The 144,179-nt window shown below is 39.8% G+C and overlaps 1 pseudogene; it reads right to left on the bottom strand.

Moving 5' to 3' along the window:
• Positions 1-28,082: 28,082 nt before the first annotated feature.
• LOC143381972 (swi5-dependent recombination DNA repair protein 1 homolog pseudogene) lies at positions 28,083-110,473 on the bottom strand (annotated as a pseudogene).
• Between the last annotated feature and the right edge of the window lie 33,706 nt (positions 110,474-144,179).

The following is a 144,179-nucleotide window of genomic DNA, read 5'->3' as shown; positions in this document are numbered from 1 at the left end:
TATCTTATGTTTGCCCAATGCTGTGTACAGAGCCCTTTTGTCCTAACTCAGCAAGACTTACTGCTAGTCCAGAGGCTGCATGGAGCTGCAGGGGAGGGGAGGGATACTGCTGGACCTTTTAGGGTTCTATGTTTCAGAATCGGAAAGATGCCTGGGGACGGATATGGAAGCAGTGTGGGGGAATTCTATGCAACACATCGTTTTAGGTGACGATTTCCAAGGCGACTTGGGGAACCCCTCAGAAGAAAATCACAAAGTCAAAAATTGCTAGAATTTACTCACTATTTAATATATGCCGGTGAGTATGCTAATGTTCATTTAATACTGACACAAGCTTGATGCAAATGTTACTATTATTCAAATTTTGCCAAAGAAGAAACTGAGGCATGGTAGGTTTAATAGGTCGTTCGAGACCACACCACTCAGGCCTGTCACTCCAAGCCCATGCTCTTAAACACCGTGTCACACTGGTTTCAGCATGGTGCCTTCCAGAGATGACAGACCACATAGAACCTCAGGAGCATCAGTACTGTGTATGTGATGTTGACCCAGAGATGAAGAGGACTCGGACCCAGCCCATGAAAAACTGCTTCACAGGGAGAGACAGCCATGGAAGCATTTGAATGCATTAAACCAGCTCATGTGCCATGGCAGGAGTGAACCCTGGGTGTTTTTCCAGGGAATGTGCACTTGTTCCCTAAAGGTGGGGTTGCCTTAGCCTTCAGCTGCCCAGGACTCCCCCATAGTGTCCAAATCAGAGGTGGGCATGCAACTCCCCAGCAGAGTTCATTCCACCTTCTGTCCACTGTTCTTCTTGAGCACTTATTATGGACAAAGAGGACATTTTAGAGTGAATTCTTAAAGAGGAAAAAAAAGAGATAAGAATAGAGCAGGGGTGTGTAACAAATAGATAGGAAAACAGAGCGCGCAGGGAAGAAAGAGGAAGAAAGAAATGATGCTGTGTTTGGTTTAGTAGGGGAGTCTTCCCAAAGGAGGCAAAATTTATTTTTTAAGTTTTATTGAGATAATATTGATATGTAAACTATTTCATATATTTAATGTACATATTTCAGTGAGTTTGGGCATACATCCACCTATCTGGTACACTATTGCTACATTGCTATTTAGAACACCAGAGGCAAAGAGAATACAGAATAAGTTGCTATGATAATCTCATGAGAGGAGGGCATTATTATTTTTTTTTTTTGAAGGGGGATACCAAGGATTGAACTCAGGGGCACTCGACTGCTGAGCCACATTCCCAGCCCTATTTTGTATTTTATTCAGTCACAGGATCTCACTGAGTTGCTTAGCGCTCTGCCTTTGCTGAAGCTGACTTTGAACTTGAAATCCTCCTGTCTCAGCCTCCTGAGCTGCTGGGATTACAGATGTGTGCCACTTCTCCTGGCAGACAGGAGGGCATTATTTAAGGCAGTAAGTGCAGAAAGAAAGGAATATGTCTAAAAAATGGTTCTAAAATGAAAGGGACAAGTTTGTTTTCAGTTGTTTCTATATATTTTTCTTTGATGGTTATAACATTTATTTTTAGTCATTACTTCAGACTCAATATGAAGTATTTGTTTATTGAGGAAAAAAAACCCTTCTTTTACCACTTCCTACCCTAATAAGTCAAGAGAATAACACAGATATGAAATTGCTTCCTTGGATTTATATTTGTTTATCCAAAGATAGTCTACAAGAAACTATGGCAGAACTGACTGTGGACTTGAGTCTCTTTCAATATTTTCAAGGGATTCAGATAAATCTTGGGAATCAAAGTGACCAGACATTTGAGACTAAGGAGGGCCAGCACAGACATTTATAATATTCATACCAAACTTCAGCTTCTTGTCTCCATCGTTTCCTTTTCTCACAGTGCTAGTTTTTTAATACTAGAATGAAATATCTGACATGGGCTAACTTTAAAAATGAGAAGAGGTTTATTTCGCTCACAATTTTGAAGCCTGAAAGTCTGAAGAGCAGAGTGAGGGCTCTGGTGAGGGCCTCCTGCAGAGGTAAAGCACGTGTGGGAAGAGCAGTACTCCTCTAGCCAGGAACGAGACAGAGGACTGCCCAGACTGGCACAAGAGAACCACCTTCATCCCTGCTGAGAACTTGGTCCCACCTCCCTATACCATCACCCTGAGGACCAGGCGTCCCACACATGAACATTTGGGGGACACTGAGGCCACATCCAACCCACAATAAGCATTTATCTTTCACTAGAACTTCTGGGGACATTCTACTTGTTGAGGTTAGTATTTCATCAGTTTTGTATTCCAAAACATGGTGGGAGGATTTCTGACACTAAATAATTATAAAGACCAATGTGTAAGATCCCAGAGGCATGCAAGGATGTAAGGATCAGGAAGCTCAGCGAATGATTCAGGTGAAAATATGATTTTATAGGCACCTTTTTAGTAATCTCAGTACTAGAAATGTATCCTAAGGACATAATTCTAAAGAATAAAAATACTGAAAAATAAGAAAAGGCTTTGGAGCAGCATTATATATTTATATTGTATCTATATAGAAAAGGAAAAAAAAGAAAGAAAGGGTAAAAAGAGGAGGAGAGAAACCTAACTATTCCCAGTATAATGAAATGATTAAGTAACTCATAATGAAAAATTGCTAACATACTAAACATTTGTACCAAAGTCATATAACTGGTAAAAACAGGGTGATTTTGTTTTTAGATGTTTTATATTAGGAGTTGATGAGATATGACCTATGGACCAAATTTATTTTTTAATAAATAAAGTTTTATTAGAACAGATCCATGGCCATTTGAGTATGGATTTCAAGCTGAAGTGGTATAATTGATTCAGTACAAAAGGACAATATGGCTTGGAAAGCCTAACATGCTTATTTTCTGACCTTTTATAGAAAAAGTTTGCTGACCTCTGTCTTGGATTGAAATAGAAGCCACATTTCTACTTGTTTGCCGCAAGCTCCCACACCACAGGGTGACATGCTGTAGGAGGACCATCAGAGACACAAGTTTGGACGTTGGCTCTGCCACTTTCTAGTTCATGACCTCAGGGATAGCATTTCATCATCAGTTATTTTTCCTGTAAAATGAGGACCACACCCTCCTTGGATTGCTGCTAAGGGACTGTGGATCCTCTTGTAGCACACAGAGTTTGATGGCTTGGATATGATCGCGACCCAGTTCTAAATACTGAGGGGCCAGGCATAGTGGGTTCAACACCCAGCTCGACTTCTTATTAACTCTGTGACCTTGGGGAAATTACTTGTCTCCTAGATTTCTCAATCTATTCACTATGTAAACCGAAACACTTATAAAAGCTTCAGGACAGTGTCAGATTCTTTTGCAATGCTCTAAAAGAAGCGGCCAATATTCTGCCCCTCCCTCATCCCTTTTATAACCCATTGTGCAAATACGATCATGTCATTCCTTGGCTTACATTAATGTGCCCTGATGGTGAAGAATGCACTCCTTAGACCAATGAGGCCCCTCGGGTTTGCCTCATACTGCCCTCTGTAGCTTTATTTCACCGCGTCTCCCCCTACCTGTACCTTCCACATACAATGAATAATTACCTAATGAATAATAACCCTGCAGAAACTGTTTTGATTTTTTAGAGAGTTAAAAGTTATGAAGCATATTTTGAATTTTGAAAAGTATATATAGTCTTTAAAAAAAAAAACTCTAGCATTATTATGGTGTATGCTTGTGCAGTCTAAAAGGTATAGGATCTCTATTAATCCTTATGGGAATAGAATGGGATAAGAATGCCTGTTAGATTTATCTTGCAGTTGAGAAGACTGAGGCACAAAGAGGTTGAGCAGTTTAGTTAATTTACAGGAGGTCAAGTTATAGACCTGGGATTAAAATTCAAGCAGCTGGCTCAGAGTAAATGTCCTGTTAAATATGTCCCTACATTTCCTCTTACAACATAAATAGCACTGAAACCAGAGTTCACAGAATAATTGAAAAGACTGATCATTCCAAGTGTGGTTGAAGATGAAATCTTCATACATTTCTGGTACATTTCTGAGCATGTAAATTGATACAACTACTTCGAAACCCCTCATTAAGGATATCTAAAGCAAGTATGTGCCTACCCTATGACTCAGCAATTTTATTCCTAGGTATATTCCCAAGAGAAAGGAATGCATGTATCACCCAAAAAAACACAAACAAAAATGTTTGTATTAGCTTTTTAAAAAAATACAATAGGCCATATATGGAAACAATCTAAGCAAATAGTTAAAGGATAAATAAATTATGGTGCATTTGTGTAATGACATACTGCACATCAACAGAAATAATATGAACTATTTTCACAGACATAATGCTGAGCAAAATCCAGATTCAAAGAGCACACCCCAGAGGATTCTATTTATCTACATGTTGGAATGGGTGGCATTGATCTATGTGGACAGACACCAAATGGTGGCTGCCTGGGTGTAGATGAATGAGGGGAGAAAGAGTGTGACTGGGAAGGTGATTGAGGTTCTGCTTAGTCCAGGAAACCTTCCTTTGCCTGAACTGTAAAGTGGTCACACAGGTGTAGACAAGTATAAAATTTCATCAGGATGTACTCTTTGAAATTGGTGTACATTAGTGTATCTATCTCATATCCCCTCAAACAGGATAAGCTGGTGGCGATGTCTTAGTAAAGTTAGTCATCTTTCTCTTTACCTCTCTCCCATTTGTTTCTCAAAACAAGTCACGTTCTTTATCTTTCCAGAGGAATCCAGACTGTGCTCTATTTAGAGTGTCACAACATCAAATGGTGGACTGCTGCTCCTGCAGGGGCACAGAATTGGCCTTGAGTTCTCAAACAGAATAGCAAAAGCCAGAAGTGGACTTCTCTTCCTGAAATAGTTAAGTGAGTCGATTTCTCCCACTGCTGCAGCCAGCAGTCAATCAAGCAATGTTGGTTGGCCCAAAGGCAATGACATTGTGAAAAGCATCCAAAAATGGAGTCAGTGTTTCATGATCTGCCCCAAGCCACACGTTCCTGCACTAAATCAACAGAAATCATCCACAGATTTTTGGACTTACTTAAATAAAGTAGCATTTCTATGAACCTCCTAGACAGACAAGGAACAACTTGTCACTGGGTTTAGGAACATCTTACAAATAACAATTCACATTGTTTGGAGGTATTCTGGCTGAAGAATAAAGGACTTCTCAGTCCCACAGAGTACACGTAGCTATATATTGACCTTGCAGTTGGGAGAACCTCAAGTTTTGTTTCCTTCTGAGGAAAATTTGGTTCAGAAAACAACCAAGAGCCAACAATGTTTGAAGTTTGCTGGTTTGCATCAGTTGTCTCTGGGGGAGAACTGGAATTTTATCTGATGACTTTGACACTTCACATGTCTTTTGCTTCTTTTGAATATAAGGCGTTTCCAAATTTGATTTTGGCAAAACTCCATTTACTACATTGTTTAAGATTCAGTAAATCTTCATTGAGCTTTTACTATGTGCCTTGAAATGTATATGGAAGCTACACTTTGCAGATGAGAAATTGAGATGGAGTTCCCATAATCCTTGATGCTGGCATAGCCAAAATTTGAATCAAGATGTTCTGATCTTGGGATAAATTTTTGTAAGTTTTGCTTAGTTACAGTTGCTCCTTTAAAGTAAAATAATAGCATGCAAGATCTAGTCGTATTTCTACTTTTAACTACATATATAACCTTGGAATGATTACTGTGTTAACTTTAGTCTCTTGATCTGAAGGATAAACCGGTTGCACTAGGATGTCTCTCCAAAGTGTTGTGGTTTGTACCTACCATATTTAGCTCCAAAATGTGTCCCTGCTTATTTCCTGCCATGGCACAAAGAGAACCACATTAAAACCAAGACAGTTTTGCTTGAACTAGAAATGCGTTGGGAAATTGTAATTCAAACCACTCAATCCATTCTTTTCCCTAATAAGATTATTTAAAAGTGCCTACTCTCCCAGAAAGGGACTTGTGATGAAAGGCAGGGGCTGGATAACCAAGGCCAGACTTTGAAAATTCAGCATAATTGAAGTGAATAATATACCAAATGACCTGAGAGTGTTTAGACACAAACTATAAATGTTTTAAAACATTTATTAAATGAACATTCTACAGGAAAAGGTAGTGATTTTCTTTCTAGAATATGGAAGTGAAAAGAGAGCTTTGAGCTTATATTGACTCATAGTTGCATGCAGCAATTTTCAGAAGAATCTCATGTATCTGTGCTTTGTGATGGTTTCTGCTGAGCTGGTGACAGTGTCTCGATTGACAGATCCATGTTCTTGCTTATTTCTCAATGGAGACATTCTTCATTCTCACCAAGGTCTTACAGGCACGCACCCTATCTACCTGAATTATGCTCTCCGAATGGCAAGCCAGGATTTCAGAGAGTTAAAAAATAATCCCACCCTCCTGCCATTTGGTAAAGCCATAGTACTCTTTAAAACCTCCTCTAGTTCAGATTTATATATGAAAATACAAAAGTTGAACATTTTATATTTTAGTTCCATTTAGCAAATACTGATTCAGCCTTCACTGTATGTAAGTATCAGTGAGAGATTTGGGGGATAAAAAATTTCTAACCTTTAAAAACCTTCTTCTATTAGTACTAAAATTAAAATAAGATGAAGTAAATGTATCAATAGTTATGGTTATGCCCACGCCTCACAAATACCATATAGGCAAGAAATTAATATAGTTTTGAGAGTGGTGGAGGACTCCTGGAAGAAGTGATGTATGGGCAAGTTTTAAGATAAGTAGCAGTTATCTGGGTCAAAGAGTTTGACAGGAGCTCCTGTAGGACAGCACGCTGGGGAATTATACCTTCCCTAGAGAACATAAGAACCTGAATTAAGTAGGTGAAGTTCCTAACCCAGTGAATTGGTGTCTTCTCACTTGCCATTGATTTGGGGCAAGTCATAACCCTACAATCTTTCAGCCCAGTCCTTTCCACCCTTAGACTATTTCTGCACTCAAGTGAAAATTTCTTTGAAGGTTTTAGGGGCCATCATTGTATCCTTAAGCCTAAAGCTCATCACAAGAAAGTGAAGAAAAGTGATGTGAATGCCGCACGTCCACAGTTTCACCTCACACACTTAGATTCCCCTTTTTTTTAAAAAAAAAAAAAAAAAAAAAAAAAGTGAGGTGACAGATCTTTGCAGTCACACCCCAAATAGTCACTGGATATGGACTTGATTTGGAGTAAAAAAAGTTTTCTTCAGCAGAGGACAACTTTGAGAAAGGGAGTCACTGTGAGACACTCTGTCGCAGACCTGGCAGCCCAAGGAATGAGCTCAGTGCAGAGAGGGAGCCTGGACAGTGTCACAGGGTCGACCACAATCGTCATGTTATGTGGCCCGATGCGTCCATTTAAGCATGTGAGTATCTAATCTAGTGACCTTTCAGCTCCAGCTGCAGATAGAGGTGGGGTCTGTTCTAGACTGAAGTAACCACAGGAAGGCCATGCCGCTGGCACAGCTGACGAAGGGGGGCCACAGATCACTTATCCATCCCTTTATACCTTCCAGGAGAGAGGCCAGTGAGTCGAGGAAGGTCACTAGTCAATTCCTTGCCCATAGAGGAAATCAGCTAAATGTAGGCTGATGGATTACTTTATTTTACACAGAAAATAGATGTGCTGTAGGGATTCACGGGAGACTGAAAGCACACCGGGAGATTCTGATTTCCAACATCCCTGGGTTTCCACCACCTCTCGGTCTTCTTATTTTACAATTTCCCTTCTAGTTACGTCGCCTTGTCTGATTTAATCCTCACAGCAGTCTGATGACTTCAACACTCCAATTCTTATTTTACAAATTAGAAAATTAATGCTCAGATTATTTAAGTGTGTAATCCAACTATCAGTCCACTTGGGCCCAAAGTCATAAAAAACCTTAACCCTATAGTAAGCTCTCTCTGGAATCTTCAAATTAAAATGCACCAGTAAGGAGAAAAATGAATTCACTCGGGAGGAAGAAAATTTTCTAGAATCTCTCAGGGATGGAAAGAATTAATTATGAACACAATTCCCCCAATATTTAAGCACTTTGGAAATGAGATCCTAGAAAGCTCTTTCTGTTCTCTGGGGCCCCCTTTACAACCAGAAGAAATTACCCATTAAAGTTGTCTTACTTCAGTAAACTACTAGTTAGCTTTCCAACAAAACAAAACAAAACAAAACAAAAATACCATGCTCCCAACGATGGATTAAAGTTTAGGCAATTTATAGAAATGAAATTCTAAAACAAAACTGTAATTAAAAATAATACCCCTCCCCATTTATTTCCAGTAAAACCGTTAAACTGACCAGGAAGCAGAGGAAATAGAAATGAATGGGTGTGACTTCTTATTCACGAAGTACCTACTGCTAAAGGAAAACTTGAAGTTATAGGGGAAATCACATAAATGCCAACTATTAACAATGATTGGACAATGATACAAAAGACACAGTTGCACTTTGGAGGGCTTTAGTAAGAAAATGGTCTTTATTTTTCCATCACAGAATCTTCTGCCTCTTTATGAGCTCATATTGATAAACAGAGTCATTGACCTTCTAGTTACAAACTGGAGAGGAATGCTTAGATTGCTCAATCATCTTTGGCATCTCAATGTGTAATAATGAAGGTGACACAGATTTTGACTCCAGGGCATTCAGTTGGAGAAATATTTGCTTCTCCCAGGAGTTGGTAGTTTGGTATAATAAACTCTGCACAGTCTTTAGAGTTCAGCCTTCTAGCCCAGCTTCTCCTGGTCTGAGGTTCCCTGCAATGAAGGAGGGAGAGGGGACAGGGGCCTTCCAATTTTCAGGAAGAAGCGAATGAAATGATGTATGTCCCCAGCAAATGACTTGTTTTTTTCTCTCTGTTCTTTTTCATCACTGTCTAGTGCTCAGGTTTTGTTTCAAGTTATGAAAGATCACTTGTGAATGAAGTTAGGCATGAGTAGATAGGATAAAGCAGGAAGCAAATGCACAAAATAGTCTGTTTAATCATTCAGAACTATTTCAAATCCAGAGAATTGGAAAAAAATCAATAGTTAAATATATATATATTTTTACAAGGTTGAAATAGAGAGGAATATTTATTAAAGAATATAAATTATATTATATTAAAGAATATAATATGCGTGCACACACACACATGCACACACACATACACACACACACACAGCCAGATATGCAACAAGTACTCAATAAATAGTAAGACATTTTATTTTTGTGAATATGCTTGATTTTCTCCATATCACAGCCTTCTGCATATTTGAACCCAATTGAACGTCAATGCTATATCTCTCAAGCATGATGACTATGACCAACTCCATTTCCATTACTTGTGAAAGAAAAAATGGTGGAAGTGGTCTATAGAAAACTGCATCCAAATGAAATGTGTGTGACCCGCCAAGGCACGGGCTTTATTGTCATCAAAGGTACTGCAGGTAGGGATGGCACTAACAGAGGAAAAGTTTCTAATAACACATTAACCCCACAGCAAAATGAGTTAGATGTAAACAGCAACCAGGCCCATGGAGTGGACTGCCACTTCAAGCCAGTGTCACTCACGTGAGACCTCTTGGGCTTGCTCTATTTCTTCTGGTCTTTTTTTTTTTTTTTCAATCCCACATGGTCAGAAATCTGGATTTTCAGAAAGGAATATACAAAAATAGGGAACAAATCAATCATGCTGGCCTCCTTCAACAGAGAGTCATTCTGCAGCAGATCAGAGGAGGGAATGGCAGGGGCTGTAACTGACGGATGTTCAGTGCTTTTAGTATCCATGGGACCTTCATCACCTCAATAAAGGTACCTAGAGGCAGGATAAGCACTGGTGATTTCTGATTATCTACCATGAGTCCTGCATGTTAAAATTAATGGTCCCGCTAGATTGCAAATTTCTTGAAGAGTAGTGTATATTCTACCATCTTTCACAATCTCTTTTTGTGTTCCCTTGCCTTCATCACCTAATCTACATAAAGTTATTGTCTTATTGGACTAGTCCCATTTCTCTTTGAAGCCCTGATCATAGAAGCTGGTGTACTAAGTAGAGCTCTTGGTATTTAAACCAGCATTACTTATTGATTGTTGGCTATGTTGACTATTAATTATACATCTCAAACCCAGATGAAAGAGGCAAATAAAAATAAGACGTAACCTCTGTTCTCCAAAAAGTACACACACTTCTGGATAAGAAAAAAGTGTACATTGACATTACCAGACAGAATGTTACATATTATCCAAAACTGTGGTCAAGGACAGAGGCATGAACAAATGTGATCTATTTGAGAACCCGCAAACATGGTGACGTCAGACCATCTGTAAGGAGGCAGAAAGGATAAATCTAGAAAGGCAGGCTGGCTCTTCAGCAGAGAAGCCTTGAATGGGTTGTGAGAAAGCTAATTAGTTGCTGACCCTTCCTTGTCAAGGAGCTGTGATGTCTACTCTTACAAAGGTTGAAGCAAATGCATGTCAGTACTGTGCACTCTCTTATCAACAAGACCACATTAAAATCAGGTGTCGGCCTGTAGTGTCAACATGCAGCAGGAAGAATTCATTTCTCTCTTATCATTTGTCCCAATATGTGCCTACTGTTTTCTTCCTATCTCATATCTTATTATCTCACTATTTCTTTGCTTTTTTCTCTATTTCAGCTTTGCCAACTATTTTGGGGTGGCTTAAACAATCAGACTGGCCAATAGAACAATCCATGTCATTTCTACCATTTCGAGATTTAGCAGTGAAGAAATTAATACTGCGTTCCGTCTGGCTTCTCAGGTCCATTTCTCAAAATGACTGGAACCAGTAAAAGAGGAGGGGTGACCAGTGAGCTTTTTCTGGCAATGCTTTTCTCCCCATAATACCAAGAGATTGAACTTGTGTGATTATACGCAATTCAGAGACTTTGAAGAATTTTTCAAATGTGCTTTACCTGGTAAGATTTGCCAAGCATACACAAATAATGAGAGAGGTCAGAAGGAGATGTCATCTCAGTGTGGACCATGCATGACCAGGACAATTGCAGGTGGTAATGGGGGTATTCTAGATAGAAAGAATGATCAGAGCATCCATACAAACAAGAAAGGTGAAATGATGGACACTTGTGAGCAATGTGGTGGGGTAATTAATGGTTTTGGAGCATGTGTTCATACAGGGAGCATGGAGGAAAAAAAACTTTAATAGGTATTTCCTTGGGAATGGCATTGAAAGCATAGGAAACTGAGGATTTTGATGTGATCGAGATGGGTAATGGAACATTATTGGAGGGCTTTATAAATAGTAATTAATAAAAATAAAATCTGTATGTGTACCTGTATATTTATTTAGGTGTGTGGGTGTATGTGTGTGTAATTGTGTACCTAAAAATAACTAATAAATAATTAAATTTATCAGTATTTAAAATTACTTCCACACCAAAAAATTGTGTGTGATATGCACCTGAATATCTATGCATATTTTTGTCTTTTATTACTAATATTGACAAAGGCCAGGTGGGGTTGATACTCAGTGAAATTTAAATTTGTATGTGTACCTGTGTATTTATTTAGGTGTGTGTAATTGTGTACCTAAAAATAGAATACAACAGTTACTATTATGGTATTATGTAAAAATGTGGATGTGTAACCGATGTGATTCTGAAATCTTTGTAATGTTTTGAATAACCAATAAAAAAATAAATAAATAAATAAATAAAAAAAATAAAAATAAAATAAAAATAAAAATAACAAGTTACTTCTAAACATTCAGTGTTGAAGCAAGAATGCCCATGCTTAAACATTTAGAAATTCATTTTAATTCTCACTTATTCTTTAAAAGATGGACAAATCTTACCAGACTTTGGGATTCTCCAAAAGTTTTGAGTTATTTTTTCAAATGCTCTGGGTTTGGCAGGCCCCAGAGCCAGTGTTTGCCAAGTCCTTTTTCCCTTAATTTTTAAACCCACATGTATTTCAAGGGAACTTTATGCATATGTTTTTAATTCATTTACACTTAACTCATCAAAAAAGTTTTAAGAACATTTGAAGTCCAACAAACCTTCAGAGTCTCTATTATTAAGATCCTGGAAATTGTAATTAAATCTTATATTCTCAAGATTGGCATTTATTCAGAAATCAGGACTCCCGGTCTTATGTAAGTATCTAACTAAATGTCTGTTCCATTCACCAACAATTGGAATCATGCTTTCAGATTTGTCTTAGTGTGGGAAGCTGAAGCTGCTGATATGACCAAGATGGTGTCTATTCCCGGGTAGTAGAGGTGATTTTTTCACTGGATGATCCAAATAATTCGTGGTTCTCCCACCAATGAAATCCCTTTGTGAAATAGATGAAGAACAGTTTTAAGAACTCTGTTAAATCTTGAACCCTTACTGTTTAACCTCATTGACTTGTGTAGCCACCTCACTCACTGGTCTAGCTGTGAGGTGGGAATTACCCTCAAGTGGTTACAGCAGTAAGTTCCTGATACCAATAGCTCAGCCTGAGCAGGCAAACACCGGCCACTACTGTCTCATTGGATTTCTGATTCTCTCATGGGAGGATTCTTCTGCCATTGTCAACACTGAAGGAAATGGATTGTTTCAATTTGTTTCATTTTTGGTTACAGGATAAGGTGAATTTTGAAATTTGGATCTTATTTTTGGATTAAAGAAATAGTGAATGTTTTACAATTTTCACATCTGTGAAGTGAAGGAATTGAATGAGGCTAATGGTTCTCAACCTAGTAATATTTATGACTGAAAATGTTCTATGGAATTAAGGAGGTAGAAGATCCATGAGCTATTTGACAATATTTTATGGAATACGGGGAATTTAAAGTAATTATTGTTACTGCTTTAAAAATGTTCACATCATTATTCAAGTTTTAAATAATCAAAAAGGAAAAATAATGTCAGTTTTTAATAAATAAATGTTGGTTGACAGATTTCTTTTTTAATAAGATATATATGTAATGAGGTAAATAGAGCTATTCATTGATGGCAGAACGTTGGAAACCACTGGGATCCATGATTTTTCAAAGAAAAATCAGAGACCACTACTATTTTTATGGCTTTTACTTTATTATTCAGAATTTATTTTGAAGTACAGGGTTTCCATGTAGCAAATATTTATTGAGCATAGTCCTAATTTTTGTGCTGGATGTCTCCTCCAATGTACAGAAGTGACCCATCCGGTAGAGGGAATCTATATATTCTGTGGGAATCTCCCTCTTTTCCCAGTCATAGATGATTGGCCCAGGTATTATCACCTGACCTCAGCTAAATCAATCAGATTATCTCGTGAAATATGAGCTGAGACAAACAGATTGGGTGCCGCAGTCCGGCTGCAGCAAAATAACTGGGGGGTGACTAGCAACTTGTGTACATTGATACAACAGGAGTGGGAGCCGTTTATTGTAGGACAGGAGGGGTATATATACATTCCACACAGCTTATCTTAATTAACATAAACTAGATACAGCAGTCAACCAATAAGGAATCTCCACACTTAATGGCTCGCAGGCGTTACTTCACAAACCACTGTCTCTGGCAAAATGCCAGACGCCATTTGACTTGTTTACAGACCCTAACAATTAGGTGTTGTTAGAAGTAAGAATTACTGACGATAGTACTCAGGAAATTCTTAAATAGCTACTATGGAAATCCTTTAATGCTTTCTAAGTTCTGCCCTTGCAAAGCATTCTTTTTTATTGCTGTATAACATATCACCACAAACTTAGTGGCTTAATGCAATTCCAACTTACTGTCTCAAGTTCTGTGTGCCAGGAGTCTGAACACAGGATGCCTAGGTTCTCTTCTTCATATCTCACCGGGTCAGCTGGAGGTGCAATCTCACATGTGGAGTGGGGTCCTTTTCCAAGATCATACAGGTTATTGGGAGAATTCATTTCCTTGAGGCTGTAGGACTGCAGTTCAAAACCCCGTTACCTGATGGCCAGGGGTTGCTCTCAACTCCTAGCAACCATCCTCAAATTTTAGCCTTTTTGACCTTTTCACAACATGACAGCTTACTTCTTTGAAGTCAGCATCAGAATTTTTCTCCCTCTGCTCTTACAGAGTTTTATACAATGTAACATAATCATGCAATGGCTATCTGTGGTTCATAGGACTGGTCCACACTCTATGAAAGGAAATTACACTGAATATGTACACAATGGGGAAGGAATTTTATTCCTCTAAAAATGTGGGTATGGTGTGTGTTCCTTTCAAGCTCTAGGATTTGGTTGGGCTTGGTTTTCTCACAATTGTTAGAACACTAACTTCACTGTGAGAGTATGCTTTGTTCCCCACACCATTTCTAGCATTTCCAGGGAATATTTAAAATGCAGAATAGATATATTTACTCTGAAAACGTACAAATGGACATTATTTAAAGATAAGTCAATAATTTGGTAACTATTGGTAAGATGATAAGTTCACTTTCTTCTCCATGCCACCAAATACTTGACCTTGTAGACCTTCCAGAGGAGTTGTGTTTGGAATTGCTCCTAGCTGGCTCTCCTTAGCTACACAATGCATTCTCTTGGTGATTATTCTGTAGAATAGCTCTTTCAGAATGCACAAAGTCAACTACATTGGAAGCTCTTTTACCCAACATCCCTGCAATTGACATGACGTGTGAATCAGCACTCTCCATTCTCTCCGTAAGTTACTGACTGCTGTCACTGACATCTCAGCCTCCACAGCAACAGGCTTCTCTGTGTGGTACATTTGCACGTTGCTCCCCACAGTTGAGTTATATACTTATGGCAAGTTGGTTGTGTCTCTTCCCAAACCTGATTATGCAGGCTGTACTTGTTGTAGTAATTGTGCATTCCAATTAAATATCATATAAAATGAGGAAGTCTGAATGTGGAAAGATGATTATTTATTCTTTGAAGCTAACAAAACTAAGTAGAATGCTTTGGAAAAATCCAGTAAGCACCATTTGCTTTTACAAAGCAACTGAATTATGTAATTGGATTAGAATTGAATGTAATGATTTTAAAAGATGGAGAAGTCTTAATGAAAGATCTGTATCCAACTTTTCAAGAATCTTCAAGCTTGATTTTTACTTCAAATAAATTAAAATAAGAGATTATATATAATATCTGTATGTGAAAGACATCATAGTGGCTGCTTGTGTGACTCAGTGGTAGGGCACTTGCCTAGCACCCACGAGGTCCTGGGTTCAGTCCTTGTCACTAAAAAAATAAAATGCAAAACAAGAAAAAAAAAAAAAAGAAAGGCATTATAACACCCCCATTAGTAATTCAAGATGAATGAAAAAGCTTTGGGTCTAAAATAAGTTATTATCTAACAAATATATATTTTAATAAAATTATACTAAAATGAATTATTTAAGATATGAATGGATTATGTTTTGTATTTTTTTCATTTTTTTGCAAACTTTTGATCATCCAGCCAACTGTGATCACAATAGCCTAGGACAAGAAGATAGTAGTTTTTAATCCTCTTCACCATAAGCCTGACTCATTATTAGCCTTCGAATTTATATTGGTCCTTGATCTTCTTTTGGATGTGTTTCTGGGTACTTTGCCTTCCTTTTACCAGTAGGTGGGCAGATCACTGCTGGGCTACAGGACATAGTTTTTTGTTTGCTTAGGGCACTATTATTTTGATGTGTATTTCCATTTTCACTTTATCAATATTTCTCTGGCATGTTGCCTTAAGATTGAAAAAAAACACTCAATTTTTACGGGATCCAATGTCAGAAACTTAAGGATATCAATGTTACAATGAACAACTGTTGCAAAGCCAAGAAGATGTTAAAGCAAAGATGTAGGTCCACTGGAAAACAGTGGACCTACACTCAAGCATGGGTAACACGGCTGACTCCCCCCGTGATGTTCAATGAACTAGTAACCTTCATGAGTCATGTTTCTCCATCTCTAAATGGATTTAGGAGGCTCTGATAAACCTAAGCCCCTCTCCAAAAAACAAGCAAATGAATAAAATGTCTGCTGGAGGCTCCTCACCTGTGAGTCACCATGGTGTGTTCCATAGGAGCTGAATAACCTTGGCTTCCTCCCTCTAGACCTGAGAAAAGAGTTTAAATCAGGAGCCTGGAGAGGAAAATGTCCCATGTGGGAAACTGGAGGGAAAACTCTACACAGTAGAGCTGCCTTTTCCTGGATGGTGACAAATAGCTGAATTAGATCCTCTTTCTTGGAAATGATTGCACATGAGGCTAGAGCAGAGATTAGATGCAACTATATCACCAGGATATCAGAATAAAGGTTTTGATTTGGTGCTGATGTCATTGATTAGTGACATCAATGATGATGTCACTAATGTTTTTCTCAAGATATCTGTTTTTTCCCACCATTAGGACAGTTCTGATGCCTTTTCCTATTCACATGTATTCTAAAAATAACTCCTATCACCGAGTATAAAAATGCCTCTGTTCCTTGCTGTGAAATTTCCCTCTTCAAAGTAATCAGTAGAAATAGGATCATATACCTGGGAAACCTAGGGGCACCTTAGAAAGTCTGGGAGAATCAAAATAATTGTCATCAAGTGTCAACCATAACGTAAGACAAGCTCAAGACGTATTTTCAATAAACATGAAAATTAACTTGGTAGAGGTACTGACATCCCTGGGAGCCACTGTGGGAAGAAACCACCTTCTCCCTGTTCCCAGCAGAGAGAGCGAGGGAGAAGAGAAGCAGCTGGTTGGAGAAGGATGACAGCTCAGGGGGTGACCAGAATGGAAGCCAGGAGCTAAGAACTCAAGCCACTTTAGAAGAACATCTTTTGCTGGATTGAGACCAGCCCTTATAGGTGCTGGTTCTAACACTTTGGGCCACTTGGCACAATTTGTCTCTCATGATATGGATGTCAAATTTGAAAGTTGCTATTACTATAGGAAATTGAGGATCAGCTTTTATTGCATTGTTAGTTTCCAAGAAATAAATCCTTTTTTGGAAACTGAAGAATAGCACTTCAACCAGATTCTAGCTCAGGACTACTTGGAAAGCACCCTGCCTCACTAGTTTATAGCCACATGCACACACTGTCTCTTACTGTCTACTTCTTCCATCCTGTCTCTTGTACTGCACAGATGCACAAAGCTTAGTTACACCCAAGATAAATCCCCTAAATTCCGTCCCCACCCCCCACACAAAATTGGAGAGGGTTATTTCTGACCAATGTATAAATACCCAGAAAACAATAATGTACCTAATTTGCCGCCTCTGCCCAGCCAAACAGTTGTGATATGAGACCTGTTGCCCTTCCTTTGGAATCTAGAGGATTCCTTCAGCAGCCAAACAGAGTCATCATCTTCTAGCATGTTTTCCTAGGATGCTGTGCCAAGGCAGCAGCAAGGGCCCAGAGCATGAGATTCTGCCTCATCCTCGGCTCCAGGCCAACAATCACCCTCATGATGACTTGTCAAAATGAAACCTGGGGTAAAAAAAGTCGTCCAATCAAAAATCCACAATGATCCTCTGCCTTTTTGCCTATTTTCCTTACAGTGCCCAAGCAGAAGGAACACTATTTCTCCTGATTCAAATTGGGCATAATGGCAGAGCAGATGGTGCTGGTGAGTTCAGTAACAGCAGAACGCAGAGTACAACTTGTTTTCAAAAAACAAATAGCTCTTCTTGAAAGGTACAACCTAATAGGGCCAACAGAAATCAAAGTCCAATTCAGGGAAAAAATTTTAAGCAATCACCAAGCTAGCCATTTTCTTAAACTATACTGCAAAGAATCTAGAGGTCCTTTCCTTCTCTTTCTTTTGGTTCTGACATTAATATGCCTCACAGAAGGAAGGAAATATTGATTAGCAATAATCAAGCCCAGCTTGTCAATATCAGACTTCACTGTTTTTCTAATTCCCATACCTGATTTCACAGAATCCTCTCAATCAAGCAACAAAGAAGCCAGAGAACTCATATTCATTTTTCTGTTGAACATAATCAGGTTCAAAGATTTTTGAGTGATTTTCCAAGATCAAGAAATAGGAAGCACCACAATAAGACCATCTTGTTTATTATTCATATACGTTTCTCTTATGCCTTGTGCTCTGTGCCTGGAACCAGAACATCAGAATCTCTGCTTTCACAGAGCTGGTGATTTAGCAGAGGGATAAAGAGAATTAAACAAACAATGACCCAAAATACAAAATTTGAGGGTGAATAACAGGATTGATGTAAAAACATACAGGATCATGTAATTTGGTCTAGAAGTGGGAAAAGGGGTGGGCTGCGGAAAGAGTTGTTTCCTAGGTGTTGTGTTATTTATGCAGAGATCATAAACATCGTTGGAATTGCTGTGGTAGAGAGATGAGGAATGGGAAAGGGAAAGAAAAAAGGAGGAGGGACATTCTGGGCAGGAAACTGCAGGTATGTGAAGTCCAGAAATCAGGGAAAATAATGATAGGTTTGAGGACAAAAAAAAAAAATCTGTGCTGACAGAAGCAACATATGGGAGATGTGATGCTTGGGAAAGTGGCAAAGTAAGTGAACAGTAGAAGCCTGGAAGTGTGGACCCGTGTGAGCACCTTCAGGGAAGGAGTCTAGATGATGCAGAAAGTATAATAAGGAACCGCAATTTTTTCTTGAGAGTCGTAGATTGAAAAATGAATTAGAAAGGATTGAAATCAAAGCTACTGGTCCATTGGAACCCATGGAAGTAGTCCAGGTGATTGATGAGTTAGATTTGGTTTTAGGTAGTGGGGAGGTGAGGGAACTGAATAGATTCTAATGAGATCTAGGAGTCAGCTCCAACAGAACGTGGAGGAGAGATGAATTACATGGGTTGGCATTCAGGAGGAAGAATCGGATGCCTCAGGTACTTGTGGGGCTCTGTAGGTGAGGGGGTGATGGCCTCACCATTTCTCTATCTTTTCAGTTTCTGTGGACCCTCAAGATCTCTCCCTTTGATTACTGTTGTCACCCATAAGCCCCAATGACAAGGGATATTATTGTAATTGAAGAGTACCATAAGTGGCATTCAGAGAGCCATAGAGTAAACCTAAATCACTTGGGCATTAGATTTAAGGGTAGAATACAGAGCAGACATCTACTTCCACTTGGAATAGGCTTTCTGGTGCATAAGGAAGAGATTTTGTTTGCAGTGCAAAGGTAGTAAGGTCCCCCTCATTGTTGGTGCAGTAACACTTCAGTCAACTACCAAACCCAACAACCGAGAGTCCGTTCTGAATACTTAACCTGGAATGAAGATAGACTTTGTTTTTAATGTTAGAGGTAAGGGAAGTTTCTAAAATCATCCGATTCCATCCATTCATGGAAACAAATGGAACAACTAGAAAAAGTAAAGTGAATTTCTGTGTTAATAGAGAGTCAGCGAAAAATGCATTAGTATAACTCAGCCTTTCTAGCTTCTATACCATGGTTGGTGTTCAGTTAACACCATACACTGTTTATTACGTCTACCGTGCATCAGGTATTACATTCAATTTAGTGCTTTCTTTCCAAAAGATGGGGATTGTTTTTTCCAGTCACCTTACAAAAGTAAAACCTAGGCATAGGAAATCTAAATGACTTGACTGAGGTGACCGTACAAGATTTCCCCAGCCTGCAGATGAGCTCCTATAGCTTCAAATTCCCTGTCCTTTCCCCTGCATCCTGTGCTCCTCATGGGCTGCATAAGTAAGGGAAAGACTCTGATGGTCATGGTCCAGATTAGAGCCTCTTTCAGGGACCAAGCTTCATCTGATGTCAAGGAGAAACATTAACTCTGTCATTTCAACCTGCTTTATGAAAATCTGTTCACTCTTTAGCTTTGCTAGTGATCTGGATTTCTAGGATAAATGTAAAATACCAAGCCTTGTCACCAAGAGCTTATTGTCCCACCTAATTTCCCAAGAGTGTAGTAAGGATACAATATGACTCTCAATTGCCTTATCATGATTTTTTTATTGTATGAACATCCTGTAAATTATTTCACTCTTTTCAACTTCCAGCCTTTCTTTTGTGTCTTTATTGGAGAAGTTTCTTTTTCTTAAGAAGAAATGCTATTTAAGCAGTTTTTTCTTTCTGAGTCTACATCATCTGGCCCAACACAGTTAAGAATGAATTGGGTAATCCTCTGAACACTTAGGCAAACTTGTTTGGCAGGCCAATCCCACGAGGGCTTGAGAGTTATGGCCACTTTGGCATTGCTAAATTCTGTGACGTGTTAGTTTCCTCTCAGTGGCCATTACATTAGGAAAAAATTTACAGCTCACGATCAACAGCTGTTCCTCTAAATAAAACAATGTAGCTTTTTCTTTTCCTCTCAGCATGCCAGTGTCCTATGCTGTGTGAGACCAAGGCGTGCGCTTGGCATTCTACGGAAACTACTTAATCCTTGAAAACACGTGGAAAATAACAGTCGTTTATGCTCATTTGTGTGTGTCCATCTGTTCCCCCATCTCACTTATCCTTATATTCATTCATTCACTCACTCTTTTGCTTATTGAGTTTGTGTCTTTATATAGATATATATACATATAAGAAACATAAAAGTTGCCATTTTAAAGTGTAAAGTTTTGTGACATTCCCCATATTCACATTGGTGCAGTACTATCGCCAGCATTTGTTTCCAAATTTGTCCATCATCCCCAATGGAAATTGTTGTTATTTTCTTTGCTTACTATTTACCCTTTTCTTTAACAAATATTTGCTAGGAACCTACTATGGTTGGCTCTTTGGAAGGGGCTGTGGGAGGATGCAGACCTTAACTCTGTGGGGTCTGCCGCAAAGGAACTCAGACTCTGCTGGGACACGTGTGCTCCATGGGGTCCTCTGGCCTCACCTTGACTTTCTCCTCAGACCTGCTCTCCCTGCACAGTGCTGTGGGCTTCAGGTAGTACAGAGGCAGTAAAACACAAACAGGCTTGGTAAGCGATTGGTCCTTAACTACCTTCCTAATCCCAGCTCCTACACTATATTTTTCACTTTATAATGCTATTAATTAGACAAAAGGGCAACCAGAGATAAGTGATCGGTAGTGGAATCATCATCATAAACATCAACAACAACAAAAGCAACAGTAAAGCCACCAACTCTGCCAGGCTTCCACCTCTGACCTCATCAAGTCCCAGCACCTGGCTACTTCTCACTCCTCTGGTTTTAGAAGAACTTCTTTGTGACCATCTACTCTCAGTTGAAGTGAAAATCTGACATGGTTTAGCAAAAAGCTACTACCTCCATATATAGGATGGTGTAACTTCTAAGTGTCTCAATTGCTCCATCTGTAAAAATAAAAATAAAAATGTGATGGTGATGAAGAATACCTACTTTTTGTAAAAATGGTATATCTGATTGTAAATGATCATGGCTCTTCTCTGAATGTTATCTACATGCCAGGCATCATTGTAGGTCCTTGCCTTGTATTTATTTATTTAATTGTTACTGTGACATCATAAGATGATGTCAAGATCATCTCAAATTTTCAGATGAGAAAACTGGGCACAGAGAGTTGAAGTAGTTGACAAAGACTTTTTTTTTTTTTTTTTTTTTTAAACCACTGACAGGAAGGGCTTCGTGCAAACCATGAGCCTGGCTGCAGAATCTGCAATCTCAATCTTACACATTATAGCAGCCAAAGAAAACACACACACACACACACACACACACACACACACACACAATATGGGAGAGGGAGAGAGAATGGATACTCTTCTCTTAATTCCAACATCAGTCATGACCATGGATATGTGAATGTGTGTGTGTATGTGTGTGCACGTGTGTGTATGTGCATATTTACTCATTCATATGTACGGAGAACAGAGAGCAAAGCATTGACAAATATATCTTTTTTTTTTTTTTTTCCTGCAGAAAGAAGAGACCACATCAGTCAGACTGTGCCTGTTATCCTCCGTATTAAGTGAGTGGTTCTATACCTTCTACTGAAATGTATTTTTTTATCTTTAGGCTGACAAACATTTGAATATTGGTTTTCAAACATAGTTTATTATGCTATATGATTCTCTCCATGAGTCATTGCGGGCTTGAGGTTACTCTAATTAAACAAAAAACTAATAATTCAATGTTAACTTTTTGGGAATGTTTTGTCCTTTGTTTCCATTTCTTCCCACTACTCTATCCCTACGTTTATGTTCTATGTTTCAAAACTTCTTTCTTGGCTGATATGTAATAGATGCCTTTAATAGCAGTCTACATATACATTATAGATCATCTTTATTTGTCATTGTGACTCTTTGAAATAGGCGACCCAATTTTCTCATTCATTCAACACTGCAGTTTACACTGCCAGTCACATAGGAACCACTGCAAGCGTGACCTATTTCTTACCTTTAAGGAGCTTATAATAAAGTGAATGATGCAAATGAGAAAACAGGTAACATCACTAGCACACACAGGATTGTCTCAGTCACTATGAGACTGTGTAGATAGCTAAGTATTTCACTCTGAGAGGCTTGGGTAAAGCTGCTGGAAGAAGTAAAGCCCAATTTAACATCTTTCCTTATTTAATGAATTAAAAAAACTATATTTCTGAGAGGGTATACAGCATGTTCAAAGCTAGCTACACAGCTATAAAATGATAAAACCAAGAGACACGCTAATTCTACAATATCCCAATCATACTTTATATAGTAAATATTAAATTTTGAATCACAAGCTATTTGTGTAAATAAATGTCACATGAAAAAATACCAAAAAAAAAAAAAACCCTCCAAAAAACAATGATCAGGAGTATACTGACAATAGAGAGGTTTTCACAGACCCACTCACCAGCCACACAGACATAAGGTTACCATTCCACATGGTGAAGGAGAGAGAAGCATGAACAAATCAGGAGGCTAGATAGAACATATATTCAGAGAACTCTAGGTCACCTTTTCTTAGCGTGCTTAATAAATATGAGGGTGGAAAATTGGTCTATTTCAAAAGCCAAGTCTTTGAAAGGTTTTGACACCTATGGTGAGACATTCACATGCAGATTCTGAGGCATCTTTAAAGCTTTTGAGGAAAGGAATGGCAGGATCTCTTCAGTGTTTTTAAGAAAATATCAAAAAGCAAAGAAGATAATGGATCAAGATGTGCATCAATAGGTGTCTTTTGAGTTAGTAGAGTTAGATAGATGGTGAGGTTGATGGATAGTTTCTGATATTCTTCTTTGATAATACTGATTAAAAGAAAGAATGACAAATTGTTCAAGTATAAAGAAATGTTGAAATCTTAGGAGTCTACAAGTAATCATCACTAATGATCATTTAGACACAGATTTTGGATCCTGGAGTTGCTCTATAACTGTTTCATATATCCCACTGTATCAGGAAATGTGGTCCTGAAATTGTTTGGTAATAGCAAGGTCATTTTAGCAGTCACACAGAGTTTAATTTAATAATTGTACAAGCTGCATATCTTACCATCTATTGCAAAAATATGATGAAAACATCCAACCAGTGATTGAGCAGGTAGCCATAGAGGGCAGGACAGCTAGTACTAAGAAAGTCAGGGGCACAGGGGCCACAGAGTTGGCTGCTGGGTGACGCGGGCATCTGGTAAAGTGGGAAGTGTGATGTCCACATGTCTGCAGTGTGGGGAGCACTGATCCCGTCCAGCTCATCTGAAGTTTAGTTTCATGTCCCCTTAGGATGCAGTGTGCACAAAATCACAAGTGGAGACAGGTATCTTCCTGTTCCCACACTTCCTGCTCCTGAAGTGCCCTGTGAGCTTCATCTACATTATTTAGTAGCTGAGGAAAGACAGAGCCAGAATAGGGAATCCAAATTTGCCTGAGAATGTTGACATAGAGAAGCCCAAGGAGAGTGTGGGTCTGTACTAGTTTCTCATTCTGAAGAGACTGTCCTTAATGGGATAAATGCAATCTCTCCACTGTAGTAGAATCAACAGGATTAATTTTAACAATTCTTCAAACTCATGTCTAAGTTTTGATACTTATTGAGTCTGAGAAGTGGAAGCCTTCTTAGGAAGGCTTAATAACAAGATTTCATTTTTTATCCAACCGTGGTTTATTCTAATCATTTTTAGAGTTCATTTTATACTGTATGTCTTAGTAAAGTTGAATTCAAATTCTTTGAAGTCAGGAAAACTAATCTCATCTTCATTTATTCTGTGGCTTGGGATGGACCTTTAATGAGTGGCATTCAACATGTATGTCAAATCTAACCTAAAGCTTATAAATTTTTCATTTTTCACAAATTAAGAAATTAATTTATGTATATCAGTCAGTTTTCCATAACTGTAATGAAATACCTGAGAATAACAAGCAGAGAAAAGGTTTATTTTGGCTATGATTTTAGAAGTTTTAGTGTATTGTGTCTGTGTCTATGGAGAGGCAGAAGGGCATGGAGGACCAAAGCTGCTCATCTCATGGCAGTCATGAAGTAGAAAGAGAGCAAGGAAGGGGCAGGGGACAAGATATATCCTTTCAGGACACACCCCCCATGACCCACTTCCTCCTTCTGGGTCCCACCTCCTGCAGTTTCCACCACCTCCCAATAATGCCCTGATGGTATGAATCTATCAGTGGATTACTTCACTGATGAAATTAGAGGCCTCATGACCCAACCACTTGCCCAAAGTCCCACCTCTGAACACAGCTGCTCTGGGAACCATGCCTTCAACACAGGAGCCTTTGGGGGACATTCCAGATTCAATCCATAAGAGTATGCATTGATTTATTCAACAAATATTTGCTTAATTCCTGCCATATGCCAGATTATTCTAGTCCATATCTAGTTAATTGGCAAGTTTGAATTAATCAATGCAAACCCACACCCTGCCCTAAAAAAAAAAGAAAGAAAGAAAGAAAGAAAGAAAGAAAAGAGCTCTCCTCAGGAAAGGACATATGTAAAGATCTAGATAGAAAGATATACTTATCCAAGAAGTGGAAAAATAAATAACAAGTTATTGATAATATAAGAATATCTTACTTTATGTGTGTTGCTTATTTTCCCCTAAGTTTTTGATAACAAACATCTCTTATTTTTATAATAAAAAATATTGTATTGAAATACATTTTTTTTTCTGGTTTAATTATATAAATGTTTGACATTAACTTTTCAAATTCAATAGCTTTCATCTTCTACCTTTCCTGGTATCTTCCCTCTTGGCACAGATATCTCCAGTTCATAATATATAATTCTATCCTTTTTATTTTTGGTTATTCCTGAGAAGGGAAAACATTCATTTTTTTTTTTTTTTAGAGGAAAACTTCCATTTTTAAGTTTAAGAGGTAACATGTTGCTGAGAAAGAGCCAGGAGTCAGAAAGACCAGAGTCCAAAGCTCATCTTCCCTGTATGACCTATAATGTAGAAAAGTTACTGGCTCTCTCCCAGGCTACTTGTCTTATGAGTAAACAGTGATCCTACCTGACGGTTTGCAGATGAGATAAAGTGTGAGAAACGCCTGCCTCAGAGCAGCCCTGCTCCAGGAGGGAGTTTCCTTCCTGCTTACCCTCCATGTTGGCGTCGGAAACTGAGGCCAGACAAAGAAGAGGTATTGTCAAGGTCAGTGGTTGAGCCAGGCTGGAACATGTACCTTCTAACCCCAGGTCAATGCTCTGTAAGCACCTTTTAATGATTTTAGGCTTAGAAGCATCACAAATGGCATTTTCAATTCTTATGCCCCAGAGCTCATATTGCTAGACCTTTGAAATAGCAGCAAACAATTCCAACATGTATTGCTTGGCATTCAATGACAATTCTTTGTGGCATTAACCTACAAATGAATGGCCCTTGAGCTGGCAAAGTTATTTCTTTGTCTGCCTCCCCACCTTCCAAGAATCGGGTGCCTGTTCTTAGGCATGAACGAATCCAACCCATAAATCATGGGGACAAGAGCTCATTCTGTTTTCTTTAAGCTAAGCCACCTTGCAGAACAAAAGAGATCACATAGCTCATGACCTCTTAATTCTTGGGCTTCTCTTAATTCTTCCAAGGTAAGTCCTCTCTAGCACCACCCCTCTTTGAGTAAGACTTGGAAATTCAATAACTGTGTGTTAGGACATGGGGAAGGCTGAAATATAGAGACATGTGTCAAGCAAGAAGCCAGCACCTATGTATTTCCTTAGAATACACAGAAGCAGTAGTTGTTCACACATGTGATTACCAGAAAGCACTATAGGTCCAAACTAAAAAAAAAAACTACATTTATTTGGGATGATCAAGAATTCTCTCAAAGTACAAACATTTGGGATCTGCTATCAAAATAGGTCAAACTAGCAATATTCTAATACAGGTCATGAAAAGGCTAATAAATGTTTGGAGCTAGATGGCATCTCAGAAGTTTCTTATCTGACTTTTCTGAATTATGGTGTGTATGAGTAGATTAAAACATGAAACTGAGTCCCAGACAAATTAAGATGTTTTCCCAGCATTGGTGGGTTTAGCCTGACTTGAACTTGAGCCCTCTCTCACTGGTTCAATCCTCTGTAATCTATAGCTCACTGAAGCCAGCCAGGCATTAGAAGCATCTCACATGGCATTTCCTTTTACTGTATGTCTCACATCTCATATTTCTAGGCAAGTTATTTAGTACCAAGTTCTTAAAGCACCTATTCCTTGACATTCATTTCTTCAATAAACAGTTAATGATCTCTTATTATGTAATATACACTCAGGGTGGAGATGTAGATTTAACAGATAAGTTAGATACCTTCTCTTGAGGATCTGATAGATTTTCTTAGTCTATATTGTGGATTATGGACTTAACTCTTTGCCTGAGGTTAAGCAAAAGGGCATTTTTAGTCATGATAAACAATGACACAAAATGTTTCTAGCTATGTCTACAGGAGAGTTTGCAAGTATTTTCTAAGAAGCTAATCATCGTATTTGATTGTGAGTAAGAGCATATTAAAAAGAGGTCCACTTCCATATTGGGATTTCATGTGTATTTCAGCATTCTGGAATCTTCCCCAAGGGGCTGGCTTACCTTTGGCTCAGCTCCCTCACTGGATGAGAGGGGATTTCCAATGACTTATTACGTGAGACTTATCTTGAATTGTGTAAGCAATGAGTACAGGGGATGGAAAAGCATTTGAAAAAAGACATGACTAGATAGAATTGTAAATAAATGTTTAAGTGGATAAAGGAAAATGTAGTAAGCTTTCTGACCATGGTAAAATGTGTTCCTTAGTATGCTGCCTGTATTACGGAAAGATAAACAGACACAAATCAAAAGGTTATTGTTTTGTAGATCCAGGCCACCAGCAGCTACTTGAAATCACCACCACATTACACTCTCTTTTGCCAATCAGAATTCAAAGATTCCTTCCCTGCCTAGGAATAGCACTGTATGAGGGATGATGATCCAGTGTTTTGAAAAGAGCAGAAGTCTTACATCACTTTGGGATAAACAGTACACTTTGTTTATCAGGGCTTCAGATTCTTCATCTTTCTTTCTTTTTTAAAAAAAAAAATTTTTGGACAGATAAGTTTAATAACCCTGTTAGATCAGTCAATGAAAAGATGTGGGAAATGAATGGAAACAAGTTTCATAAACTTCAAAGAGAGAAAGGCACTTTTAAGCCACCAAAATGTAGAATGAATCAGACATAACTTTCCTGTGTTCATATATGAATGCATGACCAGAACATGAACACTTCATGTTCGGCCACAAGAATGGGATCTACTTAGAATAAGTTATACTCCTCCATGTATGTATAAAAATGTCCAAATACACTCTACTGTCATGTATATCTAAAAAGAACAAAGTAAAAACAACAAAGCAAAACAAAACACCAACACTACACCAAAGCATGATCCCTCCACCTTCCAGCAGTAGTGATACAAGCTGGCCGGTAGACACTAGAATGGCACAACTCCTCAGGGCTTCCCATCTAGATTGGACTATATTTTAACATTAAACATAAAACTTTTTGCCACTAAAAGCAAAACTAAAACTGGTTCACAGAACTGTCCAAATTACTCTTTAAGCATGATTTGAATTTTATTCTTTTAATGTCAAGGTTATTTTTTTCCCGAACCTATCCAAAACACTAAACTTAATTTTTGAACTTAAAATTTATATATGAGAGTGTTCTAAACTGATGGTCATCAAGATATCTTCCTTGAAGCCCTCATGTGCTTATCTCCCTTTTAAAAGGTGTAAGTATCATGTCATTAAGTTGTCATTCTCAAAGATATTTCTGAAGAAAAAAATTATGAATTAAACACCTGCAGATTCTTTTTCACTTCTATTATAATATAGCCATTTATCATCCAACCCATAGTGGTCTATCAAGTGAGAAAGGCTTAGTTTCTTGGCCTCTTCAGACATAGCTGGCTGCAGCTCATAAAGCAACAGCTGGCAACAGCTTCTCCACTTCGTTATTAACAACTGTAACTGAGACAGGTTGTTCTATGATCTATGCATTTTGACTAGTTTTAGCCTCTGAAGAAGGTCTTCTTCCTCCTGAACCTGCTTCACCAATTCTGCTTTTTTTGTTTTGTTTGATCCTTGCTTAGGATTCTCAGTGACAAAATCAAGAGACTCAGATTTGCATGCCGTGAAGGTGTTTTTGAATAGGCGTTTTCTTCAGATTCACTGCTTCTGTGTTTAAAACCTGAAATCCAGTTTTCTTCTGTTGAAGATGCCAGTTTCTCTAAAAAATTCTGTTCATCTTCTTCATTCTCTACTGTAAGGCGTTCTACCACACGGAGACAGGAATTAAATGAAAATCTTATTTTGCTTAATCTTTAAGTGTAGCACTCATTGGTTCTATTTGTGAATGATTCCTATGGAATTCCTATGGAATCCTATGGAAGTCTGATGGACTTTGCATGGTATTAATGAGATCTTGATTTACTTCCCATCACTGGCTTTCCTCAGACCCGGCGGGGCTCGAAGTGTACAGCTTGCAATGCCCCAAAGGCTGAGACCACCTAAGAGCAGCATTGGTTTCCAGCCAGGGGGGGATCCAACATGCTAGAAACCCACCGCAGAGTCCACACAGGTTCTGCTGAACTGGTCCCCAGCTTTCCCCTGCTGCGGAGAACTCAGCGGTCCCGTTGCTATGCTTTTCACTGTGTCTACCTCAAAATTCAGGTCACTTAGAATGTGGCTTCATGTTATTTAGACAAATCTGGGATAAAATGTGGACAAATAGATTTTGCTGTCGCACAGTATCGGACACAGAACAATCGCTAATCACAGTTGGGTGGGTCCAGAACTAAGATGCTAGAGGTGGATGTGCCTTGCTGAGCTCCCATCCTTGGCTGTAAAATGCCATTTCCAATTTATTCATCTTTAAAATGACCAAATAATGGGTTGCATGATCCAGTAAAGCAAGGAGAGGTTGTGAGGATCTATTAAGATAATGTGTGTAGAAGGGCTGGTAGTTTAAGAATTGTATCTATCCATCCAATACATAATCTTTGATCAGTTCTAAGAATGAAACATGTTAATAGACAAACTTTAAATTTTTCAGTTACTCTGTTATAAATGGTGTGGGGGGGCTAGTAGATGATACTTGAGTCATATAAAAATAGCTATTGTCAGCATCTTTCTTACTCAATAAAAAAGCAATGAAATTTCAGTGGAATTCATCATGTAAGTCTCAGACTTCTCCCTAGAAGTTGAAATCTTTGAGATCTCTTTTACTGTCCTTCCAGAGACACATCCTATATAAGGGAAGTCTCTCTCCTTTCCTTTCCGATAAGGGATGCTCCTCTAGGGTGGCTGACTGGGTTTTAGAAAGGGCTTGAGCTCATTCTTTACCGGGACCCTGCAATTTAATTTTAGCCACAAGTGTCCATGGAAAAGATCACAGAGTTCAGGCCACTCTTTAGTGGAAATGAAACTGGAGAAGGGCATGAAGCCAAAAATAAGGCCCGTCCTAAGTAGTGTTTGGGGACATGGACTTCAGCACTTCAAGTGCCCACAGCCCTGCACACCCCCTTGCTCAAGCCTTACGGGGACCTGAGGGTCCTGCTATAGGAAAGGAGAGCTGCCTTTTCCTGACACCACACTCAGCAGGAAGGAATGTGCCTCAAATAGCCTTGTTCACTCAGTTACCACTTTTGGGCCTCATGGTCCTTAGGGCTCTACTCTATTTGCAATTGACACACTGCAGGAAACCAGCTGTTGATAACAAAGTATACTGAGTGTTGTTTAGGGCAAGGACTTGCATGAAATGCCATTAATTAAACGCGAAGGGGGAATACCAGGGAAGAAGAAACTTGTTCTGTGATAAAGATTGTGCATTCTTGGGTTTTCTCTATGGGGCAGATGCTGCAGTTCCTAAAATATTTTTTTGCTGTCCATTTGTTAGAGTCCTTGATGGGACATTTCTCTTTGTAACACTACACTCTGGCTAATAAAAAAAAAAATTAGTAGCTTATCACAGTTTATAACTTAAATGTTAATACTTATGATTGACATATGATTCATAGTGCTATAAAAACTCTTTCCCCCTGCTTTGCTATGTCAATGAGTACCCACGAATCAGCACCTACATTTTGAATTTTCAAAACAATCTTAAAATGTTTGCAAGCACTGATAGTTCAATTTTGAAATCATGATTCAAAAAACATTGTAATTTGGTAATACTGTTTTTCACTTACACTTTCTGTACAGAGTACCATGAATTTCTACACTTGACCACTGTAGTTATTGACATCAGGGTAGTCAAAGGTCATTAACCTCATCTGATGACCTGACCACAATGTGGCACAGAATATCCCAATAGTTATTCAATAAGGACTTGGAGGAGGACTGAAGCAAAGTCTCAGCTTCCCTACGTGGTAAAACAAGAGCTTCCATGCCGTGAGCCCGCTAAGTTGCCCACTTCACCCTCTGCCTTTCCCCAACTGCCACCACTCCGTTACTGCTACAATGTCGCGTAGCACTGTGTCCATACACGAGCATGTGACAACTCCCTCCCTGCTTTCCAGACCTGTTCTTCCCACCCATCAGCAAAGAACACGATGCCTACCTGACAATCTCCTCTTGCTATCTAAGTGAACTCTTGACGCAGCATTTTATATGACTCTGAGTAGATCTCTAACGGTATGTTTCATGTGATTTGGAAATTATATATTTTTATATTTTGATGTCTGCCACTTGAACTCCTCAATGAGGAAAAGCCTGTGGTCCCATCATCCTCCCCACCAAAAAAAAAAAAAAAATGTTGAAGTTCAGTCCTTGCTGCATGGTAATGTGGCCTTATTTGGAATAGGGCTTTGCAGCTGTAACTAAGATATGTATTAAGATGAGGTCTTGCTAGACAAGGGGAGCCCTAAATCCAAAGTTATTTGTGCTTTTTTAAGAAGAGAGACACAGAGGAGGTGACCATGGGGCAATAGAGACAGTTAGGAGCCAGGCAGCTGCCAGCCAAGAACTGCTGAGGTGGCAGCCACCACTGGAAACTAGGAAGAGTCAGGAAGGTCCTCCCCTGCAGCCTTCAGAGAGAACACAGCCTTCCTCACGCCCTGATTTCAGACTTCTGGCCTCCAGAGCTGTGACAGAATAAATTTCTGTTGTTTTTACCCACCTAGTTTGTGATACTTTTTCTGTGGCATATTGGAAAATGAACACAGAGCTTGTCTTACTTAATATCATATTTAAATTTTCAACATCATTCTTGGCATTTTGTAGACAGACAGATGATTGTTTTATTGTTACTTAAACTAATCTGAGAAATGCAGAATGTTCCATGGCTTCCCCCACCTCTTATTCACCAACTTTCCAAATCTACCCAGCTGTATGAGCCCATATATGTTGTTCTCTGCTTGGGAAACTTTCCTAGTCAATTAAGTCCCTTCTCTGAATTCTTAAACCATTTTCTTATGATCAGGATCCTGGATAGTTGAGTGCACCATAATATATACCTTGTCTCTGCGAAGATCTTGCACTCAATCTGGAGGAAATTCTGTTATTTAGTGTGAATTGTGTATGACTCATGTGACATTTAGTGAATAATATAATCATAACTATTCTTGTAGTACCCACATTTTTAAATAATAATTAGGAAAATGGTCTCAAGTTGATGATTAGTTTCCACATTAGGACTAGGAATGGACAGAGCCAGGGTTTGCATCTAGAATCATGGACAGAGTCAAATGATTCTAGATTGTACTCTTTCCTCTTTGACCTTTTAGTAAGACTTCAGAGTGGCAACCATTGACCAAAGTCCTCAATTGCCCTTGCTGTCACTGAAGAAACCTGAGACTTTTGACCAGCAGCAAGAGCTGAGCAAATAGATATGTGGGACTCGTGGACCCGGCCAACCTGGAGAGCTGGAAGCCAGAGGCTGCAGCAAACGCCCACACAGACCTCTTGTAATCTCCTGCAACCAGGTCCCACATATCCCAGCTTCCCATGGGATGGCTCACTCTGAGACGGTTGCCCAAAATAGCAATTTAGCTTTTAGCGAGTGCAGATTGGATTACATTAATTAGTAAATAGTAGCAGAGAGGAATGACACCGGGGGACTCACAATGTGCTGTCTTTGTCCTAGTTCTCTTCATTATCCTCAGATTCCTCCTTCCCAACATTTCCTGATGGCACTGGGGTGGGGGATGTGGGAGCTTTACAAAAAATCTGGAATTCTTAAACTACAAGGGAAATGGACAGATGCTATCAATTCTATCTTGCAAAAGTAAGGAAGAGGCATTTTTGTAAACTTCAAAGGTCTTTTGAAAACATAAAGAGCTATTATCATTGCTTTCAAAATATGGACATGGCATTTTTGGATGAATTTTACAGAATCAATCGTGGCTCATTTCCATTAACTTAATTATTTTAAATTTATTTTTATAAACAGTACCAAAGTCTCCCCTTATCCATAAGGACACCTTCCAAGACCCCCAGTGGATGTCTGAAGCCATGAATAGTACCAAATCCTACAAATACTATTTTTCCTATAAATATATACTTATGTTAAAGCTTCATTTGTAAATGAAAAATGACAACAGACTAATAACAACAACAATAATAAAAAGCAACAATGATAACTGCATAGTATAATAAATGTTATGTGAATGTGGTCTTTCTGTCTCTCAAAATATCTTACTAGAGACAGTGCTTGTTCCTGAGTAGGATTATTCCTGAGTAGACTCAAGTAGGTGCAGCAGGATGGCACAAGATTTCATCACATTCCTCAGAACAAGACGAAATTTAAGACAAATTGTTTACTTCTGGAATTTTCCATTTATTTTTTTTTTTCAGACAGTAGTTGTCTGTGGGTATCTGTAAATGCAGAAAGTGACTGTGACTACTGCATTGATTTTTCAAAATAGTGTGTTAGCTAACACTTCTTCAACAACATGCCCCAGATTGAGTGGCTTCAACAACTGACATTTATTTCTCATAATCCTGGAAACTGAAAGTCCAAAATCAGGTTCCAGCAGACTTGCTACCTCCACTCATGACTTGCAGATGGCTGCCTTCTCACGGTGTCCTTATGTGGAAGACAGAGAGCTTGGCCTCTTCCTCTGATAAGGGCAATATTTACCTCCCCAATTTTCCACCTCCAAATACCATCACATGGTTGGGTGGAGGCTAAATTTTTAAGACATGATTTTGGGGGAGACACACACATGCAATGTGTAACAAGGAGCATATGATTTGAGGCAATTGTATTTGCTCACATAACAAGATTCTATCTGTTCTGTAAATTAAAGAGCAGGCAATGCAGAATGTTTAACCCTGAATAGCCACAGGGGCATGAAATATTTGACTTGTTATTTTTAAAAGCCCAAACTTGTATTTTAGAAATCACTGTGGTCAAAAATCTAGCTATTATTCCAGGACCTAGCACTTACCAACTGGTTTCCTAACCTTTTTGAAGGGGCTGATCCTGAGCAAATCTGGGACAATTTACACCTCAATATAAATAATCAGAGTAAAGGAATAAACTCATTGAAAATAAGAACCCATGTTGTCTTCTGTGATATATATGAATAAACAGAAGACAAGACTCTATATTACAATAATAAAATAAATATATATGGAATTTAAAAATCATTTGACAACCATCATAGAAAGAATTAATTTGGGCAGAAAATATCAATGAATGCTAAAACTAGTAGATAAAATGGGATGTGGAACAGGATTTGGTATAGTGTCAAAGTTTTTTGTCTCCTCTCAAACACACACACACACACACACACACACACACGAACTAATCTGTTAACTGTAAAGGTCAAATAAGAAATTTTAGAATACAAAATACTGCCTTGAACTAATCAAAATTAAAAGCACCATAAATAGTACAAATCAGCATTTGTGTATCACCAGACAGTAGGCACTGATAAAATTTTCTGACCCCAGATGCAGAGCCTGGATCTAATCATGAACAATACTGGACAAACTAAATGGGGAGACATTCTATAAAATAATCAGTCTATCATCTTTAAAAATATGTCAAGGCCACAAAAATTAAGGAGTGGCTGAAAAACTGGTCTCAATAAAAACCAGTGAGTCATGACAACTTGGAACAACTTGATTCTGGATTGGGTCATTTTTCTGTAAAGGTTTGTCCAGGACAATTTGTTGACATTTAAACAGGGTCTCTGGATAAACAGAAGTACAGAAATTCCTTGCAGTAATTTTATAACTTGGAAATTGTTTCAAATAAAAATCTAAGAAATTAAGCAAAGATAAGACAACTTGAATTCTGGAATCCATTCTATATTGTTATCTGGGGAGAGTAAGTGTATAAGAGATTTTGAATTGAAAATTTGGGAAGGCTCTAGTTACCTTTGTTATTTTTCAGAATAAAGGACGATATTTCTATTCTTGATACTCTAATAGTGCTTGGGAAAAAATCCTCAAAACTCAAAATGAGCTGTTGCTTTGATCTTCTTAATCATGGTGTTATTTGGAGGAAGCTGGTGAGTAAATGAACTTTTATTCAATCATGTACATGGTACATTTAATTATAGGCATTATTTGGGGGATACATGAAAGCATTCTAGTGGTATCTTTTGTTTCTTCCGTGATAAGAACAAGAGAATTGTTATTTATATGGAGGAACGGATATATTTTTTTGCAGAGGGTAATGCAATTTTGAGTCTCTGTGTGTTTTATGTGTTTCTCAGGGCTGATTAAAGCCTTGCACTTGGAGTGGAAAGCTAATGCTCATCTGTCTAATGAATGTCCTTTCATTGCATGAACTTAAGTAGAAGTTAAAGTCATGACAGGATTACACAAAGACAGGTGGCACCATGAGAGGATTGAGGAAAAGTTGATAAAAAAAAAAATCCTTGGCCCTGAGAGTTTGAGAGATGTTTTCAGAGCTTTTGGAAATTGGATTTTCTTATGCTTTAATCTAAGAAATTAAATGTGTATGTTTTACCTATCATTTTATCCCAGTTGTTTTACCTATCATACTTACCCTAATAAGTAACTGAAAAATAAATGAATTGAAAACTCAATAAATGAAGAAAAATGAATGATTTAAATGAATTATTTTCTCTTATTGATTATCAACTCTAAATACTTTTCTTACATTTTCAACTCATAGCCAGAGATCAGTAGGCCATGACTTATGGGCCAAACCCAGCTTTCTGTCCATTGGTGTAAATGGTTATTAGAACCCAACCATGACCGCTGGTCTATGTATTTTCATGATATAGCAGAATTAAGTACTCACATGCAGATTGTGCAACCCATAATGTCTACGAGTTTACTAGCTGCCTCTTTTTACACAACATTTGATAACTCCTCTTCAAGAGTATAATCAAGTGCTTAGAGATTAAATGATGGTAAAACCCAAAAGAGAGAACCTGATGAGATTCACCCCCAGAACATGATTTACAACAATGATTTCAACACATAAGTGAGATGTTTGATCTTCAGCTCTGTGTTAGGAACACAAAAGCATCTTTGAGTATTTCATACCAGGAATTTGACACAGGTAACTGTTTGCAAAAGGGTCAGAGGGAATGGAGGGACCAAGGTACAATGGTCATGGATTAGTAACTGCAAGCAGCTAAGACTAATGGAGATGCTGCAGAAGAAGAGAAAACCACAGTGATGCTCAGAGCATTGATGCTCTGCACCACCATATGATGCAGGTGCTTTGGGAACTAAGCCACCTGGGAGGACCACATATATGCTCAAAAGCTCCCACTGTTGAAGCTGCCACCCAAGGGTGGGGTAGCTTTTCACTTCCTCTCCCATCATCAGTCGCTGGGGACACAAGCTAACAAGAGACCAGTGGGCAATTGGGTCTACAGTTATAGTTTATGGGCTGCTAGCCCCAGGAGCATGGAGAAGGAGAAACAAAGACGCGGAAGCTGAGTGACACAGACAAAGTCTAACTATGCCAATGCTCATCTTAGCAAATTTAATTATAAGTGCATCATCCAGTCAAGCCTCACCAGTAGTGATGGTGGTGAGGATAAGAAGGTGCTCTAGAAGGATGCAACAAGGAAAAGCAGTATATATAAATTCACAGGGATGGGACCGAGAATAACAAATTAAGAGGATATATATATAAAAATTTTGTTTTAATTAGTTATACATGACAGTAGAATGCATTTGTGCACTTTGATATATCATACATTGATGGGATATAATTTCTCATTTTCCTGAGTGTACATGTTGCAGAATCATATTGGTCATGCAGTCACATATATACATATGGTATTAATGTCTGTTTCATTCTACTATCTTTCCTACCCCCACATCCCCTCCACTTCCTTCCCATCACTTCCCTCTACCTAATCTAAGGTTACGCTATTCTTCTCTAGAGCCCCCTGCCTTATTGTGAATCAACATCATATTAGAGAAAACATTTAGCTTTAGATTTTGTGGGATTGGCTTATTTTGCTAAGATGATATTCTCCAATTCCAACCACTTATTGGCAAATGCCATAATTTCACTCTTTTTTAAAGCTGAGTAATGTTCCATTGAGTATATGTACCACATTTTCTTTATCCATTCATCTATTGAAGGACACCTAGGTTGGTTCCATAGTCTAGCTATTGTGAATTGAGCTGCTATAAACATTGATGTGGCTGCATCACTACAGTATGCTGATTTTAAGTCCTTTGGGTATAGACAGAGGAGTAGGATAACTAGGTCAAATGGTGGTTCCGTTCCAAGTTTTCTGAGGAATCTCCATACTGCTTTTCATAGCGGTTGCACCAATTTGCAATCCCACCAGCAATGCATGAGTGTACCTTTTTCACCACATCCTCACCAACATTTATTGTTGCCTATATTCTTGATGATTGCCACTCTGACAGAAGTGAGATGAAATCTTGGTTTTAATTTACATTTCTCTAATTGCTAGAGATGGTGAACACTTTTTCATATATTTGTTGATCAATTGTATTTCTTCTTCTGTGAAGTGTCTTTCAGTTCCTTAGCCCATTATTGATTGGGTTATTTGTTTTGTTTGGTTTGGTTTTTGGTGTTAAATTTGAGTTCTTTATATATCCTAGGTGCATGAAGTAAAGATTTTCTCCCAATCTTTAGGTTCTCTCCTCACATTATTAATTGTTTCCTTTGCTGAGAAGATGCTGTTTAAATTGAATCTATCATATTTATTAATTCTTGATTTTATTTCTTATGCTTTAGAAGCCTTATTAAGGAAGTCACATTCTAGGCTGGCGTGGTAAAGATTTGGGGGATTCAATGTATCTTGATTGAAGCCGCAAAGGGAAGGGAGGTGTACAACTTGTCAGAGCTGGAGAGGTAAAGCTGGATAGGGAGGCACATCCCAAATAACGTGCCTAAGGTTAAAAAGTGGAAGTATAAATAAGAAATAAATGTCATTATGACATTTTATCAAGGCTTCTCCATTCTGGGCTTGAGATTTATCACTGGAAGAGTCAGAGTCTGGCCACATAAGCCAAGTGTCGATAAAAGGAGCTACAGGGAAATTTCAATTTTACTGATGTTTCAGATTGATTAGCAGGAAGTCACTAGAGATCTTAATTATGAAGGATTCTGAGCAACCTCCTGATTTACTGGAAAAAGCAGCAGAATGTGTGACATCCGTCACTAGCATAGGAATGGCACAATATGTCATGTTTGCTGCTGTGATTTTTAATGATGTACCTGATGATATTGTATAATTCAGGAATTTCTGAAGACAGCAATAGATTTGTTGAGAATGAATGCTACAGTTAGCAAGTCTTCCATATACAGTTTTATAGATAGAAATAAGGGATCTCAATGGGATGTCACATTTGTCTCTTGTTGTTTCCAAAATAGCAAGTGTGCCCAAGGGAATTGTTTCTGGACATCCTAACTGAGGCATAATTCTATGGATACATGTTCCCTTGGTTCCACTGGATCTTGTCTGGGTTAGATGTTTTCTTAGGATATTTCTTAATGATATTTCTTAATGATAGAAAGTACAAATTTTAACCCATAAAATCATGTGAGAATGAAATATGTCTTCACTTTTTCATATATTAACTCAACTTGTAGGTTGCTTTAACAATGCTGGTTGTGGATGAAAAAACAAAACGGTTTCAATTAACAGCATCACCACACACCACTGCCCCCTGCCCTAGAGTGGATATCAGAATACAATAGATCATGCAGTGACCGGTGGAGAATAGTCTTACTTGGTGTTTACTGAGTCCACCATCGTTGTTGTCTAAGAGTCTTCCTTAGGCGTTCACAGTGAATCAATGATGTTCTGTCACATTGGGGATTTGAAAATCTCTGGGAGGCTCTCGAAGGCCCCCCCACACACACACATTTATTCCAATGGCTATCTTCTTACCAACCTGGAGCTTCAACTGATGCAAATCATATATCCTCACAGCTTTGTTTCAATAAACTGAACTGGTCGTAGGTCTTTTATGGTCTTTTCATAGAAGTGTCCAGAAAAGACACAGGACTTTTTTTTTAATATTCATTTTTTAGGTGTATATGGACACAACACAATGTCTTTTATTTTTATGTGGTACTGAGGATTGAACCCGGGTCCTACCATTGCTAGGCAAGCGCTCTACCGCTGAGCCACAATCCTAGCCCCAAGACACATGACTTTCAGTGTCTGTATTTTTGTTCCTTCCAAATCTTCTTCCCCAGCCACGGAAACTGGGGAGCAATGTGCGCTTGAATTGAGGAAGGTAGAGCAAGAATAAAGAAAGGTGAGAAGGGTTCCCTGTTTGCTTTTGCAGTTGTTCAAAAATAGCTTTTAATCACTAAGCTTTGTGTGCTAATGTAGGAGTCCATGCAAAAAGCTGCAGGTCTGGTTTGTGTGATTTTCATGGGACATCCCTGAGGCTCTTCTCCAAGAGATGGCTGTTCGCTCTTTTCTCACTCTGGTTATCTTCACATAAGAAGGAAATTAATGAATGAAGGAGCTAGGTTGGTGCCCTTATTCTGTGTATGAGAAAGCAAATAAACCAACCTAACCCCACATTCACATAACAAATTCACAGTACAGTTAAAGACCAAGCCTCCTTCACCCCAGGTTTGAGTATCACCTCCAGAGTGTCTTTCCCAAAATGCACTGAGAATAGGAAAAAAAAAAATGTGGTAAGTGGCTTGAACCAACAGTTCACAAAAGAAGACATATAAAAAGCCAGTTGTACATCATTAATCACATTACTTTTCAAAGAAATGCAAATTAAAATCTCCATGTTAAGCTCCTCCACACTCACTACTGTGGCAAAAACAAACAAACAAAAAAGGATTGGTAAATTCCAATGTTGGAGAAGATGTGGAGTAAGTGAGATCTTACATACTGCCGGTAGGAAGAGAAAGCCATTTGGCAGCGTTACATACATTTAAATGTGTAGTTTACCATGTGACTCCTAGATATTGATATCAGAGAAATAAAAAAAGATGTACATACACACACACACACAAAATACTAACACAAGAATAGTCTTAACATCTTAGTCATAACAGCCTCAAACTTGAAATAGCCTATGCCTGTATGAACAGAAGAATAGACAGAAATGCTGGAGTCAACATACTTTGAAATATTGCACAAAGGAACAAACAACTGGCATCTCTAACAACATGGCTGAGTTTCCAAAATATGATGAGTTAAATGAACCACATCCATGTGCTTATAAACACACACATGCATTCTGTGTAATGGCATTTATATGAAGCACAAGTACAGGAAAACATAATCTGTGATGATACAGCCAGAATTGAGGCAAATGAGTAAAAACTCCATCATATTCAGAACTTAGGATTATACATTATATTTAGTATAAATTATACATACTACAATAACTAATGTTAGAAATGAAGTAATTTAACAGTGTTGTTTATAAAAAGGCAAGATCTTGAAATGAACCTGGGGACTTTCAGTTGGGACATCTTTAATCTGTCAGTCAAAGATTCTAAGGTATGTTCTTAGCAGAGCCAAAGAACCTTCCTGGTAATAATCATCCCTAGGTATTTCTGATATCAGTAATCCAAGGACTCCATTTTGAGAAATATCACTGCTGAATTTGCTGCTAATATATATTTTAACACTATTTTTAATGAACTTCCCTTTGATTGTCAATTTTCCACTTTCATAACTTTGGCTAACTTTTCTCCACATGTTAGTAATTGGTAGTAGTCTTAAAAGATCCTATCCTATGGTCTAAATATCTATATTGCTTTCTCTGGCCCAGTAATTAGGTTTGATTTGTGAACTCTCATAAAATATTCAAAGCCATTAATTAAAATACTGATAGGTATCAATGTGCTTTCCGGGAACAGGTAGAGCTTCAGGCCAGAAACCTGAGCACCTGTTGTACATATCGCACATTCTTTTCCTCCTGTATTTGTTTTTCAAATGGAAACCAAGAAGAAGAAAATACAGCCTTGTAGACCTGATGCTTGAGAAGTAATGCTGTGCATCAGAGATGCTTGACAAATGGAGTTGGCTTGAACCAGAACTAATAATTCAGACAAAAAGAAAGAACATATCTCCCTTGGGAGTGCACAAGCTTGAGAAGGTCTTCCATGTGCCAGTTAGTGAAGACCCCTGAGACTCGCTCTTCCTCCCATGCAGATGCGTCTGGCATGGTGTAGCCACTTTGCTTTCAAATCTCACTATTTACTTTATTTAGTGAATGCACATTGTCCCCCTTTCACAGATGAGGAACTAGAAGGTTGAAGCAAATAAGTGGCTCCGATTGAATAAATAGCACATTGATCAGATTTTCAAGTTTGAGAGGTAGAAATGAACAACCAAAACTATTTCAATGGCTTAAGACCATGGACATTTATTTTTCTGTGGACCAAGCTTGGCTCTGTGTCATTCACTTCATGCCGCAGAATGTAAGGGGTAAGAGGAGACTGCATCCAGGGGTTGCTTTTATTACAGGAGAAGTCCAAAGTCAACCCTGCAAGGACCTCCCATCTGCTCAGCCTCCCACCTGCTCTCCTCCCACTGCTAACGGAGCAGGACGTCCAATCCATGTGTGGGGAACAGCAATCTGTCAAAAGTGGGAAAACCAAAATATAAATGTGGATTTGTCTGGTATTAAGGTTCTTTCTCCTTTTTCTTAGATCATTCATTTACTTGTTTATTTGCTATTTTTTAAATTCAATAATATTTAAATATCTGTTAGTAGCATGTATTGACTAAGAAGATATTAATGAGTTTGGAAAGAACTGACTCTGAACCCCATCTCTTTAAGTTATTCACTACAGAATGGTTAGACTTGTATTCCACCTGATAATGAAACTGAAAATTATATATATATATATATATATATATATATATATATGATTATAATTATATATCTATATCTATCTATCTATCTATCTATCTATCTATCTATATTTAAGGAGATATATATATCTCCTGCAAATCATGACATAAATACAAGCTCTACTTGTGAAAATGTAATGTCTTACACTTACATTTAGGCCCACATGGATCTGCAGAAATTTTCTTTATCTTTCTGAAATTTCCCTAGTTTCTATGGATCCCAAATTTTAGGATGCTATAGATTAAGAAAATATTAACTAATAAATTTTGGAAACTGTGTTTTGATACCTAAGCACATTAAACAAATTACTATACGCTAGAACTATCATTTTACACACAAAAACAAAATAGAATAATGGATACATTTAAAGTTCTTTAGGATGCAGAAAAAGTTAAAAAATCAGCATGAAATGCACTTTATGATGTTATTGCCTTACCATATTGTTTTCCTGGTGTATTTCTGTTTTTTTCTGCTGGGAATGTTTCATTTCAATGATGTTATAAAATATGTTCACATAGGAGTGATGATGAACAGGGAATTTAAATGTTTAATATTATTTCATTTAATCCAGAATATTAGGAAACAATTGAGAGAAACCAATATGTTTCGTCTCTTTCCTTAACCTTTCCCATTTGTCGATCTAAAACAAAGGCAGTTCGAATGTCTGGCTAGATCACACAATGTGATCAGTAGAGTGTTGGCTTGTGCCCTGTTTCCCAGAACTGAGCAGTCGGGAATCCATCTGAGAAGGAAGCCTGCTGGGACTTAAGATCACTTTGTCATGGAGTAGGATGACCTGAGGACCAGTGCTTATGAAGTGTGTCCTGCTAATTTGAAGAGATGAAGAACCCATTCATTTTAGTAGTGGCTCAGACTTCTTTGGTCTGATGAATTTAATCCAAAAAAACTTTTAATCAAGTGTCTACTCTACGCCATATATTATTTTGTGTTCTGGGCATGTGACATTGCATAAAAGAAGAATCTGACCTTGTGGATTACAGTGATGGTACAACAGCCTCTGCTGAGCACTAGCACTCACACTAGAGGATGCTCTAACGATTCTAAGAAACAATGCAACTCTGACAATATAATTGTACCTGGCAGGCTTTCCTTTCTTGATTCATCAATTCTGCATAGAATTTACAATAGCAATACTACCAGAATGCAACCAACGTTGCTTGTTCAAATCCTGCACTGTGACTTAACATGTGACCTTTTATACTTCTGATGCTGCTATTCTTCTGCTAAAGTCCTTCCTTTAGCAACCCTATCCCTTGTCTATGGGACTCTGTAGGGTCAGCCCCTTGCCTAAACTCTCACAGTGCCTCTTAGTATGCAGTAAACTTTTTGAGGTATTTAAATGGGCACGCCTTTTTCCTGTCTAGAGACCTTCTCTCTACCTGGAATGTTCCCCGCTCCACTCTGGGCCAGAATAATGTCTTTTTATCTCTCAAAGCTATCCTTACTGATGTACCAAAATAGGATTCCCTATCCTAATTGGTTATTTTCTTGCATCCTATACCGTTTAACTTCACTGTGCTTATTACTATTTGCAAATATATTTCCTTATGTGTTGGTATGCTTAATATGTCTCGATTTCTAGAATAGAAGCTTGGAATTAATAGGGACGTCTTATGTGCTCAGCACTGTATGCCCACAACAGGGCCAGGAGCCTTCTGTCACCTCCTGGTTATGTAGTACTGTCTTCCTAGTTAATTCCTGACAGTTTTGAAGAGTCCCTGAATTTTAATTCTAAATCTTGAAGAAGTCGGTATTAGGATATGAAACCACTTAGTGTGGATGTTAATAGCTCACAAGCCTGGAATGTTTGCAAATGGAGGCACCTCTGTGGATCTAGATAGAAGAGTCAGCTCCTTCTCCCTGAGTTGACGAGAGAGGAGCAGGATCTTCCTGGGAAATGAGGGCTAGTGAGCTCCTGGCACCCAGCACGACAAAACTAGAGAGGAGTAGAGGACCAGTGGTTGGCTCCAGCTCTGGGGAGATGCTCACTGACCACGGAGGACAGACACGGATTGAGTTCTGCGTGGCATTGCCTTCCGGGTCTGTTACAAATCAAGGAAAACCCAGTTTTACAGCATCCTAAACTTCACCATCCTCCTGTGTTAGTCAACTTTTTCACTGCTGTGACCAAAAGATGGAACAAGAACAAGTAGAGGAGGCAATGTTTATTTGGGGGCTCTTGGTTTCAGAGGTCTCAGTTCACAGACAGCCAGCTCCATTCCTCAGGGCTCAAGGGAGGCTGAACATCATAGTGGGAGTGTGTGGCAGAGGAAAGCAGTTGGGCACAAGGTCCCAGAAAGCAGAGAGAGTGATCTCCGCTCAACAAGGACCAAATATAAACCTCAAGGTCATGCATTTCCCCAGGAACATCCTCCTTCGGCCACAGCTTACATGCTTACAGTTACCACTTAGTTAACCCCATCAGGAAACCAACTCACTGACTAGGTTAAGGCTGTCATAACCCAATCATTTCACCTCTAAACCTTGCATTTTCTGACACATGAGACACCTCACATCTAAACCGTAACATACCCTATTGTCAAGATAATGACTGGGGTTAGTATTACTGAAAGCTTTCTCTGTGTCAGACTAGTCACATGCCTTAAATGGATCTCCTCACTTAATTGCACAGTGATCTTATATGGTAGGCCTCACCTGTATTCCCATTTTAGAGATAGGAAAATAGACTCGGTGAATGTACTAAGGTGGTTTAGCTCTAAGAGGTCAGCAGGGTTTGGAAATTAAGAGTCTAATGTAGGCCTCATATTCTGAACTTATTTTCTCTGAGTCAAGTCATGCTCAGCAGTCATGATGGGGACTTCCAGATTTGGCCCCGTACTTTAATTCAATGTCCTCCTCGACAGGGAAATTGGGGGCTGCTGGTTTATGTCCCAACCTTCCCCAGGATGGGTTCAGTAGCGGGAGAAGGCTTTGGCCTGAGAACTCCTCCATGAGGAAGAGGGCTCACTCCCACAGCAGCAGGAGCCAGGAAGGGCCAGTCTCAAGTGGCAAGAGGCAAATACCCAAGGATGGAGAAGATGCCTCCTCCCAGGTGTCCCATCTCATCCTCTCCCAGTTCTGGCCCTTGGAAATGATTTCTTAGACACATTTGGGATTTGTCCTCTGGATTTGTAGCCATTGGCCAGAATAAATGACTCCCATCAGATCTAAGGGCAATCATTATCTCTTTCTTTCAGTCCACTTTGAAGTTCCTATCGATGAAGAGAGTCCCTTTGTCCTTCCAATGCTAATGATATTGGCTGAATGTCTCAATTGCTCAAAGGATTTTCACCTGAATTTATTCATCTGGCTCTTACAGCAAGTGTTTTAGAGGGCAGGCTTCAACATGCTACTCTCTGGAGGGAAAGGCAGCAGACGACGGCTTGCCCAGGGCAGTACAGTGAGTGGACGGTAGACCTGAGTTAACTCTGACTCTCATATCCCCCAGGCCTTCCAAAGTGGTTATTTCAAGGTTCTTCATCCTTATCTCTCCAGCTGCATATTGGTACCCAGTGGGATATGGATATGGCCTGAATCTGATGTGCTAGTCACTTAGGGTGAGGGAAGGTTTCTTCTTGCACACACAGTCCTTACTATTTATAAACCTGACCTGGTTAGGCTGACAGAGCTGGGGTCATAATTTCTCAGGAAAATGGCAGACTAATGGAAGAAAGGTCATAAATATCATCGAATACAAGGCCTGACATTTACCAAGGCGATTGTTTCATCATAAAAGTCTCAGGCTTTTTGGAGCCTTTCAATTAAGCCTCCAAAGACATCTGCCTCCATAGGAGGAGGAGGAAAGGAAAGAATAACAAAGTGTGTGTGTGGGGGGGAGTTGGAGGAGCAGGGGTGGAGGTGGCAGATGAGAAGAGGAAGACCAAAGGGGACATTCCTGCGGTTTCAGGAGTAAATTGAGCTTCTAATTCTTTGTGACCAGTAGTAGGATTAAGAGTTCAAAAGGGCAGGTCATACAAGGGCAGGGGGCCAGGCTGGGTCTTGCAGGGACATGACCCAGGAAATGCTGGCAGGCTGGGCCCCCATACCTTCCCCAGCAGGCCTCCAATTAGGATTTAATGGTCAAATGTGGAATGCATTAGTACATCTCAGCAGAAAGTCTGTGTTCAAAGGAGCCGGATCTTTTTGGCTAAGTAGAAAAACATTCCTCTGTGGTCAGCTTCCTCCTGAACCTTCCTAATGCTGGGGGCCTCACCGACATTGGTGCCTTTCAAAGAATCATGTGTGAGTGGCCTCAGTGTAAACCTCTTATTTCCCTTGAAGATGGCATGAACAAAAAGGAGCAGACCTACCGCTCTCCTTGGTATTCGGGGCCATGTTAGGGATAGGAGGAATCTTTCAACTCAGGGTTCTTTGTGTTTGTGGATCCTGGGAATGGATATCCGATTGAGGGAGCATAGATGGTAATTGCCTATATGTCAGCACTGGATGTACCCGAGACAGAGTTAAGGCATATGTGTACCTCTGTGCATTTGTGTGCTGCTATAGTTATTTATTTTTCCTTAGAGTTTCTTTGTACTCTACCTTGCCAGAGGCAGAAATTCAAGCAACTTGTCCAAGGTAAAAGTCTGTGTATGTGCATGGGTCCATGGCATTTAAACATGTATATTTGGCATAAGTGTACAAAGAAATGTATAGTATAAAATGTGCATGTACAAATCTGTCCACCAGTGTATGCCCTGTACCTCTGAGTGTGAGAGTGTGTGGATCTGGGGGAATGTGTTAATACCCATAAAAATGCTTCTGGAAGAGAGAATAACAGTGAGTGAAAGGTTACCTATATGCAGACCAGCCCATGGAAGTGTGTGTACACATACGTATCAACTGCTGTCTCTGTGGTGAGACATTTTGCTTTGCAGGTATTGCTTTGTGTGAATATTTATGCTAAATTATGTAATGTATGCATGCTTGGATTGTCTACTGCAAGTGCACATGAATGGATGTAAAAACTACCTTACCAAATTATTCTAATTGTGTGTAAATTTTTAATATGTGTGAATAATCTATGAATCCAGCATAAACTTGGATGTGCAGTATGCGATTGTGTCTAATGAATGAATATGTCTAAGTCATGAATGTGTCACTACATGCATATTCATGTTTCTGGGAAGGTGTGAACAGGGTGAGATTGTGAGGGTCATGCTAATTTGGGGAACTGGAGACTGCATGTGTGCATCTGTGCACCGAGTGGAAGATCATGCTCATGTCTACTTGTGACTTCCCTTTCTACATAAAATACACGAGGATGAATGTCTTCAACTAGAGCTTAGAAGTTACACTGGTCCTCTCCTGATCCGGCCCAGCTTCTCTTTTGGAGTTTTAAAAATTAACACAAGGAAATATCTTCATTTTTCTCCTGACAGTACTATATAGTTCTTGTATGCGCCGCGCGCATGTGCGCGCACTCACACACACACACACACACACACCTGTACGCTTTACACGTTCTTTGGAATAAGCAAGTGACCAAATAACTCTTATTTGAACATTTGAATGTTATTATCTCAGCCCTGAATTTAGGGTGACCAGCTTATCCTGGTTTGCCTGGGACTTTCCTGGCTTGAGCACTGAAAGTCCCACATTCCAGGAAACTCCCAGTTTGTACAGATGGAGTCAGCTTGACCCCTACCTAGATTAGCTAGTGATAGACTGCTAGTAGCGTAACTGAGTCTGGGCTGTACCCAGGGAAGTAGCTCAGAGACATGATTTCTGGTTTTTTTTTTTTTTCCAAAGGGGGGAAAGTTATGCTGAATCCTACCAGAAAACTTTATCTTCATGTGCAAAGTTTATGGCCTCTTAAGCACATGTAAAGCATGAAAATTTGCAGTTGCCAGGATCTCTTTTGGAATTTCACTGTATCCCTTACCAGGCATTTGACCAGTGACCATGGCCAATTTATTTAAACTTCCTGAATCTTAGATTTCTCATCCACAAAGGGGATATAACTACTTCATAGGCTTATTTACACATTAAGTGAGAACGTACAGATACAGAGCACTTCGCTTACCGCCTTGCATACCGTATACATTCTTGAAATGGCACATCATTATTATCCACCTATTCTTACAATATATTTATGGAACAATGATACAGAAAATGTATCTGAAAGGTATATAAAAATGTAGAAAACATGGTTTCTTCCCTAAAAGTGCACTTTGGAAGACACTAGTTAACCTTAACATAAATAATGGTCTTTTTCTAATTGTGGTGGGCTTTAAAAATGAAGGAATGTGTCTACACTGCAAAGAGTGGCAGTGGTGCACTGCCAGCAGTTTTTAACAACAAACACTTGTCATCTTCCAAAAGCCACAGCTGCTCCTTGAGTCATCACCGTAGGCCTGGCAGTGGGCTGGAAGCCAGAGGACAGTGCACAGAGTGAAGCAACCCTTCCATAGAAAGCTCCCGAAGAAAGGAAAAATGGCCACAGATTGTTCTAGAACCTAACTCCAATGTGAGACATGTAGGAGGCTTCTGACAAGAAATTGGGGAATGGGGGCAATTTGCAGTCAGTGAAGGAAAACTGCGCGATCCATGGTGCAAGGAGCAAGTCCAGCTGTGTTCTCCAGAAGTGAAACGCTTTGCAGCTGAAGCCTGACTCTGTGCAGGGCTCTGTGAATGGGAGAGCTAGGCTCTCTCCATCCCCAACCAGGATAGTCAGAGGGGCTTTGAAGAGACAAATAACTGCCCAATAATTATTTAATGCAAAGTGATGTTTGCTCTGATTTAGGTAAAAATAAAGTGAAATAAACTAAAGTTTGGGGAATTGTAAAGATTTGTCAATCAAAAAGACAGCAGCTTGAGTTTGCCTTATAGGAGGATTCACCAGGCAGGAAATTGGGTGGCTGGTGGGTGGCAATTTGAGGGTGGAGATGAGACTGTATAGCAGACATTCTAGAGAGTGGATGATATGTTCACACACAGAGATCTGGAAAGGAGGGGAGAAGGAGAATCTCCTGATGGCCAGAACATAAACTCTAGGATCTCAGAAACCCTCTCCAGACCAGAAGTCCTGGAGGACACAACCCAGGCATGTACTCCTCCCTGATGCTCTGCAGAGGCCCCGTCTTCCCAGCTCAATGCACAGGCCCTTGGCAAATGTCTGTTTAGTAAGTGAAGAGTAACTTGGCAAAGGCATGTTATGACCATTAAACACCCTGCTGAAGAGTTTGCATTTTATCCTGGAGATAGTGAGAAACTACCAAAGAACTGCAACCAGAGAATTGATTCAGTCAAAATTTGTATTTTGGAAATGCTACTCTGGACTCATGGCTGGGTTTCAGAGATGGAGAGGCAAAACTGGAGGCAGGAAGATCAATTAGGAGATGTTCCCGGACCTCCTCCCACTTCGCTGTGAGCCTGAAGGAAGACAGCAGCAGGAGCGATGCAGGGGAGGGCTGCCCAGCTCTGGTCCACAGAAGTGAGTCTTGACAACCCCTCAGTCCTCTCCTTTCCATTCACAGATGAGCATTACTCTCATTCCCTTAAGAACGTAATGAGAGATCTGGGAAAGAGCTTTTAGGCTTCTGAGCATATATGATTCATTCACGTGATCACACTAATGGACAAGCAGTTACCATCATTGGGGGAAAAGAAAAGACAACACGTGTTTACAGCAGCAAATCGGAGTCCTACTTCCAGCTCCTCCATGTAGCAGCAGCCTGGCTTTGGCCAAGTCCCTAAGCATAGTTTCAAGATAGCCACATAAAATGGGAGGAGTGGCATCATTATCATGGTGTTTTGGGGACCAGCTAAGGAAAATGCAAGTGAAGTCTCTTTAAAGTCTCGGAATGATCATTCAGACATAGGCACTGATGAAGCAGAGACACTGGACACAGGGCTTGTTGACAGTGTCCAACCACAGAGCGTGGCTGCACCGATATTGGGGTCAGCAGCTGAATGGAGGGATGTTCGACTTAAACCTTTATCTCAGGAGTCCTGACTTCTTTCCCTGTCTTCCACGGGACAATCTTAGTTCTAGAGAAAGCTCTCCCCAGCGTAGTGCGTGGAGAGGGAAGTGAGGACTAGCACCGATTTCCCCATGTCGATACTAGCTGGGTTCTTTCTGGAAGGGTACATCCTGGAAGGGGTCTCCTGAGCACCCTAAGGACTACAGCCTGTGAGGGCTCAGGCCATAAAATACCAGGACAAATCCTCTCTATTTACTCTTCCTTCCACGTGTGTGACCTCCAAGTCCCTAGGCACATGCTTTATTTCAATTAACACTTCACATGCCCTCTATTCCCATTTCCTTAGACTGCCCAACACTGACTATCTCTCCTCCCAGGAGCTCATGGGGCTCTGGAGGCCCCACTACGGTCGGGAGATGCATGGCCTCTATGAACAAGAGAGACGAGCCATGGCTAAGGCTGTGGATAGGATTTAAATCCACGAGGCATTTGAACCTCTCCTGAAAAGAGAACAGCTTTGCTTAGAATTTTGGATTTTGGCTCAATGATGAATGGATCCTACAGAGGCATGCTGTGACCCAGCTGACACTCTGTCATCACAATAGTTGGATGACCACGGGCACGGGGTCACCAAAGCATATTGTTCCTGAAGTGACTTGTTTCAACTCACATTGGCGGAAAAGCATCTTGTTTAGGCTCAGGAGCTTTACTAAGTGACGAGTCCATTAATAATGAAAACCTGATTCCCAAGCTCAGGAGTCGGGTATAGATACATTCATTCATTTTTCCTGACTTCATTTGTTCAATTATTAAATATGCATTTGACCCTGTGTAATAGGCACTGTTAAGAGCCAAGTGAGGAAGACAGACATTTTTTAATATCAATCTAAACAAATGCACCTTGAAAATGACAATCTAGGAGGGAAATGGGGCCCTCATCTATCCCTGAATACAAGAAAAATCCTTCTTTTGGAAGTGACATTCAGGCTAAGGTATAAAAAAATGAGTGAAAATCAACTGGTCAAGGGATTGGGAGTCAGGAGGGGTGTCCCAGTCAGGAGGGCTCTGGAGGAAAGGAGCAGAGGCCAGTGTGGCTGGGACTCCATGAGCAAGAATAGAGGACTGGGGAGGGCCTGGAAGCCATACTGGGAATTTTGATTTTGATCCCTGGGTCAGTGAGAAACCACGAAGAGTGGCAAGTGAGGAGTTATGAGATTGTATTGAGTTGATCCCCCTGTGAGCCGTGTAGAGAACTCATCCAAAGAGGCAAGCAAAGTTGGAAGCAGAGAGACCAATGTGGAGGGATTTGATGTTGTTCAAGCCAGAGAGGACAGTGACTCGGACTAGAGTAGAGACCATGGACATGAATGAAAGTGACCACACTGGCAAGAATAAATGCAGTGTACAATGACAAGTGAGCCAATTCCCAGAGGGCACCACGGAGGCCCGTGGAGCTTTACAGATGAAGAAAGTTTGGGAAGCCAGGGTTTGCCCATGGCCCCCAGCTGGCAGTTGAGAAATGCAGGCCCTGACTTTCCTGCCTCCTGCTCTGTGAAATTTCACCACAGTTCTTCCCTGCCCTTCCCCTCCAGCCCCAGCTCTTGCTTGAAGTGTTTCCTGCCTCCTTTGGGCCATGACAATCGCACATTTTCTTCAGGTCTAAAACAGTCCTTAGGGTCCCAACTCACAGAATCCAGCACACATCTCTGTTCCAACTCATGGGCCCACGGAGGGCCCAGGAACTCTTTGAGCAAAATAAGAGAATCAAGCCAGCCGTGGGTCCACCACGCAAAGACCAAGGAAACTCTGAGATCCAGGCGCAGAGAAGAACAGGTGAGCAGTTGCCTGGATGACATGCCTGGGAACCTTATTTAATCACACTTGAAAGACATCAAGTACTAGGAAACAGGTTGTGGGCATGTGCTTTCACTGGATCTTATTAAACTTCCATAGGATGCAGGTATTAATTGGCCACAATTGTTCAGAGGGTAAAATTGAGTCTTCTTTCCAGTAATTTATAAAGTCCGTGAGGGCATAGATGTCCATGTGCCTGTGTGTTCGCCTCATAGAAACTTTTCTCTGGTGCAAAGTAGGCAAGCAATTTAGAGTCTTAGAGTTGGCCAATTAAATAAACTACCGAAGACTCGACAGCTCTAAGTAGGGTGAAGAGGGTGATGGGACTCAGCCCCAGGTCTGTTTGAGCTCATGCGCCTTCTTATAACACACCACCTCTTATTGGAATCAGGGAGAAACCTACCAGCAGACCTAGTCTAGCCTGCCTTAATTCACCCAGATGAAACTGAGACTCAGACAAGATGTGGTGGTGACCTATTCAAGGTGTTCCAGGATATCAAAATCAAGTCTGGCCTGAGAATCCAGATCTCTCTGAATATTATGATCTTGGATAAAATGTATCTAAGATTCTTATTTCTAATCTGTACAATGGGGTTCATTTAAAAATCTTTTATATTGAGTAAAATCATGAACATTCAAGATGACCTGTGTAAATTGTGCAGGATAGTGTCTCACTACAGAAAACATAAAATTAGTTTTGGCAGTCTTAGATTTGCCATTAAAACACTTTAACTTACTTTTCTAAGTCTTGATTTTTCCATATGAAAAAAAAGGAGATAATAACAGTACCTACGTCACAGTGTCTTTTTCTAAAGATTAAATGAGGTTATGGTGTTTAGCATGGTAATTGTCAAATAGCAAGCACCGAATAAAGGTAATCTATCATTACTGCTATCACTGCCATTATTATTGTTATTATTAATATATTTCTCTTGGCCTTTCCACAACAAACACCTTAGATTGAGTGAGCAACGCATTGCACCACCTCTAGAGGGCTTCTCCTTTCTGTCCTGGTGGGAATGCTAAGAAGAGATGGGACACTAGCAACCTGTGCTCACCCCAACCAACTACAAATGCTCCTTTGGAAGGGGACAGAGGAGAGCTTATTCTAACAGTCCCCATATCATATTGGCATCTGATCCTAGGTACTGTTTACATTTTGCCTACTTAGTGTTTTCTTCCCATCTGTTTCCCCCATAGGGATGACCTAAGCTCTTCTGAAAATGGCATTCTACAGGTCCAGCCTACCCCAAGTTCCTGTTTCAGCCCTGTGACTGCAGGTTTATAAAAGGGACAGAAAAGCCCTGGGTGCCTTCTGCCAGTCATCTAAGTACAACAATCACAACTGCTATTGTTTCTGGAATGCCCTGTGGAAATGGGGCGTTTCACTCGGTGTAATGTTTAATTTTACATGTCAACTTGACTGGGTCATGATGTGCAGAGATATTTGGTCAAACATTATACTGGGTGTTTCTGTGAGAGTGTTTGGATGAGATTAACATTTAAATCAGAATACTAGGTAAATATTCTTCCTTAAATTGAATGAGCCCAGTCCATTCAGTTGGAGTTGAATAGAGCGGAGACTGAAACTTCCCTAAGTAACAGGGGAAATCTCCCTGATTTCCCAAATCAAGGGATATGAGATGCAGGAGTGAAAGAGATGTACTTTTGAAATATCACTTCATTATTGGTAAAGCTGACCCAGGAGAGTTGGGCTACCGTTTGGAAGTGAACGGACAAACTCTGAACTCAAGAATTAGACTTCCTTCCACTGCTCACAGACAACGGTGGGTGAAAGTCACAGGATGTAGTTGCGGGGTGTACTGCATGCTCTCTCTGCTCGAGCCACATGCCAAACATGGAAATACTGCTCGACTGCACATGCCCAGTGCTTACCTCCAAGATCACCCATCAGATGCAAGAGGGTGGGGGGAGTCAGAGTACTATGACTACTGATCTCCCTGCAAGGGGAAGCAAATGGGAAAAGCCTCTCTCCCCAAAGGACTCAATATGGCTCGTGTGCTATTAGAAGGCAGAGGTAACTAATTGCCCGCTGCACTTGTCTTTACATTCGACTGGCAGACAGCCTTATAGATTGGAAAGCACCGGCTCTGGACTCACTCAAGGGTTGAATCTCATCTTTGTCATTTATTAGATTTGTGATCTTGGTTGACTGAGTCTCTGTAACTTCATATTTCTCACCTGTGAAATATGAGTATCATTTTTCTGAGCAGCTCTGAACATCAAGAGACCATGTCTGTAAAATGTCTGAAATATAATCAGTGCTAAGTAAATGTTATTCTCTTTTGCTCTTGTTCACCCAACTCAATGCCTGCTCCCTAGCTTTCAGGAGTATCCTGCTTTTTAATAGCTAAGTCTCAAATTGTCTTCATCTATGTAAAAACTAATGCTTAGTTCTGAGTCAATTAAAAGGATGAATGTGTACAACACTTAGCTATCTGCCTGGCACACCAATAGGAAGCAGCAAAAGTCCTGAAAATGATGGCTGGATACTTAGTGTCCCTTTTTGTCCTTTTTGTTCTGGTTATTGCTTGAGAGAACTACCAGGTAAAGTTGTCTGCCTAGAAGGCTTTTACCTCTGTAGCCCCTAACATTCAGTCAATCCAAAGAAGGATGAATGATTTTGGCCTGTAAAGTACAGTGTGCCAGTCTCTTTAATCAGATCTGCTTCTTAATGTCCTAATGGGCAGGCTATCTGGGATCATTAATGTCTGCAATGTACTTTATGTCCATGCTAGTAGAGGGCAAATGTGAGTGCATTGTTCACAAACCCAATCAACAAATATAATCATATCCATTCTAGAAATGCCCAAGCCATCATCTTGTTAAGAAACCATAAAACATAACATCATGCCTCATAGAGTCAGGATGTGGAAACGTTCTGTCATAGAAATAGGTGGCAAAAAAGCAAGTCACTTCAATTTTTGGAGCAATAGAAGCATAAATACAGACTTTCATAGTTTTTGTGAAGGATGGTGAGAGCCCATAGCTATAAGGATCTTGTTCCTTGAGGAAAAAGTACCTGGAAAGGAAGAGGAGTTTCTCATGGGAGAGTTTAGGCCCATGATGGCTTTTCCAAATACAAGATAGCAAAGGCTGTGGGTGCGTTTCACAGCCGCAGCTCTGGAAGAGATAAAGGTGATTTCCATGAAGAGTAACTGACTTGGGTTTTTTAATCCCACAAAGAGAATTTATATCATGTCTGGATGTGAAAGCCAGTGTGGAGCTCAAGTATCTGAAACATAATGGTGATTTAAAGAAAAAATATGTTTGTCTCTTTGAGTCAGAATTCCCCTGAAAATATCAGTTATTAAATAATTCCACTAAGCCAGCTGACAACACTGTTGGTAATACACACCCAAATCCCCATTCACGGTTCAAAGCCCAAAATGGCTCTGAAACCTCAAAGCATTTTTTTTGGAATTTGATGGAGATTCATTTGTTGACTAAATCTGAATGAAATTCACTTGAGGTTATTTACAGTGTTTCTTAGTCTCGTTCAGTGTGAATCTTCCAATGCATTTCACTACAGAAAAATGAATGGATTTGCTTACAGAGAGCTACTCCAAATCCTTCCTGGGTAGTTAGCAAACATGCTCCCACAAAATTTGAATTATATCACCTTTCTAAAAATCTAAGATCTCTAAATTCAAAATAAATCTATCCTTATGAGCATCAGATAAGGGATTATATATCTGAAAGAACACTTGTTCATATATGCTCATATGTACATGTTCAGGAAACTGTGATTAATCTTATTATGTAGAAAATCTTGTATGTACTCATAGCCAGTCATTTGTGGTAATTATTTAGCTCCAATTGCTAGTGTAGAAAGTGGGGCTCCTAGATATTAAATAATTCATCCTAAGATGTTAGTCTTCATTCAAAGTCTATACTTTTTACCCATGTCTTCTAAATTGATAAATACTATAAAAATGTCAAATGTTAGACATAATTTTCTTTCATTTCTGTTTTCCTGAGCTGTTAATCACTACCTATATGGGTTTTTTTTTGTTTTTTTGTTTGTTTTTCGTTTTTTTTTTTTAGCTGTAGCTAATAAGGTTCTGAATTCAGTAGAGGATTACAAACTGAGCTGGAACCCAGGAGTCAAAAGGAGGCATGGTAAGAAGAGAAACTGGCTCTCTGAGAGGCAGATGGGATGATGCTGATTTGTAGTGTCGGTACAAATGTGTGGTGTCAATACTCTCCCTCTAGCCAATTCCAGACTTCTAGGGTTTTACAAATGGCTCACAAAATTCCTTGATATTCAACAACTTATCAATCAACATGAGTTACCTCTAGCCCATCACAGGAACTATGTCACTCTTCAAGAAGTCTGAGATGACCACAGGTGAGACTCTCCTCTTTTGTAGGCATTTGAAGGCCCAAGGAAGCTCGCTGCAGCCTTGGGTAGCTATGAATAAGGGGAGCTGGTCTTGAAACTAGTCAGCCACTAAACAGGGACCTGCTCTCTATCAGGTGCCAAAGGTAAATAGGGGAATCAATCACATGGTGCAGGTCCTCGAGCTCCTTATACTCCTGGAGGCAGACAGGTGAGATGGCGACTTCAGTGCCACATGAAGCCAGGGCTTTGGCCACCTCTCTTCACCTGATTTCTGCGTGTTTCTTTCCTCTGAACCACACAACATCCCTTGGCTCTTGAGACAGGATTCAAACAAACCCCACTGGAAGCTCCGATTTGCCTAGTCCTGTTGGATGACCAGCAGGGAGACTGTGCTAAGCATTCGAATCCTCCTCACGTTACCCGGGGAAGGTTTGGGGGGTGGACAGCATCACATTCTCTCTAGGAGAAAAGCAGGGTGTCCCCTACCTGCCAGGAAGCTCTCTCAGAACAGAGCCCAACATTCCTGGATGAATTACTCCCTTTATCTAAGCTCTGGAAAACGTTGGTGGCATTTTAGAAGCCAGCTAAGAATCCTCACTCGATTCCCTTCTCCCTTCCCCTCGAGGAAGGTTTGCTGAGTCCTTACAAGCTACAAGTCCTACAAGGTCTGTGTGACACAGAGAGGAAGACAGCCTATTCCTTGGGGAAAACAACTAAGCAAATAATTGCAAAAGAGGGTGAGAAGTCCTGCACCGCATCCATTGTCCAAATTGGAGCACAAAAATGCCATGCTCAGGGAACACTGAAGCCTTCACAAGACAGAAGCATACCTGGAATTTGAATAAAGAGACTTGGTCCTTCAGGTGGAGGATGGTGGGGACAGTGTGGAGAAATAGCTCATTTCATGTGATGGAGGCGTGGATATGCAGCTCAGGTCCTCTGTGACCACATGGTCTAAGAACAGGAACACTTAATGTTTTATGTTTAAAAATCCTGCCTACTACACCCAGACTTACAAGACCTGGTGAACATCTTTTGTATTTTTACTTTCAGCATCTCACATTCTGCCTGATGTAAGGTATTCAATCACTACTAAACAGAATAAATGATTACCAAAAATCAAAATATTATTTTCTGTGCCAACAAACTGGGGAAATTTAAAAAGGCCAATAGAATACATAACATCAGCCAATCCTTGATAGAAAAATACTGAACACCTCAAAGAAGAAGCGATAGTTACTTGTAAGATTGACAACATGTCTGCAGTCTGAAAATCATAGTTAAGATTCCAAGGTTTCTTTACTTGGGCAGAAATTGTTCTATTTACTGGGAAGATCTTGATGAATTCGAGGAAAATTTCATGTTCTCTCTGGAGAAAGAAAACAAATCTCGGGGCTGGGAATATAGCTCATTTGGTGGAGTGCTTGCCTAGCATGCACAAGGCCCTGGGTTCAATCCCCAGCACCACACACTTGCAAACTAAGAAATCAAATGTAAATCCCAGAAAAAAAATCTTCCAAGTAAGTTCTTATTTTGAAAATGTGAGTATAACATGAAAATACACACCAGTTTTCCTGGGATCATTCTAGTTCAAGGCTGTATCTTTCCTGGTGTAAGTACCAGTATCACATCTTTTTTTTTTTTTTTCCTCAGAAATGTCACATTTAAAATTAAATTCTTAGTTGAAATTTTGATTAGTGAAACATTTTAAAGAAATGCATTGTGTATAGCAAAATGAAAAAGAATACTGCCTGTGGTGGTGTGTCTGTAGTGTCAGAAAGTGAAAAGAGACACAGATGACAATAATGAAGAATTGGGTAAGTTAGTAATGGTCATCCCCACATGTCACTATCAGGTGCCCATTTAAAACAGTGATCATGATCTATGTTTATCTACAAGAAAAGATGCATACACACTATATTATTAAACATTGAAAAGGCAGATTTCAAGATAGTAGCTTTATTATTTCATTCTTCTTCTCAGAAAGAGAGTGTGAGAAAGAGACTTGGAGACAGGCAGAGCTGTGAGAAATCTCAGCTTTTTCACGGGATTTCAGAAGCTACCCAGCCTTTCTGACCACTAGGTTCCTTGGCTGTAAAGTGAGGAAAAATTGACAGTTGCCTGTTGTGCTTGTTAGGGTTTGAATGTGTAGTATACCCCCTCAAAACTCAGGTGTGAATGCAGAAATGTTAAGAGCTTCAACTGATTAGCTTATGAGAACTGAGACCTCATCAATGGATTAATCCATTGAATAGATTAATAATTTAAAATGATTACTGTGCTCGGTAGTGGCTGTGGGCAGGTAGTGCATGGCTGGCTTTCGGAAGAAGGTCACTGGGGACGTGCCTTTGTGATTTATATTTTGTTTATGCATTTTGCTCTCATTCTGCTACCCAGCTGCCATGAGCAAGGTCCAGAGCAATGGAGTTGACCAACCATGGACTGAACCTCTGAAACCGTGAGTCAAAATAAACCCTTCTTCCTCCAAGTTATTCTTGTCAGGTATTTTAGCCACAGTGACAAAAAGCTGACTAATACAGTGCTATTCTGAGGAAGTGGTACATTTGATGCTGTTTTGCCCAGTGGTTCTTAATCAGGGTGATTTTTTGGTTCCCAAGGGACATTTATTAATACCTAGAGACAAATTTTGGTTGTTAGGGTTGGGAGGTGGTGCTACTAGAATGTACTGGGTAGAAATCAGGGATGATGTTAAATATCTTACTATCTACAACCTAACTCCAGAAGAGAGGATTATCTGAGCCAAAATATCAGTAGTGCTGAAGTTGCAAGATTGAGAAACAATAAACACTCAAAAATTGACGTGAATATTTTCATCTGCGGATAGGCTAACTATGATTATCTTTTAATGGCAGGATTCAGTGTGTGTGTGTGTGTGTGTGTGTGTGTGTATGTGTTCTCATTATCTTTATTTTGTATTATTATCTGTAATGACTATAGATTACTTGAGTTATTAAAAAGTAATACTTTTTTTTTTTTGAGACCAAGTCTCCCTATGTGGCCCAGGCTGACCTTGAACTTCTGAGCTCAAATGATCCTCCCTTCTCAGACTCCAAAATGGGTGGGACTATAGGCAATTGCTGTTGTGTCTAGAACACCAATTTTAACATCAATGTTTGAAACCACAACAACACGAATAATAATAATATTGGAAGCCCCTTAAAGTCAGACTTCCGATCTCAGACCCATGGGACAGAGCCCAGCACTGCTCAACTGAGGTGAAAGGCACAAGAAACCCCATGCAGAGAAAGGGACAGGAAGCTGGCTTGTACTAGCTGGATTTTTGTTAGTGTTCTAGCAGAGTGAATAATTTGTAATAGGTGAATTACAAATATGTAAATTATGTTGCAAACTTCCTGTCTGAAAACAACTGTGGACTGAACATTTGTCTTCTATGATGTGATTTAACCCATTGCCACCCCCATATATCAAACAGTTACACATGTAATTTTTAAAGACTATAAAAGTCTTCGTGTTTTAAATAGTTGGAAGGTATACTTTTTTCTCTGTATTCGTATCCTTTTCTTTTGGATTCTAAAGTGTCTACAACTATCTCTGGTTCAATAATGTTACTCAATTTCCTTTCTGAATTGTGTATTCCAAGAGATCCAAAAGAAGATTCTATCTTTATCATGGAGAGATGTTGAGAAACAATGTTAATTTATGAAAATTGTAAGAGATTGGGAAATGCTTCTGAAGCTCTGTGTCCTTATTTGTCAAATGATAGTCAAATGAGAAATGTTATATAAAATGTAATGCATACCATTAGGACTCAGTGAGGTGTAGCAATTGTTATATTTTTCCCTTTTATCCCAGGTGGTTATTTTGCAAAATGCCTCAATGTCACTGAGAATCAAATTTTCTCTGAATCATGTCCTAGGAAGAAAACATGAACACATACATGATCTAATTTGCTGAGAGCCACCATGATGTGGAGGCAAGAGTTTTGAGTCTATAGTCACCAAATAACAGAACCAATGTTTATCTATGTTCATCAATGTTTCTCATATTTTTTAAAACCCATGACCTCCTATGAAAGCAGAAAATACTATCAAAGCCACATTTAATATCAGTTGAAATCTGAAAATAATTTGAATGGAACAGTCAAGTTGGTATTGAGTTGAAGGTCTTATAAGTTTTCTTTCCAAACTTCTCATGTTCTTCTCTAACTCTGAGACAGCTGTGTGTTTCTGCCCAGGCATCACTGAGAACCATACTTTGAATAATGCCAGAATGCTTAGGTGGACTCAAGGAACCTCTTTGCCTGGTTTCACAAGGTCAATCAAACAGACCCTTCATGGTTCCATCATTGAATAATCAATCAAATGAAAAACTATTGATCTGCTTCAGGCATGTCAGCAACATATTGATTCACCCATTGAACTCTGTTCAGATTCAATGAAGGTGATGAAAGCCACACTGCGCTGAAAAATGGCCAAATAAAGGACCCTGTTCCGACAGTTTCCCTCCTTCTTAATTATTGCAATTATTCTGTAAATTGATTTTAAGGTTGTTAATACATGAATCTATATGTACCATGGCATAATAGATAATGGGGTAAAAACCTCCACTTGCTGTCTGGTGAGCATACATATCTCTTCATCTTTTGTGATTTTATCCAAAACTCATATTGGATCTCCCCAAAGAAAGACAATAATTAGTTAATAGCTGAAACTTGGGGATCTGATGATACTGATATGGATCCCACTCTGCAATATCCTTGTTGGGAGACTTGAGCAAAGGCCTTAACTTACTTATATCTTACTTTCCTTTCTTATAAATTTTCTATGAAAATAGTAACTATCTTGCAAGGACTTTGTGAATGAAGGTGACCCATAAAATACTGATTTTCTTATTTTAGAGCACCACATTTTGCAAGACTCAATACAATTAGGTTTACTGTTCTTGTTTTTTGAAATTCTTTTCCTTATATATTGTTCCTTTGTTTTCCAATGGCATATATTCCATTTTATTTCTTGTACGCTGAGCATCCACTAGGCAGATGGTACAACCCACCACTAAATCCAGTCTTCCAAACTTCCATCCTCCTAAATCCAGTCTTCCAAACTTCCCATTACAAAACACCCCATATTAGCTGGGCCTGTGTTTTCTAAATTGCATACTTCATATATTTTTTTCCCTTTGGTGTTGGGGATTGAATCCAGGTGCACTCAATAGCCGAACCCCATCCCCAGCCCTTTTTGTTTTGAGATAGGATCTCCCTAAGTTGCCAAATTGCTGAGGTTGGCTTTAACTTGTGATCCTTCCTTCCTCAGCCTCCTGAGCCATGGGATTACAGGTGTGCACCACTGCACCCACCTGCACACTGCATTTCTAAGTTTCCTTTGTAGTAGATGTGCCCTTGTGTGTACATGCTACCTGATTGTTTAAAGAAGTACTGTGGGAAATTAGTAGGTAATATACACACAGGAGAGAGTCCTGTACTTTTCTGCCTCCTTTCTCTTTTATTTTGGATACTGTGTAACTCTGTTCACAGGAATTTAACCTTGACCTTGAAGATAAAGTTGAACAGCCCAGCTCTAAGTGGGAAGGTGGGAGTAGAAGCAGCAGAGAACAAAGAAACAAGGATGCTGAGACCTTAATGGTCATGGGATCATCAAAGCAGTCCTGGACCCTCTGACAGGGTCTTTATGATATCATCATATATATCGTGTGTGTGTGTGTGTGTGTGAAAGTTATATGAAAGTTTAACATGATTATATCTTGTTATAGTTGGGGATTAAGGAATAATCATGTAATCACACTAAGAAAGATCACTCCTGAACCAGGGAATCAAGTGTTTTCCGCAGGGCTGACTTAGAAATTCAACAGGATAATAAAAGTCAAGAGCATTAAGCTATCTGCATGAGTAAGACGATCTGCACCCCTCTTGCTTTAATTATGCTGAATGAATGAATGAACAAACAAATGAAGATATTAGGAAAAATTTAAAAATTTATCATTCTCTAGTTGAATCTACTTTGGAACAATATAATTCAACTCTTCACCCAGGAGTCTCTGAGAACCAAATGTAAGACATGTATATTTCAACAATATAGAACAATAGAAAAACCACAGGGCTGAGAATTAAGGGATTTGGATTATACCATGCTCCTTCTTGAGTGAACTATGTGACTTGGAGATTTCATTTTTCTGAGTTTTAGTTTATTCCTTTGATGTACATCGTAACATCAATATTTGTGTAGAGCATAAAAGGTTGTTTATATGGTAATGAGTACATAAATATTCTAAAATGTTGAAATCTGGAACATTCACAAGGTATTGCTATAACTAGGTTCCCTGATGGTTGATGTTGACTCAGAGTTTCCATGGAAGGGAACAACAGAGTGGAAACCAGAGGCCACTGATAAGCCAGTTGGCAGTGTGTCCTACTGGGATTGAGAATATTCATTTATGCATTTGGATTTGCCCTTCGCACCTGCCCCCACCCAATCCCTACCCTCTGTGTGAGACACAAGCCTGCTATTTATCATAGTCTTTGCATGCCATCAGGAATGTGCTGCTGCTCCAGTCCTTTGGAACAGCCAGTTGGTTGGCACCCCATCAGACACCTGTTGAGACTGCGTCATCCCTATTCACAGGATGTGCCTCACAGCCTGGGTGTAGAGTGTTCACTTAAGGATGTGGGGCCTGGATAGCCCAATCAGGTGCAGCTGATGCTCTCATTCATTGGCAGCTTTCAGGGGAAATGAGAGAGCCATGGTCTAATTTCACTTGTTCCTCATCTTCTCTTTTGATAGATGGATGTTTGCAATGAAAGAGTCATGCACATTCGTTCAGGCTGGGGAACCTTAGAAGGAGTTGTGTTGAGCTTGAAGGAAATCAACTATTTCATGGAAATTAAAATGAGTGATGGTGGCCTTGACATGCCTCCTCATCCAATCTCTGATGCTTTCTCCCAGCACGCCCAAATTTGCTAGTGCAGTGACTTAGGTAAAGGTCTAGGCAATTATGTCAGTTCCAGAACTGGCCAGTAGGGTTTGCAGATGATATTAGTTCTGTAAGTCAAGCCGGTGCTCTTGTCATTTGTAAGGTAGTTTATGAGTATCTGAGTTTTTACTGGAACCAAATCAGTCTTGTCAATTTCTGGAACAGTGTAAATGATTAACATTTTCTCCTAGTTGCCTCTTCAGAATTTCTGTCATAGAAGGGTTTTGGGAGCTGCCACACATCTGGAAGGGGAGAGTTGGAGTCTTGAAAGTGACTTTTCTATTGCTTATACAATATATTAAGAGATACTGTTTCTAGGAAAGGTGAGGAGCTGGTGGCCACCCTAGTCCTTACTTAAACTGACATTGTCCTTTTCTTATTGGATATCAAATTAACTGAGATGCAAAAAAAAAAAAAAAAAATAGAATAAATAAAATAAAATAAGAACAGAAAAAAGTTTTAATACTGACAAAACGAGATTAGAATATGTAGTTTGGAGCTATGGCCCAAGCAGACTTTTCTTCTCCTTTCTCCTGATTTAAACTGACTGTCAGAGTGGCAGGCACAATGGCGGGACTGGAGGGCTTTAATCTTAGAACTGCCGTCCCCACGGGTCAGCTCAGTCTTGAGGAGGAGTGTATGGTGTGTATGTGGGCAGATCCCACGGGAAAGACCAGAGAGAGACCACAGAGCAACTCCTCAAAATCTCTAGTTTCTCTTCGGGAGGGGAGTACATAGGAAGTGAAGAGAAGGCTACAAGTTCTCAACTTAAAATCTGGGAGAGGGCAGAAGCTCCTGTTTTATGGGCTGACTATATTTCTGGAAAAGCAAGAAAGAATATGACCCAATTTTTAGAGGGAATATTTTTAATATTCAGTTCTATTCAACATAGTCCTTGAAACTCTAGCCAGAGCAATTAGACAAAGGAAAGAAAGTAAAGGGATACAAACAGGAAAAGAAGAACTTAAATTATGTCTATCACATTAATGACATGACCCTATATTTAGAAGACCCCAAAAACTCCACCAGGAAACTTCTAGAACTCATAAACAAATTGAGCAAAGTAGCAGGATATAAAATTAACATCCATAAATTAATTGTACTCCTATACACCAATGAAGAATTAGTAGAAAGAGAAATAAGAAAAAATATTTTATACATAATAGCTTTAAAAAATTTGGAATCAGTCTAACTAGAGAGGAGAAAGACCTCTACAACAAAAATCACAGAACACTAAAGAAAGAAATTGAAGAAGAGCTTATAAGATGGAAAGGTCTCCCATGTTCTTGAAAAGGCAGAATTAATATTGTCAAAAAGGCCAAAAGTGCTATACAAAATTAAAGCAATTCCTATTAAAATTTTAATGTTATTCTTCATAGAAAGAGAAAAAGCAGTCATAAAGTTTATTGGAAAAAATAAGAGGCCAGGAATAGCCAAAGCAATATTTAGAGAGAAAAGTGAATCAGGAGGCATCACAAAACCAACCTTAAATTATACAGAACTAGAGCAACAAGAACAGCATGGTTTTGGCACCAAAACAGACATGAATTCCATGGTACAGAATAGTAGACACAGAAATAAATTCATATACTTACAAAGGCACCATATACATGGAGAATCATAGCCTCTTTAACAAATGGTGCTGGGAAAGCTGGAAATCAATATGTAGCAAAATGAAATTGAACCTCTATCTTTTACCCTGCACAAAACTCAAAGGGGATCAAGGACCTAGGCATTAGACCAGAGACCCTGCACCTACTAGAAGAAAATATATGCATAACTCTCCATCATGTCAGCTTACAAAACTCCTAAACCACAAGAAGTGAAATTAAGTATCAATAAATGGGACAGCATGAAACTAAAGAGCTTCTTCAGAGCAAAGGAAACAATCAAAAGTATGAAGAGTGAGCCTACGTAATGGGAGAAAATTTTTGCCACCTGTACCTCAAATAGAGCATTAATGTCCAAGATACATAAAGAATTAAAAAGCTTAACACTAAAAAACATATGACCCGATCAATAAATGGGCAAAGGAACTGAACAGGCACTTTACAGAAGAAGAAATATGAATGGTCAACAAATATATGAAAAATGGTCAACATCTCTAGCAATTAGGGAAATGCAAATTAAGACTACACAGAGATGCCATCACATTCTAGTCAGAATGGCAATTATCAAGAATATAAATAACAATAAATGTTGGTGAGGATGTGGGGGAACGCTTATATTCATACATTGCGGGTGGGACTGCAAATTGGTGCAACCGCTCTGGAAAGTAGTATGGAGATTCCTCAAAAAACTTGGAATGGAACCACCATTTAACCCAATTATCCCACTCCTCAGCATACACCCAAAGGACTTAAAATCAGCACACTACAATGACACAGCCACATCAATGTTTAAAGCAGTTCAATTCATAATAGCTAAGCTCTGGAGCCCACCTAGGAGCCCTTGAACAAATGAATGGATAAAGAAAATGTGGTATATACACACATAATGAAATATTACTGAGGCATAAAAAAGAATGATTTAATGATTTTGGCAGTAAATAGATGAATCAGGAGACTAGAAGGCTTAGTAAAATAAGCCAATCCCCAAAAAACAAAGGTTGAATGTTCTCTCTGATACACAGATGCTAATACCAAACAAGGGAGGATAAGGAAGAATAGAAGTTCCGTGGATTAGACAAAGGGGAATGCAGGGAATGCAGGGAGGATAGGAATAGGGAAGACAGTAGAATGAAGTGGACATAATTTTGTATAATATGTCAAAATATGCTCTACTATCATGCAGATCTAAAAAGAACAACAATAACAAGAAAATAAACCATGTAGAATCACCAAAACATAAAAGAATCAGTTGATTGTAAATGTGGGGGTTTGCTCAAGCCAAAAATTCTTTTATTTCTTCCCAGGCATATTTGGTTAATCAGGAAATCCTGGCAACTCAAAACATATCACAACCCTGAGGCTGGTTTCATCTTTAGGAAGACCACGACAGTTCAAGTTGCCAGTATCTCTCTTCAAGATGGGTTCATCACCATCTTGGGCTCCTACATTGACAGCCAGGGCCAACATTTAAAACCTTCAGATCAAATTCTTCCCTGATTAACAAAATCTCCAATGACAAAACAGACCACAGCCTAGTGATAAAGGGAGCATTTCACCAGTAGTATATAAAAACTTGAAATGTCAACAAATCTAATACCATAAGGACAAAATATGAAAATCAGAAACTGGCATAAATTAATTTGATAGTTTTATACCCATAAATGCAAAGTTTTTCATAACTTTCTCTGTAAATGATAAATTAGGCAGAGAAAAAAATTAATAGTACATATCTTAAATAGTTACTGTTGGATTGGGATACTCCTGCTTTCCATCGATGAGCTCTTCCTATCTGAATTGCTTTATCTTTGCATATTTTTGTGCACATTAAAAGAGGTAAGAGATCATTACCTTAAATCACCTCTCATACAATAAAGACACATACCTCCATGTTCATTGCAGCATGTTTTGTGGTAGTGAATATTTTGAAGAAAGAATCAGAAAGAAGAAAATGTGTTGGGTGTCTGCACAATGGATTATATACAGGTATTTACATGGACAAATGTTACAGATATTGACGAAGAATAGATGCAATGTGGCATCATGTGTGCAAAATGTTAAAAAGTTGTCAAACAATTTGCAATTATTCAAGGATTCTTACATATGTCCTCTAAAAATATGAGGAGAAGTGTAGAAATTGAAGCCACTAAATTCAGGTGAGGGCTCAGGTCTTAGAAGGGTGGGAGTGAGAAAGAAGTATACTGAGGGAGTCATGAAGAAACAAAGATGGACTGAGGTTACTTTTTAATGTTTCTCTTCTTATAAAGCAGTGGTAAGTACATTTTTATTGTATTATTCTGGTACATTTTTGCGCATATCAAAAATAGAAAAGAAAGCTAAATTTTAGCTCCAAGCTTAGAAAACCATACTCAGACATGTGCATCACACACACACACACACCCCAGGATTCCCACGATTTCCTTATGTTGGCTAACAAAGCATGCAGTATAGGACCCCTGCCTCTGTCTCATGTCCAGCTTCATACGACCCTTACCAGGCCAGCTCCTCTAGTAGATCAAGTTCTTTTCTGCCTTTAACATTCTGTCCCTGGGTGTCCATTTTTCTTTACAAATCAGAACTCACTTCTCATCCCCTCAAACACCCTCCCCCAACACTCAAGCAGGAGTAGGTGCTGTCTTTCTTATCATTTCATTCTAACCCACCTCCCTCCATACTCTGTACATTTATTGAACTTGTAAAGCTCCTTTGGTTGCCTGATGCCTGCTCCCGTCTCCCATGGATCTGAAGCTCCAGGAGAACAGGTTCCTCAACTGCTTGTTTCCCCCACTGGACCCCAGTGTCTGGAAACGATGTCACCCACCGAAGGCAAACCACAACTGCGTGCTGAACTGCTACAGGAATGAGTGAATGAATGCAGGTGGTGTGGTTTAGATACGAGGCGCCGCCCAGCTCAGGTTTGAGAGAAGTAAACTGATTGCATCAGGAGAGCCTGAAGCAGATGAGTGCCTTAATCCACTTGAGTGAATTCACGTGGTGGGAACTGTCGGCAGTAGGTTGTGGCTGGTTAGAAAGTGAGTGGCTGGGGGCATGTCTCAGAGGTGTATAATTTGTTCCTGCTGAATATGTAATCTCACTCTGCTTCCCGATTATCACGTCCTGAGCTGCCTCCTTCCTTCATACCCTTTCGCCATGATGTCTGCCTCCCCCTGAGCCCAGAGCAATGGAGCCTGCTGCCTGTGAACTGACACCTCTGAAATCGTGAGCCCTAAATAAACTGTTCCTCCGTTAAAATTGCTCTTGTCTGGTATTATGGTTACAGTAGTGAAAAAACTGACAAAAACAGTAGGCCAGAGAACTACTAGACAAAATGCAGCCTGCTAGTGTTGTTAGTGGATGATAAGTGAGTTCTGAGTTGTAAGGAAAAGTGGACATCTTGTATTTTAAGAAAATTAAAATACCATTATATTTAAAAATTTTAGAGTTCATATTCTAGTTGGTTATGCCTTAGCACTAGATTCTTACAAAAGACACTTTTGTGGCTTTTTCTAATTGGATAAGATTGTAGAGGGCTCTCAGCCAGGTGAGGCACAACCATCATCAACAGACCAGTGAGAACACTCCACAGAAAATCATCTGGTGCTACCACTATCCATGCACTTTATCTTTGGGAATATACTTCCTGTCCCATGTATTTGTCATTGAGTAACAAAGGTAATTTCTAAATGAAATATAGAGGCTGTATCTTAAGGAAGGACTATATGCTGTGAAATTTCTAGTTCTTGATCTCTATAAAAGCTCACACCTTTCAGTCATTTTCTAGCTGTCTGTCTGCCTCAAAGCATACTTTACATTCAAGCCATCTAAGAAAGTTGATTACTTTTCTAGGACTAAGGAAATGGCTGGTGAATGATTCTACATCCTGGGAGAATGAGAGCCACTATTCCATAATAACTTTTTAGTTAAATAAATTCTTAAGAGCTCACCTTAATCTTTCAAAGTCAGTATTTTATGTTGTCTTCAACCAAACTTCCTAGTTTTAGTAATGGTCCTGTATGCGGTAGCTGTAAGACCTTAGGAAAGTTACTTAACCTCTCTGTGCAAAATGGAGGGTGGTTGTGAAGATTAAAAGAGCAACTGCAGCTGGGTATGGTGGCACACTTCTATAATCCCAGAGGCTCAAGAGGCTGAGGCAGGAGGATTGCAAGTTCAAAGTCAGACTCAGCAACTTAGTGTGGCCCTAACCAACTCAGGGAGACTGTCTCCAAATCAAAAATATAAAGGGGTGGGATGTAAGCACCCCTAGATTCAATCTCCAGTACAAAAAAAATACAAAAAATAAAGCCCTACTGTATGTAAAGCCCTTAGATCATTTATCTGAACATGGTAAATATCATTTTGGTCAGCCAAAAAATTCCTCCCTTACTCATTTGCATGTTGACTTTGACCTTGGTGGTCACAAGAAAGAACTGACCTCTTCAAACATGTTTCACTTAAGACTGTAAAAAATTTGCCTGAATGTCTTCTCATCTCTGTTTTCCCCAGGTTTAAGATAGCTTTCCTTGATAACAACAATAATATTTGAGGACAAATTGTGGTTGCATGCTTTGTTGTAAATAATTTCTTTTATAATTTTCCAGTGAATTTTCAATTATTTTGACAAGAGTGGCTAAGGACACCACAAATCTGACCTCACAACGACTCTCTCCTGTGGCCTCGCCTCACAGGTTAGCTTACCCTCTGGGCGATTCACCTGTTTTTGAAAAATTATTTCCAAATTGTGTGCATCCCCCCAGTAGAGTTGGATGGAAAGGACTGAGATGGTGAAGTATTTGTCCTATCAGAAAACTGAGTTTTGTTATATAATCACTTCTACACTTTCTAATTAGTGGTCATCTCCTCTGGCATAAAACATTTTGCACTTTTATGTCATTTACTCTTCTAATAAATAGTGAAAATTTACTATATACTAGTCTCCAGGTATACAACTTTAGAGGAAAAATGACGTGTCCCTTCTTAAGGATTTCAACATCTAGTGGGAGATAGAGACAGCAGAGCCGAGCTGGACTGGGGGAGAGCGAGAGAGAGCGAGAGAGAGAGAATTTAATGTAGGAAAACAAGTGCTATGACAAAGAGCACAGTAGGGACTTTACATGGATCCTTAGGTGCAGAGGAGGGGCACCTAATCTGACTTTGGGCTGAAGCAGGATCAAGGTGTCATCAGACAGAGCATCAGTGGAGCCCACAGGAGCTGAGTGCCCAAGGATAGGGGAGGTGGAATCCATACCAACGGAAGGGTCATGGCGTGGATCTGAAGTGTTCCCCCAAAGCTCTTATGTTAATGCAGAATGTGAAGTGATGGGCCGTGAGAGCTGTAACCTAGTCAGTCCATCCTCGTTTGAATGACTGTCTAGGATGTTGACCAGTGGGGCCTGGTTGGAGGAGGTGGGTCCCTGGCAGTGGGCCCCGGAAGGGTTGTTCTTCCCAGAACCCCCTCCTGTCTCTGCCTCTTTCTCTCTGTCTCTCTCTGTCTGGGTCTCTCTCTGTCTTTCTCTCTCTCTCTCTCTCTCTCTCTCTCTCTCTCTCTCTCTGATTCCTGGCTGCCATGTCCCCAGCCACTTTCTTCCACTGGCCCTTTTCTCATGATGTGCGGCCTCACCTTAAGCCCAGAGCAATGTATTAGGCCAGATATAAACAGAGACCTCTGAAATCATGAGCCCCAACTAAACTTTTTCTCCTCTACCTTGTTCTTGTCAGGTTATTTGTCACGGAGAAGAAAAGAGCTGACTAAAGCATATAGTCTTGCAGAGTTATTTATTCTCCTTAAACTTAAATTTCTCTAACTAGTCTAATACCTACCTCTGGAGATCAGAGAATTAAATGAGATTATATAGTTCCCTTAGGTCAGTTCCCCCCGAATCAGAGCTGAGACAGGGATTTTTATACATGTGATTGACAGAATGTGTTCTCTCAGGAGAAGCCGACAAGAGGGTGAGGAAAGCAATTAGAGAGGGCAGAAGAGCCACATAAGAGCGGACTTTCAGGTGAGAGCTAACTTCAGCCTGATTCTCAGGGGTGCTCGGGAACATAAACCACAGCATCTGTTGTGCCTGGGGTTCAAGACAGGAGAGGAGGTCACAATGCAGCATAATCCCAGGGACTCCAAGAGGTAGCTTCACAAGACCTAGAGAAATTCTGGAAAAGTCCTGAGCTAAAACGCCCACAGCAGTTGGGGGTTGGGAACAACACTACGTGGGGTGAGAGGAGTCCCGGTCCTGGACAGACACCAGCATCGTGTGTGATCATAATGATAAAATGGGGTCCAGAGGAAACAGGAAATTGCAAATCAGCGGAGCTGACGGGAGTTAAGCGTCAGACAGGGGGTGGGCAGGGTGCTCAAACACCGTGTGCCAACCAAGGTGAAGAGCCTTCCTGGGGATGGTGTCATTGGCTGAGCTTTGCAGGATAAGTTGGGGGCCACAATTCAAATGTGATCATGGACAGGAAGGATTTGACCAGGACCATCATCCAAAATAAATTCCCTTGCTGTGTGCTCCCACCTGACAGGGAGGCCGTTGGTGGTTTCTACTGGAGAAAGTTAAGAATTTGCCTTCTGAGTGTCATTAGGCTATAGCATGACAAACCAAGATTTGATGTGGTGAATCGAGGATGAAGCTCACTCTTCCCAGGCAGCCATCCAAACACTCGAGCACATTGCAAACGTGTGGATTGATTTCAGTGTGTGCTGGGAACAGCTCCAAACCAGCTTTCAGCAGACTGTAGCATAGAGATGAAGCACAAAGCAAAAGACACAGACTGAGCTGACCCTGAAAGAGGGAGCAAATGTACAATTCTTGGAGGGTGTTGCCATTTGATTTTTTAGGGGTCCCTCAGGCAAATATGTAGACTGGGAACATCTGATATTTCAAATAGTGGGAATTGGACAGAACCTCTTGCTAAAACCTCAGCTCTTCTATGGATAAAGTTGTGACACTTTAGAAATGAGAGCAAGAGGGAGGGAGATTAACTTCAGTCTTCAATGCTTCCAACTGAGAAAAAGGCGTTGATTCATCCACAAGATTGCCAATAGCAGGTGTCTTCCACAATTTATGCCAACAAACAAAGTTGTGTGGGGCCCTAATCCTTCTCCATCTGTTCTACAACAGGGAATAGCAACAGGAGAGGTTGTGAATACTTCTAGAACTTCCAGATCCTTCCCTCTGGAATGTGGAAGCCACACTCGCCTGTCACTCAACTGGCCTCTCAAAGACAGTGGCCCTTGTGGGGATTCAGGCTACTGGGCTGAGTGTCTCATAGCTCTTGTCCCTGGTTGGTGATGAGGGGCTTCCTAGACATGGGAGGAAGTGAGGGAGTAAAGCATATCTCTCAGGAGGAACATCATGGAAAATCCCTCTGTTCCTCCTCCCTCTGCTTCCATGGAATTGTAATTTGGTGTTCTCCTGAAAGAAGTCTCCAGGACTGGTCAGAAGTCTGGGGGAAGAGCTGGCTTGAATAATTTGCCCAGAAACAGCAATAAGTTGAGTACATGCATCTGGAAGGTATTTATGGAGGTCATTTTATTGGTCAGGCATGGTGCTTTCTATGAATCTGAACTTCCAGACACATTTTGGAACTTGAAAAAGGGTCATCAGTTAAGAATTCAAATGATTAAAATGCAGTTTAACTGATCGACTGTGTTCACCACAGAAAAGAAAGATCTCTGGGATATTAGTTCTTCCTGATCAGCAAAACTGACAAATGTAATAGGAAGAGCACTCGACACAAGTTCATGGGGCCTGGGTGCCCTCCATGTTTGTGAATCGCCTGTGAATCTCTAGGTACTTTTCTTGTCTTCTTATTCTCTTCATTTGTAGCATGAGGAGCACATCCTCATTTCCAACCCTACACACTTGCTGGGACTATTACATTGGATCATTTTGAAATTACTACATGAATGTAGTTTTTCTTTAATTTTTATTATTATCATCATTATCATTATTATTATTATTATGAAGAAACCCATAAGATACAAGGAGACATACGGCACACAAACTACCTCTCAGGAGGTAGGTTACTGGGGAGTGAGCCACTGACGTGGTATTTAAGCTGGGCCTTTGAAGAAGAGGTGCCTTTCACAGTTCAAATGAGAGAGCTTATTTATTTTACTTCCTCAGTGAAGACTGTTGTAAAAGAGAAGCTACCAAAAACTGGACTGAAATAAGAATGATTTATTATCATAGGGTTCAGGAACTAGGAAGTCTGAAATTAAGAGACTGGCAGAGGCCAGCTGTCTCTAAAGGTTCTGAGGGAAGAGCCATCCTTGGCAATCCTGGCAGAAGCACCCATCCAATCTGCCTCCGTGGTCACAGGGCAGTCTATCTGCGAGTCTCTGTTCACTCTCTGTCATTTTATAAGAGCGCTGGTCATGGTGGGCATGGTGGTGTGTGCCCATAATCCCAGTGGCTTGGGATGCTGAGGCAGGAGGATCTCAATTCAAAGCCAGCCTCAGCAACTTATCAAGGGCCTACGCAACTTAGTGAGACCCTGTATCTAAATAAAATATTTAAAAATGGGCTTGGGATGTGGCTCAGTGGTTAAGCACCCCTGGGTTCAATCCCCAGTAACCCCCCCACCAAAAAATGCTGATCACTGGGTTAGGGCCCACCCTATCTCAGATGACCCCACTTTAACCTATTTGTATCTTCCAAGATGGTCCCTAAATAAGATGGTCCCCCATACCCTTCACAGGTATGGGGCATTAGGATTTGAACATATGGGGGAGGGGCACATAATTCAACCCACAACATTATGAGAGCAAAATTCAGGGCAGGGGGGTCACAAATCCTCTTCAGAGAGCTGAGTAAACTACTATGAACACAGAAGGAAAATGGTGGATGGGTACAGAGGAACAATGACAGAATGGATTTGTAGTCAAAGAGCAAGTACCAGGCAAGGAGCTGGCTGTGTCGAGATGCACAAGGCCACTGCATTGCAGACATTTTGTGTAGTTCATCAAACCCTTTTGTCCAGATAACTGGAAAATAGGTAGCTGGTGCTCTCATGGACTGTGATACACAGGATGGCTATGTTCTGGGGAGACCACACCTCTGCTCTCTGCTTTATCCATCATGGACTGTTTAGAAACTAGAGTGATTTCAGCCAATATTGTTGAATAGATGAATGGATATCTGCTTTGGCAGGTGGAAAAATCAACTGAGAGAGCAAAGTATCGAGGGAAACACACCACGGATGATAACATTGGTGTACACCTGGCCTGCGGGAAGCCAGAGACTCTTCTCTGGACCACGTCACTGCTTTTTGAGGTTCCTCTTAACTCTGGACAGTTTACTGTCCTGGCCCTTACAGGAAGCTGGAGCTCCACTCAGACGCTCACGTCCTGCCTTCCAGAGAGAGTGAGGCAGGGTTGCTCGTGAGGCATGTCATTTAACAGAGCAGTGGCTTGATCTGGCTCCACTCCCTCAAATGACATGCTCACTTTCTCCCACAGATGTTAGGCAGAGCCTAGAGGACACAGTGACATTTGGCATCTGCAAAATGCCATTGTAATTCCTCCGTCACAGGCAATGCCAATCATCCTTTAATATCCATTTAAAATAGTGCCATAGCCTGACCTTCTGCCCATGGAGATAAACAGATTCAGCAGGATGGGTTTGCCCCAGGCATTCATTACCGAGTTGGGAGATAAAATGGAATTCAGGTTTCACAGATTCTCAGGATCCAAAGGAAACTTAAAGTTCATCTGATTTTATTCCTTATAAACAATGCTTGAAGCATCACCCCCATTACCCCTGCACATCCACATACACACATTCATGCAGACATACAAATAGATACATGCTCATTTGAAAGATTTTTTTCAAATACTCAGCCTATGGATATAACCATACCCCAATCTTGAACTTGGGACTTTGAAGGCACCGACAGAATTTTATTTGTCCACATAAGAATAGTTCTTATAAAAAGAGAAATTGAATATTTAAACCATTGGTGGGAAAGCCTTACTGCTGGATAAAATATAAATGATGTGTTGTGTGCCCTTTTACATTTAGATGCTATTTGGTGGATAATCACAATCGTAATTTGCTATTATTTTTTTACATTTATCTTTGTGATATGGTTTGTAAAGAGCAGAAGATAATAATAAACTCTCCCTGTTGCCAAGAGCTAACGTCACCATCTCTCTCTTGTTTGCAATGATAGCGAAATTGCACTAAATATTTGGAGTGGCTGGTAGCTTTGATGAATCCTAGTCTTCCAGTTCTGCAGAGAGCAAGAAACTAACAAAGAAAGAATTCAATTGGACTTATTTGGGCCAAACTAAGAAAGCCATGTCTGCCCAGTTCAAAACACCACCAGAGTTTGCTATCGTTGCTCCATTTCAGAGGGAAAGCAACTCTCAGCAAGATTTCCACAGGCAGCAGAGAAGCCAGGCTGAGCCCTCATCTTCAACTGGCATCTGGAGCATTTATGTTCTGACATTTTATTAGTACAATTAAAGGTGCAAATTCCTTGTTAATGAGAGGCACTTTGTTTTAAGCAAAAAGGGCTAGTTCTGTAAAGGGAAGAAAGAGTTCAAGTGCAAATACCAGGTATCAGCTAAGAGTTTTGCTGAGACACTTGTGCTATGACAGATCACTAAGAACCTTGAGTTCCAACTCAGTCCCAATGGCTGTGGAGAGTCATTCAACAGTTTTGAATAACAGCATGACATGTTCAGATCTGTGACTTGAAAATGTCATTTTGACCAGACTGGAGGGCACTGGGAAGTGGGTACCACTGGAGACATGGCCAGTGGGTATTCTTGTATGGAGGAAACCACAGGAAAAAAGGGACAGTTTTCAAATATGTTGAAGATTTAGGATGGGTAGGATTTTCTAGCTATTTGAATGTGGGATATGGTATGGGAAAGGAGGGAACTTAGAATATCCCAAGTTGTAGCCAGGCAACTGGACAGGTGATCATGGTTTTTATAAACAGCAGTAAAGAATAGAAGCCTGTCAGCATAATGAGTCTGTCAGGAAAGTGTTTTATCCTTGGTCTCTGTGTGACTTCGGGTAGTAGATGCCCCAGGGACCCTGGATTGGAGATAGGCACATGCAGTGGTCAGCAGAGTCATGACACTCAGAGCTTATGGATGGATGAGGTCTCAGGGCCACCCACAGCTAGGAGAATCTAGGTCAGAACAGACTCTCCCAGTAGGTAAGCAGAGGAGTGGGATCCAGGGAGGAGGAGTTCGCAGAAGTAGTCGCAGATAAAAACAGGAGACTGTGGTAGATGCAGATAGTGAAAGAGACAACGAGAAACAAAAGGTCAGCAGTTTCAAATGCTAAAGACACAACAAATATGAAAAAGAGTCACAACTGATAAACTCAAACCCAAATCTGCTTCCTCTTCGATGTATTCCGTCTTAGTAAATAATAACTTCACTTTACTCTGAGTTCATGACCCAAACCAAGAAACCATCTTTACTCTTCTCCCCGCACATCTGTCTTACAATCAATGAGAAAATTCTGGTTCCTCTAAAACTTCAAAATATGTGCATAACTCAACCATCTCTCCCAAGCCTCACTGCCCCCATCCCATCCAGACCCTGTGTTCTTTTACCTGGACCCCATGGTCATCTCCCCGTTGGTTTGCAGGCTTCCATGTGGACTCCACCACGGTCTGTTCTTCAGCTCAAGTTTTGATTGAAAATGCAAATTTTAATATACTGCACCATTTTGAAACCCCAGAAGCTTCTTTGCACAATTTGAATCAATTCCATTACTTTTCCCATGGCTGACGGGGCTTCCTGATGTGTCCTGCCCTGGTGATGGCCCAGCCTCCTTTCTTACTACTCCGCGTCTTCCTGCCTCTGCTCCTCCCACAACAGCTTCCTTCCTGGAACATGAGCTCACTTGCTGGGTTAGGCTTTGAGCTTTCCCCATGCTGAGGTGCAAGTGCACCCACATGTCCGAATGGTTCACAGTAAATTTTGTTGGTTGATACACATTCATCACGTCATTACAGAAAAGCCTCTTCCTCAAGTCATTATCTTCTTATTTTGCTGTATTTTTGCTTTGTTTTCTTTATAACACTCATTATGTAAATGTAGTATGGATAAATCTATCTACCTTTTTCTATAATATATATATCTATCTCATGCCACGAGGATGTCAGGGTTGTTTTGTTTTGGGAGATGGTACTGGAGATTAAACCCAGCGGCACTCAATCACTGAGGCACATCCCCAACCCTATTTTTTTTTTTTTTATTAATTTTTATTGTAGGTTGTTCAAAACATTACATAGTTCTTGATATATCATATTTCACACTTTGATTCAAGTGGGATATGAACTCCCATTTTTACCCCATATACAGATTGCAGAATCACTTCAGTTGCACAACCATTGATTTACATATTGCCATTCTGGAGTCTGTTGTAGTCGGATTGTAGTCTGTTGTAGTCTGTTGGAGTCGGATGTGAGGGCGATCTGGCTGCGACATCTGTCACCCCATTGATCGCCAGGGTTGATTCGGCTGATCTGGCTGGCTAGGCGGGTGTCCCCTTCCTCCCTCACCGCTCCATGTGCGTCCCTCCCGAAGCTGCGCGCTCGGTCGAAGAGGACGACCTTCCCCGATAGAGGAGGACCGTTCTTCGGTCAAGGGTATACGAGTAGCTGCGCTTCCCTGCTAGAACCTCCAAACAAGCTCTCAAGGCCCAACCCTATTTTGTGTGTTTTTTTTTTTTTTTTTTTTTTTTTTTTTTTTTTTTTTTAGAGAGGGGGTCTTTCAGAGTTGCTTAGCTCCTCATCTTTACTAAGGCTGGCTTTGAATTCGTGATCCTCCTGTCTCAGCCTTGGAGCCACTAGGATTACAGGCCTGCGCCACTGCACCCTGTGAGGACGTCAGTTTTTGAGGGCATGGCTGATTTCTATTTTGCTCACTGCTGAAATTTCCACCATGGGACATAGGATTGGTCAATTCCCAGGCCACATGGAAAAGGAATGGGAACAGTGCATCTCCCTGAGAGAAAACTGAGGGGTAACTCTCAAGGGAGATCCTCATTTTGTGAGATTTAAGACTTGAACAATTGTGTGTGGGGGATCATTAAGAAAATGAGTACAAAACCGAATATGATTGTTAATTTGATGGCATTGGAAGTGCCCGTCTGATGTAACATGCTCTGAAACTGTAACATAGTAGTGTCATGGCACATCAAACTCTGGGAAGAGAAACAAACAAGCAAAACCCTAGAAGTCCCTGCAAGGGACTGAGAAGGAAGTGACTATGTGGATCAACTGCCAAGGGCTGCAGGAGAGCAGAGCTCGACGTGGAGAAGGACGGCGTCAGTCAGCCTTGACCATGCTCCCCTCTTTTCAGCTGAACACATTTCCTGCTCAATTCAGGAATTTGCAGAGTGATTATTCAGCCAGGAAGAGAGGAATGCAGAATTTGTTCTTAAGCTTTCTGTTCTTACCATTGTCTGCAGCTTGCTCTGAAGAGACTTGTGGAAAGAACAGCTGTGTGTCCCCAGTACAGCTAATCCTTTTGGAAAAAAAAAAAGTTACATAACATAAATGTGTTCAGCTTTATCCTCTCCTCCTCCATAATTTAAAACATCCCACAGAATGCCAAGTTTGGGTGGAGTGTGAATATTAATGACTGCTTCCTGCACTATACATCCTGCATCGCAAGGAGGGGAGTGAGTTCATCCAAAGCTCTGGGAATGAGGTGGCAGGACAACTGAATGTGCTCACAGTGGCACGGATGAACTCAGCCTTCGGGTTCCGAGCACTTCTGTCCTGGTCAGCTTGTGAGATGCTGCCACAGGGTGCATGTTTAGAAGTCAGTGAACATCATCCCACAGAGGTCAGGGGAGGCTGCAAGGGTATCCCTCCAGGGAGCTGGGGAGGTGGCAAAGAAAGGAACCAACGTGGGCCAAGAAGGAGGGCTGCCCTGTGGGCTTTGGCCCCTTGCAATAACGCCGGGTGATAAAAGTGTCTTTTGTGTTTGCAATGTTTTTCTGAGCTCTCTGGGATTGTGGAACCCAGTGTCACAGACTTATGAAGAACAGATTTCAGGGATCCTCTGGGCCAACTTCCTTGTGTAACCCAAGAACAAAGTGAGGTGTCATGGTGGTGGCCTTATCTATGACATGTCTGCTGTTTGCCAGGCAGCGGGCTTGATGCTTTTTACACCATATTTCTAATACTCAGAGGAACCCTTTCCTTGGGTAGACTTTACAACCCTGCTTTAAAGTAGAAAATAAAAAACAAAATAAAAAAATCCATAAACTCAGAAGGCACAAAGAGAGTGAATGACAGACGTGGTATTCCGCCCCTCATCTATCTGACCCTAACCATATGACAAGATTTTCCCTCAAGATATCTTAATTTTTATTATTCGGATCATCACTAGTATTTATTGGTAGTTTGTTAAATGCAGTGTGTGTGTGTGTGTGTGTGTGTGTGTGTGCGAGAATAGATGAGAAAACTGTTTTTCTGATAAGACAAGAACTTGGCTCAAGCTTATTCATCAATATTTCACATTTGAGCCCAGCCTATTCCAGTGATGAGACGTTCCCTGCTCTGCACGTGCCTGCTCGTGGGTGATGTTGAGGTTTGCAACCTAGGACTTGGTGATGTGGACAGCTGCCCCTTCACTGGCCAGCAGCCTGGCAGGTAGAACTGCGCAGTTTCACCAGGTAGCTAAGTACAGAACACCTTCGCCTGGCCTGATGATTCCACAGCAGCTCCCTCTGCACAGGACCCGTGGGACCCGGAACACTTTGTGCCCCAACCCCACGTCATGGCTTACCACCCCGTGTGAAGTCACCTCAGCTGTGGGGTGGATGTGTGGCCAATCCCACGAGCTGGCCTCCTTCCCACTGTCCTGATTGTTAGCTCTGCTGTGGTGGCCAAGGAACCGACTGCCTCAGCATTTAAATTTGAAAGTGCACATTAGAGCCCCACAGGCCCTGGCCCAGGAACGCACGGCTCCGTCCGTCCTGTACTTCATGTTCATCCAGCACAAGCCCACAATGAGGGCGACGCCGGGCTCCCTGGACGTCCTGGGTAAAAGGAGTTGACACTTGAAACCCCAGAGAGAAACGTGACATGGTTTGAAGTGCAGAATCTTGGTCAATACATTTTCTGTAACCGCCCTCCAAAGGGGTGGTTTGAGATAAAAATGGCAACCCACTTGAGAAACGCTTGTGTTGGTTTGGTAAGGGAGCCAGTCCAGACGTTCCACAAGTTTGTGGAAGAAAAACTAGATTTTCAGGTCCTTGAGGCTTGGGTTTAAATTCCCATTTCAAAAGAATACAAGATGAAAGGACCCTACTGGTTAATTTTAGAGAAGCTATTTCTTCCCCTTGATTGACTCGAACTGGGAAGAAGGACAGGGAATTGGAAAGAATTGAGGTCTTCCCTTTAAAACCAGCCCGTGGGGCCAGCTTAGGCTGTGTTTCCCTTCCTCAGCATCTAAGGCAAGATATTTCATGACTAGAACTGGGGAGCATTTTGCTGTCTCAGAAAACAAAGATCCTCTTTTGTATCTGGGGTAATGAATGAATTGACAGAGGGTGTAGAAACCCTCCTGTACATCTGACTTTGCCTTACAAGAGAATGTAAAGGGAAAGTCACTTAGAAACCAGGCAGCTGCAGTCCTTGGGAAGCAGAGGTATGTGAACGTTAGTGTTGGTTCAAGGTCAAGTCGCTGGTTAGTGGCCGAGGCAGGACCCTTGTGTGCCGTGGAGCTCTGAATCCAAATTCATTATTTTTGCCTTTTTCTTTAGACCAACAGGTTCAACACATATTGGTTGAATGTCTACATCATTATTAGAAAATAGACTTTAAAAAGCCAGGAAAGATTTGAAGATCTGGACTCTGAAGACTTTGCTGATGGAAGCAGCCCTTAGGACAGGCCAGAACCTGCACCAGGGAGGCAGTGCCTCTCCAGCATTTGGAAGGGCTGCCTTGGCAAACCCAGCCATGCTGCTGGAGAGACCAGGGCGGAAAGCCTCCAGCCACCACTGCTGAGAAGCAGCCAGCAGCAGCTGTCCCTCTGACACCTGACACTGCGGTATTGAGGATGGAGAGGAACAGTCCAAACCAGACCTCCCTGTCTTGACTGCTTTGAATACCAGCTCCCCTTATGACTCGGGGGCCGAAAGTCTAGGGCCTCTAGAGCTGGCCAAGGAAAGGTATCCAGAAAGCATCAGAGGATGCAAAAGTAGGGAACCCAAAGTGGGGGGCCATCCTTCATTTGTGTACCCCCTCCTGCCTTCCATTGAAATATGTCAATCCAATCAGTAACCCCCCTCCTGAGTGAACACAGGTCATCCTCATCCCCCAGGCTCTTCTCCCTGTGTTCCCACCTGATGTGCTCTTCTCCCACATAATTTTATTCTGTCCCTTAAATTAGCCCCAGGGTACCTTATTGCAAGCTGCTTTTGCAGCCTCTGGAGGTCTTGTACTCTCTGCCTGGGACAGCTCTTCTCCTTCACCTCCCTTGCCCTCTGCTTCCCTAGCAGCAGCACCCAACGCTCTATACATTGCTTCTTTCAGAAAGTCTTCTCCACACCTCAATGAGCTCCGTGTTCCCTTTGACCTCAGGATACTCCCGTGGTTACCCTGACAGAACATATGACACCATATTGTTGTTATCCGTTTAGCTTACTCTCTCCTTGAGTGACCTCAGGGACACTGTGTTTGGATATACGTTTCCAGATCTCATCCTGCTTTCAACACAGCACAAATCCTTGCTAGTCACTTAGTGGATAACTAACAATTCCTAGTATTTACTAAACATTTACTACGTGGCCATCACTGTATTAAAACATTAAGAACATTATGACATTATCCTTAATTTCTAGAAAAACCTTTAAAGAAAATGGCTTTATTGTCTCTGTTTAATAGATGGGAAAATTTAGGCCAGGAGTCTTTAGAAACTCACTCAGAGCTACGTGATTGCCTCTGAGTGGGGAGATCAAAAACATGGAAGTTTGCCTTGGTAGCCCCATTCTTACCCATCTGCTGACTCCTGGAAACCCAGGGTTCTTACCTGCTGTGTTTATTTTCGCCATCAGCTCTGTGGCTACTCTGAGATTTGAGATGAAAGGAACAGTGCACCGGAAGAGATCCCTGTCAGCACCAATATACTATCGCTGTATGTCTTGACATTGGGGATGGAGTGTGATAGGGGCACAAACAGATGCTTCTCGGGCATCTTCTCATTAATAGACACGTATCTGGTGTCTCAGCTTCCAGGCACCCATTGTAGTGAAGAGCATATCCCATTCTACTTGTGATAATTTCTAGGAAATCAAAATGTGTTACTAAGTCAAGCTTCAGGGATTTTTTTGCCTCGCAATTCTGGGCAGTTAACAATAACCCTCCATGCCATGTTTGTGAGAGTCCACACCCAAAAGGGAGCCTTTATGGTGTTTATCAGGGTAGAGGGGCATCTAGGGGTAATAGCATGTCAGAAGAAGAGAGAAAATTCAATTTAGTCTTCTACATACGGGCCATGCATCAAGGAAATGTTGAAACCTTCTTCCATTCCCTTCTATTCTAACATCCCTTCTGCATTCATCTGGACAGGATTGGATAGTAAGGATGAAATATTACAGAATTCCAGAGACAGCAGTATAAAAGGAAATTAAAGCTGTGAACGGTGGGGGAAAGGCTTGCCAAACAGAAGGAGCCGTCATGGAAGACAGACAAATCTGGCCAGGTGCACGTTGTCACTTTTGTTTTTCTCTATCTCCCTGAAACACCTGCCCACCCCCATTCTTTTTATGCGGCATACTTTTTTTTGGGGGGGTAAGCTAATTCCCTTTGTACTTCATAGTCTGTATCCATCAATTATGAGGTGCCACCTACATATCTACATGAGGGCTTCATTCCACACCTGTTTATGAGAACGATTTCCTAGGAAGAGCATTGGCCAAATGGGATGGAGGATACTGCATTTAAAATCATAGGGGGGAGGGTGGGCCAATGCCCAATCATAAATATAATCTAAAATGTGCACCCAGGGTGCACTCCTGCAATTAAGCCTTGCATTCTTCTTTTGGGATTTACATTGTTCCTTTTAATAATATGCCCACACTGTGGTTTATAGGTGGACCAGTTTGAATTGGGTCAGACATCAACATACAAACTTTTTTTTTTTTACCAATAATATCCCAGTGATAAAATAATTGATATCTTAACTAAAACAAACTACTAAAACCCATTTATACCTCAATATTAGGTAAGTATAAGTATGGAAACAAAGAAAAATATTTTTTAAAAGTAGAGACAGAAAATACCTTGAGCCTGGGGATGCAGTCCCTGAAGAAGAATTGAGGGGAAACAAATAACCTTTTCTCATCAAGAGAAATGATAATAGTGGAGAAAGAATGTGGAGAGGCCAATGGAGAGCGGAGAATAACATCAACCTGCTGCATCACATCCCGCATCTAACCACTGTACCTCCAAACCACTTGTTTGATGTTTAAAGACCATAAGCACACTCCTTTTGGGGTTCACAATAGACAAAAGAATAACAGGGTCAGTGCAGAGATTTTTTTTTCCTTTGGGATTCAGGAAAATGAATGTTCCCAGCAGAAGGAATATGTTTCTAGGGGTCAGATCTGCCCAAAGACGGGAACAGTGTGGCCTTGTGAGGCAGTGAGTTTCCAGTCACTGGGAGTGCTTGGCAGAGGTCGACCGACCATTTGGTGGAGATATTGTAATATGAGTTCCAGCATTAACCACTCTTTCAGGCTAAAATAGTAAGACAAAGATCCTCTGTTGTATCTCTTAGGATTGAATTTGGTTTGACTACCAGTAACACAATACCTGAGCTACAGATATGTACAGGGTTGTTTGTTTAATATTTCAGCAAGTCCAAAGTTAGATGGGTTAGGGCAGTAAATTGGCTTGCTGTGGTGTGGATATGAGGTATCCCGCCAAAGCTCCTGGTTGATACAGGAATGTTCAGAGGTGAAATGATTGGATCATGAGACTGTAATCTAATCAGTCCGTTCTAGTTTGAGTGGACTGGGTGGTAACTGTAGACAGTTGAGGTGTGGCTAGAGGTGCCCTTGAAGGGTGCATCTTCCCTGAGGCCCAGGGGTTAATTCTGGAACTCATATTACAATATCGCCTCTCTCTCTGCTTCCTGGCCATCATAAGGTGAGTTGCTTTTCTCCATCCTGCCCTTGGGCTCAGAGTAATGGAGTCAGTCATTTGTGGAATGAGACCCATAAAACTCTGAGCTCCAAATGAACTTTCCCTCTTCCAAGTTGTTTTTGTTGGGTGTGTTGGTCATAGTGATGCAAAGCAGACTAATGCATGGCTCATCAATGCTATTGAAGACTCAATAAATTCGGTTTTTTACTCTATTATCGTTATTTAAAACTTGTCATGCTCATAATAATGAAAAAACTAATAATGATAATAATACTCCTGAGGATACTGACCTTTTTTTTTTCAGAACTAACCAGGTACCAAGAATTGTTTTCTAATTACACTCATGTATTAATGTATTTATTCATGGTTACATGATGGCTGTTATGTCACAGAACTCACATCTGTGTTCCAGCAAGCAAAAAAACAGTTTTATGTTTGTGAGAAAGAAAAATTAAAGAGGAAAAACTAAAAACAGGACCTTCTTATCAGTAAAATACAAATATTCTTAGAAGCCCATCATACATATGTCTGCTTTTGTTTCTTTAGACAAAATTACATTATATGACCATATTTTGCTAGGAGGTGGCTAAGGGATTATAAATGGGTATTGGGGTCTACTGACAAACAGATATTGGCTTATGAATCAAACCTTTTTATACCCATACTGCCAACTGATCCTTTCAATAAGCCTGGGTGCTGGATGCCAAAAAAAGTGTGGACTGCAGTTTTTAGTAGCCAGTCCTTAGGTATTGACTTTCAAAACTGAGAAGAGAACACACCTACAGCGACCCCAGAAGCCACATTTCCATGCTGTCACTACTAATGAGGTTACCTTCCTAGATTGGTTTTAATGCCTCTCCTTCCCTGGAATTTGATAACTGAGATGTGCTAGTCACCTTGAAATAGAAGACAGAGTAAAATTACACAGCAGCCAGCCCAAAGCCAGTGCTTTTCCTGTAATGGCTTTCCATGAATTTGCTGGACTCAGTAAAGGTCTGATGAGGTGAATGTTCAATGCCACTCAGCCAGGCTCAAGTTCAGACTGGCACCAGAGTTAAAAGTACTGTTCTTGCCACAGCTGAGCAGAGCACAGATGCTCTAGATGGAAAGTCATACTCTGGAAATAGGTTAGACCTTCTTAATGGTTCACTGGACACATCAGGTCATGAGAGTGTCACCCATGCATTCCTGGATTAATGTCACCTGTAGCAGTTCAGTGACCTGAGAAGGATGCTCTTTCCTGGGATGTCTCATCTGACCTCCACATGAGTGGCAGCAACACTAGGAAAATCCGGATTGCTGGGAGAAGGAGCCCTCCCCTTTTTGGCAGAGGCAGAATTGCCAGCCCAGCGATTCCTGCCGGATTTGCAGGTTACACGGCTAAAGGAGACTTTGATGAGTCTCTGTCAGAAATAGCTGCTGTTGGCCTAGAATCCCTTCTGCCCATGGGGAGGCAGCATAGCACAGACAAGCTAGGCGCTTTTATCCTGCCCCGCTGCCCCCACCTTAGCTCTGCTACCCAAACCTCTACACTTACATGGTTGTGTTAAGAATTAAATTAGGGAAAAAAATTATTTAAAGCTCTCAGCAAGATGGTCACTGGCATAAAAAGAATGGTCAATAAATGTGCATTGAGTTTTTTTAATCCTCTGAAGGACAAAATTCTGGAAAGATGCTAGAATATTGCCCAGGCAAACTCGGGATCCATGCATCCAGGCTACAGAGTTCAGACATTTCAACCACTAAACATCGAAGCTGGAAGCCTGTATTTGGACAATTTTACATCAGACCATGGCACTTATGAGTTCTCATTTGGACCATGAATAATCTTCAAATACCAGTCAACTCTGAGCTGAAATGAACCAGTGCCGGGAGAAAGATCTAGAGCCAAGAACCAAGGTCTCAGAAGTCGACCTCAGGGTCCATGCTGTGTCTTCATTCAATAAAGCCACTGTTCTGCTGAGATGAATAAACTCTTGAGCACTAATGTTTTGGACCCTGGAGTGCCTACTCTTGGTCCAGCTGACCTTCTAAGCCCTCACACATGTATTGTCACACTGAAGCCTCACCTGTCCTCAATGGAATCCGGCCATCCTCTCCATCATGAAGTTAAAGAGACTCCTGCAGACCAAATTAACAAACCCACGGATACAAAATCTATAAGGGCATCCCTGGGCTCTGGACTCGGGTAGGGATATATACTATCTATGATATACATGTCTTTCTTTTCTGTGCTTTATTGCTTTCTGCTGCGAGGATTCTTCCTGCAGTGGGGCTTCATGAGTCACCCCTGCTCATCACTCTCTTCCTTACTCATTTCTCTTCTTGAGCTTTCCTGGAACACATCAAGCTTATTCCCACCACAGGGCAGGGCCTTTGCATCTCCAATATTCACTAGCTAATAATGCATTTAGTGGTCCCTCAGAGGAAACATAATTGCTGAGATGGTCTCATTTGTCACAGAATCAAACTTTATAAATACAAACAAACCAACCCCCCCAAATATATATATATATATATCTTAAAATTGTAATACATTTCCATTTTTTTACCTTTTACTCCATGTCCTAAAGAAAGATAAAAATAATTAGCCATCAGAATCATTTAGGTTATTCATTCATCTTGATTGGACCAAGATAGTCAGTTTATGCCCTTTTTTCCTTTTATGGTTATCAAGAATACCTTCTTTTGCTCTCAAAAATGTCTTAGTTTAGAAAATAAATTATATATGGTTGCCACCTTTTCAATGGTAATTTTTATTTCTATTTAACAAAGTAGGGTACCTCATTTAGTTGCGATTCTTTCCTCACATCAGGCAGGCAGAAATAATGTACCTACACAAATTCAAGTTTGTTGTTTTCAAAGATCTGTGTCCTTGAATGATGAGAAAACTGTTCCAGATCTGACACATCTCAACTCACCTCCATCAGTGACTTCCAATGTCCCTATCAGATATTGCCTCTATCATGATCAATACCAAACTTATTTGATGCCATTTTTCTCCTTTTGTGCATGCACTTGTTGTTTCCAATGGAGAAATAAAATTTACGAGTAGATCTTCTTCTTTTTTATTGTCTATGGTGTCGAGCAAAAGGCTATGTCCAAACCAGGAACACTAAAACTTGGTGGAAATAAAAGGAGGGAAAGAAATAAGTGGATGAACTATAGACAGACAGCAGAAAGGAAGGAGGGAAGAGAGAAAGGGAGACAGTAAGAGAGGGAGGGAAAGAGGAATGGAGAGGGGGATGGAAGAGAGCGGAAAGGAAGAGAGGAAGAAAAGAAGGAAGACGGGAGTGAGAGCAAGTTAAACATCCTACATTTCCTGCAGCAGACTGCAGGGAAGCCAGCTGGTGCCCTGTGACAATGACTTGTTTTCATCCAGTGTGAACAGACACATCCTCCCTGGGCCATTCTTTGTGCCACTGTGAATGACATGAATTTCCACACTGAAGAGTTACAGGCGCTCTGGACTGTAATTGGATTAATTTCATATTAGCTTCTTAAGAGAAGCAATGTGCTTTTCTACTTGGACAATCTCAGAAGTCCGCCAAATAAATAAAGGACAAAAAGCAATTTGCTGAAAAATGAGGCTTTCTTCAAGCGTTCTAAGTTTCTTCACAAGCAACTATGACACATGGGTTCTCTTCTAAGTCCATAGTTTTATCATGGCCTGGGTCCAAACCTTCTCTGGACTACTTTATGAGATATCTGAAGTTAATACATCTTTATAAGTTTGATTTGCAAGTAGAAAGATTATCAGAAGAAAATTGATGCCTCTATGACGGCCTCAAGTTAAGCATCTCCTCTTTAAAAACAGTAAACTTAGTAACTTAAATCCACTCACTTATGCTAAATATAAAAAAACAAGGCAATATTTAAGAGGTATAAAATGCTTTTTCATGTAGATTATATATTCATGCATATGCGTATTGCACTTAATGCATAGCTCTATACAAATAAGAGTATATGAGCGATATCAAAATAAATATGAAAACAAAATGCAACAGCTCTTTATAATAACTCCCCCCCCAAAAAAGATCCCTTAGAAATACTACTTTCTCAATTTGATAAAGATTTGTAAAAAGGTCTCAAATCAGAATATTTGTAAGGTAAAACAAGGGGTTCCTCTAAGATCAGGAAAAAGACAAGAATATCTTCTCAAACCACTTCTGCTCAGCACTGTTCTAAAGGTTCTAACTAAAACACATAGGCAAGAAAATTAAATAATGGACATCTGGACTAAAATGAAAGGAAGAAAGCTGTGTTTGTATCTCAGATGACCTTCTACACAGAAAATTCTTAGGAAACAACCAAAAAATTCATTAGAACTAATAAATGAGTGCAGCAAGGTTATAAGATAGAAGATCAACATAAAGAAATCAATTGTATTTCTAAAAACTTGTAATAAGTAATCAAAAAATGAAACAAAAGTCCATTTCCAATAACATCAAAAAGAATCAAATACACAGAAATAAACAAAATGAGTACACAACTATTCTCTAAAAACAAAAATAATTGGAAAAAATTATAGTAATCTTAAACAATTAGAAAAGCATCCCATGTTCATGGATTAGAAAACTTAATATTGTTAAAATGGCAATACTCCACAAAATGTTCTCCAGATTCAATGTAATTTGTTTGTAAAACTTAATGAACTAATTTGAAAACTCATATGGAATTGCAAGTGGTCCAGAATAGCCAAAAACAATTCTGAAAAAGAAAAACAAAATACAAGAAATGATGCTTTTTGATTTTAAAACTTACCACAAAATAATTCCAATCAAGACAGTATGGCACTGAAATAAGCAAAAACATTTAGACCAACAGAATTGAATTGAGCGTCCAGGAACAAAACCATGTGTCTGTGGTTAACTGATTTTCAACAAGTATTCCAAGACCACTCAGTGGGAAGAGAATAATCTTTTCAGCATCTGTTGGTTGGACCACTGGAAGGCCACATTCAAAATAATGAGTTTGGGCCCTTAACCTACCCCTATCATACATTTTAAAGTGATTTGTAAGTAACCAGATAATCGTTCATGCTTGAACACAGACGACATGAATACACACACACACATTTCCGTTCAGTGGTTAAAGATTTTGAGGTAAGCTCTCTTAGGTACAAATATCACTTGAGAGCAAGGCAATAAAAATCAGGACTTGTAAATCCATGATTCAACCCTCCCAGACATGCAGTGTAGTTAAGAAGAGAGGCAAGAAGCTATTGATTTGGTAGTCTATGGTCAATAACATGTGATGGCTATGTGGACCTGGAAGAAAGCACCAAAGAGATGGTGGTGGACCAGGGAATGCTTTCCGAAGGACTCAGGCTTGAGATGATCATGGACGATGGGCAGGCCCGTGTTAGCCAGGAAGATGGAGGATGACCAGTGAGTGTGATGATACACCTGTGGGGTGGATTTCAAGTGGTCTGGCGGTCAGAGCAGTATGTCTGGTGATACAAACAACTCTAAACAAAGAGAAGTAGGCCAAGGATCGAGGGTGGAACCAAAAACAGTCCTAAAGCACTTTTATAAATAATGACATTATTAAGTGGCAGAATAAAGGAATCCACATACCTGGATTCTGCAGCATCGTATTGTTCTCAAACTAAACGTGAATCTTTAAGGTTTGTTGACTTCAGTTTCCTTACCACCCAAGTGAATGCTTAAGCTCATTATAAAACATATTCAGCTTTAAATTCTAGGATCTTTCTCATTTGCATTCAGGCCTCTAAAATAAACTTTTAAGATAGAAAATTATATTTGTTAGAAGCACAGGATGACAAACAACCACCACAATAAATATCCATTTTACTTGTAAAATAAGTTGAAAAAGAAAACACAGAATGATTTAAAACCCAATTCAAATCATAATTTCACAAGCCTTATTTCATTATTTTTCCTTTTTTTCCCCATTCTGTAAGACATTTTCCCCAAGACTTCTCACCTTTGGTGCAAGACAGGCGGGAGGCCTCTGCTCTCTCAGCCTCATTACTCTGCTTTGAGTACCAGGCCTTAACAATGTGCCAGACTGCTACCACCTCAGAGAGGGGTGTGTGAACATGTGTGAGTGTGAGTGTGTGTGTGTGTGTGTGTGTGTGCTAGATTTATTTATTTAAATAAGTACTTAAAAATTAAAACCTCATGATGAAAACTACCTCCTCTGAACATGATAAAACTATTTATGGAGAGGGAGAAAGGAAACTTCTTCAATGACAGCACATTCAAATCTCCCACTGCATGCTCATGAAGATGCCCATCTCTTCCTAGTCACAAGCACATGAAGTGAAAGGGTAGCTGGAGTCTAGTGACTCAGTCCTGTATCTACTGGGTTTTTCCTCCTCCAGTTGCTTTTAAGAACTCATACAAGCTAGACAACAGTGGCACAGTATATTTAAAATACTGAAAGAAAGAAAAAGTGTCAAATAAACTAAGTGAAAAATATCAAAATGAAATTAAAAAACAAACAACAGATGAATTGATAAAGAAAATGTGCTGCATATACACAGTGAACTATTATTACCCAGAGATAAAGAAAAATTAAACTATGGCAATTGCCAGTTAATGGAACTGGAGACTATCATCCTAAGAGAAATAAGCCAATACCCAAAAAACCAAAGGCCAAATATTTTCTCTCCTATGTGAATGCTAACCCACAACAAGGAGGGGGAAGAATAGAAGATCATTGAATTAGACAAAGGGGAATGAAAGGAAGGAGTGGGGATGGGAATAAGAAAGAGAGTAGAATGATTTGGATACAACTTTCCTATGTTCATATATGAATACATGACAGGGGAACTCCACATTATGTACAACCACGAGAATGGGATCCCAATTAGAATAAGTTATACTCCATCTATGTACAATATGCCAAGATACACTCTACTGTCATATATACCTAAGAAAAGCAAATAATCTTAAAAAAGTAAAACAACCCCCCCACCCACACACAGCACAGCACAAAGCAGAAAAGATATATCACTGGCAGTCCTACACTACAAGAAATGCAAAAGTAAGTCATTAAGACAGAGGGAAAATTATACCAGAATTAAATCTAGTTCTTTAAATAAGAATGAAGACAACCTAAATGATAACTATTTGGGCATTTGAAAATAATAAAAAAAATCCCTTTTGAAATATTGATGCTTTGTGGTTCTTTATTCAACAAAGAAAACAAAAACAATAATAATTTACCCATTCTTTCGTGCAGTACTCTTCTGATACTTAAATCTCTGTAGAAGATAAGGCAGTAGAAAGCAAGATTAATCATAATATATTATGGAATTTGTCACACATTACAGTATAATGTGGGAAAGCAAACAGACTCACTCAGATGGATAAATGAAAGTGTATGATGGCAAGTTCTTATAGAATAGGTGAAGTCATGTAATGTGATTTGAATATAGAACTTGACAAAGACATGCATTTAAAGCTGTTTAAGTAGCCATTAAATTAAAAAGGAAGAACAACAAAACGTACCTCAGAAGTTACTATGGTTGGAATACTCTCCAAAATTATATGTTGAAACTGGGAGTCTGGAGGACTCTGTCACGGTGCCTGCCTGGGAACAGCACAGCCCTCACCAGGCACCTGGTTCTGGACTGCATTGCTCTCTTTTTTTGTTGGGGAGGGTGCGGTGGGTACCCAGGATTGAGCTCAGGGGCACTGGACCACTGAGCCACATCCCCAGCCCTATTTTGTATTTTATTTGGAGACAGGGTCTCACTGAGTTGCTTAGCGCCTCACTTATGCTGAGGCTGGCTTTGAACTCTCGACCCTCCTGCCTCAGCCTCCCAAGCTACTAAGATTACAGGGGTGTGCCATTGCACCAGGCTGCACTGCTCTCTTCTTCTTCGTGTTTAGTTAGTCAATTTTTCTTGTAGTGAAATGTTTAAATTCCTTTCTTATTACCTTTTATGTATATTCTTCAGTAATTTTCTTTATTGTTAACACGAGGGTTACATTTAAAGTCCTGAAGCGGTAATGCTTTGATTTCAATTCATACCAGCTTGACTTTAATGACATACACAAACTCTAGCTTTTTTTTAAATGGTTCTGTCCTCATTCTTTTAGATGGTTGATGCCACAAAACTATATTGTTATACACTGAGGGTTCAAAAAGATAAATCAATAGTTTTAATGCATTGGTCTCCTAAGTCAAGTGAAAAACAAATGTAAAATTGTGACCCTAAGTTACATTATTTGCTTTTAGGTTGATTGCTTTTAATGTGTTAGTTGCTTTAATCATGTAAAAAAACAAAAAAAAATGCATTTATACACCATTATTTCATTAATACTAATTTTTATAATTGCCCATGTATTTACCTTGCCTGAGAACTTTATTTTTTCCTTTGCCTTTGAGTTTCTATTTTTCCTTCATTTCAACCTACAGGACTCCCTTGTAGGGCAGATTTAGTGGTAATGAACTCCCTTAGGTTTTGTTTATAGAAAAATCACAATTTCTTCTTTACTTTTGAAGGACAGTTTTGCTGAATATGGTATTCTTGGTTGATGGTTTGTTTTTTTCTTTTAGCACCTTTAATACATCAGCTTGTGGCCAGGTTTCTGGTGAGAATCAGCTGATGGTCTTATTCTTTAATGATTATTTAATAAGAATAATAAATAAGTGACTCCTTGTCGGTAAGGAATCTCTTCCCTCTTGCTGCTCTGAAGTGCTGTTTTTGACTTTTGACAGTCCTGTTATAATGTGTCTTCGTGTGTTCCTCCTTTCATGTATCCTCCTTGGAATTTATTGAGTTCCACAGATATTTATATTTGTTTCTTCGTCAAACACCCGGGACATTTCCAGACAGTATTTTTTCCAAACTTCTCTCTGCCCTCTCACATTTCTTATTCTTCCCAGCTCCATGGCACATAGGTGGCTCGGCTTGATGGTGTCCACCAGTTGCTCATCTGTGTGCACTTTTCTGCATCTTTCTTCCTGCTCCTCAGACCCCTTGGTTCTCTACCTCCAAGGACAATGTCCTCTCTTCAAGTTACCTGACTCTTCCTTTCACCTGTTGAATCTTCCTTTTGCCTCCTCTGGTGAATTTACGGAGGTGTTCACTTTAGTTGTCTTCATTTTAAGCTCCAGAGTTCCTTTTCAGGTTAATTCTGGTCTTTCTATCACTGTACTGATATTTCCATTTGGTTTGCGAATCAGAGTCTTGATGACCTCAATGTCTTCTTTTAGTTCCTGGCAAGACAGTTATGGAAATGCTGTATGGTAGCTCCAGCAGCAGATCTTTTCAGGGGTGATTTCTTTTGGTTTACATTTTTCCTTTGAATGGGTCAGACCTCCCTGTCTCTCTATTTGAGTTGTCTCCTGGTCCCTGGGGTTTTTGGTTTTGTTTAATTTTGTTGTGGCAGTGTTGTGTTGTGTTGTGTTTTTTCCCCATTGTTTTAGTTTCTCTCTATGCTGAAAATGAGCCTGAGGTATAAAGTTCAGGTGTTCTCAGCTCTCTTCTGAGTTTGTGCCTACCTCTCGCATGTATGATAACTTTCTAAGTCTTCCTATATGATGTAGTTGCTTTTGAGTATTCTGCTCTACAATAGTTGACTCTCAAAAAGGAAAAAAGAGAAAAATAAATGGGGGATGGTGGTGATGAGGTACCACCCCTTTAATATTTCTGCAAATCACTTCAACCAGAGGGGCAGGGGCTTCCAACAACGAAAAGAGGTACGGAAACAATAACCACAGGTTTTTTTGTCTGCACCGCTGTGATCAGAAGCAGAAGCACAGATACTTGAAGGACAGAATTCTTTTTGCCTGTCCCATCTCCTACAAAATATATGCAAATTACTCCAGGAAAATGTGCACATCTGCTTACCATGCGAGTGAGTCCTGGGGAGTGGGTAACTACCATTGTGCTAATAGGAGAAACCATCTGAAATTAACTGCAGTGCACCATCCATGCATTCCTTTGGAAGTTTCAAGCCTTCCAAGCATTTACATCAGACAGATTCTTCCAGTGCCATTGTTGTCTAGGTGGGGAGACAGATTCTTGCTGCTTCCTATTCCTCTGTTCTCCCAGAATCCTTCCTGATGATTTGCTTTTACTTGCTGAGAAGTACTCTATGCTATACATCTGCCAAATCTTTGTTCTTCACTATTTAAGTGATGGATACCACTAGGGGCTTCTGACTCTTCATCAGCATAAATGCACTACAGTAGATCACTGAAAGTAGATTCATTGAGAGACCACTTAGCTACAGTTACCACCAGATCAGTCCATTCAAACAGGGTTGGATTGATTCAGCTCCAGCTCTCACAATCCAATCACTCTACCTCTGACTATTCCTGTATTAACACAGGAGATTTTGGGGAACATCTCATAGCCAAACCATAGTAAGGATATTATGGGAGGTGTAATAACTAAAGGTGATATTTTTATACCTGGAAAAAGTGATGCAATTAATAAGCAAACCAACAGACTTGATAAGAATTCAACGAAGATACCAGATACATGTCCTATAAAAATCAATACTATTTCTTTATTCTGAAAATTATCAACTAAATCAGTTTAGTTGATAATTTGAATAAAATAAAATAAAACTTTGAATAAAAAAGTATTCCATAATGTGGCAAAGTATTAATATATGTAGGAATTAGCTTAACTCGAATCACAAGATCCCTATTGACAATAATTAAAACTCCAATAAGACATAGAAAATGATGTGAACAAATGAATAAACTTCCATGTTTTCAGACATGATAAAATTCTTAAAAATTCATTATGATCATCATTTTACAGTGCTGGAAATTGAACCCAGAGCCCCATGTCTGCTAGGCAAACACTCTACCACTGAGTTAAACCCCTGGGTTCCAATGATACATTTTAAAGGTACCAATTTTCTTTAGGTTAATTGATAAATATTTGATGCAAATATTTGGTAGCTATATGGATTTTATACACTTGACAAATCTCTAATAAAGTTTAAATTACTAAAGATATCTAAGTTAACCTTAAAAATAATTAACTGGGAAAGCTTACCCCATCTGATATTGAAATATAATAGTGAAATCCTAGTAATAAAAATGATGTTTTATTGGTGTAATAATAGGAAATTTGATTAATGGAAGATAATAGGTATCTCTGCAACAAACTCATTAATATATGAGATCTGAATACATGATAAAGTTGACATAAACAATTATTTGAGAAAGAACAAATTGTTTAGTAGACAGCATGACTAATAATGGTTCATTTTGGGGTAAAAAATGAATTCAGCCTTCTATCTAATACCACCAAGATGTGTGAACTCTAGAGGGATTGGAGATATACATGAGAAAAATTAACTATTAAAAAATTAACTATAAAGTTAATGGTATTTCTTCTGTATTTAAAATCAATAAGAAATTGATATCTAGAACATAAATCAATAACCTGCCAATTGAAAAGACCCCCCAACACCAAAGAAAGGTGAAAGACAGAAATAGTTATTTCAGAAAATAAAACAAGTGCATAAAGAGAGAATAAAAGTTATTCATAAACAGAGTTGTATGAATAAAAACACAAGCAGAGCTGGGTGCGGTGGCACACGCCTGTAATGCCAGAGGCTCAGGAGGCCGAGGCAGGAGGGTCACGGAGTTCAAAGCCAGCCTCAGCAAAAGTGAGGTGCTAAGCAACTCAGTGGTGCTCCTGAGTTCAATCACCAGTACCTACCCCCTGACACACACATACACACACACACACACACAAAACAAAACAAAACAAACAAACAAACAAAACCCACACGCACTAGTAGTGTACTTATTAGAGAAAACAATTATAACTTTCTATACTCTATCATTCTCCCTTCTTGTAGAGGTATAGTGTTCTCTTCACTAAAGTCCACCACTAATAAACTACATCTTGAGTAAAACTCAAAGCTAGTTTTTAAAAATTTATTATCAAAATCTCTCCCTTTTCTAAATAAATACTATCACAGTGATAAGAAAACAAAGGATGATCTAGGCTATTTGGCTTCCCTTTATAAAGAACAAGTTAAGATCTGGTTTGGTATACTCCATCCCATCTTTATTTTCCACAATGCATTAACTTCCATGAGCTATAGCTATTGAAGATTCACATTATTTGAAATAATAAAAATAGCAGTTCATTTATTCACTCATGGCTTCATTAACAAATGTTAAGATCCTTTATTATTAAGCATTGACATAAATTTTATGAATTTTAAAAAGAAAAGAGAAATAGCCACTGTCTTCTAGGACTTTATAATCCAATATCATTCAAAACTTGGCTGCAGCACTTTCAGGTTGTATGTTCCCTGGACAGTGATTATTTGACCTTGTATGAACGGGGTCTTTGTGTCTGTGTAACTCAAAGAGTAACCCCTGCCTCACAAGGTGGTTGTGAGAGTTAAGTCACGCTATTCACATAGGCACTTATTACAAAATGAAGAGGTTTGCAGCACATCAACTACCATATCTTTAATATTTAGTGTCAGTAGGCATAATTGACAGAAGGAGTCTTATCTTTCTCTTTAATGCTGATTGCTTTTGTGAAATTTATAAATTAGGGTTAATTTTTCTTATGTAAAACATGACCTGCAAAGGATATTCTTTAAGATTTCTGCTTACAAGTTATTGCAAAATAGTACAGAAGAGTGGTAGTTAGTTTTTTGTATCTCCATGGTTGGGATAAAAGATGTTCAGATACAAGTAAAGCTTTATTTCTGGGTGTGTCTGTGAGTGTGCTTCCAGAAGAGAAGAGCAGATTGAGGAGAGAAGACCCAGCTTCACCTGTGTGGGCAGACATCATCCAACCCATCAGGGGCCTAAAGACAACCAAAAGGTGGAAGGAAGATGAACTCTTTCTCTCTTCTTGAACGTGGACATGGATTTTCTCTGCTCTCACACACTGGAGCTCTCTTTGGCCCTTAGCCTCTGAGCATTCTCATAATCAGTTTTTCTTTCTCTTTCTACCTCTCTCTTGGAAAATTACTACTGTTAACTCTGGAAAACTTTGACTACTATAAGTGTTAGGATTCTTCCTTATGAGTTGTCCACCATCAGAAGAATTATGTTTTATTTTAATCTTATTACCACTTACCGGATATATGCCTCCCCACCACATTTATACAAAGAGTAAAGAGAAAAAGGCTAATTTTAGCATTGTGAAACCCACAAATCTAAAGCTGATAGATATTTAGTGATTTATATTTGAGGTGTGTAGCTTCTGCTGGGAAGACTAACTCCAAGTATTTACAGGGAGTCAACCAAGAGAACAATAAATAGGAACACTGGCCAGTCTGCTTGTCTCCCCCAACACAAGTGATTAAACACACTGATGCATAATCCTGAGATCTTCTAGCATGACTATTTCCTTCAGAAGCCTTGTAAAACAGCTTTGGATTATCTTTTGTTCCCTGCTGGTATTTCCTCCAGGTCCCTCTTGTCCCCTTGGCCAGATGATTGGGCATTCAGATAACTCCTCCTGGAGAAGAAGCTAAGATACTATTGGACTCATCACTTCAGTGGGGCCAACATCCTGGAAAGCGTACTACCTTAGTAATTTCTTAAACAAATTTAGCCACAAAAGTTTGGAAGAATTTGACCTATTAGCAAAGGCAAAAAGGAGCTAGGGATGTTGAGGGGGTAAGTCTAAAGAGTCTGGTGAGAAGAAGTGCCTGATGAAATTAAGAAGGACTGGATTAGCAAAGAGTTCACAAGAAATGGCAAAACTGAGTGACATATGGTGCATCCAGCATGCTGCATGGAGCAGCCCATGCCCATAGTTGAGGGTATGTATTCCAACAGTCAACCAGCTCTTCTCTGCATTTGATGTGCTTCCTTCAGCTATGTACACACCTTTGTTCTGCCCTGGTCCCATTTTGCAAATGGATAGACACATCTGCAAGCCAGGCAACTACAAAAAGAAGTCTAATTTGGGAGCAATGAAAAGTTGAAATTCCTTTTGAACATTGATTGAAACAAAAAAAAAAAATCTGCAAGAGTATTAATAAATAATGTTCCTTTGTAAAATTGTGTCAGAGATGTTTAATCTCTTTCGTTGTTTTTAGGACACCATAATGTATGAAATAAAGATCATTTCAAATATGTTTAAATTTTATTTACATATGTCAACACTTACATAGCAAAATTTCATCTTTGCTGTTTAAAGTTCAACTTTAACCTCAGAGAATTGAGTTCATCACCCTAAGCACAATGGCATGTGCTATGCCTGCAGGTAACAAGAGAGTGTCACTCCCCTCTTCCCACAGTTCTTTGTTGTGCAATTCTATTCTCAAGTCCTCAGACATGTAAGGCACTTAATATATGCCCTGAAGCATTCCTATATCTTGTAAGATATCTATTGTTTTGTATGTGTGTTTTAATTTGCATAAATGGTTCTATCTATCTATCTATCTATCTATCTATCTACCTACCCGTACTTCTTTTTCTAACTCAACATTCATTTTCATGGGATAATCTATCCATGTGGTTACAGACATCTAGTTGGTGCTCCTTACTGATGTCCACAGTGCCTTTGTGGGCATCTATCAACTATTTGCTTCCTTGGAGATTTGCCATGGTTGACTTTCTCTGCTACTGAAAACAATACTATGAAAAAATAGGATTGTTCATGATCCCTTAAGAACATGTGCAAGAACTGTTCTGGACTTTCCACACAGGGTTGGACCATAGGAAAGAGGAGTACCTATTGTGGCTAAATTTGTTTAATTGTGTTCCAGAATGATTTTTACTGCTTAATCTCCATTAGGACTTTATAAAATTTCCTTTCTCCCCAAATCTTGACAGCCCCGTAGCCCAGCATTTCCACTGATTACCACTCTAATGGGCATAAAGCAATGTCTCATCGTTCAAAGTCCATTTCTGTGGTTCCATCATGATTTCATACCCTTCAGACATTTAGAACTCCTTTTCTGTAAATTGCTTGGTCACTTCACCTGTGTTCTTAGCACAGTTTATTGCTTTCTGCTGTTAATTTGGAATTAAGGCATATTTCAGAAATCAATTTTTTTCTTAATTTTAAATGGTAAAAAAAATCCCCAAAAGTCAATGATTTGTTAACATCATCTACGATAGGCTTCTCAAATATAGATCCAGAAATGTATATAATTATTCTGTTTTTATGGTTCATTAATTGGAGTTTTGTTGACCTTGCTTTTTACCACTTTTAAGTCATTAAGATATTACTTATACAAAGCCTTCTATTATGTAGGTACTGTTTTAAGTATTTCATCTGCTCTAGCATATTTAGGTATCTAAACTACCTCCAAACACATGAGACAGCTATTGCTATTATTCTCACTATACAGATGAGGAAAATAAAGTCAGGGAACAAGGGCAATGCTTTCTAAGAGCTCTGATACAAAAACAGTCAAGAGATACAGAGGCAATTGGAGAAAGTGGAAGTCAGGACATAGTTAAGAACATTTCTCTCAGTTAACTGCTATGAATCCAATCACACCACATATTATTCAACCTTTTCTCTATTTACTTTCTCTGTAGGTTTTTGCCACTTTAAACAATGCTACAATGGAGACACTTATGTAGATATACATAATCATAGCAGTGATTTCCAGCCACCCAGTCACTACCATACTTATATACATATGAATCTTGTTCAGTGGGCTAGACAATTAGAGATGGGGATTCTCAATAGGATTGCATTAATCCTACTTGTGTATCTGATATTTAATGAATATCAACCTATTCATATACACTTATTAGTATACAATTTTATATACACATACATGTATATAAATTGTGTTACAGTTCTCCCAGCAATATTTGAGTACATCTTTTCTTGGAATTCTCACTGGCAAATAAAACACAATTGTGGATTGTGTGTTTTGGTGCAGAGTGTCAGTCATGATGAAGGCAAGTTACAGCAAAAACTTTTTCTGGTCCTTAAATTGGAACTGTGGTGCTCCCTCTAGCATGACTCCCAGTTTACAGATCAGGAAAGATTAAGATGCTAATGCAGCTGTCTGAATTTAGATTCACTTTTTGTCCCCTGTTATTTCCTGTCTTTTGGACTCTGATTTTATTCACAGACTTTTCTCAGCAACTCTGAAGGAGGCTAGAGCGAATTCTTTTAAACTGAGCTTATATCTGTCGCTCTTCACCAAAAACCCGATCGCACAGTCTGCTGCCTCGCATCCTTCCCTGGGCCCCAGGTCCTCTTGGCCCTGAGAGTCTTCCCACCCTGAGGCCCCACTGAATCTCAGCATATTACACATTCCTCCAGCAAAACAAGTTCCCTGGCAGACACCCAGGAACACACAGTTACACATGAGGCTCCCCAGGCAGGCTGGATTCGCTCCAATTGTGGTCATAGGTAGCCGCAGAGACAGGGGTAAATGCAGGTCCTGAGACTGAGGCCGAGGAACAGTGGGTTGAGTGTGTGGAATCACAGTGTCCTGTACAGTCTGCAGCCAGTGGCTGCCACTCGGGACCTGCCAAGAAAAATGGAGCATGGTAAGAAACCCAAGTGTCCTTTCACCTCCTGCCCTTATTTTCTTCTCCTTTGAAATACGGTGCTGATACTCTTAAATCCATGATCATTAGTTAACCACTAGATAACACTAATAGTTGAGCTATCACATACTTTGGAAACCAACCCATAAGTCACAGGCACACCACATTCTTTGCATGCTGGCTTCAGAAAATCTTTGAAATATCACTTTGGTTATTTCCAGTTGAGAAATATTAAGAAACACACTCAAGGTTACCCAGGTAGTAAGGGGTAGAATTGGAACTGAGAGGGACCTCCCTGGTAGGGACATTTGTGGGCTTTTCACTTTAACACATCACTGTCTATAATAATTAATAATAATAATGATAAAGAATATTTGTGAGTCTTTAATATGTGGGATGCAGCCTCAAATAATTAACATGTTTGCTCAGATAGCCTAACAGCAATCCTGATTTTATTTCCTTTCTTTCCAGCACAATTTTTTAAAATTATTATTTTCTTAAACAGATGAAGAACTAAGTCTTAGAGAGTTAAGCAATTTGCACAAGGTCCTAGAACTAATAAGATGCAGAGATGGAATTTGAGATCCAATATATGTGGTCCTTGGCCCATATTCTTGACTGTCTTGTCTCTTGAATACACAGTTTCTCCCCATTCTGTGAAGTAAACCTGGATGTATTTCTTAAGAGCAATGGAAAGCAAGGTCTTTCTCAAGGGTCAGATAATATCACAAGTCTAATAGGAGAATGAATTAACAAATCCTTTTTCAAATGAATATGTATGGTTTTTGCCTTCAAGGAACTGTTGCTAAGATCCATCTTTAAAGCTGTGAGCTTTTTGTTTGGTTTCTCTTTGAATAACCCCAAGGTGCCTGGATTAGTGTTGCCATATGGAACTTAATAAATAAATATTCTTAAGAAGGGAGAATTTGGTTAATGCAAACACTCAAGGAAGGACAACTCCCAGGCATGTCTAAAGGAGGACAGGTCACCTGCTGTTATTTAGCAAGCAGCCTGTTCCTGATTTCCTACGCATTATCTTCACTGGTCACAGCCCTCCCTTTAGTAGAACCAGACACTGAGAGGTTAAAATAATGGCCTCTGTGATCTAAAACTTCTACTCCACCCAGAATCAACACTTCCTAGGAAAGGAGACTAGCTGATAAGCCACTTCTGTGCTCCTCAACTGGAATCCTTGGAGCCAGGCCAGCAGAATGAAAGATGGGCAGGGAACTACACTACTTATAATGCAGTCCACGTGGAAGCCTTACTTCCTGGAAAAGTATATCAGGCCATTGGAAATTCTAAGATTCTGTGAAGCTGATTAATACAGCGTGGACACAAGGAGCTTCTGAACACACACACACACACACACACACACACACACCAGGGAGCCACGTTTCCCATTTCCCTTCTATATCAGCCTTGCCTTTTGCTTCAGGTGCCCTGCAGGGACAGTCCCTCCTGGGGTTGGCCAATGTCAAGAGATAGTGCACAGCATGCCAGGACCATGCCTTTCAAATGGAAACCAACCCACCCACAGCAACCACCTCCCTTACTGGGCTCCCATAGTTCCTACCACTATTCTACCTGTTCTGATCACCTGAGGGCCAGGTATCTCAGTTGACTAAGGACAGCCTCTACTACCTCAGAGCCCACTGTGGTTATTGAGATTCACCAATCCTAAGCCTGTTTGCCTGTTTGTCTGTTCCTATTGATAGCCTCCTGACTAACCCTGGTGCTTCCCTGAGTGGGCTCTCACAGTGTGGATTTGCCTCCTCCTCTAGGGATCTGTAGGAAAAGATTCAATGGCAGTCATCTTTTCATGTTGGCCTCGACATACCTAATTAAATAGCAAAACATATTGCAGTATCTCTGGACATGTTCTTTTTGACCTATTTGCCCAGTAAGAATGCAAGGGCAGGTGTCACCAAAGATGCATAAACTTTCCAATGAATGCAAGGATATCAGCAGAGGTAAGAAGAGCTCTAACTTTTAACCTTGGATAACAAGGACAAGCACTCCAGAGGTCACTCCCACTGAACGAAGGAAAAGGTGTAGCAGTGGCAAGACCACCTGCTATGGCCCCTCTGGGTGTGACTTCTATGAATTCTAGGTCATTTGTAGTCTCTGTGATTTTCGTGACTGCATTATTGACTTATGTTTGTAAGATTGTAGCAAGTGCCCACAAGTTCCTTGCTCCAGTGTTTGAATGACTGACCTTTCCTCAAGAAGAGTAGAACTATAGTGAGCTTTCTAGGTAATTATGCCTTTTCTATTAAAGACAATGCTTTGCCAATTTAGGAAACAATTTAATTTAACTAGCCATAGATTGCTAAGCACTTATAGCAAAGTTTAAAGGAATACCAATATTTAGAAACAAGTTAAAAGGCTTCTTGACTACTAGGTAATTATTGTCAATAACTGCTTCCTCTTGCTGGAATGTTCCCCAGGGTTGTCAGAGTCAGCAAAAACCAGCCTTGACCCCTTTTGTTGTAATTAGAAGGTGACCAGCACTTTGCTTTCCGAGCAGATGGATTATCAGAAGGTGTTAACTCTTGAGTGTGGTGATTAAATTGTGAGCTTTGGTTCCATCTGGCTGTGGGTTTGACAGGGGAGCAGGGACTTGTGCAGTGTGTGATCCTGAGCAACATTCTTCACCTTCCTTACCCTCAAGTTCCTGATCTCTGAAATGGAGCTAAACATTGGATCCACTTCAAAGCATTATTGTGAGAATTTAATGAGTTAGTACATGTGCCTAGCATATCGCCTGTCTTAGTGGTTGGCTCCATAGTTGTCTGTTGGTAGATATCCCAAAGAATCTGGTAGATACTTAAAAGAAAGGAGGAGTAGATGTACTATGTGTTTTCTCATTTATTTTATTATTATTATTATTATTTTGGGGGAGGGGTACATGGATTGAACTCAGGGACATTTAACCACTGAGCCACATCCCCAGTCCTTTTTATTTTTATTTTTTAAAATTTTTTATGTAATTTTTAAATTTATATATGACAGCAGAATGCATTATAATTCTTATTACATATATAGAGCACATTTTTTCATATCTCTGGTTGTAGACACAGTATATTCACACCAATTCGTGTCTTCATACATGTACTTTGGATAGTAATGATCCTGACATGCCACCATCATTAATTACCCCATGCCCCCTCTCTTCCCTTCCCACCTCTCTGCCCTATCTAGAGTTCGTCTATTCCTCCCATGCTCCCGCTCCCTACCCACTATGAATCAGCCTCCTTATATCAAAGAAAACATTTGGCATTTGATTTTTGGGGGATTGGCTAACTTCACTTAGCATTATCTTCTCTAACTCCATCCATTTACCTGTAAATGAAGGTACCTTCTTCTCATTTGGTATTTTATTCTTAGCAGGACAAGACTTACAGTAGTTCTGCTCTGAAGAGATGCTTGGCTTGAGGAGAGAGATGTATGAAGAATTCGTAGATCCTCAGCAGAATTCCTAACATCCCACACATGTTCAGGGTCCTGTGAAGCACTTTCAAAAAACAGAAATAAATTAGTCTACTGACTCCACTCCTTGTTAGTACTGTAAACCTCAAGTTTAAGTGTGATTTCATTCATTCACCCTGTTTATGAATTTAATTCCCACATTACTCCTGTCCCTGAAAGAGAGTCTGTTGAAGAGCTGTCTTGCCTTCCACCTTTAGGGCACCAAACATCATTTAGATAGGACACTTTTTAAGCAGTTTTGCACTGTGGTATTCTTACTTTTTACTCCAAAGCCTTCAAAAATTACTATTAGCATCATTCAAGTCGGGAAACCTAGTCCTATTTCCTGAACATTATGGACGCATCCCAGAATGAGAAAGGACAGAGGATGCGTCTTCCACAGCTGGGAGAGGTTTTGTGGATTTCATAGTGGTTGAGAACTACTAACAAGGAAATATTACACATGGCCTTTGGCAGAAACATATTATAAAATCCAGAGCCTTTTGTTATGGGCTGAGTAGGGTATTATTCATAATTGTTATTTGATTTGGTCTTCTTCCCGTCTTCTTTGTAACAGAAGGCTTTTTTCTGCCTTGAAAAATTACACCATTTAAAGGTGCCCTATGTCTGTGATTATATGCTACATAACCTGGCAAATATTCCTCAAATAAAAGCCCATAAGGCCAATAAAATTTGCAGTAGCAGATGGCATTTCACCACCTAACAGAGCCAGTTTTTCATAGAGGTAAAAAAAAGGGATCCACCCTCACTTGAGCAATGCCAGGAAATGTCCATCATTCCCAGAACATCTCACTCATTCAACCGACTTCATTAATCCCCCGAGCATCCCGACAACTCCAGGAAACCATCCAAACTCATCTGTCTGGCTCCTGCTCATGTCGCCAGCCCCATCTCACAACACTCCTCTGCCCTACAAATTCTAAGCTCGAGCCATTTGCACCTTCAACGTTTCAGCTTTCACAGCTGACAAGTGTCCCCAAGCAGCCAGTGACATGTAATAATAGGTAAATTTATTGATGCACTAATTTGAATCCTGCATGCTTTGGTCTGGTGAGCTGAAGGGACTCATTAAGCAGCTGATTGAGATTAGCTGGCTGCCTGGCACTGGTTTTTCTATTGCATTTGGCCATTTTTCTGTTTATTTCTATATGTGCTTTTTATGGGGTGCATCATTCATTTATTTCCACAAGAATGTTGTGCTAAAAACAACCACAAGCCTCACTGGCCTACTGCAGTAAACATTTATCTTGCTGCTGGGTCTGTGTGTGTGGCTCAGAGGACTTGGAAGGGGCATTGGTGATCTCACCTGGGGTTACTGGTGAGCCCCTACCAGCTACTGGTTGTCCAATAGTTTTTGTCTAGGCTGACTGTGGGATTCACGGGCTGTTCACTGACCTAATATGGCTTTTACCAGGACAACAGAGGCAGCCTTGTTCTGTTTATGCTCCTGTGGGTGAGTCCAAATATATCTCACAGCAATTGCAGAACCATGAAAGGAACCAGGAGCAGCCCCATGAACCTTCCAGTCTGGGCTTGGTCACACTTTTTGATACCACATGAGTCAGAACAAGCCACACAACAACACCAGAGCTACTAAGACCCACTGCAAACTTACATAGCAGAGGGCAAGAATAGAGGAAAGGTGAGGAATTTTGGTCTATTGTAGTTTATCTGCCCCATGGAAGAAATGGGTTCCAGGCTGCTTCTGAGAGCGATTCTCTTTAAGCCCACCTGAGTTCTTAGAGCACCATCTCTGTCCTTTCCCTCCTTCTCATTGAATGGCTGCTCTTTCTCCCACTCCTCATTTTACCTTTCTACCACCCACCCCCCTGCGCCAGTACTCTGCCAGTCTTCATAGGTGTAGAGACAGGACACCTGAAGCATCATCTCTGATTTTAGGAAGAATAGAGATTATTAGAGCAACTGATCCATTAGAATTGAGTTGGGTAATACAAATAAAGAAGCAACATAATGCTTGATTCACGATAAGAGTGGGTAGAAGATTGTGCTGAGACGCACCCAGCCAGCAGTGTGGGCATTAGCCCTGGGGTGGATGGCTCTGCCAACACTACTGCTATAGTGGCCTGATATTCACTGGCCCATGTCCTTGGAAGCAAGGCTCTCACTAGCTGGTTGAGGTCACAACTTTCTCCTGATTGTTCCAGGGGACTTCTTTTGAAAAACAGCAGCAGGCAGTGGGCCAGGAGAACCAAGCTCTCACCAGATCATATGTGCAATGATTCGTGCATCTGTCTCCACCAGGGAGATGTGATTTAGAAAGGAGCTGAATGATGGACCACCAACACACAAAAAGCAATGACAGCCATACCATAAATGCCTATTAGCTCGCTTCTTCTAATATAGGCCTTGAAGCTAGGCCCCCAGTTCAGTTTTCTCACAGTGAGAATAGTGAGAACACTACAATAGTCGATTAAAACACAGAAAGCATGGTAAAGCTCCACTACATGTTCTATACTCACCACAGTGTGTCTCTAACAAGGGCAAAGACAGATGTGTTTCAGGAGCTGGATTGTTGTCATGCCAACTACAAAGTTGCTATCAGTCATGACTGCCCATAGGGTTGTTACAAGGAGAGCCTGAATCTGCAAGTGGAAGACCCTTCTCAGGGGAAAGCCTCATTTATGTCTATAAAATTATAGTGTGAGGGGTTTTCTTTCACAAGAATATGCCGTGACCAGCACGGCCAAACTATCATGATCCTGTGAGGGTCGATGGGAGACTGGAAGAAATAAAAAGTCACACATGCAGATCTTGAAGATAAGACAGCTGGGGTTGGGTGGACCACTCCTCTCTGATGGAGAAGCAGGTCTAAACAATTACACCAGCAATCTTTATTATATATGTCTCTAAATCAGATTAAAGACTAAGCAAGCATTATTTGTAATCGTGAAAGTAACAGAGTTAGCAATAGTATACAGCTATTTCCTCAGTTACATTCTACAGTTGCAATGTTAGGAGCATAATGCAGCTCTAAGATACTAATTCAGGGGCAGATTCAGGAGAAAGAACTGGTGAAACATTATGGTTACCTTAGCAAGGAAGTTCCTTCATTCCCAGGAGCTGCTGTGCCTGAGAATAAGGTAGAAGCTGATAAGACTCTAGCATGGAGAACATCTCCATAGCAACCAGGCATCCTATGCCTTTGCACAGAAACTTTCCCAGTCACCAAGTAGGCCACAGCCATGAAGTCATCAAGGACCCCAATCTCAGACATTGGTCCCCGAGTCACTGTCACTGCTCTCTACAAGAGTAGGTGTCAGGTGGAGATAAAAGATTTGAGAAACTAGTTCAAGAACCTGCAGGGAGTTCATCCCAGGAGGCCTGGGACTTGGTTCTTGGCCAGAGCTGTGTTTGCATTTCACCCTGATGTGAGTATTGAAAACACCCCCCCCCCGCCACACACACACACAAGCACATGCACCCTCAGAGGTTTGCTGGCTAATCTGCTATAATGTAACCAATTTGAAACCTCATACCTTTTTCCTAGAGTGTCTATAAAGGAAGGTGGAGAAGAGTGAGCTACAAACAGGACAAGGTTATAGTTACATGGAGGCTTCTCCATAAACAGAGAGGACATATAAAGAACAGGCTTAAATAAAAAATAAAATTAAATTAAATTAAAAAAAAAAAACAGGCTTGGGAACCATATATACCTGCCTTTAAATACTGAATCAGCTGTAGGGCATTAGGCTGGCTGGCTGCTCCTCCCATTTCTACCATACTTACAGGTGATCCCACCAATCTTGCAGAGGGTTTCATTAACATTAGAGCGGTTTCATGGTAAGTGCTACTGCATGTGCATGACAAGTACTTTCTCCCATGGTCATGTAATTATGTCATCCCCAGTTTTGTTTTATTTATTTTGTTTGGTTTTTCAGTGACTGCTGAGACACTTGAAATAATTTGAGGTTTCCTTAGCAACTGGGGAGGTCATTCTGAATCTATTTCCCACCCAACCCCCTTTTTTGACTTTTTCTTTTCTTCTCTAGCTTGGATCGTTTACAGAAACTTGTTATATTTTAGGGATGCTGCTTAAACATTCCTACAACAAGTCAAAGTGCAAATCAATCAGTTAATACATTATCATCATATGAGACATCCAGAAATTTCAGCATAAGCAATTATCAGAAGGACCCAGAAAGGGTAAGTTAGATTGATCACTATTGGTCAAAGATATTGTTCTATTGAGCAGTGAATTAATCCATTGTTTTCAAGTTTTTGGAAACCATATTATATATTAATGTTAATACACAATTATATTCAGAGAGTTGAGCTAACAGTCCTGGCTTGAGATGTATGCTCTGCACTTCCACGAAATTAGGGGACTAATCTTTAGGACACCCGGGAGAGATGTTCTTTCTTCCATCAATGGGGCCTCGCACTACATTCCTCACTCCCCAGGGCCTTCCTCATCTTGAGGACTATTATTTTTTCCTTAGAAGGCTTTGGATCCTGAGAGCTTACCAGAGAGAGATTTTTCAGACTCTTTAAAAAGGAATGCAGTTGTAAACCATACCCCCAAAGCAAAATGCTTTCTATGTAGAGGGACCCTGACCCCAATGTCTTAATTTCTCATTTTCTTCTTCTCGGCTTTTCCCAGCATTATGGGTCTCCTCTTTTCTCTCAGACTGATGGGATCTTGAAGCCATAGCCCTCAGGAGTGTTGTATTGAGACCCTGGAGTCTGGAACAAAAGGTCTGGGCTCCATACTGCTGATATCATTTATTGGATTGTAATATGATGTCTGGCAACTTATTTAACTTGTCCAAGCCTCAGTTTTATGTTCATAAAATGGAGTATGTAATAGTCCTTACATTAAAGACATTTTATGAAATGAAATGCATTAGATAAAATTGTGGTATCTTTAAGCATCCACTCAACGCCTATTGCCATTTCCTATTGATATCTTTATCTTTCTGTTTTCCATTTTTGTGCTCCAGTCCCTCAGGTTCTTTCTAGCAGGATCTTCCTGCCTCTGCAGGTGGTGAATACACTGAGGATTCTCCATTTCCACATGATGATCACAGCCACTCCTTGGTGGACAGGAGCTGGAGGGAAATGGTGGGATGCTTCCCATCCTGAGCACAAAACCAGGGGAAGACTGTGGCATCTCTAGTTAAATGAACTAGGATCTGCTCCTGGTAGATGTGGAAACTAGGAAAGGCTCAACTCTACTTCAGGTCTTAACCTTATAGGGATTTTGTGATGCTTTCATGAACTAGTGTTCACAACACAGGAATCGAGACTTTTTAATGATCCCTCACGTTTCTCTTTTTGCTTCTGCTTCTGGGAAGCACAGAGCACATGAAAAGCTCAACAATCACTATATAATTTCATTTTTTGATACAATTGCATTCTCTTCCATCTGTGCTTCTTTTGTTCTTAAAAATCTTCATATGTGTCAATTCTATTCAGTATGCAATTTTATTGTAAGTCATGTGAAAATTCTATAAATTAAATGTAAGGAACCAAAATTTGACAGATTTCCCTTCTGTTATCCTGATGTTTCAAGCCATCAGCCACCCAGTAGGGTTTTGTTTTTCCCCAAGGAAGACAGGACGATAAAAGATATGAATGCAAAATTAGAAAAAAATAAATGATGACTTCTAAAAATTCAATTTATTGCCTTCTGATACACAGAAAAATAATTTAGTAGATACTTCTCTCATTCATTTTATAAATGCAGGACATTAATAAGAAAAGTCCTAGTTGACCAATGCTATGTAGAAACTTCATATATGTTTTCTCATAAAAACTTCCAAACAACCCTTTGAAAAAGAATCATTTTACAAAATGAGGAAACAGGCTCAGAGAGGTTAAGAGGTGTGTCCCTGGTCACATGCTGGTAGGAGGAAAGCTGAGACTGAAGCTATATTTGTCTCACCCCAAAGCTCAAGTTTCCCCCATATGACAGGTATGTACGGACTGACCAGTGCTATATGAAATATGGAGAAATGCTCCAGATTTCCAAAATCCCAGAGCAGAACTGTAAATAAATGGGAAAAAAAGCACAGACTCCCAGTTCTCCACAGCAAGGAGGAAGTCATGAGCCACGCCTGCCCAGAGCACAGGGGCCTGCTGCCTGACTCCAGGTCGGTGCTCTGTCCCCCAGGTCCCACCCATCCCCCAGAAAGTCAAGATTTACCAAGGGTCCAGGGTTCTGTTCCTTTTGTATCACGACTGGAATCCATAATTAGGGAGGGGCCTCTCACAAGCAAAACACCAGAAACTTCCAGAACTGGACCCACAATTTTGTCTTTGAAATGGAAAATACTCCCCATCCCCATAGAACTTGGTAGGTCATAGCCAAGCTCTCTCAGCCCCGTGCCAGGGGGCGAGGTGTGAACCGTTCCCGTTTCCAGAGAACTTCCAGGAGCACAGCAACACCTCTGAGGGCGCCTGGTGGCACCGGAGCCTTTGCAGGGGACCAGAGAGGGCGTGTGCTTCCCCGCGGCGAGGCACTTCACGTCTGTTGCTTTGAAGCCTTGAAAACGGGAAAATGAATCACCTCTGTGCCCAGGGTCCCAGGGCCAGAGCCGCAGGCCCTCTCTGAAAGAGGCCTTTCTCCCTGATGGGCAGCGCCTGGTGAGCAGCCACACTGTCTTCGTGGAAGGAAAAGTGCACACCTGGTCCCCGCTTCAGATCACCGCCTTCTGGAACAGTCCGCTCCTGGAGGTGAAGGTCACCTTCAACAGCTTCTAGCTGGTGAGCAGTCCAGGGGGAGAGCCCGTGTCCACCAGGACCCCCAGCAGCCCTGTTGGTCCTCGAGGCTGGGTGTTCACACAGCCCCTCACGACTCTGGTGGTGGGGACACTCCCCTCCACCAAGCAGGCACCAGGGCACCAGGCGCTTGATTTAGATCCTGAAGCCCTTCGAGATGATAATACGTAAACTTTTTCAGGCATAAGATATTAAAGGCATAAGAAATTAAAGTGGCCTACAGATGACTTAGCTAGTGACAACTGAAGCTGAGAACCCCCCCCCCCCCCCCCCCGCATGGTGGCTCACCTTCAGTGCTCTTCCTGCCGCATGGCACAGAGGTGACCCGCTCCAGGGCACTCCCTCCATCCCGCGCTCAGGAACTCACTGCAGAAACATTTGGGGCCTGTTCTGAGCTGCGTCTAGGGCTGAGGGCTGAGACCCAGAGTGAGCACGAGGACCAAGTCCTCCCGAGGGCACAGCGTCCTGGGGACAGGAGTAGAGGGCACCAAGGATTGGCACTGTGCCGAGACCCTGCGATCTTGAATGCTTGTAAAGGCGCAGCAAGGGCACAAGCTGGGCTTGGGGAGGTGGGAGTCGCAGGGCAATTCTCTGAAAAACGAAGGCCTGGGGACGAGGATTGGGTACAGGCGGTGGAGATGAGCCCCACGAGGAAAGGGACACACTCCTGGGCAGAGGGAAAACATAAGCCCAGCCCGGAGGCATAAAAGGGCTTGTGTTGCTCATGGATCTGGAAGGAGTTTAATTTGATTGGAGTGTCTCCTGATTGCCCTAAATTACATCAATTTCCTAATAAATGTCAGCCAAAGGCTCCTCATGCAAAGAGGAAAAATGAAACAGGGATTCAAGTCAGAATCTATTTCATGAATGAGAGCAGTGCTGGTACCTAGAGGGGCTTCCACACAAAGAGCGTCCAAGAGCCTGGACAGGAGGGGGTCCCTGAGACCGGGATGAAAACCAAGGCAAGGGCTGGGGATGTGGCTCAAGAGGTAGCACGCTCGCCTGGCATGCTTGCGGCCCAGGTTCAATCCTCAGCACCACATACAAAGATGTTGTGTCCGCCGAAAAACTGAAAAATAAATATTTAAAAATTCTCTCTCACTCTCTCTCTCTTAAAAAAAAAAAAAAAAAAAAACCAAGGCAAGTTTCCAGCACCCCCCACTTCCATTTATGGCCACTATTTTAGCCACCACATGGACCCAACCATGGCTCATCCTTTAACTCCCCAAACTGATGTGTTTCAAGGTTATTCTTTCATAACCTTGTATAACTTCAGGGACCCCTCCTTACATCTGGTCCTTGTGCCCTAGAAGGAAACTAACCTCTCTGACAATCATTCCACTCCAGTATGAAGGCATCCTCTCACTCCTGAGGACCAGTGAAATGGAACAGCATTTGATTTCTATTGCATTAATTCCAAATTCCTGTTCTAGAAGAGAAATGGTAGGAAGAAAATCAATATTTATTTAGCCTCTTCTATGTGATAGCCACATATTGTTTAATATTATGAGACTGATGTGATAATCCCATTTCAGATGAGGAAAATTATTTGCTAATACGCAGTAAAAATAACAACAAGACTTGAACCCAAGTTTTGTTCTGAAGCTTATGTTCTCTAGGGTAAAGAACTTTTGAAGGTTCTTCCTAGGCATGACCCTGCCCAGTCTTGACACCTGGCTGCATGGGAGATTCATCTTTCTTTCCTGTAGACTTGTCAATAGGTGATGTGCCAACACCAGATCTGTAAACCAAGTGTGTACAGTGGGTCTGGCCCAGTGGACTGACTCTTAAATCAAGAAATCATAGGCAATGGAGAAAATATTTGCCTTTCAATAGTACAATTCTATGTAGGGTAAATTCTTTAATCATTGACTTTGAAGGAGAGAAGCAAAATTATTATTGCATGACCAAATTCCATAGAGAGGCAAATCTCCCGTGTTCTCATAAACCACCTGTGGAAATGGCAAGAGAAGGCCTCAGACTTTGTCAACTATGGCCTCTCATTCTATCTGTGCTTTTCTCCAGGCCAGTCATGTGGACGTATTACTGAATTCTCTCTCATCTCACTGGTTCTTTTATACATTGATAAACATGTCAAAACGATACAACATACATTTAATAAAAGAACACACTAGCAATCTAAGAGGCCTTCAACAAATGTTAGTCCTCTCCTACTTCTAATGAACTCATTGTGTTTTCAACCATCTATATTGGTTTACTGTTTTACTGAGATGATGATAGGATATCTTAAAATATGTAGCACTTATATGTTATTATTTGCAAAGTATCTTCAAGTTTACTATCTTATTCAGTCATTACATCAAGGCAATGCATAACTTGTACAAATAAGTTACTTAGACTCATACCTTACATGTAGTAAGGGATTCACAGTGCCCACAAGTGCCAACTGCTATTATTGGCCAAGATGACTCAGTAGTTGGTAGGAAACTGGTTTTTGAATGAGTCCTTGGAAACTAAAGTCATTCTGAGTGAGGAGGGTGGTAACTGAGGAAACAACTAATGGTGGAAGTCCTATTGTGTGCTAGAAGTCCTATTGTGTGCTAGGCACAGTGCCAATGCTTTGAAGCCTGGCCTATATTATTTTTGTAACACTTTGAAGGTTCAAATCTATTATTCCTGTAGTTTCTAATTCTTAAGTGGGGAAAAGGCAGCCTGTCTAATTACCCTCCTGTAATAAAGCTGTGTAAGGGGAGGCCAGTGAATTATGGCCCCAGCTGTTCCCTTCCTCAGCGCTTCTCATGACAGCTACTGAGACTGGCTCCCTCCCTTTGCAGCTTTCTCTCTACTGCCTACAACCAAGACAGACAATCACAAGCTGCTTTTTAATGTGAATTCCAGCTTTCACTCCCAGACTCAAGCACATTTGGGAGACAAACCTCCTGGCCTTCCCCATCAGGGCAAACTCCAATCAGAGGCTGGAAACTAAACTGCGTGGATAAAGCCTCAGAGTAGAGGTGTTTTTGTGGAAGGGAATCTGCAACCTGGTTGTGTTGCTTTTGATGGAGGCCCGAATTAGCCTTTAACTCTTTAACCACAACATCATCTTAAAGTACGGAGAGGAAATTAACCACCAGCACTCAAGAGCCACATGGAAGAAATTAACGTTCTTCTTCACTAATCCTCGTTCAAGGCACAATAGTAAATATGCATTATATTTAACAATCCTGTACCCCCGGAGCTAAGCATGGGTTTCAGTGAAAATAAATTGCTCTCTACTGTGTCTCAGGGTGCTACCCAGAATTACAAACAGAAAGTCCTGTGCCCTCCAACCCCAGCAGAAGGCCCTGCATGATGACAAGGATGGGGGTCAATGAAGAGGGTTTGCATATCCATTTGTCATCTAGGGTTTATATTTCATCTTTGCTTGTAAAACAGAAGCTTGACTGGGTGGGAACATCATTTCCCACATCTGGCTCTTCTCCAGTCTTGGAGGAGTAGTGGTGTTTCTAAATACCATCTTGGAGGAAATGACATTGAGGTGTTTTCTGGCTATGTCACTTGTTCATTGCACATTTGATTTTGTAATATGGCAATATTCATCTAGTTCATTCTATATGTTTTGTCATCTTGCATATATTTTATTCATGTATGTTCAGCCTATGTGATTTATTTATATGTAAATGTGTAAATACAGGGAGATAAGAATACATAAACTTATCTATGAATATATAGTCATGTGCATATATATTATATACACAAATAGAAATAATATAAAATAAATATATACATATGCATGCATACATAAAAACACATAATTACACCTTAATATAAATACAGCAGATATGTATAGATTTCCTTGTATGTGGAAAAGGGTTAAAGAAATCGGTGGTTTATTTGTAGCCTCGTGGAGTCACTGTTTGCTAGATCAGTGAAAGCGTATGGGGAGTAAATCATCTAAAACAAAGAGTTTTCAATTGTGGTCTTCATAGGCCTGGGTTTCCTCATTGGGTTTACAGTGAGATAGATATTTAGATATGGTTGCATTTCAGTTTGAATGCTTGCCGAATTACTTGTTAGCTTTGTAAACTTGGGCAAAGCATCTGTGTAATCGGGAGAGTAACAGTGACTGTAGGGATCATGAGTCTTACACGAGCAGATGCATGTGAAGTGGATAACACAGGACTAAGATTGTGGAAACTAAATCATGGTTAACTGAGTGGGTGTTAAACAGTACAGTGTATCTGGATCCTTATTTCTCTCTCTTTCTTTATATAAGTACACAGATATATATATATACACACACACACACACACACACACGTACACACACACACATATATATATATATATATATACATTAAGTAAATATCAGTATCTTCTAAAAATTACACTTTAAAGAGTATTTTGGCACTTTTCTAAAGGGGTTTCTGAACATCTTACTATAGTCTAATATGTTCTACACATAAGAACAAGTCCAGAAAGGGTTTGAGTGTGTCAAGGTCACAGACAGGCTCTAATCTATTATGAAAAGGAATGTGTCTGGAAAGATTTGGGGTGGTTGATTTAAGAGGAGCTCTGAAGGATTACTTAAAACAATATTGAATAAAGGGGAATTTAATTTATTCCCTGTACTGAAACTGCTCCTTCAACCGTCTCCCTAGTTCAAAATGAAAGTTCACACACACACACACACACCCCTCCCAATGCAAACTCTCTGTATCACACACATGTACACACAGATAGATATATTCAGTCACATTCACATGCAATTATACACACACTCATGCACACACCATGTCTGGGGGCAGAGCTGTGGTAATCTCTCCTATTTATCCTTTCTGCACACTCGGTAAACATGCAGACATGCCTGTTGTGAGGCCTGATCTCTTTATTTGGATGGGGAATACCAAAAGACTCAGTGAGCCCAGGTTGCTCCCTTCAGTGACTCTTTGCCTTACCCAGCTATCGAGTTCTCACTCTATTAAGCTCCTAACAAGTATTATCGCCTTTAATAATTACAACCACTTACCCAGGGTGGATGATCTCCACTTCACACTTTCTCTTTACAAAATCCCAGACTCATAAAAAGTCAAACTGCCTGGATCTTGGGACTACTTATTGGCAATACCAACATTCAGAACCAGTTCTGTGTTACTCTAAAGCCCATTTATTTTGAGGATTCTCAAGCTGGCAGCAGGGGCCAGCAGGGAGAGGTATGTTTGTGTCTTTCCATTCATTTCTCAAGGAAGCCCAATTTAATAAGTTTCAACTGGCATCTAAAGTATTTGAAACAGAAAAGAAGAAAAAATGTAAGAGTACATTGTGTACAGTAAGTATGGTTTTATAAAACTTGTCTAAATATGCATGTGTTTGTGTGTTCACAATAAACATGTAAAATCAGTTATGTGTTGTTGGTCTCAACCAGAAACAGGTTGAGAACCACAGCCCTGTACTCTTCAGCCAGGGTCAGTCCAGGCATTTAGTATAAGAGCTTTGTTGGAACCCTCCAGACTGAAAAAAAAGGCTTCTGCCCGTGTGTTCCCTAAGCAGTGCACATTGTTATAACACGAATCAAATTGCATTTTTGTTTCTTCCTCAAAGAGTTTCTATGTGTGTATAGTCTTCTCTCTCCTATGCCTTTCATCTCTGCCTCAAAATTACCAGTGGAGTTACTGGGAGAAAATGAACACCCAATACCTTGGACTTGATGGAATTTAAAACTGGTTTATTTGAGAGAATGTCTCTAGTGTTTGAATCTACGAGTTTCTTCTCTTTTATACTGTGGCATGAAATCATTTTATTCTTCCTTAGGATCTATAGAAAAGACATGCTAAAAAGGAAAAGAAGAAAAAAAGAGAGAGAAAAGACAGAAGACAGAAGAGAGGTAAAAAAGGGTAGTATGTGAAATTGCTATTATTATTATTATTATTATTATTTGTATTGCTAGGGACGAAACCCAGAGTTTTGCACATGATAAGTACGTACTATACAACTGAGCAATATTCTGGACTCCCAAATTATCCATTTGAATAAAAATGGAAAAGAAGAAAAACCATAACACTATTTATGAAATTTAAGCTTTTATATAAAGGATATGAGTTTAATTTATTCAAATGTTCACAGGCCCAAAAAGTGTCAAAAGCTAACAATTAATAGCTGAGTTTGAGTAAAATTGGTTATATCCATAGGAAGGACACAGGAGCCATTAGCCAGGGGAAAAAACATCAGAGGAGAAGAAATGAGAACTTTCCGCCCCCTCTTCCTGAACCATCTCTTAGCCAGCACAGGAAGCCCAGCCAACATGGCCTCCTGAGGCCAGAGAGGGCTAGACTGTACTTTTTCGGCTGTTTATGTTGTTTTATGGCTCTTCATTTTCACATGCCTCGTTGGAAGGGAAGCGGAAATGCTGGGTTCATTCTCATGAGGAGGAAGCCACAGCAGACACCAGTGGAGCCAGAAACCCCCGGGGCCAAATGTTTCTTGCTTGATTGTAGGAGAAACACACTGGAGTGTCCAGACACATCTCAGATAAACAAGGAATTCTTAATTTGGAATCAGTGTTGACAAACGAGTGCACTGGAAAGCAAAGGGCTTTCTCACTCCGTTGCTGTCTTACTCCACAGGGGTGGCAAGAATCAGTGATACACACTCCTCAGAGAAAACCACTTGATGGGTCCTCTATTGTTCATCTTTCTCTCAGTATGAATTCTGTTGTTATTATTTTATTGTCTTACTATCTATTATTGTTTCTTCAGGTCCTCTTATCCTAGTCTCCAAGATTAGACCAACAATAAACCCAGTCAGAACCCAGAGTGGAACATGGATGCAGGGCACAGAGCACATTTAGGATGCAGTTGAAGCTGGGATAGGTCAGGGGACAGTTTGTAGAAGATGATCAAGAATAGAAAAACTGATACTTTGTGAAACATGATGCTACAACTTTGGATAACTCACTTGAATGAAAGAGCAAAATTATGTAAAAAGCATTTCTATCTGAGTCTTAAATCCTTATTATCTTAACTCATTGACATTGCTTAATTAAAAAGTTTCTCACTTTCAAGGTACCACAAGCCCTGGATGCCAGCTTTACAGGTTTGGAAGTTTGTCTCTGAAAAGATCAAACTATTTTCTCTCAATTCACCTATTGGGAATATATACAGGAATCGTAATTGTATTAATGTTTATGGTTTAGATATGAGGTGTCCACAAAAGCTCATAAGAAAGCACGAAAGTTTAGAAGGGAGATGATTGAATTCTGAGAGCCTTAACCTAAGTAGTCCACCAATTCTCTTAAATGGATTAATTGGGTAGTAGCTGTCGGCAGGTAGGATATCATTGAAAGAAGTAGGTCACAAAGGAAATGTCTTGGGGGTATATATTTTGTCCTTGGTGAGCAGAAAGCTCTCTCTGCTTCCTTATTGTTATGTTCTGAGCCATGTCCTTCCACTATGGGCCCAGAGCACTGGAGTCAGTCATCTGTGGACTGAGACATCTGCAACCCTGATTACCAAGTAAAATTTTTCTCCTCTAAAATTGTGTGGTTGTTAAAGAGATTACAAACACGAAAATGATGCTGGTAAATACTGTACCCAGAAACAATAGGAAAAATGTCTTCAGGGCATCTCAGAAATTAGCAAAACCACACCCCGTCTCAGACTCAGGGTGTAAAAATAAAAACTCCTCTGAGAAGAGACCATGAGGGCATCTTGCTTGCACAGGTGACCTAGGAAATTGTTTTACTGTGCTGTGGCCCAAGGATCTCTGGCTACTGCTTGAAATGGTGGCAGATTTTCCATCCATTGTGTGGTGCTGGTTCTGCAGGAATGCAGGATGCTAAAGTTTGGGGGTCAGGGAGGCTTCCATAAAGATTTCAAAGGAAAGCCTGGGAGATCAGGCAAAGTACCACAGGATCTGAGTCCCTGCAGTCTCCCCAGAGAAAGTGATGGATAAAGATGTGAGAAGGAAGCCAAAGCTGGAGTGGAGATCCCTGAGACTAAGAGATGACAGTGACATGCAATGTCTGCCTGGGAAGGTTGACGAAATTAAGGAGAAAAAAGCAAAGAGGACAGTCATGTGGGCTGCAAGGTCACAGAGGTGGAACCCTTTGGAGAGAACATCCCCATGACTATGTCCCGGAAGCTGGAATGCAGAGGTACCGGACTTGTTGGCCCAGCTGAATTGGAGTCATGTTTTGGTTCGATTTCTTCTTTCTATGCCCCTGTTTCTCCCTTGTAGAATATAAACATTTACTCTGTGCCTTTCTACATTGGATCTACATATATATAACTAGCTCTTGATCTTTAAAAGGGGAAAATATCTGAGAGTTTGACTTGATTCTCAGAGACTTTGAAGTTGAACTTCTGGGTATTGCTGGAACTGTTAAGAAGGTGAAGACTCTTGAAAATATACTAAATATATTTTTCACTGTGAAACAAGCATGAACTTTTGGGGGCCAGGGGTGGAATGTTATGGTTTAGTTATCAGGTGTCCACAAAAGCTCATGTGTGAGATGATGCAAAAAAAAAAAAAAAATCAGACGTGAAGTGATGGGGTTAGGAGAGCCTTAACCTAATCAGTGCATTCACATAGTTTATTGGATGAACTCTGGTAACTGTAGGAAGACAGGGTGTGGCTGGAAGGAACAGGTCACTGCGGGCCAGTCTTTGGTGTTCATATTTTGTCCCTGGTGAGCAGAAAGCTCTTTCTCCTTCCTTGTTTCCATGTCCTTTTCCTCCTCTAAAATTGTCCTTCTCAGGTCTTTTGATCACAGCAGCAAAAAGCTAACTAACACAGTCAGTTTTTCATTTTTGTGACCAAAGGACACAATAAAAATTATTTAGAGGTGGAAAAATTTATTTTAAAGTCATGGTTTTAGAGTTTCAGTCCTTGGTCAGCCAATTCCATAGCTCTGGGCTGGAGGTGAGGGATAACATCATGGCAGAAGGGTGCAGCAGAGGAAAGCGATTCCCCTCAGGCATTAATGAAGCAGAAAGAGGGAGCAAGTCCCTGGGACAAAATATAAATCTCAAAGGCATGCTCCTAGTGACCTGCTTCCACTAATCCAGTCCTAACTGCCTAAGGTTACCATCCATTAATCCACTCAAATTATTAATCCATCATATGGATTAATCCATTGATTCGTTTTCAGCTCTCATAATCTATTCATTTCACCTCTGAACATTCCTGCATTGTCTCACACATGAACTTTCAGGGGACATCTCACATCCCGATATCTAAACCATAACAATAATAATAACAATAATCTTTTATAGAATTGTGGCCTTTACAAAGTGTTTTAATACTCATCCTGCTATCCACTCATAGTCCTAGGAGGTATTTAGCTCTCATATCTTAGATAAAATAGAATAAGGGAAGAGTTTTCCAAGGTTAAACAGAATAAATATAACCTGAAAAATGAACTAGGTGTTTTACTCCAAAGTTTAATACTGTTTGGCTATGCAACACAATGTCATAATTAAACTTGGAAATAGAGATGTAACTACTTCTACATGATGGAGAAAGAAAAGCAATCAAAAATCATAGGACTAAAATAAATTTCAGTTAAGAGTTACAGTAAATCCCAATGAAACCATTATGCACCAATATGGCCCAGTCCCTCTCATAGCATTGACACACTGTAAACTTTTGGTAACAATCTCCCTATTAACTAAATGGATGAATCCATTGAAATCACCCACCTTCCTTTGGAGAGAATTTTCAAATGACTCTACTAATGGTGGCCAGGCTGTTGGACTAAGCAGATGCTTTGAAACTGTGCCAGACATGTTTTCAAAAAATGCAGTCTGTCCTCTGTATTTGGGGGTTCCACATCTGCTTAAAATATTTGAAAAAAAATGAAAATGTTCAGAACTTTACAGACATTTTTTGTCATTATTCTCTAAACAGTACATTTTAACCACTATTTACATGGCATTTACATCTTATTAGGTTTTATTAGTAACCTAGAAATGATTTAAAGACTATAGAAGTGTGTGTGTAGGTGATATGCCAATACAATAGTACAGCATCTTACATAGGGACTTGAGCATTCACAGATTTTTGTTATCTGAAGGGGTGTGGTAGCCTGCAACCAATTTCCCATGTGTAGTGAAGGATGAGGGCTGGCTGTATTTGTTTACTGAATACCTTCCAATATTTTTGTCAGTTACCTTGAAGCCTAAAGGAAATCAATGCAAAAAAAAAAAAATGGCGTATATCTTTACACCTTAGTAATAACAATGACAATAATAAAATAACAGTAATAATGTCAGCAAAGATTCCTAGCCCTGTACTGAAGGTGGTACTCTCACACATATAAATTGCTAGAAGACTTTGGGAAAATATTTTATCAATAATTTTCAAGAGCCAATACATTTTCTCACACTTGTCTTAGCAAAGTAAGATCAGTCATCCTCTTCAGGTTCCAGACTCAAACGGATATCTTTCTAGCTTCAGCAGCTCTGTTATAAGGAATCTGCTTTTTATTTTTTCATGGAAAAAGCATTCACGAAGCTCTTTATAATTATATTACTTATGTTAAAATATGAAAACTAGAAAATAACACAGCTGTTTAACAAAAATTTAATGAATATATAATTCATGATCCTTTTAAAGTGTTTTCAACAGCACCCTTAGAATACCTGTTTACAATCTGGGACTGCCTAAGAAATCCAAGACACATTATTAATTGTAAAAGGGATATAAGATTGTTTAAACACTAATTTCACCTAAACATAAATATGTTTAGGAGGGAGACAGGAAGTAACACACAAACATGTTAATAATAACAGGCCTAGACTGGTAGAATCCTGACATTTTTCCCCCAATTTTTTTCTAATTTGGTTTTACTACTTTTCTGATACATAAATAGATGAGAGAGGAGAGAGACATTTAAGTTGCAACTTACTGTGTGACCATCGACCTACTCCCAATCTTACCTGATTGCAATATGAGGAGGTAGACTGCCCATTTTTTTCTGGAATGATCTCCAATTCTATGGATGATTTCAGCCCATAATAGGTGTTAGCAAGATGATTCTGGAAAGATACTTTATGTTGCTAAATATCTTCCATCAAGGGAGCAAAGGACCAAGACATTCGCACTATAAGTGTAGCAAGGAATAGTTAACGGGGACTTACAAAAATTCTCAAGTTATGGTTGGCATATCCCTTAATAGTCTTTAAAGAATCTTTTAAGGGCTGAACATGGTGGCACATGCCTGTAATCCCAGCAGTTCAGAGCCAGTCTCAGCAGTGAGGCTCTAAGCAACTCTGTGAGACTGAGTGTCTAAATAAAATATAAAAAAGGTTGTGGTTTGGTACTTAAGCACCCCTGGGTTCAATCCTTGGCACAGGAGCAAAAATCCTTTAGGGATAATAATGCGTTCTGCTGTCATATATAAATTTAAAAAAAATAATAAAAAAAAATACCTTTAGGGAAATGACTGGGTTGTACTTGCTTTACATACAGTGGAACCCTAATAGTCCTGTGCTTCCTTGGTTACAGATGGTGATGACAGCTCTAACATACACACACACACCATCTAAACATTGGTAAGTGTCAGGAGTCAATGGCAGAGAAATTATACATCTGGAGTAATCTTCAAAAAATGTACCCTCATTATGTCTCTTTCCAGTTTGAACCCTCTCATTCACCTAGAAGAAACTTACCAAGAAACACAACACCCTGTTTTCCCTTCTGACCTTGGATCCTGTGGATTTCTCATGGTGTCCTGAACTTGCCGTGCATGGTCAAGCCTCTTGCTTTTGCATGTGCCCACTCAGCCCGCTGCCTCCCAGTCTCTTCTTACCCTTCAGTGACCATGTGGATCACGATGCAGACCCTCAAACCTCTACTTACAATGAAATATAACCCAGTCTTTAAAACCTTTTTCTGTACCCATCCTGGTCTCTTTCCTCCCCCTAATCCCCGCCTTTAAGTCTGCACAATCAGCCTCTGAACTTTCTGTCTTTATTCTAGTATTAGGCACTGAACTATTATTGACATTTATTTTTCAGTCTACTGGGAACTCCTTGAGGGAAAAACATTGTTTTTCTTTACTTCCTATTTCTAAGTACAATGCCTGACACATAATAGACACTCAAGGATATGCATTCAGAAGGATATATATACACACATATCTCACATATTTTATGCATGTAATATGTGTCTATATAGTCACATTTATATTATACATTATACAATTTTGTAGATAATTATAATTTATTATAAATGAGTTTATGTAATTTTATATATAAAACATACAACTAAACATATATATTTATGTAAAGTACATACATACATGCACACCCATATATATATAAAATCATTGAAAAAGTAATACATTGCTGGTGGGACTGCAAATTGGTGCAACCATTATGGAAAGCAGTATGGAGATTCCTCAGAAAACTTGGAATGGAACCAACATTTGACCCACCTGTCCCACTCCTCAGTTTATATCCAAAGGACTTAAAATCAGCACACTACAGTGACACAGCCACATTGATGTTTATAGCCGCTCAACTTATAATAGCTAAGCTATGGAACCAACTTAGGTGTCCTTCAAAAGATGAATAGATAAAGAAAATGTGATATATAACCCAACGGAATATTACTCAGCCTTAAAGAAGAATGAAATTATGGAATTTGCCAGAAATAGATGGAGCTGGAGGATATCATGCTAAGCAAAATAAGCCAATACCCCCCAAACCAAAGACTGAAAGTTTTCTCTGATATGTAAATGCTAATTCACAATAAGGAAGGGGACTGGGAAGAATAGAATTACTCTGGATTAGGTAGAGAAGAGTTAAGGGTGGTGAGGGGGAATGGGTATAGGATGGATAGTAGAATGAATCAGACATTACTAGACTACGTACATATATGACTACATATATGTACGTAGTGTGATCCTGCATCTTGTACAACCAGAAGAATGAGAAATTATACTCCATTTATATGTGATGTATCAAAGGACATTCTACTGTCAAGTATAACTAGTTAGAATAGAGAGAAAGAGAGAGAAAGCCATCAGCATAAGGGGACAGATGTCTGTAATCCTCTGAATACAGACTGCATTACTAGAGCATTGTATTCTGGCAGAACAATCCAGTCTCTTATCAATAAAGAAGAGGAGTTCTATGGAAGAGAAATTCAGCTTCTACATTATTAGCAAGACCCCCCACCCACCACCCCGCAAAAAGAATAAATAAATAAAAAGCTGCATGATATTTGGACCTTTATAGCTAGCTCCCCAAAATAGTTCTCTACTAAGAGTTTGGCAGTTCTGATTGGAATAGATTTATTTAACACACATGAAAGATGATTTCTCTACTGACAGCAGGTCTGAAATAAGCCCTGTAGAGTGGGAATGCTTTTTCTTTACCCAGAAGAACAGCAAAGAAGCAAAGCTAAATTTGCCAAAATTTTTCAAGCTTTGAGGGGGGAAAAATCAGGATTTCATTGTGATTATTGATTTATTTTAATTTTTTCAGAAATAAATGTCATGCTGATAGCATGAATGTAAATTTATTCTCAACTCTTCAGTTTCCATGATTTATATATTTTATTTATATTCCATGCTTTTATAACTATGTCAAAATGGATTCTACTCACATGTATAACTAAAAAGAGCCAATAAAAATCAGTCAATCAATCAATCTCAATATGTTTCAAAAGGAACTTGATGAGGCTCAAAAATTTCTGTAAGTTATATGATATTAAAAACAAACAAATAGGTAAAGGGGAAATAAACAACTATAAAAGGGAGATGAAAATAGAACTAATTAAATAAATTCTAGAATCCATCATATGACTTGTATTTTATATATATATATTTGATGGTTGCAAGCATTTAAAAATTGGGTTTTGCTAAGTCGAGTTTCCTGGACGTCAACATAAAGAGGCAAAGAGGGTAGATGTGAAAATCACAGTTAAAGTAAAAAAAGTACATCCATTGTCCACAAGAAACAAGCTGTTCTAGATAAGATTTTTTTTAATTCCTACCGACTTTATTAATAATATGTAAAATGGGAAATGTCTCCTATGGGTCCTAATGGAGGAAATTGTCATGCATTGGGTTTCTTCAGGAACACATAAAAGTAAATAGAAGAAGCATTTTTGCACATTTATTATAATAACTCATCTGGACCAGGAAAAAGTCAGATACAAAAGAACATTTCTCCTTAGATGGTTTACTGTGACAGTGCCTATTGCTTTTAAAAATCTGTTTATACCACCTTTACCAATTCCAGTCTCATTTAGCTTAAAACAGCACTGGGTAAAATAGGTATTCTTTCACTTTTTCCCTCCCTTAATAGTAAAAGTGTTATGGGCTCCCCTTCCCGTGGTTTTAACATATTAGTCACACAAATTATTTCTGTCAATATTACTGATGAGCCAAATTTGAAAAAATCATTTAGCAACATCTAAAATGTAATAGTTGGAATATACAACCTTCTAGACATCTTCCAATTCAAGCATTCTATGACACTGAATGTCAAAAAATACGGCAAGAAGTTGAGAGAGTGAGCTGGGAGTTGTACTTGAGGGTGGATTGGAATGGATGTCTTTGGACAGTTGTATAGTGTACATAGTATAGATTGAGAAAAATTGCAGAGTGGTCCTATCACCTAACCTATTACAATGTTTCTACTCAAGTCATCTTGGCAAATTTTTCAGAGCATTTTTTTTCCCTAAGAAGCTACAACTGTGTTCAACAAGACAGTGGAAAAGTGTAAGATGTTAGTGTCAAAGAGAATGTTTTTCAATTCTAACCTTTTCAGATAACAACTATGTGACATTGGGCAATTTGTTTAATCTCTATGTGTGAAAATACTGCATCCCTTAAATGTTGTGAGGATTAAATAGCAACAGAAGTACTAACTGATTCATACAAAGGGCATTCTCAGTATACATTTGTTTCCGTCTTACGGAAGTTTTATTCTTATAAATAACATTTATAAAATAATATTTGTATGAACTTATCATCTAAAGGTCCTTATAAGAAACTAGAGTAAACGTAGTTAAGAACCTATAAACAAAGAGAAACTGATTTTTTTCCCCCTTAGCAGACAGTTGGTTTCAACTTCTGGAAGCAAAGTTCATGCTAACTCCTGAACGGTTTCCTGAATAGGAAATATGCCATAGAGACATTTTGACCTGAGCAATATCATTTTCAGCAGAACAAAGATGTTTATGTGCTGTATAACATTTTGGCATTTGATGCTGGAAGCAAAGTTTAAAGTTCTGAATATACATGAATATCCTAACTTCATTTAGCAGCATCTGCTTTGAAAGGGTGAACCTGATATGCCTTTAAATTCCACGCTGTTGGGTCGAGTTAAGATGGCAGCCCTGGGTGGAACACATTTAAAATCTCTCCCAGGAGTGGAAAGGTTGGACTTGAAGTTCCTCTTCCTCCTTTACTGTCTCTTCCTTCACAGACCAAAATGTTTGTTGATGAAAACACTCTCAGGAGCATCTTGATTAAAAGGAGATGATTTTTAGAAAGAGAAATTATTGAACAAAACATTGTAATAATACAGATCAACCATAGTAGAAATCAAAGACTCCTAAATGAAAGCAAATTCTTTTTACTAACAACAATATAATTAGTGCTATTGTAAAACACCTTTAACAGCCTGAACTTTCCTAATGTGAGAAAATTTCCTATATCATTGAAAACTGTACAACTCCATAGGCAGGCATCAGGGCAACGGGATATTAAGAGTTCAAATCCATTTATACCTTTTTGCTCAATAATTATGAATGCAGGTGTTACCTTTATCCATTACTTTTTTTTTCCTCAGAAAATGCTGTGAACCTCTGATGGGCATTTGACCTGAAAAAATTAAGGCAAAAACTGCTTGGTTATGTTTATAGTCTAGTGAGGAAATTTAAAGAAACAATTTGACTGAACTAAATGCCATAATAAGTGATTTTCACTTCAGTGCTACTTCTAGGAGCAAAAAATATGATGCCTATCAAATATCCAGCAACAGGAGGCTAATTACATCCATCAGTTCACTGGAGAGCAGAATATAAGGGTATAAAATGTGATGATTGTGATGTACAATGTAGATAGCACCGTAAAATTATTAAGCAATCTTTTACAAATAGTGGAATCTTATTCATGTTAAATATATTTGAATGGAAGAAAATGGAAAAATGATAAAAACTGCACTTGTTGTACACCAGAAGGTTTTTATCTACAAACTAGCAACACTAGAATGGCAAAACATTTTTTAAGTTAAAAAAAAGTAGTGAACAAAAAAATTAATCTAGTTTTTCCTGATCAATGATAATTATATGGGGATTCACAGAATTGGCACAGTTTATAAGGATCTAGAATTTTCTCTTCCTTCCTCCCTCCCTCTGTCCCCACCCCCTTTCTTTCTTTTTCATATAGTTTTGTCCTTTCTGCAAAATACTGTAAGTTCTTTTAGGATTTTAGCCTTTAAATATCACCTTTCAAAGATCTTTCTGGAGTAAAAACTAAAGATAGTTGGGGAGAATGTAGAAGGGTTTGATATGAATAGAGGTCAGAAATCGTGAACAGGTCATTCCATTTCTTTAAGTTTCTACATCTGATTTTTTCTGGGGGTGGGGGGACAAGGGATTGAACTCAGGGGTACTAGACCACTGGGCCACACTCCCAGCCCCATTTTGTATTTTATTTAGAGACAGGGTCTCACTGAGTTGCTTAGTGCCTCACTTTAGCTGAGACTGGCTTTGGACTCATGATCCTCCTGCCTCAGCCTTCCAAGCTGATGGGACTACAGGTGTGTTCCACTGTTCCCGGCTAACTTTCTACAACTGAAAAATGCAGATGATTGTTTCTGCTTGACTCTAAGTGGTTTTTGGATGACAAGCACCTATCCAAAAGCAGGCTAATGTCTTGAAGCTGTTGGGAAACTGGAACGGTAATTCCAAAAATCCCATGAAGATCCCATCTATTCTGCACACTGTTGATACGTGGGAGTAGGGCACTGAGGTCTTCTCAGGCTGAAGACCCTGAGAAGGAATTTGGTGCATGAGATAAGGCATTCAATGACAGGAGACATAAAACCATAGGTCCTTGTGGCTTAGATGTCAAAAACAAAGAATTATAAAGACTAAGCTCGGGTTGCCCTGCATTGGTATACTTTCATTGAAAATGATAAACTCAGTTTTCATTCCTACCATCCAATAAGAGACTGTAAAGACAAGGCTGTGCTGTCGTGCTTCATGTAATGTGTGTGATATAGTCTCTGTGATATCGTGGGATACTGCACACACAAAAAAGCTTTCCATCAAATAAAGAAACGAAATGAAAGGAGGGAAGAAAAAAAGGGAAGAGATAAAGAAGAGAGGGAGTATGGGAGGGAGAAAGGAAGGAGGGAAGAAGGAAGGAAGGAGGGAAGGAAGAGGGGAAAGATGAAGAAGGTGCCTGAAACAGGGGAACAGTGGTGTCTTGCTGGATTTGTTATGCACAGAAAAAGAAAAGCTGGTGCCGCAGAGGGGAACTGAACTAGCACTCTGGCCACGGACAGAGCAGATGCTGCAGGCTGGGTGGTCAATATTATACTGTAGGGAAAGCTTCAAAGATAAATGATCTAAATCCCTATGGTTCCTGAATTTAGGGCAGGGAAGTTCATAAATTATTTTTCAGTGTGTAAGGAAATATGCAAATGAGAGAGTTTATCACTGGAAAAACCGTTCAGAGTGTACAGATGACCCCTTTTCTCATTGCAAAGAAAGCAGTCTGAGCTCCTGTTACCTGCACTCGCTGGAAAGACTACATCCTTCTAGTCTCACTAGATTTACTTCCTAATGTAAATTCTCCACTTGATTCAAACCCTTTCATATATGGCCTGAGACATCCCGTTCTCTGTCACCTACCGATGCTACCTGCCCTCTCCTAAACAGCAGTGAACCCTCATCACCACTCCAACAGCCTTCAACCACCTCTGGAACTTTCAGCATCCCCAAAAGTCTTTGTTTTGTCATCTGCAATTTGTAGAGGACAACTTCTCCCTTGGAAGTCCAGTACCACATTCAACCTGCATGTCCTCTGAGATGCCCCCCTTCCTTCCCAGTGCCCAACTTCCCCTTCCTCTTCACAGCGTCCATAGAGCTTTGTTTGGTAGATATGCTTTTGAAGAAGTAAATGGAATGATGAATGGGTGGAGAAAAAACAATGGAGCGATCCTGAGCAGAAACTTGGCAAATCTGGGGGCAATAGTGATGTAGTACTTTGCTAAAAGTTTCAGTAAAAATATAAATATTGCAAACCCAAGTTTTTACTTCATATATTTCTAACTTGGAAGGTACATGAACTAAAATGAAAAACAAACTTTTAATGAAGCTCACCACTCAGGAATGTGTGAAGTTGGAACACATCCATCTTGAAATCTCCAATAAGTTCTAGGGTCCACATTACTCCTTTTCTTCCACCACTTGCATCACTGAGACATAACACTTTTGAGAAATCTGACAACTCATACTTTTGTTCAAAAATATATTGCCATCATCTATGTTCAACTGTTGTGCAACTTTTTCATTTTCAGATTTGCAAACACCAATTAGATCTAGACTGTGGGCATAAGGGGTCATATTTGAGTCATGTCTGCATGCCATACTTGTGTGGCCTTGCAAAGATTATTTTCCCTCTCTGCAACCTCAGTTTCCTCTCTTGTAAAATGGGTGACATAGTACCAACATAATAGGGTCTCTTTCTCTCTGCCTATTTTGTTTTATTTATTTATTTTGTGTGTGTAATCTTAGAAATTTATTTACCAGGGACCAATTCCGGTCTTTCTGTGTAGCCACTCACTAATCCTGACAGTCCTGTGAGTTCAACGTGAGAAAAAAGCATGGGTCATGCTTAGCACAGCACCTACCATTTGAAAAGCACTCCTTATGTGATGGACATTGTTAATTTTCATTGATTCTTCTTAATCTAGACTAGAAGTCAGTTATAGAGAACTTTCCAAGTTTTCTTGTCCATATTCTCATTTCAAAGTTGAAAAATTGCACGAGGAAAAATGGCATCCTGGTGGCAGACCATAGGATGGGATCTCTATTTCTTATGTTGATCCAGCTCCATTTCCAATACATACTTTTCTTGGAACAAAGGAATAAAGACATGAGATTTCTTGGGAAGAGTTTCCTGCTATATGTGTGGCCAGTGTAAAATGGACATGAAAAGGGTTGTTTGTTTGTTTGGGTAAGTCAGTGCTTTTGCTAAACACTCTTCAGTCTATGATGCATACACATTTGTGTAAATCCATTTTCTTTTGCTACAACAAAGCACCAGAGGTTGGCACTTTGTATAAAAAATAGATTTATTTAGCTCACAGCTTAGAAGCTGAAAGTGCAGAATCTGATGAGGGTCCTTTAACTGCATCACTACATGACGGAGAACTGAACAGGGAAATGACCTCATGTGGAAGTAATAAGAATATATAGCAAACTGCTCTAGTGAGACTAACTCAGTCCATTAAGACCAGCATTAATGTTTTCAGGGGTCTTGTCTTCAGGGCCTACTGATCTTCCACTAGGCCCCACCTCTTAACATCACCACCTCCCAACATCACACACTAGGCACTAGGCTTCCAGCCCATGAACCCTGATGAGACACAATCAAACCCTACAGAAACCATAGCAATGATCTAAAATACATTTTTAAAATTACCCACAACTACTAATATAATGTATATAAATTTCAAAACTGAAACTGATTCTTTGGGGTGTGAGGAATATCTCATTACAAAAAACCTTGTCATGACTCTTTTGGAAACTCGTCTTGATATTTGCAACTTCAAATATCCTCATGTTATTTAATTTTCGTTTCTTATTTCCAATTCCACAGAGTTGTGGAGATATGGAAATTAAGAGCTTCTAATCTCAAGACTTGCATTTGTTGATTCCCTCCCATCTGAATTCATGTGCTATGTTTTTTGATTAAGATGGATTTTATATCACAAATATGTGAATATGTGTAGTGACAATCTCTTGCTGAATCCAATAACCTGCTTCAGCAACAATAGGTTTATCACAGAAGGCAATAGAACAATGTGACTCTCTGGGTGGGTAAATCTTGCCACTGGATACGTTCTGGGACAATGACTTTTACCAAGTAGAAATGTCACACCTGCTTCCATAACTTTGTGTAGTTCCTATAATCTATGAATCATGTTACTGCTGAATTACTTTTAGGGGAAATAACTTGGAAAGAGCATATGTTTTGAAAGTTGTTAGAAGGGGAATTGTTGACATAAATATGTACGGGAGAAGATGAACATATGGAAATTTTCATGGTGAGTTTTCCTCCAGAGTAAATGAAAAAGAATGTCAAACCACAAAGAATCTTTTCCCTGGGCTTCAGAGTGATAGCAGAAGTCTTAAAAAGGCACTTAATGGAATCATATCTGGAAATGGTTGAATCATAAAAAGGTACAGCATCCAATTCTCTTTTTGAAATGCTTTGGAAACTTCCGTTTTCTCATGGAAAAAATGAACCAAGACTTTAGCCTCCTTGGATGCAAAGTGAGACGGTTCTATAAGCCACTTCTCACCTAATGGCCAGTTAAGGTCAGGCGGGTCCTCTTTTACCTCCCAGACCATACAGATCCTGTTCCCCCTCCTGGGTCTAGGCGCTAGGATTTCCTCCTTAAAGTAGTTTCTGCAGGGCTCTGCTCCTTTTGACTTCACTATTTCCTAAAACCTATCGTAGATGTTTGTAAAACCCAACTTTACATTTCCTTCAAAAATATCTTGCACTTGAGCTTGAACAATATCCTAGCAGACCACCAGGTCCCTAAAGGCAGAGATGAAATCCCACTTCCTTGGTGTCTAGCTCTCTTTGGGGCCCCTGTAGAGACTTTAAAATATTGGCAATAATCAGCTTAGCAGTTGGGATAGTTTAACTATAACCTCCCCCGTCAAAGAAAAGGACTTTTCATGCAAAATAAGAATGGTAACTTTTTGAGCCCTTGCTATCTACCAGTTGTAAAGCTATTTTTGAAATTTATGAGGTTCAAAGATAGTGAGTTGTTTGCCCAAGGGAAAAAAATCTACATTTGAATCCAGAGTGTGTCTGGCAGTGGGATTACCAACATACTTGTAGAAACAACAAAACCAACCATTAAAAGTATTTCCTTTGTATCAGAGATAATCTCCCCACAGATCATGGACATGGCCAGTAGGAAGTCCTTGTTCTTGTATGTGGGAAGTCTCTCTGCTTGCACCTTGGTTTTGCCAGCAGTGTGGACTACTCAAGGTGAAGAGGGATGGCATGACATCTGTTTCCATTCTACTCAGTCAGGTGACATCTTTGTGCAAGCTGCCAACTACCAGAAGATATAAATCTATGAAAAGTAAAAGAGGTTTCTTTTTAATGTAGAATTGAAAATTGGCTCAAAGAACAGACTTCAGAAAATTTTTAGCATATGATGTTTTACTTCTTCAATCAATTTATTATCTTCCCTCTTTTCTCTTCATTGTCCCCCCAAAAATATATTCAATTTAACATTTCAAATGTATGCAGGACCTCTCCTGTATAGTTATTGAGCACTCAGGGAAAACCACATGATCAGAGAGACTCCTGAAGTCAAGGATCTGGTGATATATTAAAAGTGACTAGGGCTGGGAGTTCAGTGGAAAAACAGTTGAGTCGTGTGCAAGTTTAGATTCTATTCAATGCCCTAGTATTAATGCATAGAGTACTTGGACACTAGACAGGAGTGACCAATGGATGGCTTAAAAGAAGAAGGTGGAATTTGAGCTAGATTTGAGGAAATGAGGAGTATTTGCTGAGAACAGGATCAAAAGATGTTCAAGAAAGAGAGAAAACATGAACGAAGATGAGACTCAAAGGCAGTAGATTTTTCAGGGATTTTTAAGCAATCAGAAAAGGCTAGAAGATACAGTTTGATAACCACTTGAGATATGTTTTAGTCTGGAGAGTATAGAAACGAGAGAGTGCTAGAAAGTTTGGTTCTATCATCTATTTCACTAATGACCCACCCCTTTTATTTAGTGGAAATCTGATTTGATGAGAGCAGAGCTCTAAAAGTTGCAGAACTGTTTATTCCTTAGAATAGGTTTTCTCATTGATTGATATTTGGATTCAGATAATTCTTGCTTGTGGGCATCTGTGCTATACATAGGAAATGTTTAGCAGCATCCCTGTCTTATTCTTGTTAGGTCACTAGAGCACCTGTTCTCATTAGAGACAACCGAAAATGTTCAGATGATGTCACATGTCCCCTAGTGGGAACATTTACCCTCAGCTGGGAGCCACTGCCTTGGAGTCTATTTTTACTCTCCATCCCCTCCATATTGCATGGCTTCTTGGGCCTTGTTTCACCCTCTCTCACTCCAGTAAAATAAGGGGATAGGATAGATGATCCTCAGGTACATGCCAGCAACACCAAAATCTTATTCCTTTGTTATTGAAACAAAGTGAATTACTAGAATATCTCATAAGCACTCAGGGCCTACCTGGACTAAGTTCTGAGCATGCTATGTTGTGTGGGACAATGAACAGAGAAAAGGCTTTGGAAGCATGAAGATGGATTGATCACAGTCCCATCATTGACAGGCTGTTCTGTGGTTCTGAAAAAGACTTCTTAGGCTCTGTGAGGAATATTGGGGCTCAGAAAACCACACCTCACAGTGTGGCTCTTTAAACTGAAAGACATTGGAAGGGCCTCAGAAGATCCCTCTCTGACCTGTCTCTTGCTCCTGCCTCTGTCCTGAAACAATATACAGAAACCCAAATTCCTCTTCTCCAGTATAGATTAAAGAAACTATAAATATTTCTCTAATCTTCTTCTACTTTTCTGTGTAGGTATATATACCTGTGTAGGTATATATATATATACATATATATATATATATATATATATATATATATATATATATATATTCTGACCATATAGACCTCTCTAGCCTTCCTTATCTGATAGTGGATTCCAAGACCTCATTCCACAGGGGATATGCCACATTCCTGGGGAAAGAGGACACAGTGTGGAGAGATCCAGGGGAACCTGGACAGGTGTTCCCCTGGGTCCGCTACCTCAGGTCATGCCTTTTGTCCAGTCACACTTCCGCATGGCCTCCATCCTTCATCACACCTTAGCTTTCAAAGAGGCAATTTTTCCCTGGGTCTTTTGGTCTTCATTTCTCAAGGCTTTTGACTCATATAAATTTTGGTTAAATAAGTTAGTCATGTTTTTCTCTTGTAGACCTGTCTTGTTACCAGGATGTCAGCCATGACATTTATGATGGGTGAGAAAAGAGAGCGTCCCTTCCGGCCCCTCCATATGAGCCATGGGTAACGCCACCACCGCAGTGGAGCTTGGAGAAGCGCCACACAGCTAAGACACACAAAGTTCCATCTGAGGCCCTGGCATGGAGAAGTGACACCCAGAGCACACATTCCCTTCCTTCCAAAGTAGTATGCTCTTGATTGGACCCTGAAAAGTTCAGTCTAGCCATGGGTAGTCTCTGTGGATGAAGGACTTCTGCAGACTTCTGCCCCACATCAAGGTGGGACAAAAGCAGCCCACAGGCCAAGTTCAGCCTGTTGCCTGTTTTTGTCTAACCTACTTTAAGGATGGGTTTTACACTTTTTTAATATTTATTTTTTTAGTTGGAGTTGGAAACAATACCTTTATTTCACTTTTATTCCTATGTGGTGCTGAGGATCGAACCCAGGGTCTCACACGTGCGAGGTGAGCACTCTACCACGGAGCCACAACCCCAGCCCTGGGTTTTACATTTTTAAATGATGAATAATGACAGATAAAGATTACATGGAGTTCACATTTTGGTGGCCGTAGGTGAGGTTCTGTTGAAATACAGCCTCATCCTGACTGACTGCAGATGCCTTTGGCTCCAGGAGCAGAGCTGAGCAGCTGCAGCACAGACAGTGTGGCCTGCAGGGTGGAAAATATTTACTTTCTGGTTCTTCACTGAGGTTTGCTAATTCCTATACTTGTTGCTGGGGCTCAGAAAAGGACACCCAAAAAATCATTGTTTTGGATTTCAAATTAAGATTACCTAGGAGCAAAAATGCAGAGGAGACTTTCTCTGAAGTTTCCTTATCGACCTTAATACCAGATCTGCCAAAGAGAAACACAATTTCCTTCAATCCTCTTACTGAAATGTCATTAACCAAGGAAGACTAAACTCATATCACAGAAGGACACTAGAAATCACACCTCATACTGAGAGCTCAGAAACATCATTTCAGGACTTTGGTTTTGGGTCCACTCATTTCTTCTGAAAATCAATTATTGTCCATTTAAATTGCCTACAATCCCCAATTCCATCCACCCTATGAAAAAGATGTTTAAACCTCAGCCATCTGGCTCTTCTTTAGATTTCTCTTGTGGCATGGCTCCCACACACATTAAATAAGTCATGTTCTTTTTCTCCTATCAAGCTATCTGCTTATTCTGCAGACTCAAAATATCAAAACTTCAGGGGAAGATTTGAATTCTCCTACATTCTCTCCCCTTTCTCCTAAGGGCTCGGGGCTTTCAAACAGTCCTTTGGGTTGCCATACCCTGTTTTCCCCATTATCACTCCAAGCACCACAATTAAGGTTATCAAGTTCAAACCCATACCCACAGTCTTTCATTATCCTCACCTGGGCAATTTAAATGAAATAATCCATATGAATATGAAAGAAATTGGCTAACCATGGGATTTATAATATTCTCCTTATTTTAAAAAAGCACACATTCATCTTCTACTACGTAGGGTTTAGGCAGCAGGGCAGTGCCAAAATGAACCTGTGGTTCTAAACTGCTCTATAGCTTTATATCAATTAAGTCACTGAGTCCTTTCATCAACTGTATGAAATAGGTCACATTATTATCCATTATTTTACACACAGGAGGAAACTGAGGAACAGGGAGGTTAAATAGCTTCCTCATGATTAAGAAGCAGGTAATGGCTGTTGTTCAGTTTCAATCTTGGGCAGTCTGGTGCTAGAAGCCTGTCTGCTCTTAACTGCTGTGTACATGGCCACTCATCACTAAGTGGTTGAGAACATCATGCAGAATCAGACTTGTTCCCTCCACAGTGTGGCTTCTGGCAAGTTCATCAACCTCCATTACCTTCCGTTTGTTCATCTCTTAAATTATAATAATATTAGAATAGTCAAGTGCCACATAACGATGGGGATATATTCTGAGAAATATGTCATTAGGCATTTTTTTGTCATTGTACAGGTATCATAGAGTGTCCCTAAATAAAGAGAGGTAGGACCTTAGTAGACAACATAATTCATTGGTTTAAAGTTGTAAATGCGAGTCGTTATTGACTGAAATGTCACACAGAGTGTGACTTCACCTAATTCACATGGTACTTATGACTTGTGAAGAAATTTCAGTCTATAAGGGCTAAGCATGATGCCTAGTCTATGAAAAGAACCACACTAACCAATGTTTACTTTATTCTTACAACTTTCACTGAGCCCAGGACTTCATTTTAGGCAGAATGGAAGACCAACATGAGGTTGTGCTTGGGAAAAAAAAAACAAAAAAAAAAAACAAAACAACACCTGTCCTTTTCTGTCCTTTAAATTACCTGCACAGAAACCTGCTCTGCTCATTCATGAAGCCAACCCTGATCATTGATATATGTGCATAATGTGCACATATGTCATCTCCTGATGCAGACTCCAAGAAGGAATCCTTCAGTTCTGCTTTGTGGGCTATCTGAGCTCCTGAGTATAATCACTTTCTTTTGTGGTTTCAGATTTATATCCACAATGGCAGCCACAGGCATGCAGGCATGTATTTTTAGATCACTCTCTGAAAACGGAGCATCCAAGTTTTTAAAAATAAACTTGTGCAGCTCTTAAAGCTGGAATCAATGAGAGGGGAAAAACACCACCAAGCCTCGTGCTCCCAAGCCTGATTTCAGCCGATTCTTTGATTTTCCACCGTAGGACCTACAGTGCAGATCTTAGCAATTGGCAAGTGTGGAGTTTGCTGTTAAGGAGAAATATCTGACTCCTCCTGGGGATTTGGCTTCTGACAAATGTTCTTGAAGACTTTAGGATGTGCCTGCATATTTCAAGGGCCTCCTTAGGAAACCTCAAGTGAAAGCAGGCTTCTCACAGATGAGCCTCTTTGGGCTGGGGGCTCACCAAGTGCCCCTTGAAGGGAGTCGGAGCCTGTGAACACAATAAAGTCCTGTGCGTGGACTCTTCAAAGGGACAAGCCTCCACTCCCCATTTCCCCAACACAGCTTAACAACCAGGAGAGATGTTTTCACGGCTGATTAGCGTTGCTGGGGCAACTCAACATTGATCCTTCATCATAGCACTAGGGGCAGATCCCCTGGCAATTGGAGAGGGTGATGGGTGATATTCTCTGGGTGGGAGAACAGGGTGCTATTTAGCATCAGGACTATCCATTCCCACCCCAACCCACCCCTGAAAAAAAAAATATCACAAAGCTTGATTTTAAGTTCTGGAGATGTACTTAGTCTGATAAAGGTTGAGGATAAAGACAGCAGAGGAGGCCCTAAGACTGCAGGGGGAAGACCTCACTGCAAGAAGCTCAGATTCCCAGGATGGGGGTGAGAGGGTGGTCAGAGAGAAGAGACAGGAAACAACTGTCATTCAATAGCGAAGGGACCAAAGACAGCCCCAGGGGACAACTCTTCAATTTGCCACCTAGGAAGATTTAGAAAATATGGGGGTAGGAGAGGATAGAAGATCCTGGGGAGATCCCAATCATGTTAAATAAGAAGGATTCTGTTCAGCCAGTACTTTGAGGAACACCTCGGGGCAGACAAGCGGAGGAGACTTTAGTGACCTTAAGGAGGGCAGGAATTAACTGCCAGTGACACAGATCACAGATCTGTTCTCTTCTGGTTTAAACTCAGATGAGATCAAACTCCTTTGGAAATTCAGTTTGTGCTTACAGAACCACAGCAGCCACTGTGACTTCTTACTCCATATGCTGTTTTGACTCTGAAAAATTTCAAAGTGCCTGCCTGTTACTCCACTGTACCTTCAGAAAGAAAGAAAATTGAAAGAAAAAAAAAGAACAGATTGTGAAACATTCCAGAGAGCAGATTTGGCAAGTAATCCCATTTCAAAAACATCTTATTGAAAACAATTATTTATCTTACATCTAATTTACTGTTTTCTGGTGCACTGGGTTGGAAGAAACTCTAGGTTTGCTTGAAGAGTTGCCAGAGATAGAAAAACCCCGAGACTCCAGCGGGGACACTGCATCTGCACAATTTACTTGACCTCTCCAAGCCTCAGTGTTGTCACCTCTAAAATGGAAAGCATGCTGCCATTCAAGGAGGCTTAACCTAAGACTTAAACACAAGATAAACACCCTGCGTGTTTTAAGCACTTAGAAAGCAGTACCTATTATTTCTGTTAGTTTCAAGCGCTTCCCAAACATAAAGCTAAATTATGATGTAAAGGGGACTCAACATAAAGGGTTCAGGAACTATTTGAGAAAATTAATTCCATGCAGTCTTGGGAACGGTTTTTAAATTTAGAAGAGAAAATGTTATTTTATCAGCATTGTTCAAATAGTGTTTAAATTGTGTCGCTGGCTGTTTCCTTGAAGCGGGGAAGTTGGATGAGGCTCGCGCTGCATGTATATTTCATCTACAGTTGCCACATATGTGTTTTTCTCAGCAAGCAGCACATATGGAAGAGCTCATTATGGAAAACAGGAGTGATGTCATTGGCCTGGCAATACCAGGATATGAACTCAGACTCCCACCGTGCTGTTGGATCTACACAGCTACCAGTGTGCTTGGAGGAAGGGGGACTATTTTGAATGTTTCCGGAGCAGTAGGCTTTGATTTTCTTCTGAGAAAACACTGGGAGGGTGTAATCTGATTTCCACAAAGAGGAGGGGGTGGGGGGTGGGGCCAGAAATAAGTTTATTCTTAGGGATTCCTCGGGAACTCATTGAAAGTGTTTCTCATATTTCAGAGCAGAAAAGGAGAAAATGGAGCAAATGTGTTCCATTCCCTTTTATGTAGAGGAAAACAGTCCCTCGTCCTCTCAAGAGCTGGGGACCCAGGCAGGCTGCTCAGACCTGCTATTCAGTCTGCATGCCTCCTGGCATCGCTGAGCAGATTAGCTCCAAAGGAGTTCAGTGCTTCTCTGGTGATTTAAGTCATTTTAAACAAAGATTTCGAGATCGAATGGATGAAAGGAAGCCAGATATTTGGGCATGCTCTCTCCTTGGGGAAAACCTGTTTGTTTGTTTTTCTTCTCTTAAAACCAATAATGAAAAAAAAAATTAAGTTTATTCACACGAAACTGTATTGGGATGGCTTAAATTCCATTCTTTGTAGCTAGGTACAATGCCCTTCATTAGCATTGATCTCCCTAAAGAAAGACCCTTCATGGTGACTGGGAATTCAGGCTCCAGTCTATTAAGAACTAATCCCCATAAGCTCCTAGGAATTGCCACCCTGGGCCACAAATGAGAGAGCTGCCTGGAGTCACTGAGGGGTCCACTGGTGGCTCCAGGACTGACTGACTTCTTGCAGATAATGGGTTGGGTTTGGCAAAACTGTTTGAAAAGCATTTGAATTGGAATGTTTTAGCCAGGGGTATGCGCTGTCTTTTTTCTCCTCAGACCCCAGCTCTCCCTCATAATATTTCCACTGGTGTCGCTCTAGGGGAAGTGACCTGCCCAGTTCCCAGAGGTATTTGAGTTTGAGTTTCTTTGGACGAGAAGGGACACCTGACATGATGTCAATATTGTGCGAATTTTCCTTCCTATTACACCAGATCCTGACGTCAGTGTGGACTTGGCCACGTCCTGTGCCACAGACCTCATAGTCTGTTTATCCACTACTGGTTGGCTACTGTTCTACTCCAGGGTCTGACTCCAGGATCCAGGTCTGACTCCAGGATCCAGGTCCAACAGCTCCCATTTGGACATGCTCAGGTTCATTGCAGACAGAAGAGAAAAAGGACCAGTTACTCTTCAAACATCCACTCAGAAGTAGCACCCAGTCTTCTGTTTACCTGATAAAGCAAGTCACACACACAGCCCTACTTCCTAGATGGGAGCAAATAGCTTCCTTCTTCAAGGAGGGACAGGGAATATTTTGAACAATATAAAATTAACTTCATCATTTAAAAAGAAACTGTTCATGAGCTCAGCACAAGCTAAATGAAATGATAAGTGGGGGATACAGCCTGCCTTCAGTTAGAAAATGGAATTGATAAGAGAAAATGGTAAAGCATTTAAAATTTTTGCTGTTGATTCATAAGTAATTCTATTCCACCTTTTATCTATTAGCAGAATCTCAACTCCCTTTGGAAAACATTCTCTCCCTTATATGTGTTTCTAGTTGAGCTGTGACTTCAGATGTCCTTCCTCTGAGAGGAGATGTTATTATTTTTACAGGATTGGAGAAAAAAAATAGTCTCATTGACTGAGATAAAAATTCAGCTATGGTGGTTGTTATGGGTTGAATTGTATCTCCCATTCCCAAATCTATGTGTTGAATGTCTAAGCCCCAGTACCTCAGAAAGATAACCTTATTTATAACTAGGATTGTCATAGATATATGACCAGTTAAGAATGTGTTATGTTGTGGTTGGGTAACCCTTAATCCAACATGGTGATATCATTATAAAGAGGGGAAATTTGAGCATAAACACACACACAAGGTAGCACTCTGTGGAGATGAAGGTAGATACTGGAATGATCCAGCAGAAGCCTGGAAACATCAAAGATTCCCAGAAAACTACTAGAAACCAGAAAGGTCTGTAACAGATGCCCTCATACTCCTCAGAAGAAACAAATCCTACTGACATCTTGATCTTGAACTTATAGCCTCCCAAACTGTGAGATAATGAGATTTTTGTGGTGTCAGTCACACGGTTTGTGCTTCTTATCTAAAAAGTTCTTGGAACCTAATGGACTAGACTTAGTTGAATATATAGGAGGGAGAAAGGGAGTTTGATGGAGCAAGATCTTGGTTCAAGAGAAAGGACCAACAATCTAATATTAAACAAATAAAAGATCTCTTGGTCTTTGGAGAAAAAAGAAAGAAGATAAGGATTGGCTTGAATAAAAAGACTTTAAGGGAAAAGAACCTGAGTAAATCAGTGTAGGTTTGCATTTTAATCTTTGATATGTCACAAAACTTGGGGACATTCTGAAAGTATCACGGTTTTTACACATAATATGTCATAACTATTTTATAAACTGACTTATATAAATATTTTTAAAAATACTATTCTCTGTCATGACACTCCTTTTAAATTGGAAAACAGTTTAGTGTTTTTGATGTAAAGAAAAGTTGCTAGACCTAGAACATCTGATTTGAGTCTGATCCATAATTTCTTTTACTGATACTGGTCAAACTGCTAAAACATTCTATCATTGAGAGTTATTCTCTATAAAAAGAAAATGGCAATATTATCTAAGAAAGATTATTTTCCTGACCAATCTGTTTCCAGCAGGCCCAAAGGATAAGAAATGCTAATGAAAAAATTCTGATGAAAGGAAAATGAACTTAGGAAAAGAAAACATAACTTTTCAGATAGGAATGAAAACATTAAAAGTGGTCAATATTTGATCAAGTATAAATTACAGAGTCTTTAAGTCAACAATAATAACAATGTATTACAGGTGCTATATCTATATAGAAAAAATGAAATGTATGGTAGCAGTAGGTGGCAATAACATTAATACATCAAATCTAAGAATCATTGGCATAGCAGAAATATCAAGTTGCAAACTATAGGAATGTACAAAACTTTGGGTGAAATAATATCATGAAAAATTCCAAACCTTAGGAATGAGATGGAAATTCAAATAAAAGTCACATTTAGAATACCAACTAAATAAGATCTAAGAACATCCTCACCAAGACACATTATAACTAACAGGTCTAATACACAGAAGGATAGAATTTTTAAAACCAGAAGAGAAAAGCATCAGGTCACAAATGTGACCAATTAGACTTCCCAAGAACTCTCAATTCAGATTCTAAAACAGTCAGCAAGACTTAGAATAATGTACACCAAGTCCTGAAGGATAACAGTGCCAACCAAGATTACTATAGCTACCAAAAATATCCTTCAGTTTTGAAGATGAAATTGAAAAAAGAAAAACTTCCAGAATAAGCAGAAATTTAAAAAATTCTTAACCACAAAACCAGCACACAGACTATACTTTATGTAATATTATATGCAGAAGAAAGGAAAAATAAACATCAGAGTAAGGGAGTGAATGGATATCACTAGAAGACTATTCAATTAAAGAGAATTAATCTGAAACAAACATTAGAAATAAATAAAATAGCAGAAAATAAAAATCATCTCTCTATCATATTGATTATCAATGGTCTCAACTCTCCAACCAGAAGATATAGGTTGGCAGAGTGGATTTAAAAACAAGACCAAACTATATGTTAATTGCAAAAGACTGACCTTATAGGCAAATATATCTACAGGTTCAAGGTTAATGAATGGGAAAACATACCACAAAAATGGAAACTGAAGGCAAGCAAGGGTAGCTACTCTTGTATCAGAAAAAGTATACTTCAAACCACCATTAATCAGAAGAAACAAAGATGGTCACTTCATACTTGTTAAGAGAATAATCCAATAACAAGATATGGTGATTATAAATTATTTTTTGTCCCAAATATCGGTACAACTACATACATAAAGCAAACCCTACTCAATATAAAGACTCACATAGACCTCACTACAATAATGATATGTTATTTCAACATAACTCTCTCACCAATATATAGATCATCCAGACATAAACTCAGTAAAGATTTTTCAGAACTAAAAATACTATTAGTTAAATGGACCTAACAGACATATATAGAAAATTTCATCCATTGACCACTGAATTCACTTTCTTCTCAGCATCACATGAAACCTTCTCTAAAATAGACCTTATTTCAGGATACAAATCAAGTCTTACAAAACACAAAAAAATAGAGATAATTCCTTGCATTTTTTTCAGATTATAATAGAATGAAATTGGAAATCAATAACAGGATAAAAAACCAAAAACCATTTCAACATATGGAGATTGAATAATAACCTTTTGACTGATAAGTGGGTCAAAGAAACAGCCAGGGGAGAAATTATTTTAAAAAAATCTTAGAAACAATGAGAGTAGAAATACACCATATTAAAATCTCTGGGACAGTATGAAGGCAGTTCTAAAAGGAAAGTTTATAGCATTAAGTACCTATATTAAAAAACAAAAAGAAAAATTCCAAGTAAAAGATCAAATGCCACACCTCAAGTACCTGGAAAAGTAAGAACAAACTAATTCCAAAATAATCAAAAGTCAGGAAATAATTAAGATTAGAGCTAAAATTAAGTAAATTGAGTATAAAAAATACAAAGATCTATGCAACAAAGGCAATTCTTTGAAAAGATAAATCCATTGAAAACCCTTAGCCAAACTAACCCAAAGAAAAGGAAGATCCAAGTTACCAGAATTAGAGATAAAAAAAAAAGAAATATCACTATAATACTGCTGAATTTCAGAGTATCACTAAGGATTATTTTAAAAATTTAAACTAGAAAAACCAATAAACTAGAAAATCAAGAAGTTATTGTAAAATTTCTAGATACACATGACCTACCCAAATTGAACAAAGAGGAACAGAAAAACTAAACAGACCATTATGAAATGGAAGCAGCAATTAAAAGCCTTCCAGTCACAGAAATGCAAATCGAAGCTACATTGAGATTTCATTTCACTCCAGTTAGAATGCCAATCCTCGAGAATATAAATAATAATAAACGCTGGTGAGGATGTGCATTCCTATGTTGTTGGTGGGTCTGCAAATTAATGCAACTACTCTAAGAAGCAGAATGGATATTCCTCAAAAGACTAGGAATGGAACCAACATATGACCCAGTTACCCCACTCCTTGATATTTATCTGAAAGAACTAAAACCAGCATCCAGTCGTGGTACAGGCACATCAACATTTATAGCAACACAATTCACAATAGCTAAGTTCTGGAAAGAGCCCATATGTCCACCAACAGATGAATGGATAAAGAATAGGTGGATAAAGAATGGTGTTTTACTCAGCCTTAAGGAAGAAAAAAAATGAAGGAATTTGATGCAAAACGATGGAACTGGAAAACATCCTGCTAGGTGAAATAAACAAGTCTCAGAAAGTAAAGGGTCAAATGTTTTCTCTCATATGTGGAAACTGGAGAGAAATAAAGAAATAAAAAAAATGGGAGAAGGGATCCATGAAATTAGAGAGATCAGAGGCGTATAGGAAGGGGATAGAGGAAGAGGGAAGAGAAACAGGAAAGGGAAAAGCTGTCGAATGAAATTGATCAAATTATGCTGTTCACCTACATGAATATAACCATTAATTTTACCTTTATGTATAGCTATAAAGTGCCAATTAAAAAATAAATAAATAATAAAAAGAAGAGTGGTCGGATAGAGGAAGGGAAACAGGGAGAATGGGGAGGAGGGGGGAAGTAGAAGTACTAGAAATAGAAATGGTACAGATTATCCCCCATGCATAAATGCACATGTGAAAATGAACCCCACTATCCTGTGTAACTACAATGCAGTCATAAAGGTATTTCAAAAGAATAAACCAGAAAAAAATAAAACTACTGAAGGTGTCTGTAGACTTCTATGAGCAGGGAGAAATATGAATCTCTTCCCCTCTTGCCTCATTCCCCTTATTTCCTTCTGGAGGAAAAAAATGACACAAGAACAATAGAAGATTTTTGTTTTTTCTATAACTTAAAGCTAGTCCCTCTCTACAGGGTGTTTTCTGATGTGGCTCTCACTCTATTGCTTCCAGATTCATCCTTAGCCATTGTCTTTCTCCTACCAAATATTTGAGCAAGATTGAAATAAAAATTGAAATTTGATCACTGATCTTGTTAGATTATTTCCATATATGTTTGTATTATATTTGCATATGCTATTCCCCCTTAAAACATCCTTCTCATTCAAGTAATTCCCCCCAAGCTTATTTATCTTTTACAAATATTTCAAATCTCCATTCCCAGGTTGTATTTTCTAGTGGTCCTGGGCACCCCATAGGTCTTGTTGGAGCACTTGAACAGTGTAG

The sequence above is a fragment of the Callospermophilus lateralis genome, chromosome 16, assembly GCF_048772815.1.
Source record: "Callospermophilus lateralis isolate mCalLat2 chromosome 16, mCalLat2.hap1, whole genome shotgun sequence".
Lineage (NCBI taxonomy): Eukaryota > Metazoa > Chordata > Mammalia > Rodentia > Sciuridae > Callospermophilus > Callospermophilus lateralis.
This window is presented reverse-complemented; position numbering and strand designations above follow the sequence as displayed.